Genomic DNA, 107,882 nt, shown 5'->3' on the forward strand with positions numbered 1-107,882 from the left:
TGTCAACTTTATGGAGCCAAATGAAGATTTCAGAAAATGAAGAAGTACAAAGATAGGATTAAATTTACTTCGTAGTTTTTGAAGATTTTGTAATCAAACCAATTCTCTTCTGAAATACGTCATTGATTTGGAATACGATGTCCTAATGCTGTTAGATTAGCCCAGTGCTCCGCAACCGGTGTGCCGCGGCACACCACTGTGCCGCGAGGCGATGCTAGGTGTGCCGCGGGATAACTATCATCAGAACATACTTTTTAAAAAGAAAGGAGTTTTTATGTTTTAAAAATTCGCGCTTTACCTCTGCAAGACAACTCAAACTCTAGAATACCTCCCACAGTGCGTTTATGATGTTTTTGCCTCACAATTGAAGTTTTCGCAATGGGAAGGCTGCCCTAGTTTTAAAAAAGGCTTGTTAACGTGGTTAGTGTGTTTTTAGAAGCCAGGCTAGGTCATTTCGAATTGTCAGCAGTGTTTAATAAAAAAATTCGTAATATTTAAAGCACAGCTGTTAAGTGTAGTCAGAGATGGGCAAGATCACCAGTACCAAGAATAGGTGATCTTGAAGATCAAGATCACCAAACTATGTGATTTTGAAGATCAAGATCGTGATCTTGAAGATCAAGATCACTCTCAAGATCACTTTTTGTGTAGGCTACTAGAAAAAAAAATCAAGTTTTTGATCAATGATGTTGCATAAACTAATTACTATAAGCAACCTGAGTAAAGGTATATAGTTGGTATTGCTAACTTTTACTTTTAACTACTCGATCGCTGGCCTAAGAATTGTAATAAGTTAGTGACTGTTGCTATTTAGGCCTATCAATTGTTGACGTAGTTTGCGTAAAATCGCAACGTCACACCAAAGGCCAAGGTTAATTACACTAGTAGGGGAGATGTGGGACCAATGATACAAGGGGACCAATACAACACAGCTGGTTTTTGATCCCTACTAAAAAATAACTTTTTCTTTGGTAGTTAGGCTATTGGAACGAGATTACATAAACCTTCTTTGCCACGAGGTTTGAAAGTTAGGTTGTTGCAAATGCAGAAATGAGAGACAAAAGTATGTTTTTGGCAGGCAAAAGTAAAATGTAGTACTTCTGGAAAACTTTCAATATTATGTTCAAGTGTTTATTATAGCAAATGCTAAGTTTTTCATGTACTAGGTAGGAAGGTATTTTACAAGATTGGTAGGCTTTATGAGAGATAATAAGTCGAGTTTTGTGAAACCATCGTTTAATTCAAAGTTTTTGAGATGGGGGAGCTTTGAGACACTGTCAATTGAGACCATGTCTCAAAGGTCCCTGTCTGAATTTGAAAGTATTTTTTGCAGAAAATGCCTATGTTAAAGCCATCCGAAGGCTTAAACAGGAATTTTTCAAATGAAGCTTCAAATAATGCTTTGCATGACATTGTTTAATATAACTTAGGCCTATCTGTGAGAAAAGCTGCCAAAAAACACAAATTTGATCATACCACTCTTGGCAGATGCTTGAAGAATGGATGAAAAATGAGCCATTTTCTGAAGTGTTGTCACACTTCATTAAATTTATGAATTTCTCCAAATCAATCTAGGTATTTCTGGAAACGTACAATGTGAGAATTCTGTAACTTCTGATGAGCATCACCAAACAGGAGAAACTGAGCCTTGTACCTCAGCTTCCTTACAAAAAAATGATTCGATTTTGTTATCTTCAATACGGCCATATCCAAAAGCAGTTGCAAAGGGAAGAAAGAGAAAATCACGAAAACGTAAATCAGTTGTGAAAATGTTCAGAATCTAACACAAGCAGTGTTGTGAAAGTTCATCTAGAAACTGACGTTGAGAGTGTTTGCACCGATACCAGTGATGTTTCATGTGAAGAAAATTCATTGCAAAACATAATTCCTGATTGTCTTTCCACTGGAACCTATGTAGTGGCCAAACTTCATGCAAATGCAGATGTTAAATTTAAACATTTCATCGGCCGGCTTGCACATGGACCTGATCAAGATAAGGACTATGAAATGGAGTTTTTAAAACTAAATTGAGAAAACATCGGACAAAATGAAGGACTGTTTTGTGTTCCCAAGAAATGAAAATGTGGCTTATGTGTCTCATTGTGATATTGTATGTCTTCTGCCAGACCCAACCTCTGTTGCCAAAACGAAACGCTTGTGTGGTGTTTTGAAATTTGCAATAAACTTGTCACAATATCACATTGCTGTCTGTGACGACCCCTCCCCAGCCAACTGTTACTGTTTAAGCAATTTTGTATTGAATCAGCTTGTTTGTTCTTCCATCTGTCCATGTTCGTTCTAGAAACTTCTTGTTCTTTGCTTTTACACAAAATGCAATCTTTCTTCAGAAAAAGTACAGTTTTTGTGTAAGTAGTAAACCTGTCTCATTGGTCTCATTGGTGTGTTGCAAAGGTCCCACCCAGGTGGGACCAATGATACAAAAAAGTGAACTTTTAAAAAGTGAAATAATTTTTTAATCTGTGGTCCAATCCGAAGCCTTAGCTATGCATAAATACAGTAAGAAGATGTGCTTCCCTCAAACGCTTAAGTAGCCCTGTACTGCGAAAATCACGCGCGACAACGGAAAAAATACCCATTTTGTTTCATTGGTCCCACATCTCCCCTACTGAAAAAGTCACAAAATTAGTGTTACCGGTATGCTTTTTATTTATAATAAATAAATAAAAATAATCTTTGAACTGCATCATTTTTTACCAAATTTTTGTCTGGTTCATGTGGGAGTTTTTATTCGTGTTTCTAAGTAGTTTTAACTTTCACTGTATTATCAGAGTGGTATTATGTCAATGTTTATTGCACCATTGACCCATCTGGCAACCTTGATACTGTTGTCTGCTATCAAAAAAGTTCAGAGGTTTGCGGTCAGACAAACCGCTCCATACTCAGACCCTAAACAAGTTTTGGTCTGATTGATTTGCTGCAATAAACCACTTTACATGACCAAAGTCGGCTAGAGTCCAAATTTTTTAACACCGCCATTCTAGACTCTTGAAACATCTAAAATTGGGCCAAGGAAAGCAAACATTTCTTTAAAACTCACACATGGAAATTGTGAACAAAGTTAAATCATTTTTATTATAAGTCAACATAAAGTACACGGAAGTTGACTTCTTTATTATGACCAGCACAGAAAACTTTTTTCAATTTTGAAATGGCAACACTGACCAGATTAGATAGACTTTAAATCGTCTTTTGTTGGACACATATCATATTAACAGTGGCTTAATGTTAGTAGTTGCCACTAACTAGTAATTACTTTGTACAGTACGAGTTCTAAAAAAAATGCCTCTTTCCAGTAAGTAAACTTCAATTTTAAAGTGATCTTGATCTTACTGTTCTTCAAGATCACACAAAAAAAAGTGATCTTAGATCAAGATCACCAAAAAAAAGTGATCTTCAAGATCAAGATCACGCCCATCTCTGAGTGTAGTACCTTTTGTCAATGGCGAGTCCATAACAAACGAGTACGGTAGCTATTTATTTTGCAAAGAACGAACGACTTGCTAGGAAAATTTTAGAGTGACCAACGACTACGAGTTTTTCATAACCCATGGTGTTCTGCTGCATGGGTAAAACGTCAAAATCCAGCCATTCAACTTACGCATTGCTGCTTTGTGCTTACACAGGGAAGCCTTTATGATCAAAAATTTGCCTACGGAGATGACAGAAACAATGAACGACTGTATACAAATTGTTAACTTTATTAAAGCAAGAGCTTTGAATTCAAGAATTTTTTTATTGCTACCGGTATGCGAAGAAATGGGATCAGAACATCAATCACTGCTATTTTACACTTCTGTGCGTTGGCTTGCTCGGGGAAAAAATCTCGCAAGACTCTTTGAACTACGGCATGAAATAAGTCAATTCTTATTAAATCAAAACAACCATGATTTGTATACACTACACCCAGGCGCGGATCTAGGAGTTTTTTTTTGGGGGGGGCAGAAAATTTGAAAATGAATTAAAAAGTAAGAAAAAACAGATATGAACAACCAGTGGCGTAGCCAGGAATTTGGGGGGCTTGACGGCCGGCTGCACAAGGCGAAGCCCGACGGCGTGTTCGCCAAAGGCGACACCCAGCGGCGGGGGGTCTGGGGGGCCTCCCCCAGAAAATTTTGAAAAATTACTTTGAATTTGGTGCATTCTGAGAACATTTTCAACAAAAATATGGGTATAAATATTCCTGTGAAAGGGTGCTGTCCGGTGGCATAGCAAAAGGATAAGATCATGTTTTCTTCGGCATTTTTTCGGTAATAAAGCTAAGTCTCTATGTTTTCTTGTTGGTAATTTCAGGCCATAAAATTCCTGGCTGAGATGTTTGAATGTTTGGTATTGGCAAAACTCGCTCTTTTAATGCAGTTTCTCTTAAAATTAGGCAAGCTTTGTTTTAGAGACATGGAAACTGAAAGCATCATTCTCAATATCGTGACGTCACACGCGTGCCAAAGAGGGGTTGTAAGTCCGCTGTGGGACTAATATCAGCTGTTTAGAAGCATATCAAACCATTCAATAATTTCTCACAAAATTTCGGGGGGGGGGGGGGGGGCCGGGCCCCCCCATAGATCCGCGCCTGACTACACATCTGCCAAACGTGCAAGCATGGCCGACATAGCCTATTTGGACACTTGAATGAACTCAATATCAAAATGCAAGGTAAAGATGAAAACATACTGACATGAGTGACATGTAGCCTACTGACAAGAGGATTTAAAGAGAAAATAGTATATATTCCGGAAAAACGAGTTAAGAAGGGGATCACTGAAAATGTTTCCAGAAGCAACCTAAATAGTAATAAAGAATTGGTGTTTTATTTGGCCAAAGATCACTTAACTTTGTTACATGAGAAATATGACCATTATTTTTTCACAATTAATACGGAACAATACGATTGGATCCGAAATCCTTTTTAGGCTAATGCTGAAATATCGGTGTCCGACGTTTTCTTCGTAAACAGTTCTTCGTAAAGCAATTCTTCGTAAGCAATTTTTCGTAAAACAATTCTTCGTAAAGTTAATTCTTTGTAAAACAATTCTTCCCAAAGCATTTATTCGTGCATGCAATGGAGATTTGATGTATACGAAGAAATGCTTTACGAAAAATTCTTTTACGGATTTCATTTCACCAACAACTGTTTACGAACAATTGTTTTACGAAGAATTGCTTACGAAGAATTGCTTTACGAAGAATTGTTTACGAAGAATTCGCCTATAACCGAAATATCAACGCAAGACTTGACTTTGCTTGTTAGAGAAAACTTTCTTGAACTACGAAATGACAGAACTTTGAGATTAAAATTCAGCAATGTTCTATTTGATGAGACCAATCATAATAGGCCTATATTCATTTATTTCAAAGCTTTCCAAACTCAAAACCTGCCATGCAAGCTGGCAAAATATTTGCTTTGCAAGATCTTGTGTGAAATATGGCAGCTCCACTTATTTTCATTAATATCTTGACTTCTGTTCTGTGGAGACCGATCCAGTTGTTTGCATTAACACTACCTGCTTTTTCTGGTTGCAAAAAAAAAAAAAAAATGTTGGCAAGCTGCATAGCCTACGTATCTTCAAAGATGAATTCAGTTGTTCTATCTTGATTACTTTGGTAAGAAATTCTAGCTAGCTGGTGATCTTGTTATGTTAGTTTTTCACTGTTATCATGCACCGCATACATTCTATTTGGGCAATTTCTATAAAAGCGTTCAGATTTGGGCAAATTTACGTTCTCCCCCCCCCCCCTCCCCCAAAATGCTTTGGTCTCGTACGGCTATGGTCACAAGCACGTTGTATCGTTGGCGTTTTGTCGCTTCTACCTTTTTCTCGACCTTTGCTATGTTGACGTGTATTGTTGTTTGCTGTGATGGTCAGAAATAAAAACAACTGAACAGAATTGAACTGAAAGTGAAAATCAAATCTTTTAGAATGAGATGATGATCGACAGTTATAATCCGAGCAACGCTTCAATCACACTGCTACCAAGCACCAATAATCATTAGGCCTATTCGACCTTAACCTACTGATTTTCTATTCAATGCAGCATGTTCTCGTTATTAGCCTATCAACTTTAAAAAAGCGTATTAAAATCATAATGTATCAAACTGAGTAGACAATAAATATTCAACTTATAAAAAAAATTTGCCAGTAGGCTACTTTTTATTGCGAAAGGCTAAAAACTCTGAGTAGAGTGAAATGTGAATGGAATAAAATGCAGGATGAATAGGTCCTCAACAAAACGATTTTCTTTGTCTAGAGTTCTTCTTTGACTTGGCCACCATCATTAGTATTATTCTTTTCTTTTATCTCATTGCTTGTGTTGGTATCCTTCCGGCCTTCATTGGGAAATTTTCTATTAAATCAAGGTCAAATAAATAGTCAAGTCAGAGAAGTTAATCATTTTGAAACAATGCTTTGCTAGCAACAAAAGGAGCTGAGCTGGTTATTCAATGCCAGCAAATGATTGTGCCTGCCAGAATTTAGTTTTATAATTTCCTTCGGATAAAATCAAACCAGATATTTTGTAAGAACGATTAAACAATAAATACTTTTAATTACCGTACTACAAAACTGCTCAATGCCAAGCAAAATAGCCAAGGAGAGCACATTTCAAATATAGTTAGGTCTATTAGCCTACTTTCTAAAACCTCTACAGCCTGTTTCACTCTGAAAGAGGGATTATCAGAAGGTCCTGAAAAATATGCAAAAGCAATAAGTCGGTATACCTGAAAAGATATTAAATATTATATCCTAAATTTAATCTGCAAAAAAACCTCAAAATTACAAATGTTGTTAGCAATCTGCTTGGTTTCCATTTGGAAGTCTTAATTGAGGCTCTTGTGGTATCTGATGGAGTTGTAATTTTGAGTGTTTTTTTTTTTTTTGCAGATTAAATTAAGGTTATAATATTTAATATCTTTTCAGGTAAGTTATTATAGATTTATTGCTTTTGCTTGTTTTTCGGAACCTTCTGATGATCCCCTTTTTGGGTAAAACAGGCTGTAGAGATTTTACGTTAGAACTGTTATATTTCGACCCCTGATTTCGGCTTGCTAAGAGTAAAGAACTTTTAGTATTGTGGTTGGTTGGTTTTGAATCTTTATCCTCAGACTGACAATATTGTTATTGCCTTTGATGGGTTATTCTTGGTGGTTTTCGCATACTTGAAGAGGCTTTTGACGTAGGGCCGGTGATCGAGATTGGCAGAGTGAAGTTTTCTGATTGTTGTTGTCCTGGAATTATTCCATTCCCAATGTTTGTCGTATCCAGGCTTACACCTGGTGGTTGAAGATTTAGATTAAGTGGACTGAAAGGCAAGGAAGCCAAATGTTCATGTCCACCTTCAGGCTTGCTTTTAAGTGTCCTGCCAAAAACACAGCTGCATGCTCATGAGCGGTGTCGAACCGGCGCCCTTTCGATTGCCGTTCAAGCGCTCTCACCACTCGACTATGCAGCCGACGATGCATTCCCAATAAGTGCTGCTGAACAGAGAGCACCAATCTTGAAATGCGTTGCTCAAGCGCACACCCCGAGAGCCGAACCAGCGCCGCGTGATCTTAAGTTGGACGTTTCACCATTGAGCTAACGGGTTGGACTCAGTTTGTGGTAAGCTGTATTTGTGGACTTAGTGTTCAGAGAAAAGTATAAGCTTCAAACTTACTTAAAGTGATTGATTAATTCGTTGACGAAGTCCACTGCCTCATCTATGTTCAATGTAATCGATTTCAAATCTGTTAATACGGAAAAAGTTTAACGTTTCTGCTTATACGTTGCCTTAGCCAAAATGTCATAGGCCTAGCGAGAGAAAAATTGTTTAAATAAATCGTATTTCCGCTTACCTTTCAACTTTTTTACTTTGGCTGTTTGCAGAAAAACGCTATCAAGATATTTCTGCTTAATATTTGTTTTCCTGTAGGTCATCTTCAGCAGATCAGCAACGTTTCCATTCTTTTCCACAAAATGTTTTTCGAATTTCTTACTTGTGCCTACAAATGAAAGTTGTTAAAGAAACGAAGATTTGACGTTATGCTACATTACTTTTACAAGTTCAGAATTTACTCAAAAAGATTATGCTATTATGCTCGATTACTCTCAGCTGGATCAGTTATGTAAGTGAATATCAACACACTGAAGAAATTTAACGTGTGGTCATATGTGTTAATTGAAATAAAAATGTTTTGAATTGTTTCAATTTTTGTTGTCTTTGTTTCGTGTAGTTCCTAATTTCTCTTTTTCCACGACCTTTGGACTGGCAAAGAAGGTTCGTAGAAAGAATAAGAGCCTTTTCATCAAAGAATTTTGTTTTGTATCGTTTCGTTTCGAAATAAAAGAGGCTTTGTTTTTCGACTTCAATGATATGGTATGAGCTTTGTAGAACATAATCTTGTTTCTTATTCATTGAAGAATTAGGCAACGATTTTAGCTTACAAGCGTTCAAAACGAAAACATTCCTGAAACATTTTAATCATCCCCGATTTTAATGATAATAATTTATGTTTTTATAGGCTATAGCGCTTTATCCATAACAGATATGCGTTGCTCAAAGTATTTCAGAAAGCAGACACTTAAAAAAAAATTGTTGTGTCTCAAAGCAAAATTTCTTTACCGTAATTCCGTTTCGAATTATTTTTCATGACATGAAAAGAAGTTTATTTTCATTTCATTTTAACCCTCTTGATTTAGATAGACTAGCCTAAACAAAATAGGCTATTTAGTAGGCTACCGCCCAAGTGGGCATTGCCGAGACCAGAGGTTGCAAACTCTTTTTGAAAATGTGCCTGAAAGAGGAGGAATAAAAAGTGTAAAAAGAAGTAAAGAAAAGAATGCATCAATATAGTTGGACACCATTGTACTCTAACTGGTTTTGCTCGTGTTTCGTTCTTTGCCGGCTAGAAAAATTTGTAGCGTTGTATGATGGGTTGCACTAATCCGCAAAACGAGCCGAATCTTATCCGTGGGTTAGTTAGTAGTTATCTAGGCTAAGGCCTACCGCCGGTTTAGCTGGCAGTTAGTTTAAACAGCTTCTTTTGAAAAAAATAATTTAGTCTACTTTACATTGTCACAGCAAATTTTAAAGTTTGAAATAATATTTATTTGTCTCCCGCACTTACCAATTCCTATTATTTCTTCCAATGACTGTAAAAAAAATATCAATTCGTTAGCACTTCAAGAATTTGACATTGATAGACAAAACGTATAAGCATTATACGTACCGTACAGTATATCTAAACATCATCCACGAACTTAACGTTTTTATGTGAATATTTTTTCAACAATTTTGGATAAATCCAATTTCAACTCTATATGCAGATAAAAAATATAGGAAAAGCGTAGCAAATCTTAATGTCAGACATCAATGTAAGTGGACCATAGTTCTTTAGTGGCATGAATAATTTTCCGTAATTGTCGAAATAACCTACCTTCTTGCGCGTCATTTCATAAAGAGCCAAATTGTAATTTATGTTGGAGTTGTAGAGCCTATAGTAAAACTAATATGACTTTACTTACGTAGGGGTAAAGTACCGCTACTTTTGTAGCGCCGCTAATTTTTTGGTAATTGTAGCGGTTGCGGCGCTACTTTTTTTCAATGTAGCGGTAGCGGAGAGTCACTACATTTCTTTCAGTCGCATTCCCGCTACTTACTGCTTTCCCAATTTAAAGTTAAATAAATAACTCGTTTTTAGAGATATTTTATGGCAACAATGCGTGAAAAAATCAAGACAAAAAATCATTCAACTGTTGCGGGAAACATCAAGCCACGTAGATAGGCCTACTTTTAAGAGTGACACCAACACCAGCACAATGGCAAGGATGAATTTTTTGTGTGTGGTGTCATCGCATGAAACGTCGGTACGAAAAGAAACGTCAATTGTGGAGGCCTTTTTTCAGACAGAAGCAAGTCCTTGAGCTTTCCTAATAGCGAGTTAAAACGTCTATTCATTAAACACAACACCCCATTAGCCATTCCATAAAGTGCTGCGGTGGAGAGACGTTTCTCCATTGGAAAACACGTAGGCCTACCAAAGCGGGCAGGAATCTACGACTGGCATTTTGAAATGCTCGTGTTTTTGAAAAATGCATGACAATAAATTTCACTTAGAATGTGTCTTCTATAACGAGTAACGACGTTGAAAAACCAACGTAAACGAATGATATCATCCGTTTTCAAAGTCATTTTAGCATCACAAAGTGCTGTATCAGTTTAAGAGAAAAGTAGCGGGAGCAGTAGCGGTAGCAGATAGCGCGTTACTTTTATTTATTGGTAGCTGACAGCGGTAGCGCGAGCTACTATAGCCCGAGTAGGTGTAGCGGGTAGTAACGCGCTACTTTTAAAATAGCGGATGTTCGCCTCTAATTAATTCTTACCAGCATTTTGCTTTCTTCACTGTTCCCAAAACCTACAATAGTGGCAAGCATAAATAGCATGCACTGAATTGCAACATGTTTTCGAAAAGACATCATAACTGTGTAAAACTTTATACTGTATATATCAATATGTAGACTATGTTGGCTACAATTATGTGGGCTATTAGTTAAGCCTTCTGTTTTGTGAAACTTGCCCTATTGAAAATGTTGGAAAGCTTTTGGGAAACTTTAAAAAATAATGTTAACTAGCGGAATTAGCCTAAGATTACATGTATTAGCAAAAGCGAAACATTATAGCCTATAAATGGTGTGGAAGAAAAATGGTTCTCTGATTAAACAACCGTCAAGTTTGGACCTATTTTCTTATATTTGCTTGATTTATTGTAGTTGTGAAAATTTTTATCTTTGGACTCGAAAACCTTCCTGAAAGGTTCAATCCTTTTAGTTTCGCATACTTGTAGAGGCTTTGGACCACCGACGTTGGCCCGGTCACTGAGATTTTAATGTATTCCATTTGCTGAAGTGCTGATGTTTATGAATTGTTTCAGCCACAAGGTGCCGTTGAATGGAGAGCTGTTCTTCAAAAATGCTCACAACCAGAGACGTAGCCGAGGGAAGCTTGGAGCGGGGGGCAATTGCCCCATCAAAAGTTTGTAGTGAGTTGTCTTCATCTTATGTAGGGCTGATCTGTTTATTGTAGATCAAAAATTACTGTAACCTACTGCTGTAAAAAGTAATGTTGGGCTGTGTAAAGGCTGAGCTGCTTATACGTTTTGACACTTTGAGAAAATCGCTTTTCTCAGCTTTACCGTAATCTAATTTTTTCTGCAATATTGTAGGCCACATAACAGTAGGCTAATATTTATGGCAATTTAACTGAGGGGAGGAGGGTTCAGACCAATCGCCTCTCCAAAATTTTATCTTGCCCTCAAATAATGCATTTTTAACATTGCGACAACGTTAATTGCATTGCATATTCCGCGACAATATGCATAAATTTTTGGCAGCATTCAGAAAATATATTTTTAAACAAGCTTTTTATTTCAAGCATTAAAACATTTTCCCCCAAACAGTTATTTTTGCCCTCCTAAAATTTCCTTTCTAGCAACGTCATTGTTTACATTCGTCGCCAAGTAGACTATGATTCTGTCATTAAATATAATATTTTGACAATTTTCCTTATTGCTTTGTGTGATATTATTAGGCTATGCAATGCCGACCTATTCCAAGCGTGCTGAACAATTTAAGATTTAAATCAGGGCAAGAGCTAAAATAAAAACTTATGCTGTGCTTCTCAGATATGAAATACTTTCGAAATATTCAGCTTTTTATGGCAACTGAGGTGTTTAGGTTTTAGTTTGCTCATGCGATTTTTCGCACGTAAAGATATGACTCATACTTCTTGCGGAAGTAGGATACGGCTTAAGTCTATTGCGAGGTGATCGGCGAAAACGAGAACGGAAAAACCTTTTCGGTCAGGTAAAATTATGGTTTTTGTAGAAAACATACGATCGTCCTTAAAGTCGAGGCTCTACAAATTTTTTAATAAAATTTGTCTTGATTGTCTGATTTGTTACAGCCATCCTCCCTAAAGAGAGAAGGACACACACATTTAAACAACCACGATGGTGTCAGAACCGCAATATAGCCTATGGGTTGGCAAAAACATGACGTGTGTATTGTAACCTAATCTATTTGGTAATTTGCCGCCACGAACACAAGATTATCGTTTCTAGCACTAGTTGCATTGTTTATCTGATAAAAGTGAAAGTAAAAGCAAAGACAGACAAATTGATTTATTCCCTCACTGACGTTTCGCGCACTATGGCAATGTGCAATTGTGCATCCTCAAAGCAAATAACATACAAAATAAAACTTACGAAGTTATATACCGTACTGCAGTGCGTTGAACTTGAAGGCAAGAGAAAAAAATGAAACACACATTATTTTAAATATTGACCAAAGAATGTGTGAGTGGTTACTTTTCACGTTAGATTACGTAGAAACTTCCAACATTAAACATAAAGTCAAAGCAGTTGAGACTAACAAAAATTCGAGACGAAATTGAATTACGACAAAGTTTCCAACTGAGTTCAAATAGGCATAAAGTCCAGGCCCGGATTTAGGGGGGGGGGGGCGCAGAGGGTGCAAGTGCCCCGGGCCCCCGACTTTTGAAGGGCCCCCTACGTGGAAAAAATATGATTTTGCGCTGTTTTTTTTCTTTCAACTCTTGAAGTTTCTGCAAAATGCTGTGCAGTGCTGGATTAATGCTACTGTAGATGTAGAGGTGGTTTTTTGCGCCGCATTGCCCCCGATCTAAAAGTGCCCCTGCCCCCCATCAGCTAAATCCGGCCCTGATAAAGCCTGCTTGTCAAGACAATATAGATTTATAAGCTTTTGGTAATAATATGTGTGTTTTTTCTTTTGTCTTCAACCGCACTGACGCATAGCCATAGGAGAACAAAATATTTTGGGGGCAAGCAAAATTTGCCTAATTGAATTTTGTCAACTAAATGTAAATTCTTATAAAAAGAGTCGAGCTATAGAAAGTGAAGGCTAAAATATCAATAGGTTATGGCATGGGCTATTAGAATTTCCTAGGTTTCACCAGACTTAGTGGATTCCGAGACATAGCCTACAGGTCGAGTTTGAAAATGGCACCAGGTGATTGCTTGCGTAAAGCTTGCGAGGAAATGATGTGGCCACATGCTAAGTAAAAAATACAGTTTCTAAAAACGTGAGCCGTAATAACGTGACAATAAACAAACCATATCAGCAGAGTGTTTACCTTTTCTCATTTCTGCCAAAAAATTAAACGAGGCAGTGGCGCACGCGAGATTTTCTTCATGGAGAACAGGAGAAGGGGCCCTTAGGCTACCGAGACAAAAAGCCGACTTGCACTCTTTTTCATATGAGTAGCATTCTCAGCCTCAGTTTTTGAATACAAAAAAGTCAAACAGGACTTTTGCATGAGGGTGTAACATAGGCTACCACAAAAGCTATAGGCTATAACTTTCGTGCACTGTTAGGCCTAACTCTATCCTACTGAAGTTTTTACTTTGTAGCCTAGCATCTAGTAAAGCAACTCTTTTAGAATTCAAAACCGTACTGGATAGCCTATATTTTGAACGGTTTCCAAAAATTTCCTCATGAGGTTAGTCTGTTCTAATAGCTCAGTTCGTTTAACGCCAGATTTTGTGAATACGTGATTCCCACAATGCCTACTTGGAACCGAAGTTGTTGCATTGCCTAGTTACGTGTTGAACGAATCTTTATGACGCTTGGATAAAAGATTGCAATTTTAGAACAAAAAAATGTCGGAATATTTTTATGACCAACTTCCGAGATCGAAGAATACCGTGATTTGAGATGCTCGTGCAAGATAATAAAGTAGACGCTGATATCTTCAACAGCAGTCTGTTGGTAATAAAGTAAACGTAAATTACTCTTAAAATAATCGTAGGCTATATCTCAACTTTTTTTTGAAACATGCATGGTCTTATAATTATTGCTTTATCGACGTAACTTTATATCAAAACACGCTTGATATCTGGAAGACATAACTTCCCTGGGTATAATTGATTTCCGCAAGATGATGTTTTTTTGCGTGTTTGTTTTGTCATTGTTTCGTGTCGCCAAGTTGTAACTATTTCGTGAGTCGTGCAAGGCCTGGTGCGTTGCGCTTGAAATGGCTTTGCCCGTGGTAGGATTTCTTTGCCTGCCTTGCTCTTCTTTGCTATGAGCTAAACGCATCAAGGTGTGTTGCCCCACGACCATCACGGCATCAGCACTCTTGATAACGCACCATGGCCGATCTTCATAGCAAATGTTTATTTATACAATTCTTGAAAATATCAGCTAAAGCTATAAAATTATTGGCTGTTGTTTTTATTTTTGATAGTAACATTTTCTTTTCTCTTTTAAATTTTTCTGAAGGTGTTGCAACCGTGCCAAATTTCTCTCAACTTTATAACTTACTTCCGTTACAAGTACGTTTTAACGTTCGCAATTTGTCGCTTCTACCTTTTTCTCGACCTTTGCTATGTTGACGTGTAGCCTATTGTTTTTTGCTGTGATGGTCAGAAATAAAAACAACTGAACTGAGCATGCAGAATGTTAGCAAATTTCCTAAAACCTCAGCAATGGAAAATGGTACAATCAACACACGAAGTTATGAAACAAACTATAGGCCTACTGTAATTCCACCGAACATGCGATAGGTGTTTTAAAATCTACAAAACATGATTTAAAAATCGGCACTGAAAATTATATCAAGCAATCACAGTGAAATTTCTAAATAGATGAATTTGAAGTCATTGCACGCACAAAGTTGGAGAAAGAAGAGATCTGAGTTGTGACTTGAAAGTGCGAAAACCATAAAGCCGTCAAAGGCATGTTTGAAAGCAACAAGTGGGCAAAGACAAGTACTTCAACTATGTGAACTCGTCCAAAATGTAATAAGTACCAGGCAGAACCTCGACCAAACCAGCTGCGATATGCAGAAGTTATAAGGATTCACAACTCACGAAATTCGATTCGATTAAATAAAGAAACTATTTTTTATACAAAACTTAGCCGAGGCAACAGTCGGATTCGAATAAAGTTTTAAAAAAAACAACAACTTATGAGTCAAATAAGTGAAATAACCAGCCGGTGACTTAAAGGCAAACAGATAAAACTGCGCAAAGACCTTTAAACTCAAGTATTACATCCGTGAAAAGAAAACCATTCTTCTTTGTCCTTAAAGTTCTCACTGAGGCTAAAAGTCGAGTTCACCAACAATCATAATTTTGCCAGACAAGCGATGGAGTAGTGTTTTTCCTCAGCGACGTAACCGTGACGTACAGTAGCTCGGAGCCATTGTTCCGAGATAACATGGAATTTCCTTTGAAGGGATTGTCGGACTTTAAAAATATCAGTCAAACTTGAACTTGTATCTGCTTCTGACGTCACGATAACGTGGGTTACGCCATCTGTTGTTTCGCTCAATATTCCACCGTAAAAGCGAATCTGAAAAAGTAGAAGCAAAAAGGTACGGTGAAACAAGTTAAAAATAAAAAATGTAGTTCTTTGTAATTAAAGTTGTCAAAGCTATGACAAAATTGTGATTAAAAAGCAAGTTGAATAATGTGCAGCGGTTTCACAGAGAAAAGATTGCGAACACAAAGTTAACGCTTCAATTTATGATGATTGAAAAAAAGTCGCAAACTCAGACCAACGACAAGACTGTTTCCAATGCTGCGATTAAAAATGGTCAAGTGCCATTAGTTGGTGTAGTTTGCGGTTAACAATATGAGGTCCGACGGTTTGTGGTAGTGCGCACCGGCAGCGCAAGTGCTCTGTAACAGAATGGAAAGTTCATGCTGTGACGGTTCGATTGTCAGTAGGCACAAATGAGCAACACACTTCAAGGCTAACTTTCTTTTTATTTACACACGGTGGGTGAAATAGCTTGCAGCCAACAATATTTCAACAAGTGTAAGCTTGCTTCATGTCCAACTCAATCTTTGATAAAAAGGCAACTTCCCATACTTGTAGAAGGTTTAAATTTTATCTGGCCATCAAGAAAGTTTGCTTCGCTAGAAATCACAACGTATTTTTTCAGTCGGTTGTGTGTTCTGATGGCGCATTTGCAGCTTGGCTGAGTGAAAGTTTTATTTCATAAACTTACCAATGACTTAAGTTCAGCCAGAGTAGCAGCATTTGATCCCAGATCAGATTCGACAAAGTGAAAATTATAACCGACAAGAAGGTTTGTCGGAAGATCATGGAAACCATGCGAATCGTATCTGGGAATACAAAATAATTGTACAATGTACAGCCATAAAACAGCAGTCTATCTATAAAGATGACAAAAAAACAATTGACAATCTTCTCTCTCACATTTCTTGTTTCAGTGCGGCGGAAATAATTAAACGTTCCAAGATTGGATGATGTATAAGTGAAAATGGTAACAGCAGTTTTTCGGGAACATGATAGATATACTGTAATGTTAATGGCTTGATGCTTTGCATGTTTATAATAGTGTGCTTGTTCAACTATTTCTCGACAAGCCATTGAATTCACAAGTATCTCTTATGTAAACTAACGCAACCTCTCTTTCGTTCAGAGATACTGTATGTAGCTCCAACTTACATTAAAGCAGAAGGGTGGTGTCACATACTAACCTTGTTACGATGTCAGTGACAAAACGTTGAAAAGATCTGTGTCGGTCTTTGGCGTCATAACTCGGCATGATTGCAGCGACAGATCCACTATCGATTCCTGAGAAAATTTCCTTCAACGAGCTTGTAGTCACATCCTAGACAAGTCTCCGTCTCAATTCAGGCCATTGAAATGACACAAACAAATAAACTCTTGTACTCAACAAAGGTTTAATCGATAATCTTGCATCATAACTAACGCAACAAGCAGGCAATAGGTACAACAATGATTTTAACAGATGATACCTTGATGTACTCGTCGCCGAATCTGTCATACTTCTCTTGGAAACGCTTCGTGGTGGATGCCGAACCATGCAGAACATCTCTCGGCTCCCAAGGTATGACCTTACCTTCATCCAAGCACCGTATCAGCCAATCAACTCTGAATTCGTTTGAAAAACGTCAGGCTTAAAAATAACAGGCGGTGGAAAGAAGAAAAAAAATCATAATTTAGGACCCTTACTTTATGACGTCATATTTTCCAGAGCGGATGGCGTTTTTGACCCGGATGTTGTGTTCGTTTCGGGCGATCACGCAATGCACGCCGGCCATCGCGTTTTGTAGGAAGGTACCCCCGTTTTCAGCTATTCGCCGTTCCAACTCCTGAACAAGAGTCAAGCATTAAGTAAGCCTGTGAAGTAATCCCACAATCATCAAAAACTCTTTCTAGAAAAACACAAGAATCTATACGAGCCAATTTGAACAACAAAACTAAACAGCGCAACCAAAATCTGAAGTACACAACTTGGCGAGGAAAATACATCCACGAGCTATAAAAAATAGAACGCAACGGTTAGTTTCAAAAGAATTGTTTACAATTTCTGGTAAAACAAACTCTTATTTCAATTATAACTTTTTCTGTATTTTTGGACTCCTTATAAGGGTTTTTGAAAAGCAGAAAGCGTTTGTTTTATTGTTGTATCCAATAGAAATAATTCCAAACCCTGTCGTTTTACTTGACTTCATGTTTTTTGAATGTGCTGCAGGCTACTTGTTCGTTGTAAGAGTCCTACAAAGGCGAAAGAGAGCAACATCGAACCTGCTTGTCGTGATGAAGCGAGCCAGTGATGACGCAAAACGTCTTCCCTTCAAACGAGGTTGAAATTTGTTGAATGCTCGAAATGTCAGCTCCTGTTAAAAAGAAATTTGAGTGATGATGACGCAAGATGGGAAAGATGCATGGATCCAAAAAAACCTAACTTACCACCAATTCTGTTTTTATTGCTTCAAAATGCAACTGCCCAAAATTTACAAAACATGACCAAAAGAACGCAATATGTCAAGAGTGAAATGTCTGACACTGGCAAACAACGACATAGGAACCTTGGAATTTAGAGGATATAGTCGACGTTGGTCCCGCTTTTAACTTTCTCCGCTTAGTCGCTGGTTGATCCGCCTTGTTCAGCGATGCATGACGAGCAGCTAATTTACCTGAAGAGCAGAAAAAACAATGAAAATCTTATGTTAAAGACAAAAAATATAAACTTTTCAAATAACTTACCATCAGATATATCCCTTAAATCTTTCAGTTGATCTTCATCCATGGCGTCCGTATATTCCTTGTCATCTCTGATTCCGACGAGGCGCGGGAAGCGGAGCGTACATCCGGAAGCGTAGGAAGAAGATGGAAGTATCTCGCTGGCTCGGACCTGGTGTGAAAAGCTAAACACTTAAAGTTATCATTGCTATCGTGCGGGTACAGAATCAAAACTTATGCAAGAAGTAATTCACTTGATTAACAGTTCCACGGCTACATGTAGCCACGGTCACGCTTCACTAATTTATAGTAGGTAAAATGGGACGTTTACGGCAACTTTTGGCCAAACAAGAGAGTCCCCAAAAAGTGTGCTTTGCTGTTTTGCAATTTATTTTGATTGCATAGTATAGACATGAATAATATAGTAACAACGTACTTGCACAACGACAGAATTCCTGGGATGAAGATAAACTTCGGGTTTTTCTTTCGCAACTTCCAACCAACCGGGAGGGTTCTTCTTATCGTAAACTTTTAAATGTGGTTTAAGTTTTTCGATGATCTGAAAGTTACAGAAGCATAAATATTTCCCCTGACAACTCAGAATTTCAAGCTACCGGCACTATATTTTATACGCTATTGCGACAGTTGCTATTCTAGCCATCAAGTTAAGGAACGTGACAATGAACTGACTTGAAAGTGGTGCTAAAAATAACCACTCTCAGGTTTGGAAAAAAAGTAATAATGGAAGTTATGGAACTTCCCTCTAAAACGGTTGCAAGAGTGAAACAAGATTAAGATACGCTTGATAAAAGCGTAAGTGAAAAAAAGTGCTGAGATAAACTAGGAAATAAATGCTATAGGTTAGAAGAAGATTGAAAGAAAAATGATCAAGCTTGCGTGCAATCTTACAGTAAGCCATAGAATAGTACTTGAATGATATAAAACAGAAATAAGCACAAAATACGCTTTTTTATTTAGTGCCCAGCCCGACCACGTCCTGAACGTGCACATGGTTCAACATCCTGCATGCACGATCACATGAGCTGTTTTGGTCAGGTAGATATTTCAAGCAAACAAAACACTTTAATCACGAACCTGAAGTAACTGTTTGTCTGTGTACCCTGATCCGACACGAGCCAAAGACTTGTATCTTTGAGGAGGCAAGGTGGTGTCGCTAGGGCTGCGGACCCCAACCCCGAGGTGGAACATAGACAGAAAATTTCCGCGTCTTCCGGTCCCAAAACTTCCGCCTGTGGAGAGAAACACATCGGTATTTTTAACTAAGCCATGATATAAAAGAAAATTAAGCGGGTTATTATCACAAATCAACGCAAAAAGTCGATCTGACGGTTCAGTGACAACAATTACCGATGATCACAAGATCTAAGTCATCTACAACCCCAGCTGTGTATTCGGGCTTCAGCTTGAACCACCCACTGCCTTTCCGCTTGTTGGGAGCGTACACAGAAGAGGGATTCTTTATTATAATACCTTCCTCTCTTCGGTCAATGGCTTCATTGAGGTTTTCTACCACCTGAAAAGTAAATACAAGATGTGAGACTAGGTGAGTGAATAGGACTAGGTGGGTAATATCTTTGTGAGACTAGATGGGTCACATCGTTTGAAGGCGAAGCAGATAATGACAGCACAAATGTAGAGTTGTAGACCTTAACCCGCTTTTCATGCAACTGTCACCAGTGATGATTCTATGTGAAAATTAACCAACAACGTAACGACAATCAAGGAGATGTATTGCGATTTCAAAGGCTGTTTTTGTAAAGCTTGGTTAAAAAAATTGTTTGTTGTTAGAGTGGTAACTGTTGTCAAGAGTTTGTCTAAGGAAATTATTCAAAGTTAACTGTGAGTCACCTCTTGATTGCTGCGAGCTTGTTTTGTTTCTGCGAACAAGAGTCGCCCAGAAAGCGGGACGAGGGTTTCCTGCAACAATCGAATTCTCTCACTCTGTGTTGTCGTCGAAAGTCTTTTGCCGTTCAAGTAGAGAATGTCAAATACCACCAGACAAGGTTGGAGGTCGGAATCTTCAGTGACGTGCTTAATGTCAAATCTGAGTAAAAATTTAAAGTTTCTGATTAGTTTAACATCTCATTGCGTCAAAACTGCAAACAAGTTTTGCGATGAAATATGTTTTACTGTGCCAGCAGTTGAACTACTCACTGTCCACCTTTCTGCATGAAAATCTTTGCAGCTGCATCATAACCCATCATCTCGCCGTCAATAATGCATGAAGTCACGTGATCACGAAAACAGCCATGAATGTGTGGGGTCAAAGTTCCGCTGTATGACGTCTCCCCTGTGTATAGAGATTGAGATACAAGTTTAGTTGATGTTCACAGCAAAGATACAGAGGATTTTGTTGACGAACCACAACTGACGTTTCTAACAGTAGTCAAAGTCGCGATATTGCATAACCTGAAGTGTTCAACATGAATTTTTATAACTTTATCTTTTATTGTGTGTCACATAGAAATACCCACCATAAATAAAAGTTGAAAAGTCAATATCTTATTGATGAAATCAATATGTAATTAAGTTTTGATGAGCAAAACTAATCAGAACTTGAAAACCGACATTTCAATATTTTCTGAAATTTTTTCTTTACGAACCAAAAACCATCGAATACTCTTTTCCGCTTCTGGAGAAGTATTTATATTTGTTGCCGTCTTTGTGCAATTGACTTCTCTCACCGTCGTACTTAATCTCTATAGAGAAGGGTTTACAGTCCATTAACTTTTCAACCTGAAATTGGAGACACAGTGACATGATACAGTATTAACAAAATCGAAAAAGTACAAACACAGAAGACCGCCACGTTAGCTCAGTGGTTAAGCGCCCGATTCAAGATCAAGCAAAGCTGGTTCGACTCTCGGAGCACGCGCTTGAGCAACGCGTTTCAGGACTGCTCTTCATTCAGCGACACCCAGTCGATGGAATAGTGCCCCGGCAACAACTCTTTCCTGGTTTTTTTTTCGCTGAGACTTTTCGGTCATTTGTCCGAAATGACTTGAAAAAATTCGGTCATTTTTTATTTATTTTGGTCATTTTTCTGATGAAAGTATTTCCTTTTTGACCAAATTGACATTTTGACCGAATTGACTAAATATTTTTTCAGACATTTTAACCGAATTGACTAAATATTTTTTCGGACATTTTGACCGAATTGACTAAATATTTTTTCGGACATTTTGACCGAATTGACTATATTTTTTTCGGACATTTTGCTAAAAAATCGGTCAATGACCGATAAATGACCGAAAAACCCCCCAGACTTCAATAACAATGAAAACTTCACTCTGCCAATTTCGATAATCGGCCATGTATCAGTGATGCAAAGCCTCTAGTCTACAAGTTTGTAAAACTACAAATAATAACCTATCAAAGCTTTGTCAGTCCGAGGATAAAGATTCAAAAACCAACCAACCAACACAGCTTAATTTGTAATTGGAGTGCTCATCTACTAAAAGCGGTGTCAGTATTTGTTTTGAAATAAAACGGAAACTCCTGTACCTCTTCCAGCTTGGCATTCAAAGCCAGCATTGGTCGAAACGGCTGAAACAATTCAATTTCGGTGTCAGATAACCTCACATTTACATCTGGGAGCCGCTCACAAACCTACAAAAAAATGTAATAAAGTGAATTGAATTTGAAGCTGTGGTTGTTAGTTTTACTCAATCCTTTGACCTTCTTTCAATTTTGTTGTTGATGCAGCAATTAAATAACAGAATGAGTGTCTCTTGTTTTAACGTTAAAGTTTAAGGACCTGTCAATACCTAGTTGAAGAACCATTGGACGGACACTTGAAGCGAATCAACAGTCACGCACGTGCGTCGTGTGTCTACGCAAATTAATCTCAACATCATTGCTCATGACATCTTCAATTAACGTCAAAAAGAAGTTTTTCGTTTGAGTTTCTGGGGCCGAGGTTCTTATCCCTAGTTGACCATCCTAGGTTTACGATGTTTCCTGGACTACGCTGAAAGGTTATTAAAGAGCAGCCAGTCTTTCGTTTCATTATTCAAGACACGCAGACCTTCTGCATCATTTTATTGGTGACTGAATAATATTGATTAGCTAAGTTAAAAATTTCTCCAGTGATGCATTCATGATTTTAATAGAATATTTTTCTTTTAACAGAAAAACTAAGTGCGCTTTAAAGTAATTTTTTAGAGATCCCCTCAGGAATTTGAAATAACTTCGCTTTGGTTGTTACAAATACCATTTTAGAAACCAAGAAAATACCATAAAATAATTTAGAAATCAAGGCGCTGTTTTACCTGCTTTAGACTTGTGGTGACATTGTAGACTTCTTCAGCATCAGGGTGAAATGCAAGTAAGATAGCTTTCTGGCCCAATCGAAGTTTTGTGTCTTTGAGCATGATACGAATAAGCCATTTCTGTTCTATTGCTGATGTCTTTTTAATCACTTCCAACAATGTTTTCTTCATCTTCATTTCAAAAAATATGAACAAATTAATTAAAACCGTTTTGAACATTGAATAAAGAATATTTTTAACACGCATTGTAAGTAAAAAAATTACTACATGTAGTATTCTAACAACAGGCCTCATTCTATGAAAAAAAATAAGGCAAGTCTCAATCAAATGGTATATTATGTCACATAGATGATTCGATCATAAAAAATGCTATAAATGTGATTGTTTTCCAATAAGGAATTGAAGAAGTGAATATTATATAGGTTGACAATTAATATAGCTTTGACAACGTAACAGATTTCAGTGCAACTATTGGTTTCACTCAGAAATGCAAAGATTCAGTTTGACAAGATATCCAAAACTAAAGGCACAGCAATGCAACGTTTTTGTTGTATTCTAAAGAACAAGGGATTTAACAATATGCCAGTAGCTGTTAAAATGCATAGCCTACATCATGATACCCTAGCAACATACAGCTTGATGATAAAATTTATCTATACTGACTGTCTGTGGAAATAAAGCAATGACAAATACAAGTACAACTTATACTTACCATTTCTCTCTTTTTCTCGTTGTTATATCGAGCAATATCATCCAAACTTTGATTAATTTGTGAGATAGTTAATTCTCCCTTAGTTATGCAACGCTTTGACAAGACATGCTGGAAAGCCACTTCAGCAAAGTCACCTGAAAAATTAACCACTTTATAAAATAATGAAAGAGTCATTATATTGTTGACTATCAGTCACAGTCACACATGTAATGCCATTGTTAAAACTGCCAGTTTCTTAACAAACCCAGCAAGTGGAAAAGACAATTAGTATACATTTCAGAAAAGATTTTATTAACGAAGGAATTACTGTAATTTGACTTTAAATCTTAGATCTTTTAAGAAGTTGATGTATGATGTAGGGTGGGAGATTGTTTGTCAAAGGGACTTTCGTCTTGATTTAAATGTGACATTGCTTGAGCCTAATTTTAATATTTTGAGAGCAATTTTTGTTTATTTTGATCGCAATTTTTGAGAGCTATTTTTGTTTTATTTTGATTGCATTTATGTACCAAATGCGTATTTTAAGTTTAATTATGTTACGGTGACAACAGCAGTATTTCTGTAAGTAAAACAGTGAACAGTAAAACAGTGAACCGAATAACACGTTATTAAACCAATTTGACAAAACAATCAAAAAGCACAGGAAAAAATATACTACAATTTGCTGGGTGACACGTGCTTGATTTTATTACCGTACTCTACCTAAACAACAATTCAAATATATAATGAGTATTGCACAAGATTCAAATAAACCTACCGGTTGAAGGTAAATTATTTTTTGGGTTTCTATATTCCAACAGTTTTTTTGCATCTTGACCTGTCTTGGATAACCCAAGAACCTCAATGTAAAGCTTGGCAAGTAAGACTTCCTAAAAATAACTCTGAAATTAACATCACTTTAGCAAGAGATGTGTTTATTGTCTGAAAGATAATGTGTAATTACTGCTGCTCCAGCAAGTAGACATTCGATAAAAATAATCTGTCAATTTGAGACATAATCAGCACAGATTTCAGTAACACACATATAAAATGGAAAATTTTCTGTTATTAGCTCAGATAAAAACTGAATGGCTACAAGTTTAAACAGGCTACATTCTTAGTTCCTAAGTAAGTATGGATGGTACCAAATACTTAATTTCTATGTACCATACCTTAACACCATAAGAAAGCCTTTCCTTATCTGCTTGAGGAAGAATTAGACGAAGAACGGGATGAAATGAACCACTTGTAGCTCCAAATTTTGCTGCTATTTCTTTCCATCTGGTTATGAATTTTAAAAATTCTTGTTTGCGAATAGAATTGTCTGTAAATATATGGTAGCGTTAAATCTGTTAGATAGTTTTATCATCACACTTGAAATAAATCAATATTTTTCCTGATGAGGACAGAGTGTTTCTCTGAAAACATAGAATGTTTTCGATGCCGAGCAATGTAGGCACTAATTTAGTATGGTATGGCGAATTTAGATGCCATTCCGAGTAAAGTGTATTTTACTGGGTGCTTAGCGGTTTTTACAACAATCAATCTAAAATTATGAAACAACCAAAACCTTTTCCTTTTTTTGACATCCAATTATTCAAATGTTTACTTGAAACCATCTGTTGCATGTTTTTTGCAGTAGAAACAGTTAAAGATGCATGTGCTTGATGCATTAACAAACATCTTAAAGTTATTGTTGTTCTGCTTATATAAAGGGCTAGTAGAGCAGGGCATTGCACTCATTTTGTCATTTTTAGTAATTAATTATTTTAACTGGGGTTGAATACGTCATGCCGAGATGAGGTGAGAGGCAATGCTCTGCTCTACTACACTTAATATGATTAGATATCCACAGGACATATGTATTCTTGATCAGTTGAAATCAGTTGAAAGTTTGTTTAAATCAGTCTATATATTGATTTCCAATTTATTACTTGTGCTTAGTTGGAGTTGTCAGGCAAAGTCAGGTGATATGGTTATGATGGAGCCATGAGTTTTGTGGAACAGCTGATGACTTGGTTACTAAAATAAAACTCTTGAATGTGTGAGGTCAAAAGTGACCAATAGGCCGAGTAACGTATCGCAAAATCAATATGAGCTACAATTTATGCATTTTGAGTAGGCTAGAAATTAATTAGCTTCTTTTTAAAAAAAATTGAATAACTTTAACAGGGTTCCCACACATTTTTATAAACAAATTTCCTACTTTTTCAATACCAAATTTTAAAATTTCCCTACCTAATTTCGATCTAAATTGCGCATTAACAGTGCTTAATTAATGAAACTTTCTGTGCTGTATTATTTCAAAACACGATCATGCACAGGTTTAAAATTGTATATCTGGACTCTATTACATTGAATCAGAATGAAAAAAATAATAATAATGTAGAAAATTCCTGTTAGAACAAAAAACTTTTTTTTCGAAGACCCAAACTGAAACCGGTTTAATCCGGTTCATATCGCAAGATTTTTTATCTTCAATTTAGTCATCAAGGTTTTCTATGCTTTTTCAATACCATAAAGGAGATTTTATGAAATTCCAGACCTTTTCCCAGCCTGGAAAACGGGTTTTCAAATTCCCTATTTTTCCCTACTGTCCCGATGGCGTGGGAACCTGCTTTAAGTGCGTAAAGCTATTTTTTGTAGCACTTCTGGTATATATAGGTATTTTGTCCAGGCCATTCTGTTTGAAAATTATTGTGAAATTTCACAGGCACGGCTGGCACGTACGTGTGTCACTAGATCAGTGGTTCCCAACCTGGGGTCCACGGACCCCTTGGGGGTCCGTGATTATCTTGATAAACTATGAAAAAAAAAACGAAGCGATCTTTTTACTTTCATTTCTCTGATTAAATTTGCTTACGTTGAAAAAGTTTCGGCATGGCACTTTGGATCACCTTAATATTCAAATACTGCTGACATTTCTAGAACAATTCAGTTATTTTCTTATTTGAGCAACTGTTTAACCTGATATTTACTGCAGGAGTAATAGCGGCAATGCAATATGACACAGTACAGGAGTTGAGTAGCATAATTATTACAATAGTCAATAGCAGTGCTTCTTAAACAGGTGAATGGTTCACCCCAAGGTGAATAAAATTTTTGCATTGGTGAACCAACCAAAAGGGGTGAATAAGGGTGAACCGTCAGCAATGGATGATAGCTTGAGAGCAGGCGGATATTCTGGGTGTTCATCCTGTTCAATGAACGGGTCTGCTACTATTCGGTGAGTTCCTAACCTCTAACCCTAACCCCAAATCCCTAACCCTAAAACGGCAATGATAATTAGGCTACGGTACCCGATAATTGAAAAAAAAAATTGAAAAAATCCCCTGTCAAGAGATCGGACTCACCGAATCGGGCCATTCCGTCAATGAACAGGTGAGAATTTCCAAAAGCAAAATCAATTCTAACTTTTTCATTTTTTAATCAAAACTATATAATTGTTCTTTATAAATTTTAATATTTTTTATTGTTTGACAAGGGATGCAAAGACAAGGGTAAATGAAATCTGAAAACTATAAAAGTTTAAGAAGCACTGGTCAAGGGTCCACATCTTTTAGGCACTGACAGTTAGGCGCTGGTCTAATAGGCGCGCACACTGTGGCGTCTGGATATTTAGGTGCGGAGCACTGTGGCGCCCGGTCATTTAAGTGCTATTCCTAGTGAAGTCTGTAGATTGTATCAGCTTGGCAGGGAGGGGCGTAGGGCAATGCTTTTCACACAAAATATTATATTGAACAGGAAAATATATTGTTTTGTTAATGTGTGTGCGTTGTTGGTCATGGCTTCAGTGAGTGAAGTTGCTTAAACCGGCAATACTTTTTCACACAAAATGTTATTTTTTTGAATGCTTTTTCCGAAACCGCCAATGCTTTTCACACAAAATGTTATATTGAACAGAAAAATACGTTGTTTTGTTAATGCGTGTGCGTTGTTGATCATGGCTTCAGTGAGTGAAGCTGCTTAAACCGGCAATGCTTTTTCACACAAAACGTTATATATAATTTTAAGCAAAAAGTTCACGTAATTTAGCCTACAGTCTTTTTGATCGAGAAATTCCAAAGTAAGGGGTTGCCTAGTCAGTTTTGACTGCCAATTCCAATGAGTGAAAGAAAAAGAAGTCCTCATCTGATAACTGCGCCGCGAAATTTTTTTTTTTTAATTAGCCAAAAAAGGACAGGCAAAGACTATGGATCTGCCATCATTTACATTTTTTTTACTTGAAATAGGCTACCTTTTAACCTTGGACGTAGGGATACTTCTTTGGTCATCATGGCAAAAATCCCAAGGCGTGTGTATTAAGGCGATGTGAAATTTGAATGGACAAAATCGAATTATCACACAGGGTGACTACTGTTGTGTAGAGTATTTTTGTGAAGTTTTATGCAATAAAATCCAGTATCCGTAAACATGTAAGCATTTAAAGGTTAGTATTTTCTAATTCTTGCAAGGTGATTCCACAAAAAATACTATCACAACGCATCAATCCACGTGATCCAGATAGCGCGCTCTGATTGGCTAGTTAGGGAAAACGCGTTGTGTGCCGCACACACGCGCGCGCGAGCGATTGCTGTCTGCTGCTGAAAGTCCTTACTCCTGAGACTAGAGATTTATAGCTTGATGCTGATTACTGAAGATAAGGCTGCAAAATTCAGATAAGAAGTTGTTTTAGCCGAACTGTTTACTATAATTTTATGCTTGGTTGTTAAATCATTCAGGCTTCGGTTCAAAGTTAGGTTAGGCTAGGTTTTCCAAATCATGTAAAGTAGGAGGCAATGTCTGTAATTATCAGGTCTTCTGGAATAAGAACTGCTTGTTCAGGTCAAGTTGCAGTTTGTGGTTCTGATATTTCTGCGTTTATGATAATTATATAGCTTTTAAAATGACATTAATAAAGTTCATAGTATTACCAGAGGTATTACGGAAGGCTCAGACATCTAAGTTTTCAGCACTTAAATTCTTAGTTCTCTGTACTGTATGTAGATTATCTTTTTTCAAAAAGTTGCATTAATCTCTTCACATATTATCTTTAGTTCATAAAGTGACCTTGTTGTGGGTAGCATTGTTAACTGTTAAATCATGCCTAAAAGTTCTAAAAAGAGTAAGAAGCACGGAAAGCTCTTCTGTCATTGGACCCTCGAAGGAGCTTCCCACTGCTGATTTACCAACACTATGGTACGTTATGTTCTTGCATTCTGTGCTTTGTTGAAGGTGATACTCAAGTACTTTATCTCTGACAGGTTTTAATTAAGCTTGGTAGTGGCATAAAACATAGACCAACTCGTATATTTTCATATGGATGAAGGGTACCGGTAGTTGTTAAAAATACTAACATATAGCTTGCATGAATGGACAGTACACGTACAGTAACCAAATAGCAGACACTTTTCAAAACCTTAATGTGTTGAAATAATTAATTGCATGTTTACGAAGATAGAGCACTCATAAGGAATTATTTTTTCAGGAAGCTGGAAAAAAAGCTAACTATTCTCTTTTCAAATGAAGATCGCATTCCTAAAACAGAATTGAGGTTTCTCCTCTCCCAACGTTATCGTGGAGTAGAAGCACCGTTATACCAAATTGGGCCTCTTGACAAAAGGACAACGAAAACGTTTCAAAAGAGAGTTAACAAAAAGGTGAGTTCTTACATATCTTTTCAAATGTTTTTGTCTAGTGATTTTCTGTGAAATGTACCAAACTTTTGTTCGATCACAGGCTTGTATAAGTATATTCTTTGATAACAGGGTCGGGTCATGCATAGACAGGTCTCATGTTGTGTGCTGGGGTTGGTCAGTTGTTGTCATTGACGTGGCTCTTCTAACAACATTTGTTGAATGGAGCCATATGAGAGAGACAATGAGTTAGTTGAGTTACTGCCAATTCTACAACCCCACTTCACCATTGCAGATGTAGTGCAACCAACTCTAGATAGTAGGTGGTTTAAGGATTTTTCCTTTTTCTAAAGCATTTCCTCACGGGAAAGTGATTCAGATGTTCTGATTTCTATGTCTCTAAAGACAGACTTGTGCTTTCACTAAAGCTAGTCGTGCTATGTTGAGAAGATTTTTCTTGACTATCACTAATTTTTGCTGCCATTTGTCCGAAAGAGTATTATTTGTTATGTTTGGTATATATATTGTTTTTTGTTGTGACAGTCAAAAATAAAAACAAACTGAACTGATTTACATGGATTATTTTGTGTTCTTTACATTTATCATTCACACAAAAAACTTGTTTTTCAAGAGCCTCAAACAACAGCGAGTAGATGATTTCGCTGCAGCAAAGAAGTCACAAGTGGTAGAGGAAGAGAACTGGAAAAAACAGCAGTTTTCTGCAGCAATTGATGAAGAAAATGACTCTCCTTTCGAACCAGCTGCACCTAGTACATCTGAATGTGACAATGCCCCAGTATCCAGTGATGATCCTGCTCTGCGATGTTTTGCTATGAACATGTTAGAAAATATTCGCAAACCAAAGGCAGCAACTCTTGTTCATTCGTTTGTGCACGTTTTACAAGCACATATAAAGTTGGTTGGTTGATGTGTAAGCTACCATTGGTAGAGTTGAAGGTACTATATCTCTCAAAAAGACAAATGTAAATCGGCCAAAACAATCGAATATTAGTGCAGTGCGTTGTGTGATTATGTAATACATATTACTACAACAAAACCAAAGTGTCATCTTATGCACAGTGCATTCCTACTCTTGCCATAGAAGTGAAAAAAGCTTTAATATCATCAGTTTTTGCTGACCAAGCAAAAGTAGGGTTGCCAGGTGATTGTTTAATATTTTTCCGTACACCCCCAGCCTTTAACTAAAAGGGCAACTAGCAGTCGCGTCATATGTAACTGTTGTTGTGGTTGTTAAAGTTGGAAATTTTTATAATTTAAAAAAAATAAACAAAGTTTTTTTCTTCAAAAAATTTGTACCTGGCAACTCTGTGCTGGCAACAAACGCCAGGGACAAAATCGACTACATGTTTAAGATTACTGAATATTTTTGCGTGAAATTTTAGAGAAATACTCTACATAGCAATAGTCACCCTGTGTGATAATTCGATTTTTGATTTTTTAAAATTTTTTGATTTTCACATCGCCTTAGTGTATATACGTCCGTGGTCGCGAAAGAGTAAACTAAAAATGAACGCAATAATGTTCGGAAGCTTGAATAATTTATTGATAAAGCTTTCACCAACGCAAACTTGGACTAACAACAAATAAAACAATAATAAATCAATAAAACAACAATCTATTTTTCTGTTCAATATAACATTTTGTGTGAAAAGCATTGCCGGTTTAAGCAGCTTCACTCACGGAAGCCATGATATAATTTGGAAGCTACACCGTTATGGTTAACGAATCGCAACTGCTCGTTATACTAGTGAGTGCTCACTGCTCAGCCTTGTGCTGATGGCCAGGAAAAACGCCCCCTTTTCACATGTCCTACCCTTGGCACCTGCTGGTTTTGTTGGCTCTTTTCTTTCCACAAAGATAAGAGTTAAATTGACTGGTAAAGTGGCGGACCGGCAATCGATTACCCTTGTGGCAAGAGTCGATACTGATAAGCTAATACTGAGGACCTCATGGGCGAAATAGGGTGCAACCTAATTCGTACCATGAACAATTCGTACCGTCAGTTCGTAACTTGAAAAGATCAAGAGAAAAAATTAAAAAAAGCCGAAGTCGGTGATCGGAGTTTCCGCAAACAAACAAACTGAAAAGATCGAGTGGAAAAAATAGAACATAGCTGATCGCAGTTTCCATTTTTCCGCAAACATTTTAAAATTTCCGGTAATGATCATAAGAGTTTGCCGAAGTCGCTGATCGCAGTTGCTCCAAACATTTTAAAAGGGTTAGGTTTAGGGTTGATCGGAGTTTCCGCAAACATTTTAAATGGGTTAGGGTGTTTCCGCAAACAAACCAACTGAAAAGATCGAGAGAAAAAAATAGAACAAAGCCGAAGTCGCTGATTGCAGTTTCCGTTTTTCCGCAAACAGTTTAAAATTTCCGGTAATGATTCTAAGAGTTTTTGTTTGTTTGCGGAAACTGCAATCAACGACTTCGGCTTTTTTTAATTTTTTCTTTTTCTTTTTTCAAGGTACGAACTGACGGCACGAACTGTTCATGGTGCGAATTAGGTTGCATCCGGCGAAATACATGTCTATAGCTGTCAATCGGCTGCAGAGAAACTTATAGCCAAGGTTTGTTGTGTAATTTCACACGAGTTACCGTAAATCTGGCTGATGCAATATTTCATAATTCGGAATGGTGCAAGACCTCATCGTTTACAGAAATATTCCATGATGTAAGACGCCAGGTAAATTATCAGTGACTACTAACAGTTTTATGCTTGATCTGGGGAACGATTGTCTGTAACATATATCTGTAGTAAAACCATCTACAATTCCTCAATGAAAAGAATATTTTGCTAAAACGCAGCTAGGTTGCAAACTGAAAATAAACACTAAGATAAAAGCAACATAGGAGCTGGAGACAAACTTAAGGCAATGTAGCAACAAAACAATCAGTAACTACGGTACGTACGGTAAGTTACAAAGTAACTTTACAGTTAAAGCAAGAACACGTCAATACCTACTAAAAAATGATATCATGAGTCCCATTGGCAATAAAGACCGAGGGTTCAAAACTATTCCAGCAATCAGCTAGGCCTAATCATGGTACTAATCAGAAAAAAAACAACATACTTTTAGCCTTGCTCATTCTTTCAAATAAATGGCAGAGCTGATTGAATGGTATTTTGCCATCTACAGATATTTCATCACTTGCAGTTGTTAAAGTGGATGATGCAGCTTTTCTTCCAGTATCATCCATGACTGCCAAACTTGAACGATAGAAACAGTAAGAACAATTTACATTAGTGAAGCTTGGCCTGGCGTAGTGGCGTTTAGGGTTGCCAGAGGTTAATATAAAAAAGAGCCCAAGCTTATGCAAAAAGTAGCCCAAAAGTAGCCCAAATTTTTTGGGGGTTCTAAAATGGAGCCCAAATTGGAGCCCAATCAAAGAGATAGGCTATTATACAAAATTCTTCAAGAACGCTTGATCATCAGTCCCAAATTATAAGTGTTTTTCCAGTTCTTCACATCTTTCAGACAGATTGGCAACCATGCATTCACTCAACTGTTTGTTAAAATAACTACAAACAAGTACCGGTTCCACATCAAGCAACACAAAAAATGGTTTAATTGCTTTTCGTGATGAGCTAACGCATCCAAAGCGTTCCCCTCAAGACCATCAACAGTTTTGATAACCCATGCACCTTGGTCGACCAACGTAGAAACTATCTTTTTTTACTCATATAAATTATTAAAAAAAAATTCACTAGCCTTTTTTTCTCATCTTTCTACATTTGTAAAAACTTTATTAAGGTGTTGCGACCATGCCATAACTGATTGTCCTGCTTTGGCATCATGCGCGTTATAGCGTCCGTGTTTTGTTGCTTCTACCTTTTTCTAGACGCTTGCTATGTTTGAAATATATTGTTCTTCGTTGTGATCGTCAGAAATAAAAACAAACTGAACTGATGTCCACTGCACTTTCATGAAAACTTGGATCACTTAAGTTGCCTGGATTGCCAGATATTAAAGCCTAAACATGCACATTTTTGAAAATTGGCATCTTTATACGTACCAAATTGATAAGCTTGCCTCCAAAAACGCTGCTCCTCAATGAAATAACTACGAATGAGGTAAACATCTTCAACATGATAAAATTTTTACATAAAAAGTTATATTATATTTAAAAAAAAAAGTAGCCCAATTGGGCGCCAACCAAAAAAGCGCGCCCAACGCAAATTTTTGGCGCCTGGAGAAATCAAAAGTAGCACAATTGGGCGTAAAAGCGCCCAATCTGGCAACCCTAGTGGCGTTATGGTTCTGGACTTCTGGTTCTAATCTACACCAATGTTGCCACTCTCTTGTCATGGAAAAGTACTAGATTTGAGTCATTTGATTGAAAAAACACTAGATTCACAAAAAAAACCCACTGGTATCGACATCGTAAATATACTACAGTATCATTTACATGCACAATGTACTAAAAGGACACCCAATTTGTGAGTCTTAAAAGTCCTTAAAATTTCTAAAAAAAACTGAATTTCCATGAAAGTGAGAGCCCTGAAGTTATAGCCGTAGGAGAGTAAAACATTTTGGCGGGGGCGAACTAAATTTTTTTTTTGTATTTTTATTTGTTATTTGTATTTTCGTATAGCCTATTTGTATCCAAAGTTGCCAGACTAGAAATTCAAAAAATGCCAAATGCACCTCAAAAAACCTCTGCAAAAAAATGCCAAATGCACCTCAAAAAACCTCTGCAAAAAATGCCAAATCATGAAAAAATGCAAAATCCTGGCAGTGTCGCATACTTGTAGAGGCTTTTGACGCAGGGCCGGTTACCGAAATTGACAGACCACTGGCATGTCTGCCCCCCGGTGGGCACTTTTTGAAACATGGTTCCAGCATAGATATCTTACATTTAGATATGCAACTCAGTGGTGCGTAACAATGTTTGAAGGCTAACAGCGTAGTTATGGCTGTATGCATTGACTTCAAACTTGGCAAAGCAAAACAACTTTATTTTTAATATATTTTTTTGGTTTTTGTTTAAATAAAACTTTCTTCGTTTTCAAGTTGACGTATGGATTGCTTGTGATGACGTCACATTCTCGTTCCGCATGGACTGCTATATGGAGATTCTGGCGATTGAAAACAAATCACAGTCACAGAGGGTACCTTTAAATACCCATTGTCAGGCATTGTAGGCATTGTCGGGCATTGTCGGCTTTTTGGAGGGTTGTGGAGCATTTTCAGGGGTTGTCGAACATTATCAGTGGTTGACAGGCTTGTGAGGCATTTTCGAACATTTTCAGGCATTATCGAACATATTCAGGGGTTGTCGAGCATTTTCAGGGGTTGTCAGGCATTGTAGAGTAGCTACTTTCAGGCATTGTTGGGAATTTCTAGGCATTGTCTAGGATTTCCAGGCATTGTCGATCAATATCAGTGTTTGACAGGTTTGGTAGTCATTATGGAACATTTTCAAGCATTTTCGAACATTTTCAGGGATTGTCGAGGATTTTCAGGGGTTGTCAGGCATTGTAGAGTAGCTACTTTCAGGCATTGTTGGGAATTTCTAGGCATTATCTAGGATTTCCAGGCATTGTCGATCAATATCAGTGTTTGACAGGTTTGGTAGTCATTATGGAACATTTTCAGGCATTGTCGAACATTTTCAGGGATTGTCGAGCATTTTGAGGGGTTGTCAGGCATTGTAGAGTAGCTACTTTCAGACATTTGTTGAGAATTTCCAGGCATTGTCTAGAATTTCCAGGCATTGTCGATCGATATCAGTGTTTGACAGGTTTGGTAGTCATTATGGAACATTTTCAGGGATTGTCGAGCATTTTCAGGAGTTTTTAAGCATTGTAGAGTAGCTACTTTCAGGCATTGTTGGGAATTTCCAGGCATTGTCTAGGATTTCCAGGCGTTGTTGATCATTATTAGTGGTTGACGGGTTTGCCAGGCATTGTCGAACATTTTCAGGGGTTGTCTAGCATTTTCAGGGGTTGTCAGGCATTCTAGATTAAGCTACTTTCAGGCATTGTTGGGCATTTCCTAACATTGTCTAGGATTTCCAGGCATTGTCGATCATTATTGGTTTTTGACACGTTTGTCAGGCATTGTCGAACATTTTCATGCATTTTTATTCCCAGCTCTGCATGCACAGCAGAATGATCCCTTTCTATTTTTCGTAGGTTGTAAACGTATTTACGGTATACACAAACACAGCAGCGTTTAAATGACCTGGCTATCATAAGTATCGACAATGCCTGACAAACCTGTCAAAACCTGGTAATGATCGACTACCCAAAAAAACGTTCGACAATGCCTAACAAACCTATCAACCACTGAATATGTTCGACAATGCCTGGAAATCCTCATCAATCCAGCACTGCACAGCATTTTGCAGAAACCACAAAAGCTAAAAGAAAAAGAATCACATTTTTTTTTACGTAGGGGGGCCCTTTAAAAATCGGAGGGTCCGGGGTACCTGCACCCTCTGCCCCCCCTAAATCCGGGACTGTTTTCACATGCTTTTTCTTGAAGGGGCGGCAAAATCTGAATCCACCCCGGGCAGCACATTCCCTAGCTACGCCACTGCCGACAATGCCTGCCAGAAAGAATCTAAAGTACTTTACAATGCCTGAGAACCCCTGACACCTAAAAATGTTCGACAATGCTTGAAAATTTCCGACAATGCCTAACAACAAGCCTGTCAACCATTGATAATGATCGACAATGCCTGGAAATCTTAGACAATGCCTTGAAATTACCGACAATGCCTGAAAGTAGCTACTCTACAATGGCTGACAACCCCTGAAAATCCTCGACAACTCCTGAAAATGCTCGACAATCCCTGAAAATGTTCGACAAAGCCTGAAAATGTTCCATAATGACTACCAAACCTGTCAAACACTGATATTGATCGACAATGCCTGGAAATTCCCAACAATGCCTGAAAGTAGCTACTCTACAATGCCTGACAACCCCTGAAGATGCTCGATAACCCCTGAATATGTTCGATAATGCCTGAAAATGTTCCATAATGCCTAACAAACCAGTCAACCACTGATAATGATCGACAATGCCTGGAAATCCTAGACAATGCCTGAAAGTAGCTACTCTACAATGCCTGACAACCCCTGAAAATGCTTGAAAATTTCCGACAATGCCTAACAACAAGCCTGTCAACCATTGATAAGTAGGTAAAGACCTTTTTTGGAGCTGTAGTTCCAGGACAAGCTGAAGTTTTATTCAATTAATCTACTGAGTGTTACCAAAATGAAAGTTTACTGCTGGCTACCGAAAGCTGTGCTATAGCATTTGGTAGCCTAGTTATGGTGTGTACCAAACATTAAAATTGTCTTGGTTTGGCGGTTTGATCCGTGATGCTAATGAAGCTGTCTCAGCAGGGGGGAAGATGCCCCCTGCCCTCAAATTTTCTCTGGATGGGGGACAATGGTGCCCTTTTAAGGTTATGTAAGCTACTGCAAATTTTGCAATATAGGCTAACAACTTCTGCTATTTGCTTTTAGCCAAATTATAGGGCCTATAGCCTAGAGTAGGCCCACACAAATTATCCCGTGGACACATTTTATACTTTGCAGCAGATTGTGATGCTATGAATGTGAAATTTACCTTTCGTTTCTTGTTCAAGCTATTGCAATTATTCATCTGTCTCACATTTCGACTTTCATGGCTATAATAGCGGGAAAACGAACGAATTGCCCAGCATTATCGCTACCGTATATCTCACCCTAAAATCGTTCCGGCGCCCCTCTATCTCAGGTTTGTAAACTGCCTACAACAAGCTTTAATGAGTCACTGGAAATAAGCTTAAATGATAGTTCCAACAATCATGAAACAGAAGTTGCATAACCTACGTGAAGAAAGATTATTGTCTTGATTTTTCATAGTAGGCTATTCTGTGAAAACTTGAAATATACGCCAAACAAAATATTCCAAAGGAGCTCAAAAGCCACCACTCGCCAAGCCCAAACCGTACAATAATAGCCTACCATAGATACGTTAGCCAAGCTGGCAACCTTGATTGTTGATTGTGTCCATAAAGTCAGTCGAGCGTGACGACAATTCCACGATTGCTGAGTTGCATATCTATATGGTTCCAGTCTCCAGAAAAAGTTGAGGGTTGCAGACTTGCAGGTTGAGATTTTTTGGGTGAAGATTGATTTGTTTTTGGTTCTCGTTTTTTTTTTTTTTTTTTTTACAGAATATCTAGCTTTGTTTAACAGAGATATAAAAATGTAAACAAATTGCTAAAGCAATGTTGTCCTCAAGCTGTGTTCTCGTTTTTCACGTCTAACTGATTGTCAAATATGGAATGGAATGCTGTCAATTTTTCATAGGTCTAGGCAACAATTCATTTTTTTTTACCTTCTCAAATTATAAAAACATTAATTAAGCGTAAAAAAGGATTGATTTGCTGAGTGCTGACTGTAACCTTGAGAGAGAGAGAGAGAGAGAGAGATATTGTTTTATTTGCCTTTCTAATACGACTCGATATAAAGAAACACAATTACATACAAATCAAAATATGGCAATAGAAAGGTCTGGCAGCACCGAACAACCTTGCGGTTAACCAGTCAAGGTGCTGCCTGTCATCAGTCATCTTACATTGCAGCATCAGACATTATAACTGTATCAATAAAACATAATGATGGATGGAACAGTAGCTTCGAAATCGAATTGAATATCTAAGGTTTTGTAGAATATTGAATCAAGACCAGCTGGGAAAACATGAGCATATAATGAATCATATCGTTTAAGAACACAAATACGAGGTTGCATGAGATAAAATAATTTAACTGAACGATTTTAACGATTTAATAAGAACTTAACAAGGTAATTTTATAAAGTTTTTTAAACAAAGCAAGGTGTTTGCTTTTAATACATTCATCTAATTCACTCCACAATTTAGTACCCCGATGTGTCAGAAGATTGTGTGCCACGGATTTGTTTATTTGTGGAAGAAAATACTTCATTTTATTTAGTTGTCGAGTGTTGTGCGAGTGAATATTATCAAGTTTTATAAAACGATCTTGCAATACAGGCGGTAGATTATTATTGGAAACTTTATGCATAAATTTTGCAATTTCGAGTTTGTAAATATCTTCACGTTGTAAAATATTCAAAGATTTGTATAAGCTAGTGACGTGACTGAATTTTGTACTTCTAGTGATTGCGCGAATAATATTATTGTGTCTTACGTCAACTTCCTTGATTAGTGTTTTACCTGCAGTACCCCATATAGTAATACCGTATTGAACACGACTATATACTAGACTATAATATAACATAAGCAATGTTTCCTCTAACACATAGTTACGAAGGCGATAAAAAATTCCGGAATATCGAGCCAACTGCAGCGACAAATGTTTAATGTGTGACGACCAGGTTAGATTTTCATCGACATGGATTCCCAGGTACTTAACTGTTTTCATTCTTTCAATCACTGTTTGGTTTATACACAGCCTGAAATTAGTTTCAACAGTACGCTTAGGTACTTTGTTTATTAAAATGTAGCTTGTTTTAGAGTAGTCTGTGTGTTCTGTGTAGTCTGTGTAGTCTGTAGTCTTTTCACAACCTTGCAGTTGTGAAAGCCTGTCATTGAAATTGTGTGTTCAGTTTCATGTGAGAAAATATAATAATGGTTGAAAATCATAGCTGTGTAGGCTAAAGGCTACCAACTCCAGCATTTGAAGTTAACGTAATTGCAATATAGAATAGACTAGTCTTCACTTGCAAATCGTTAGTTTCATCATAATCACTTCATATTTCTTTTCTTCCAAATGATCCATATTTTAATCTTCAGCATTCTCTTTTAGTACGGTAGTTAAGTTTTAGCAATACGAATACAGTACCGGTAGTTACTACAATACATAACCATATGGAGATAAAAGTAGGTGAACTTCCTAAAGAAGACCATGATGAAGTAAATATAAATCAAAATCAGGTATATAGTTTTTGTTTGAAATAACTGTTAGCCTAAGTTTTAAGTTTGAATTATACTTAAATTTGAATGAATTTTTATGCTTTGCAGCAAAATGATTCATTGAATCTTTATCCTCGGACTGGGGAAGCTTCTTTTAGAACTTCATCCTGGCAGTTTTGCATACCGGTACTTCTAAAGGCTTTCACGCAGGCCCGGTCACCGACAATGACAAAGTGAAGTTTTCGATTGTTGAAATCTTGTTGCCAGGAAATTACTCCATCCATTAGATGCCGCTGAATGGAAAGAAGCAGGGCCTGATTAAGGCTTACGGGGGCCCGAGGCACAGCTAAGTTTAGGGGCCCCTATTGGCAATCGCTTTCGATGCAGAGCAGCAGTGATCAACCAAAGCCTAACATACCAAGCAACTTTCCATGTAGCAAATGTGCCCAAGACCATGCAAGCATTAATAATGATATTATATAATATGGGTGCACCGGTGCAACCTATTTCGTACCCTGAAAAGACCGAGAAAAAAATAGAACAAAGCCGAAGTTGCTGGTCGGAGTTGCCGCAAACATTTCACCTCTCAATGCTAGACTGCAATTATAGCATATTATTATCACTAGTCTAGATCTACTTAAACTAATTATTAACTCTAATTATAAAAGTTGATTGCAGTGCAATTTGCTAATGTGAACTGATAGCCTACGGTACTCTTTGAGCTTTTTTTATTGTTAACGATCAGCACCTACAAGTCGCTGGTAGGAGTTTTCCCAAACATTTCAAAAAGACAAAGTTGCTGGTCAGAGTTGCCGCAAACATTTCAAAATTACCGAACTTCACTTTCTTCCTATCAATGCTAGACTACAGTTTCATTATTGTTGTTTGGATTACTCTAACCATGTTTTTCTTCTTTTGCTATTCGAAAATGCGTTGTTTCAATAAAAACGTGAATTGTGTGCTGTATTGCATGACAGCCCCTAATCCCCTATGAATGACTGTTGCTCATTGTGACGTGACCTATCATAACAGGAAAGAAACAAGACACTGGGGCGCAATTGCATTGGAATTTTCTAGCTGTAGTTACATTGGTAACAAACACAACATAAGCTAATGACAATGTTAAAATGTTTGCGGAAACTGCAATCTGCGACTTCGGCTTTTCTATTTTTCTCTCTCGATCTTTCAGGGTGCAAAATCGGGGGACGAAGTGTTCAGGGGACGAAATAGGTTGCATCCATATAATATTATGCCTGGGTGGGCATCTCAGTGTATGCTAGCATGAAATTCTACATTAAAAGTGAAATAACAGAAATATTGTGTACAATGTACAACATTTAACACCAAAAATTGGGGGCCCCCAAAATCAGGGGGCCTGTGCCTCGTGGGATGCAACCTAGTTCGTACCCTGAACAGTTCATACCCTCAGTTCATACCCTCAGTTCGTACCCTGAAAAGATCGAGAGAAAAAATTAAAAAAAGCGGAAGTCGCTGATCGCAGTTTCCGCAATCATTTTAAAGTTTTCGCCCTGAAAAGATTGAGAAAAAGATGGCACAACGCCGAAGTCGCTGGTCGCAATTTTCGCTAACCGTAACCAGGGATATCTAAAGAAGGGGATACGAAGGCTTTTATTACGTCTGACAATAGAAGGGCTTTTGTTTATTGTAAATAATCTGTGTTTATCGCAAGATGACAATTGGCACCGATAGTAGTTTAATAAATCTTGTTATGATAACTTGCATTGTGCTATTAGCATCAGGCCTGGATATTCACTGCATGCTCATGGTTGCTTGTTAATTCAACTACCCATTTACTTGCTTTACATCTAGCCTACTGCAAAGGCTTTGTTAAGAAAAACAGCTTACCGGTACTGGTAACTTTTCAACTGTCTTTCCAAACAAGTATTCTTTAAATATGCTCTACGTAACATTTGCTAACCGTCTTCTGTAGCTTATTGTACCAGCTGCACTACAAAACTTTCTACGATTTTAAAAAGGACCGCATGTTTCACGCGCTACAAACTACCGCCCTGGTAGTGTCATGAGAATAAGACAATCGCTGCGAGCCTTCATATCCCCTTCTCTAGATATCCCTGACCGTAACCCTCACCCTAACGCTAAACCTCGCTGATCGCAGTTTCCGCAAACATTTTTTTGCACTTTCCGCTAACCCTAACCATAGATTAATCTATGCTCTAACCCTTACCTTCGCTGATCGCAGTTTCCGCAATTGTTTTTTCGCAGTTTCAGCTAACCTTTACCCTAACTCTAACCATAGAGTAATCTATGCTCATACCCTAACCCTCGCTGAATGTAGTTTCCGCAAACATTTTTCCTCAGTTTTCGCTAACCGCAGTTTCCGCTTACCCTAACTCCAGGGTTTCCACGCAGTCGGGAAAGTAGGGAAAAAGTAGGGAATTTGAAAACCCGTTTTCCAAACCGGGAAAAGGTCGGGAATTTTGTGAAACCTCCCTCGTGGTATTGAAAAAGTATGGAAGACCTTGATGACTAAATTGTAGATAAAAAATCCGATGTATTGGTATCGGTGATATCGGCCATTGTTTATATCGGTATCGGCAAAATTTGGCCGATACTAAACATGTAAAAAAGGCACTTGCTGCGGATTTTCTACAGAAGCAAAGATATAGATTTTTTAAGGTAGTAACTAACGTCAGATTGATATAGAAAAATAACAACCTGTTAAATTTTTGATATCTCACACTCTCGTGACTTCTAGCGCGTGCATTTTGGCATTGGTTGCTTGCAGTGATTCTTTCACTTAAACAAAACGTTTTGTTTCAGCAGTTTTGAGTTGTTCGATTCTTAAGTTGTAAAGGAGACTCAATTTCTCCAATATTTATCATTTGTGTTTCTTTTTTACTCTCAGCAGAGTATAAAACTTGTAAAAGTTTTTCATCCATACAACGTCATAAATCAAATCGGCGTAATGACGTGACATCATCTAAACATTTTATCGAATAAGGAATTAACAAATTCGATCGTCACAAGTGGTTTGGTTGTGGTAACCAAATACGTTTTGACTTTGAAGTTCAGTGAAACAAAATATCCATTAAGTAATATATGTAGTCAAATTCCATATCAAGAATAAGTCCATATTTTTTCAGGTTTATGTATGCTCCAGAGATCAGTAGGCACAACAAGACCTTTTACTGATTGGTTCAGTGAGGATTTGTGGTCCCGTTGCTTTCATATTTAGTGAATAGACTTGTTTTCGATTCATTCTTATAAGACATTACGTAATGAAAAAATATGTGATAAGAATGGAAGACATTACGTCGTGTATTTTCAATACAAATTGAAGTTTAAAATTTATTCTTTTGTTCATAGTCGTAATCCTCCTTCAAAGCGGTATTACAAAGAACAATTTTCGATAAGGGGGCGTCAAGAATAAGTCGACATGACTTACATGACTTTTAAGGTTTACGTCAGCTCCGGAGATCAGTAACATATAGTATAAGGTTGTCCTCTTAGATACAACAAGACCATTGATTGATTGGTTTAGTGAGGATTCGTAGTTCCATTACTTTCATTTTGAGTAATCATACTGATTTTCAATTTATTCCTACAAGACATTACGACTACGTACGTAATGAAAAAATATATGATAACTAAGGATGGAAGACATTACGTCATTTCTTTTCAATTCAAAATGAAGTTTAAAATTTATTCTTTTGTTCATACTCGTAATCCTCCTTCAAAGCGGTATTACAAAGAACAATGTTGTGGCGCAACATGCAGCTTTTCAATAATGTTCGGGAACTGTTTTTTTCTTGTTCATCTGCGTTTTAAATACCGGTCATTCTACTGTACAGACAGTGGTGTAGCGTAACCATGGCGTGACTTATTTAATTGTGGGGCACTCCAGAAGCAGAAATATTTAACTTGACATGAAAATTTAGCCTCGGGCGATTTTTGTTCTGTAGCCTAACATTCAAAATTTTGCTTATTACCGTATACAGGGTCACCGGCGCCGAGTCCCGGGCGGGCGGGCCGCGCCCGCCGGACATTTCAGGAATTAAAAAAAAATTAATGCAATTTTAAGTCCCAAAATTTCTGTAATCATCTGCCACCTTCTGATACTAGCCTACTTACCTTATTCGCAGGGTTTTGTCGCCTTGTGATAAGCCCTACTAGACCTACTAATTAAGCGATTAGTTTTCGTCAATTATTGCCATTGTTACATTCATGCAACGTTAAACAACGTTGATTCGCCGTTAAGGGAGCAAAAGTGTCCAGCCTCGCCGTTTGTCTCCACTCAGTCACTCGTAGCCCAGTGCTATAAATCAAGTATTAAATTGCGCAAACCTGCGAGGAACTTCATTCGTAGCAATGTTCTTCAAAGGAGTAATTTTTTCTCAAACGACGTTATCAATTAACTCTGCTGCCAAAATGCTCTATTTTGTTTCTCAATCATCACAGTTTCGTTTGTTACGTCACTGATATTAAACTGTGCACACCTGTTGGTTTGGCCGGATGAAACCGTTGGTAGTCATCGTTCTGTAACTGTTGTAATTGTAGATTCAATGTAAGCTCGGTTCAATAGCGCAGTTTATCGCTAGATGGCTTCTCGGGAGCTGAATTGCCGTAAAATCGCTTCTGCGTTGCATTACTGTATCTTGTATCTTATCAGTGCGCCCGCTAGGAGCGACTTATCGTATGAACCCACTGATGTATTGTGTGTGTGTTATCGTGTTGTATCAACAATAGTAATGTAATTATGGAGCTAGTACAGTATTGCAGTTTTCGTCCCGCAACCCGCACGCGCACATACCAATCACAAAAAATATGCGGAACTGAATTACCAGGACCAGACGTTGTTGCGTACCAATTATATTTATTACTTGTTTTCAAATCGTGTTAGAGGAGATATAGACTTAAATGTAAAACTAGGCTAGCCCAACAACCTAGCAAAATCGCCCCTTTGAAAAACGCACAAAATAACCTTATGACGTGACAGTATGTGTTCGCCCGCCCAGCTATATTGAAAACTCGGCGCCTATGTACAGGGTCATCACTCATCAGTATTTATCGTTACAACTTAAATTGGTTGGATTTATGAAATGAAAGAAAATTTAGAATTTTTGCAAATGTATTATTGTGGAAAAAGCAATAGAGAGTTAATACACAAAATATTATTCAATATGTTCTCCATCTGCGTCAATAACTAGTTGAAGACGTTTAGGAAAAGCCTTGCATGTGTCACGAATTACTTTCTGAGGGACTTTGGCCCACTCCTTCTGCAGTTTCGCCTTCAGAGCTTCCAAACTTTGATGGTGAGTGGCCGAGACCTTGCTCTCAAGGTATGACCAAGGAGATTCAGATCGGGGGAAGATGGGGGCCATTCCTCTTTGAGAATAAACTGCGGGACATTCTCGGAAAGCCACTCCTGAGTCTTTTTAGCCCCATGTGATGGTGTAGAGTCCTGCTGAAAAGACCAGGGACGTTTATTGAAGTGCTTCTGGGCCCAGTGCAACAATGCGCCAATGAGGATGTCATCTCGATAGTTTTGCTGGTTCAATTTCACCCCCTGGTCAACAAAAAAGAGGGGTCTTTTACCGGACTCTGTCACGGCTGCCCAGACCATCACTGAGGCGGCACATTGTTTCCTTGTCACCACTCGAGATGCTTCATCCCCATCTCTCGACCAAACCCGATCGTTTTGGGTGTTAAACTGATGTTCAACATCAAATTTCTTCTCATCACTGAAAACGAGATTGGTAGCATGCCATCCTGAATGCAGGAAAGAAGAATCTAGGATCTTTGGAGTTGTTTATCAACAACTTGAGCAGAAAGTTGTTGTTTCTTGGCATGCTTGAATGGAGACATCTTCAGGTCCTTTTGGAGTAAAGTTGACATGGTCCCATACGACACTCTCGACTCTTTAGCCAGAACCTCGATGGATGAAATAGATTGTAACGCTAAATATTGATGACCCTGTATACTCGAGTGCAGTTTGAGATTTTCGCAAGTGGTTTTCACCTCAAAAAGCCAGGTTCGACTTATACATGGGACAAGCTGTTTCCAACTCGGCAGCCTTTAAAATTAACGCATATTTGCTGCGGCAAAATTATTGCCGACCAGACACTGAGTGTGAAACAGCGTCGGCTGAAGTAAAAGTTTTGAATACGTTTATTTGCCGTGATTCAAACTTCAGTTTCAACTTCAAATTTTAATGATTTCTTGTTAATTCTAAACTTTATACACTTGTTGAGCAATACGCAAAGCTCACCAGACAAAAGAGCTGATTTAAGCAATCAATTTTTATGTAACATTCCGTACATTCCATACGTAACATTCCATGATCGTTGAAGTCGATTAGCGGCCGCATAAAACAATGATGTCAGTTTGGCTAGGTGATAATAGCGGTAAGAGACATCGTTAATGCAGGCAATATCTGCGACCAAGACCACAATACCTCAGTCCTCAATCACGGTGGCCATTCATTACTAAAACCTACTATCATGACACAACAAAAAAGACAATATCATTCATAAATCTTATTTACTGTACAATGTTTTTGTAATTCAGTGTTCAGAATCACAAAGACAGTGTTCAGTGTTCTTTTCACTTACTTCATTTTGTCAGTAGTGTGGTTTTTAATTGTTTTGGTTTGGCTTATGGCAGGTTGCCATGTCCGATGGAATGAGGCTTTGAATTGCAATTTTAGTATTATAAATGTGACAGTTTATTCAAACTGATTTCAGTTCGGGTCTTTTGGAAAAAAAAGAGTTTGTTCTTCAAACAGGAATCTTCTACTGTACATTATAATTATTTTTCATACTGATTCGAATGTAATAGAGTCCGGATATACAATTTTAAACCTGTGCATGATCGTGTTTGGAAATAATACAGCACATAAATTTTCATTGATTAAACACTGTTAATGCGCAATTTAGATCAAAATCAGGTTGGGAATTTTTTTAATTTGGTGTTGAAAAAGTAGGGAATTTTTAGAATTTAGTATTGAAAAAGTAGGGAATTTGTTTATAAAAAATGTGCGGGAACCCTGTAACTCTAACCATCGAGTAATCTATGCTCTCTAACCCTAACCCTCGTTGACCCCAGTTTCCGCAAATATTTTTCCGCAGTTTCCACTAACCCTCAAGTTGTTTGCGGAAACTCCGATCAGCGACTTCGGCTTTGTGCTATTAAACTGCGATCAGCAACTTCGGCTTTTTTTAATTTTTTCTCTCGATCTTTTCAGGGTACGAACTGAGGGTACGAACTGTTCAGGGTACGAACTAGGTTGCACCCTGCCTCATGGTTAATCGGGCCCTGAAAAGAAGTCCTTAAGTTGCTTAACGATGCTTTGCTCAAACGCACGACCCAAGAGTCGAACCAGCACTGCTTGATCTTGAAGGTTCTTCAATCTTCATTCCAGAAGTCACGTGCTACCCAACTTTGAAGCTAATGATTGGAGTCAGGCGCGGATCTATGGGGGGCCCGGGCCCCCCTAAATTTTGTGAGAAATTGTTGAATGGTTTGATATGCTTCTAAACAAATGATATTAGTCCCACAGTGGACTTAACTTATCCTGGGGGGGGGGGGGGGGGGGGATTATGTTTTGTTATTATTAAGGTTGAAATTATCCATCGATTATACATTTTAATAGCAACATTTGTTGGAGATTTCAAGTTTACTTTGCATGCTTAGCAATTTTTATTCCAGCAAACTGGAGCTGGTATACAAGTCCCCCCCCCCCCCCCCCTGGTAACTCATGATTCATGACAAAGACAGGACTTAACCAAACATATAGGGTAAAACTACTTTACCTTTGCTTTACTGTTCACACACTTCAATAAACATGTTTTGGTCAATTCCTCTTTGTCATGAGTTGCCAAGGGGGGGGGGAGGGACTTGTATACCAGCTCCAGCAAACTTTATTGATGAACATGGCTGTTTTAATGTCTATTTTATAGCATATCGTATATGTCGTAGTTAGGGATGGGCAATTCAGAATAATTCACTATTCCAGAATTATTCCGGAATACTAAACCGAATCCAGAATCGAATCCAGAATCCTATTAACTTCCAGGCTCCAGCAACACAAAAAGTAAAAAATTTCAGACACAAAAGCTACACAATCAAAGTAAATGTTTGTTGCAATGCAACCCATTAAGGCATTCTAAATGACTTCCAGCCAAATGGGAGCAGTGTTGCCAGATGATGGAAGCTGCTTGGCAACAAAAAGTAACTAAAATGTCACCAGATATTTAAAACACCCTAAACAGGCCCGTAACCAGCCGGGGGCTAGGGGGGCATCGCCCCCCGCCCCTGAAAAAAACTCGCCCCCCCTGGCAAAATCCCAACATTCTCGAGCAACAGCAACAATTATAATGATTTTGCCCGAAAAATTTTTTCGGCCCCCCCTAAAAAAATTGCCCCCCCCCTTGCTTTGCAGTCTGGCTACGGCCCTGACCCTAAATAAAGCAATTTTGCTTAAATACAAATAGTTTTTAAGACATAAGACACTGCCATCATCCATATGCAAACCTCTTGCAAAACGTTTTCTATACGAGCAGGGATTATAGCCTATTGCTAAAAAGTTTAAAAAAATTGAAAAAACTTTCTTGAAAAAAATTGACCAGGGAAAATTTCCCCAGATTTCACCAAAAAGTTATCTGGTTCCAATGTCAAAAAGCTTGGCAATAAAGACCTCTAAATTTCACCAGAATTTTTTAATTTGATATTCTATTTTCCCATCTGGCAACGCTGAACGGAAGCGCAGCTTAGTTTCCGTCAAGCCGCGGTCGAAAAGAATCGCTCGGAAGATGCTGATGTGGCAGACCTGCCACATCAGGTATGCTGAGGTGTTTCAGAGCTAGGGGTGTTCAATTTCGATTATTTAGATATTCGAAATTCGAAATTCAATTTATTTTCGATTTCCGAATTTCGATTTCGAATATCACAACTATTCACCACACTGCAAAATGTGATTTTATTGAAAGAAACGACATGAAAATTCGCTAGAAAACGCGAAAAAAAAGCGATGAAAATTTGCGAAAAAAGAACACAAAATAACGTCTACAGCTCCAGGCCCATGTTGGTGTTTAAGAACACAAGCGACATGGTCACCCATCAGTCGGGATCTCAGCTTTGTGACGGTCAGGCCAGCTTTTGAAAACGATCGCTCCGCTGAAGCCGAGGTCGCTGGGATCCCAAACACTTCAAGTTCATTTTCACAGCGAGCGATTCACTGCCGCGAGATTTCACTGCAGAGGTTTCGACTCGAAAGCGACATCGAGTATGTTTTCAAGCGCATAAAGCTAAACGCACACTCCGTCTACGTAGCAAGTTATGTTGTTTTTGGGTGTATTCAACATCTGATGACATTGAATCGACACGAAATGGTAGATTTTTGCTATGTCCCAGGCAGCAAAATCAGTCATTTTTACATTGATTCAACGTCTGCAGACATTAAATCAATGTAAAAATGACAGATTTTGTTGTCTGTTGTTGGATTGTAGCATCGCAACTCGTTCTAGTGATTATTTATCGCGAAGCTGTTGCGGTTTGCATTCAAAAAGTGTTTTCCTGCTGCCGATCGCTAGTTCATCCATTGTTTTATGTATCAATACGGTACAGCATAAAAAGTTGCCCCCACACAGAAATATGCGTGGGGGTCTGGCTCCCACGCAGGCCCGTAGCCAGCCGGGGGCCAGGGGGGCCTCGCCCCCCCTGAAAAAAATTTCGCCCCCCCCTTGGCAAAATCTCAACATTTTCGAGCAACAGCTACAATTATAATGATTTTGCCCATTGAAATTTTTTCGGCCCCCCCTAAAAAAAAGTTGACCCCCTTGCTCTGCGGTCTGGCTACGGCCCTGCCCCCACGGCTTAGGCGCCTATGGATTCGGTAAAAAATGGATAAAACTGCGACAAAGCTCAGCTTTCACTTTCTGCTATTGCACAACCTAGCTATCTTCATTCTTGAGAAATTTGTGAAATTTGGCATTAAAAATGCCAACCTGGCATCTCTGGTGCAGGACTGGCCGTTGGACCCGCGAGAGCGTGTGATAGTCACGTGATCGACGATGCGCATGCGTCGAAGTCTTTTTTCGCTTGCAAAATGTGACAAGACAGATTTCGCGCCACTCGAGTTACTTTCAACCGCGTTCAGCCGAAAGGGCGGCTATAATTTCGAATATGTCCGATACGAAAAACGAATTTCGAATATCACCTTAATCGAAATCGAATCGAAAATCGAAATTGAACACCCCTATTGAGAGCCAACTCCTTTAGCAAGGGGCATCTGCTCAATGTTGTTACGCCCACCAGTCAAACTATCGCAGAGTCGCATACGCACGTGGATTGAAAAAAAGCATTGCACGATTGTGCATGTGTACAAAGCGTGAAGAAAATTGCACGCTTAGTTTCTTTGATTGCTCATGCGAGCGAGTGACGTAGAGTTGCATGCGCCGTGCGCGCACAACGCGTGCACAATGTTTTTAAACGTTTGCGTGCGTAAACCACACTTTTTTCAGTTCACTGTCTCCAGCTGACAGCTTGCACAAGACTTATGTATATCTTTAAGACCGAATCTTATTACTCGGTTTTATTGCCGGTTTGGATTCGGATAGTTTAGGATCCGAATCCTTCTGGATTCGGTATTCTGAATTGCCCATCCCTAGTCGTAGTATCATTGTTCACAGTGGTGTAGCCAAGGGTGGGGGGTTGGGGGTTACAACCCCTTTTACCGAAAAAATATCTTATTACAGAAAAAATGCCGAAGAAAACATGATCTTATCCTTTTGCTATGCCACCGGACAGCACCATTTTACAGGAATATTTATACCCATACTTTTGTTGAAAATGTTCTCAGAATGCACCAAATTCAAAGTAATTTTTCAAAATTTTAGGCGAAGCCCGACTGTCACAATCAATATGCGAGGTCTTGCGACGGGCTGCTTGTATCTCGATCGAGCGTGCTGTTTTGATTGTAAAATTCTTATGCTATAGGTTATCATCGGTCATTATCCTGAAGTAACCTCTGATTACGAAATCTGTATTATGTAACGTGTATTCTAGGTCTTTCGATTGCTACGTGCAGTTCTAGAGTCTTCTTTAAACTTGCTTGTTTATGCCGCTCAATGCTACGTGACCGAACGATGAGTTCGTGTGATGCAACATTACGTAACCTTCTCGAAGTTACTAGACCGAACAAACCTTTTATAAATAGTGGTGTAATTTGCGTAATTATTATTGAGTTGATTATGTGATTATGGGAGTTGTATTATGATGAGTTGGTTATGAGAGATCATTGCTGTAATAGTAGCAGTTGGTAATAGAAGCAAATATTATTGTTGATCAAAAGTTGAAGTATTGCATACGAGTAAAGCAAGTTGATGCTAATATAATTTCTGATTGAATTTAGAATCGTATGAGAAGCTGCGAGTGGATTACGTTAAACTTGATCAGTAGTCGCAAGCATTGAAATCTATTGCCGTTTACTGTTACTTTGATTAATTGTTGGAAGTGGTGAACCATTCGTTGGAGTCCTTCAAGCGTTTTTATATATCATCTCACCAGTAGAACTATCCGTGAATTTAATTGACTGCTTTTCGGTTTGACCCATTAAACTACGTCATTGAACCTTTCCAAGTCTTTTTCCTGGTAAGAGATAGAAAGAAATCGTGACACCGACGGCCATCAAAACCCCCCTGAGTTTTTTTCAATTTATTACCGGTACACTGGTCTACACGATTTTTGCTCTATAAACTTTGAAATCTGATTTAGAGTAATTTTGTGGTGCTGAATCCGAATCTGACCTCTGATTTATCTTATCACGTCACGTTTGTGAGATAGGATAACAACCAGGGTTGGTTGGGTAAAACCTCTGGGAGGTTTTTCCCAGTTTTCCCCGGGTAAAACTGGGGGAAACCGGGTAAAACTGGGGGAAACTGGGTAAAACTGGGTAAAACTTGGGGAAACCCTTAAAACTTCTAAATGTGTTGTTTGCGGAGTTTCTTATGCAATATAATGACTAGCCAGCTGTTTAGCTGTTATCTCATGACATTTTCCAATTGAATTGCATCAATACTTAGATAAAATAGATAAAGCTTCGGATCATCACAGAGTGATATTTCAGGTTTTTCTTTTGACACTTTCTCAATGCGTACTGACGCACTGTCTGCTGGCAGTACCAAACTACCAATAGTAATTTCTTATTGAATTCAGATGGTCTACCCCCAGCTCAAAGGGAGCAAGTCTTTTAGGCGCTGACAGTTAGGCGCTGGTCTAATAGGCGTGCACACTGTGGCGTCTGGATATTTAGGTGCGGAGCACTGTGGCGCTCGGTCATTTAAGTGCTATTCCTAGTAAAGTCTGTAGATTGTATCAGCTTGGCAGCTTGCCAGAAAATTATATCATGGCTTTCGTGAGTGAAGCTGCTTAAACTGGCAATGCTTTTTACACAAAATGTTATATTAAACAGAAAAATATGTTGTTGTTTTATTGATTTATTATTGTTTTATTTGTTGTTAGTCCAAGTTTGCGTTGGTGAAAGCTTTATCAATAAATTATTCAAGCTTCCGAACATTATTGAGTTCATTTTTAGTTAACTCTTTCGCGACCACGGACGTATACACACGCCTTGGGATTTTTGCCATGATGACCAAGGAAGTATCCCTACGTCCAAGGTTAAAAAGTAGCCTATTTCAAGCAAAAAAAATGTAAATGATGGCAGATCCATAGTCTTTGGCTGTCCTTTTTTGGCTAATTAAAAAAAAATATTTTGGCGGCGCAGTTATCAGATGAGGACTTCTTAAAGATGGGGACGCAGTGGATTTTTTTTCCTTCACTTATTGGAATTGGCAGTCAAAACTGACTAGGCAACCCCTTACTTTGGAATTTCTCGATCAAAAAGACTGTAGGCTAAATTGCGTAAACTTTTTGCTTAAAATTATAATATAACGTTTTGTGTGAAAAAGCATTGCCGGTTTAAGCAGCTGGGTCTGCTACTGTTCGGTGAGTCCGATTCGGTGAGAGCCTTTTTCGGTGAGAGCCCTATTCGGTGAGTTTTTTTTTTTTAATTATTGCGCGCCGTAGCCTAATTATCATTGCCGTTATAGGGTTAGGGGATAGGGGTTGGGGGCTTTTGGGGTTGGGGATTTTTGTGTTTTTTTTTTGAATTTTTGTTTGAAAATTATCGGGTATCGTAGCCTAATTAAAACCCCTAACCCCAAACCTCCTAACCCAAAAACCCCTAACCCAAACCCCCAAAAAACCCCAAAAACCCCAAAACCGCAAACCCCAACCCCCAAAAACCCCCAAACCCCAAAAAACCCCAACCCCCCAACCCCCAACCCCAAAACCCCCCAACCCCAAAAACCCCTAACCCCAAAAACCCCCAACCCCAAAAACCCCCAACCCCAAAAACCCCCAAACCCCAAAAAACCCCAACCCCAAAAACCCCCAACCCCCTAACCCCAAAACCCCAACCCCCAAAAACCCCCAAACCCCAACCCCAAAAACCCCCAACCTCAAAAACCCCCAACCCCAAAAACCCCCAACCCCCTAACCCCAAAAACCCCCAACCCCCTAACCTCTATCCCCTAACCCCTATAACGGCAATGATAATTAGGCTACGGCGCGCAATAATTTAAAAAAAAAACTCATCGAATAGGGCTCTCACCGAAAAAGGCTCTCACCGAATCGGACTCACCGAATCGGGCCATTCCTTAAGCAGCTCACTGAAGCCATGACCAACAACGCACACGCATTAACAAAACAACGTATTTTTCTGTTCAATATAACATTTTGTGTGAAAAGCATTGCCGGTTTCGGAAAAAGCATTCAAAAAAATAACATTTTGTGTGAAAAAGCATTGCCGGTTTAAGCAACTTCACTCACTGAAGCCATGACCAACAACGCACACGCATTAACAAAACAATATATTTTCCTGTTCAATATAATATTTTGTGTGAAAAGCATTGTCCTACGCCCCTCCCTGCCAAGCTGATACAATCTACAGACTTCACTAGGAATAGCACTTAAATGACCGGACGCCACAGTGCTCCGCACCTAAATATCCAGACGCCACAGTGTGCGCGCCTATTAGACCAGCGTCTAACTGTCAGCGCCTAAAAGACGTGGACCCAGCTCAAAGACCACGCCAGTCAGTGTTGTGCTGTTGTGACTAATTGCTTCAGTTTAAATTGCAGCTTGCGAACCAACTGATATCTTCCAGCACTTTGCCAGAAAGCAGTAGAGGTCGTCCACATAGCCTTCCCAGTCCGAGTCCTTCAGTGGTAAGCACTTTCCTAAAACGCTTCCTCGCACAGAAAAAAAGAAAGGCCTCAAAAACGATGTCTAGTGTGCTACTCTTAGGGAAGGAGAAAAGTGAGAAGAAAAATGGAGAAAAATGAAGGAGACAATGTTGATCAGTTTCAAAAATATATGACTTTGTCTGCAGATGAGCAAGAAGCTGCACGCAACTTTGTTTTTGAAAAAGATGACAATTTATTCTCCTACTGGCAGGATATGAAACTAAGGACTAAGGATACATCCATTTTTCCAAACATCTCTTATCAAATCAATGAAAAAATTGTCACCAAGTGCTTAAATATTGGCAATACATAAGAAAAGTTGCAAACAATGAGCCAGTAAAGAAGTTTTGTTCATTGATGATTGCAATATCATCATGCCCACCATCCAGTGCTGGAATAGAACGCTTGTTCAGTAGCATGGCTTTAATCCACACAAAGCAAAGAAATAGACTGGGCAATGAGAGGGTTGCCAAATTAGTGCATGTTTATAGACACTTTGGATGGAAAGAATCTGAAACCCCAGATGAAGAGCTGTTCAATGTCGACAATGAAGACTGTCGACATGTTATCAATGACTGAGATTATACCGGCTCTTAATCTTTCTTTCTTTGGCTTTTGTTGTTCAATGTTTACAATTTTGTTCGCTGACTGCATGTTAGGCACAGGTGAGCATCTAACTTGATAATATACTGGTATCATACGTATGTTCATCTATGTAAACTAATGATTGGACCTATCTATTATTAGATATTAGTAAATCACAGTATTTTTCTTTTTTTGTAGGATGAGCACAGGAAATCTTATAGGTTCATTCAAAATATGATGGTAATAAACATTAACTATGAGGAGTAATCATTATTAGTCATTCACATTTGCAAATTTCAACAACTCAAGTTTTACCCAGTTTCCCCCAGTTTTTCCCAGTTTCCCCCAAAAGGTTTTTCCCAGTTTCCCCCAGGGTTTTACCCGGGTAAAACTAAAGTGGGGGAAACCTCCTTGACCAACCCTGATAACAACAAATTGTTACTTATTGTCTAAAGTGGAAGATTTGGCATTGTGTTTACCACCAACATATGCAGTGCCATAGGCGTCATTTCACGGAATGGCCCGATTCGGTGAGTCCGATTCGGTGAGTCCGATTCGGTGAGTTCCCTATTCGGTGAGAGCCTTTTTCGGTGAGAGCCCTATTCGGTGAGTTTTTTTTTAAATTATTGCGCGGCGTAGCCTAATTATCATTGCCGTTATAGGGTTAGGGGATAGGGGTTTGGGTTTTTGGGGGTTTGGTTTTTTTTGGGTTTTTTTGGGAGTTTTGGGTTTTTTTGGGGGGGTTGGGTTTTTAGGGTTTGGGTTTTTAGGGTTTGTGTTTTTGGGTTTGGGGTTAGGGGTTTTAATTAGGCTACGGTACCCGATAATTTTCAAAAAAAAATTCAAAAAAATCACCGAATAGGGCTCTCACCGAAAAAGGCTCTCACCGAATCGGACTCACCGAATCGGACTCACCAAATAGTAGCAGACCCGTCATTTCAGGGGTGCGAAAGATGCTTGAGCACCCCAAAATGAAAATCTGAGGTAACAACATAAATGCGAAAGCACCCCTGGGCCCTGGTTTGCATACAAAATACACCGATTCAAATGGAAATTTGCATTGCTAAATAACGTTTTTTTTTCTTTCTTGAAAGTCGTTTCACCAAAGCGCAATATTTTCAGTGTTTTACATTTGTGTGTGGCACGCAGCGCCACACATATCTAAGGCAGACATGATTGTACTACAGACGAAATCGGTTAATCGAATCACCTATTTGCCAGACGTTTTGATACGATTATGCGATTGATTCGTTTAACCAATTTACAAAAAAAAAAGGTTTTTGTGAATGAGCTTAATTGTTGAGTAGATGTCTGTGCTGTCTAGGCTGCAACGCACATTACAACTGATACTTCCCACTACTGTTTACAATTCTGGTTAAATTTTAAAGAGTTTACTAGTTCTGTGTTACATAACACTACACAGTATGTTCTAGCCAGCAAAACTGGTCCTTTTTACATTGATTTATCGTCTGCAGACGTTGAATCAATGTAAAAAAGACCAGCTTTGCTGACTGGGAGAGCATATTGTACGATCAAAGCATTTTTCTGCAAACTGCGGCAATCGGACTTCTTTTAATCTCACCGATGTCTGTGACGTCACAAACAGCAACGCAAACATTGGTTTGCTTGTTGCAAACGTGACGGTGATGTTGTGACAGTGAATACGCTACGTCAGAAAGTCATTGCACAGCCGTCAATGGTCGATATAATGCCAAATATATATGCAGCTTTGGTAACTTACATTGTTATGCCGACTTCTTCCTGTGAAGCCGAACGTTCCTTTTCGTTATAACGACGCTTGAAGACCTACTTTCGCAGCACTCAAACGCAACAACGACTGAACAATTTGGCCATTATAGGTAGTCATCGCAAATTGGCGGAAAAATTAAACATGGAAGAACTTGTCACGGAGTTTGTTTCTAAGACAATGACCCGCAGAAACAAATTTGGATGTGATTAATTTATAGCAAGCCGTGATGAAAGGGAATGGCACCAATTCATGATCCTGATGAAAGGCACCAATTGTATCCTGATGAAAGGGAATGGCACCAATTCATGATATTTAAATTTTATGAATTTTTGTGTTTTTTATCAGTTTGTAAGTCCACTGTTCTAATTGCCATAGGCAATGTAGAAATCACTGCACTCCTCAGTTTCAAACTTGAGCCTGTTAAGCGTCTTCTGTTGGAAATGAAGTGACTTGCATATTATCACCTTTTTTCGCCAAAAATCGCACATAGTGCAGACTGCAGAGGCTGGTACAAGTGGTACATGCTGGGTTTTTTTTTTGCTGAGACTTTTCGGTCATTTGTCTGAAATGACTTGAAGAAATTCTATCAATTTTATTTATTTCGGTCATTTTTAGTCATTTTTGGTCACATATAGTCAATTAACTATATATTTTTTTGGACATTTTGACCGAATTGACTATATTTTTTTCGGATATTTTGCTAAAAATCGGTCAATGACCGATAAATCACCAAAAAAAAAACCCAGGGTACATGTGCAATTGTGCATACAATGACAGTTTTTATTTTATTTACAAATGACTATTGACTATTTGTTTTTGCTTACTGTTAGAATATTTATTAATAAAAAGCGTTGAATATTGGTGTGCAACTGTTTATTGTTAGACTGCAGAAAGTGTAGATCAAGCATTACAATATACAAACATATATTGAAATACGGCAGGCCTCGAAATTCGTTTTTGTTGACGGCGGACAAACGTGTCCGGCCTGAGCAGCTATCTCGGCGGACAAATTGAGTCTCACGGCGGACACCAGTTTTAACGTCTATCGTTATTCGTCATGCCTAATCACTTTATCTTGATATTTCTTCACCATTTGAAAACTATAGCTATACGATACGATTTAGAAGGCTTTAAATTTCAGCGAAGTCACTCTGAAAGGCTTTCACAAGACCAACGATGTGCGCTTGAAGAGTCAAAGCGCCGTGTAGCTGGTCAATACGTCACATAACTGATTAACTTCCACCGAACGAGGTCGTGTGGCTTCTTGAGTCACAATGCTCAGGGCACAAGTCGGAAAACTTCTACTGTACACCAACGCCACTATTTTCTGCTGTGAAAAGTATCACTGGGCTTTTTTCTTTATGTTTATTTTTGCGTGTCATGTGAGCGAAAGTGAATTTTTCCTGGGCTTTTTCTTACTGCAATACCAAAACTTAACAAATTTTACTTCATCTTGCTGTAATAGTAGGGTTGGGCAAACAACATGACTTTTTTTACAAGGAGTGTTTTTTATAGCCATTTTTCACGCTGATCACGAATCCGTTGAAATTTTTGACTTAGGATGATGTCTTAGGTTGGTAAAATGCAAAAATTCAAAATGGCCGCCAAATTCATGCATTTTTCAGATAAAATTTGATGATTATGTCTTACTAGGTCATGTAATATGTCATTTTTTATGTTTTTAGGGTCACTGATATCGAATATGAGGTCAAAACAGTGATATATACATAATAGCTTTTTATCAGTTATAGCTAAAACTGTGTATTTTTTATTGAAAAATACTTACTTTTTAATTTCAGAACCATTTTTGAGTTGATTAATCAACTATATCCTTTGTTTTTGATGTTGTACGTTTTTCGTGTCATTACAGATAATCAACAGTGATGTCTGAAACTAGTTATACACTTAATACACGAAGTGACTTTGTGAAAAAAACGTTGTATGGGATGGTTTACCATGAGGAACCTGAAATAAAGACGTTGAGTAAATTACCCGATGGAAGATACATCCTCGGTCGCATGTTAAATGTATGCAAAACAAAGAAAGGACAAAAACAACTAACACTAGTAGATAGCAGCAAAATAGTTGCAACTGAACTTTGCAAAGATTGGCTGGAAAAGAACGTATACCCAGAGCATGAAAGCGTGGTATCCAAAAAGATCAAAAATGATTATGAACTTCTCAGAAATTTGTGCAAACAAGATAACAATACAAGGTACAAGAAAACGGATGCGTGGATTAGTAAAGTAATGAGTTTTAATGAGAGAATGACTAAAAATGCATACGATGTTCGAACAAAAAACAGCGATTATCAAGCGAAATTAGAGAAGCAGTTTGGAGTAAAAATGACTCCAGAAGATGAAGAATTCTACCGTGATGACTGCTTTGGAAGTTATAAAGCTATTTGTCTATCTACTGTTTCAAGTTCCTGGCGAAAACAAAAGCACCGACAAGATACACGCCAATTATCAGCTGAGAAGAAAAGAGGAGAAATGAAATCTTCTACAATGCGAAAAATGGAGGGTAGGAAGTTGCAGTATGAGGAATCATTGTCTCTGGCTGATGGCGATAATCAATCAATCATGATCAGCGATAAGCAGAAACAAGATGTGGAATTTTCAATGGATAATCTGAACTTTCGTACGTCTTCATCTTCTTCCATCACTACCCGTAGTAAGAAATCGTCCAGTTTACTTGATACTCTGGACAGTGTCAAAGACTTCTACAGTGATCGTTTCCCAAAAGTCAAAGTCAGAGAAAGTCGCAATAAACTCAACGAAAAAATAGTGCGATGTACAATGCAATGTTTCTTGGATTATAAAGTGAGTGCTGCGGATTTAGCCGGTATAATAGTACAAACTGCTAACTTGATATTTGATCAAAACTGGGATTTGAGCACTGAAGAAAATGAAGAAGATGATGATGAATCGGATTCTGAAAGCCAAGAACTAATCTCTTCGCTTCCAAGCGGAAGCTCCGAAGCCGAGACACTTGCACAAAAACGACGAAAATGTACCAAAGATTTGACCTTCGTTTTCCCAAGTAGGAGAACTCTCAACAGGTATTTGGAGGATGCCTCACATATGAATTTGGAGATGGTCGCTAATATACTTCTAGAGAAAGAAGACAGTGTTGTAACTGTCGGCCTCGATGACACTACTAAAGCGGCCGGCCATCGGTCGTATGATGTAAAGGCCGACCACATTACAATATCGGGACCCAGTGGTGACAGACGTACCATGACTACTGGTTACACAGAGCATCTAAGTCACGCAGGAGCAGATGGCGCCGCAGCATACGAGTACAAGCTTAAATGCTTGGCAGCATTGTCAAATTTAACCGTTGATGAAATCAAGGGTGCCATCGATTTTTGGATGTCCGACAGGGCAGGTGACTGTACCACGCTCTTGCAACATTTAGGTATTGAAGCGGAGAAGATGATAAAATGGTGTGCCCATGTAATTTTGGGAATTGACCATGCTTGCGATAAGGTTTTTCGTAATATAGAGCAAAAGATTGGTGTTCAAAAGTTGCTACACGTATCTGCTGGTGAGAAAGTATTCAATATCACTTTATATTGATAAACGTGAAGATGACACGGGTGGTGAGAGAACTTGGGAAGGTGTCAGGTCGTTTTTCGATAAGAAAATACCAGAAATTAGAGCCAAGCAAGAGGAGTGCATGAACGCGGAGAGGGGTCAAGTCCGATTGTATGGTGCTGTACTGAATGAAGTTCTAGATGCAATGGACAGACAGTTGTCCGAGATGAACTTTTTTGCAGGTCAAAGTAGTGACGACGTCAAATTGAAACATGCACCATTGACAAATTTAGGATGCGAAGCCGAATTCGCCAAACTTGATAACCGTATAACTTTCAGTGGTGGATCGACGACAGTAAGAACTCATTCAAGGAAGAATGTAGTTTCAACGGATAAATTTCTCATGGATTCGTCGTTTACAGATCTCAATGAAGATGAGAAGTGGAAATGGGCAAGGTGCTCAGAAGAAGTTACCCAGGCGAAAAAGCTTGAACAAGACTTTATTGTTCAGTTAAAAACAAGTCAACAACTTGCGCTTCTGAAGAAGCAAGAAGCGAAGAAGAAGAAAATAGCCAAAGTGCTACTGGTACTTGAGGAGTGTAAGAAGCATGGAGGTCCGGCGACTCCAAATACACTTGACTCTCTTGATAGACTTAATGAATCACAACTGCTCAACGACATTGGTTACCTTAGATCGACAGTGGCGCTCGATATACGCCAAAAGCGTAGAGTTAAATGTGCAGACGGTATAAAAACATTCACGTTTGAGAAGTTCAGTATAGACGAACTGAAAACATCCATCAGAAATGCTATCAAGCCAGAAGACAATGTTTCTGTTGCTGTCGATATCCTGCTGAAAAAAGTTCTTTGAAATTCAAAGGACTCTTGTACAAACAAAGTTGTTGAGATGCTGGTACGCAGATGTTGAAGTGAAAATTAAAGTAGCTTATGAAAATTTATATCTTAATTTTTCCTTTGAAATTATGGTTCTGCTCACATTTCAGTGCACATTTTATCGCAATATGTATCTGGAGCGGTCCAGTTGACCTGTACAAGTTTGAAAACATGATTATCGATATCAGTGACCCTAACAACAGAAGAAATGACATATTACATGACTTAGTAAGGCATAATTATCAAATTTTAGCTGAAAAAATGTGTAAATTTGGCGGCCATTTTGAATTTTTGCATTTTACCAACCTAAAACATCATCATAGATCAAAAATTTCAACGGATTCGTGATCAGCGTGAAAAATGGCCATAAAAAACACTCCTTTTAATGGGACAACAGAGAAAAAGTCTATGTGTGCCCAACCCTAGTAATAGCCTACTCGTATTTCTACTTTTGTAACCAACTTTGTCGTATCATTATTACTCGGAGATCAAAGCCAGACATTGTGACATAAGACTTGAACTAAGTTGCGCCTGATTAGTGTACTGTAGAAGTACCGGTACTCCCATCGATTCTTAACGAAGAATTCACCTTTGTTACGATGATACAATGTCATCAATCGTTGAAGCAACGTAAAAATCAAAAGTTTTCCTGCTTGAATGGACGTTAAGGGATACAGTATTCACATTTTCTAGATGCGCGCTAGAATGCGCGGGAAATTGTATTCTCGCAACAATAATTGTTCGTGCTATGCTTGACGATTTGTATCGCTAGTTCTTGTACTATTTCTGGCGGACAAACTTGTCCGATCTAGAGGGTGCTTCCCGCGGACATCACATGCTGTGACGGCGGACATGTCCGCCGTGAATTTCGAGGCCTGTACGGTCTGCAAAAGTTAATGAATTGTCATCAGAATCTTCTTCCAATAGTACTTTAATTTTATCACAGTCTCTTTCTTGCATTCATTGAGTCATTAAATGAAGTGGAGTATGGAAAACATAATATTGAAAGTAATCAAATATTTATACTATACACGCATCACTGTGTAGTGTGTAGTATACCACCTCTGGCCTCTGCCAATCCAACAAACCAGCATTGCCAGTGTCACAATCAATGTGCAAGGCTTCGCGTCGGGCTGCTTTGCGTCTTGACAGAATGTGCTGTTTCATTATGAAATTCTGGTGCGGTGTGTTATTATCGGTTATGACCTGAAGTAACCTCTGATTACGAAATCTGTATTATGTAAAATGTGTTTTCTGGAATCATTTTCCCTACGTGACATTCTAAAGACTTCTGTTGTTTACATTTAAATGCTGCTTGATAGAACAATGGTTCTTTATGATGTAACCTTACGTAACCTTCTCGAAGTTACTGGACTGAACAACCAACTATAAATAGTGGTGTAGTTTGTGTAATGTTTATTATGATGATTATTATTGAGTTGGTTATGAGAGTTGTGCTATGAGTTGTGGATTGGTAGTTGATGCAGAAATTATTGGTGTTTGAGACTTGAAGTAATTGAATACAAGTAGATGAGAATTGGTGCTGATATAAATTGTGTTCGAATTTAGAGTTATTTGAGAAGCCGTTCGTTAAAGTTCTTCAAGAAGTCAGATTATCATTTCACTAGTAGAATTATTCGACATTTAATTGACTGCTTTTCGGTTTGACCCATTAAACTACGTCATTGAACCTTTCTAAGTCTTTTTCCTGGTAAGACATAGAAAGAAATCGTGACAGCCAGATTATCAAATAGGTTTATCACAGGATTTCTAGAAAATGTGAAGGTGTTTACTCTGAGTAAGGGACATTAATGAACTGCCGTTGCCAGGTACTTTTTCAGTGAAAAGTTGTGTTTTTGGTCAGTTCTAATGTAAACTGTTGCTTTCCAGTTAAATCCTTTCCAAAATTTGTTAAATTCAATAAATTTGGTTTGTTTATGTAACAGTTTTTAGAAATAAATGCTGATTAAAGCAATTAGCATGAAAAACAGACTAGCTAAATAAGTTGCTGTTGTACATTAATATCACAAAATCACTGCAAAGATTACATTTCGCTGTACAGTGTAGAGAGCTCTCACCCCCCATGAGAACATTTGATGCACCCTGGTTAAGAACCACTGCTTTAAATCATCATCCATCAGACCACACCATCTGCATTTAATCTGCAACTGCACCAAATGCTTCGTGTGAACTGGATGAAAAATTAATTCAGTGGTTTCTCAACACCTGCCAAAATACTTGGACCACGTCGCCACCTCTGCCCAGTGCCCAAGGGTGGTAAAAGGCTTGATATTAAGTTTATTACAACAAAAGGGTTAAAATTAAACCACAAACTGATAGAACCAGTCCATTAAAATCAATAAAATTACATTGTTTTTTTTTTAACATCTTGCGACATGGAAATGATGCAAAATTATACATTTTTACTGCCTGGGTAACAGCAACAACCAAACAAGCTCCCTTAGGACAAGTGATTCTTTGTCTTGTTGACCAGAAGAATGAATTCTTGTGATGTAATATTAAACCCTAGTCTATGGAAGCTTCTATCTATATTGACTACACTTATTATAAATTACCGCCTGATTTGTTTTATTATTATTAGAATTTACAGTTGTGTTGTGTATTTATAGGGACTAGAATTAGCCTAGTAATGAAAAGTTTATTGAAAACGTTTGTAGAGTTTCAGCCGATATTGAATAGATTGTGAAAGGAGAAGTTATTGCAAATTGTTAAGTAGCTGTTGCAAGTAGTAGTGTATATTTGTTTTGAAATCGACAAAGACGTTTGCAGTTCAAAATTTGTATTCTTTATATGTTGGAAGTGGTGAACTATTCGTCAGTTCAAGCATTTCTTCTATCATCTCACAACTATTCGACCATTTATCTGACTGTTTAGCCGTTGATATCCCAATAAACTATGTCATCGATCTTTCCAAAGTCTCTTTACGTGTAAGAACTAGAAGGAATTGTGACTATCATGAAATAGTTGTTTACCAAAAGCATTGCTTTTTGTTGCAATTTAATGAGCGTGTTTTTTTAAACAGATCTCTGATGATAATGCCTGCTGTCGAAGCCAATCCATCCTTACTCATGTAATAGATGGATTTATTATTGAAGAATCATTGTCCCCTTTTAAGGTAAAAACTTTTTTGGTGCTACTTCTTTTTTGCTATTGATGCAGTGGTGATTCACGATTAAAATTAAGTCTATATTTAAATTAAAAATTCCAGGCTGTTGTTGGTTCAGTGCTTTCCACTCAGCAGCTTCATATGATTCGTGTTCGTCAACAAGAAATACTTGCCAGAGAAAGAGGTAACTTTTTGCTTGGTATTTTGTTCCTTGTTAAGTTTACTTAAGATTGTGTTTATCTTGAAATGAAGACATTTTTCTACATTTTTGTTTCATTATTTTTGGTGGATTTTATTGTGACTTATGAGTATGTAGTATTGGCAGTCTTTTTGAAACAGTACATTTTTTGGTGTTGTTTCTCATTTGCATTATAATTCTGTAACAATCGGGTAAGACTAAAGTTAAAAACAATCAACTTTCAACTACTTTCATTTCTTTCACAACATTAGTATTCATAGGCGCCTAACTATTTTTTTGACCGTGGGGGCGAAAGCGTGTTTCATCAGCAGCAACGTAAATTCAGCAAAATGTCACGCAGATCGATGACGTAATTATGCCGTCACACTAAGATTGCTTTTATTGCCACACTCGGAGTTATCGCTACGTTCGACCTATCGTTAATTTATTATAAACAAAACTCGATCACTTCGGTTAAGCAAACACATGCCATGCGTCTGCTAGAGGTTGATGGACTGCGACTCTTTAAGCTAAGCACAACATAAAGTTTAGCAACGAACTAGATTTATTAGCATGAAACACGAGACGAAAAGGCAAGCCTCGAAACTGAAGGCGGCCATCGTGGCCATGGCCGCGATTAACCTACAAAAATCGACATTTTGTCCACCGGGTCTCACCCTTCCGTCGGCCGCATTTGTCCGCCATGACGTTCCGAGACGATTTTACGCAAGCAGCCTTGTGAATAAAGTACCTTGCCACTTATAATCACAAAGGATTAGAAAGCAGTCAAAGTACCCGATAAATCACAATACACACTGTCTATGCTTGAGTTGTTAACATTATTGATTGACCAAGCAGCTGATGTCTGACATCCGCAGGATGCAAGTGACATCACAATACACTTTATTGATGCGACTATTCAGTCTTCGAAATTAGCGTCGGCAATAAAAATGCCAAGGTTACACGAGCGCTTGTAAGGTTAGGATTAGACATTCCTCCGAGTCGTTATGGCACAGCCATAGATTTGTTCCTTAGTCAACACCCTGATGGATCTCTATGAAAAAGGAAGAGGCGTGTGGATTGGTATCAAAGCACGAAAGCCGCAAAACGTGGACGCTTCATTGCGAACGGCAAAGACGTGATGACGCGACAACCTCGTGCTCCGATACAGCATCTGATGATTCCGATTCTGACAGCTAGTTCTTTATCAAACAGACTTTGTGTTGTTCGCAGTATCCCAATTGTGCCGAAATTATGTTAGTGTATACGTAAATCTAGGCAATCTTCTCGCAGGGAGCTATTAATTTGTTACTGGTACCTGGTTGAGCAATTGACGTTATTTTATGATAATTCAACGTTGCTAGATGTCGAATTAATGCAAAACAAACGTAACTTTCTTATTGGGCATTGTTGTTACGCAATATAACCCGCCGGGAAAATTAAATCGATTTGTGCTGACTCAAACGTTGAATCATCCCGAAATTAACTTACTTTTCCGCCCGTGAGTTATCGTAAATGACTGTAACAGCGTGCGACGTGCGTATCTTGTTGCTCGCTTTATCGCTAGTTTTGGCATTATTACATCACAACAAATCAAACAGTGCGGTCGTGATAGACTACTCTAGTATATTTTTCGCTTCTGCCAAATTAAAAATGTGCTAATTTCGAAGACTGTATGTTGATGCGTGTCGAAGTTCCGATGGCCGCCATGTGCTTGTGATTGGCCGCCGAACAGCTTGCTTCAGTCGGACACGTTTGGCTGCCGGAAAAAAAAGTTGTTTCGAGGCCTGAAAGGTTTACTAAAAGGTATACTGTATTAATGGAATGACAATGTTTTGAAAATGGAATGCAAATACTAACTTGATCATACGCTTGAAAATATACCTGTTGAAAGTAAAATCATTCATGTTTACATCAATTCAACAGCACGTCACCTTGAATAAATTTAGAAGTGGCTGACATCCGTAAACAGCCCTTGAAAATAGTTACGGAGAGACGTTTGATTAAGTTTTCCGCTTGACATTTCTCTCTTTTCACTACAATGTCGCAACTTATGACTGACCTGCTTTCAATTCGCTGTCAAACGCCGGTTTTCGTGTTGTAGATGAAACAAAAGATGCACATATTCCCGCCTTTGATCGGGTTTCTATGGCAACGGTCGTGTGTGCGCAATGCGGTTTGTACCAGCCCTTGTTGCGTTGGTTAATGTTAGTGGTTACCTCGGGCCGAGACTTCGAGTTCATTTTCACAGCGAGCGATTCACTGCAGAGGTTTCGACTTACGAAAGCGACATCGAGTCTGTTTGCAAGTGCATAAAGCTAAACGCACGCTCCGTGTCTACGTAGCAAATTGTGTTGTTTTTGGGTGCGTCTGCAGACGTTAAATCAATGTAAAATGACAGATTTTGTTGTCTGGTGTGGGATTGTAGCATCGCTGCTCGTTCTGGTGATTATTTATCGCGAAGCTGTTGTGGAGTGCATTTAAAAAATGTTTTCCTGCTGCCGATCGCTAGTTTATCTATTGTTTTATGTACCAATACAGCATAAAAGTTGCCCCCACGGAGAAATATGCGTGGGGGCCGGGCCCCCACGGGTTAGGCGCCTATGTTAGTATTAGTACAAGTACCATGTTAGTACACACTGTGTTAAAATGTTTTCCCTCAAAAAAAAGGTTTTACCTCGGGTTAAAAATGATTCATAGAACAACACTCTTCTGCTCCTCACAGATTGCCCCGTTAATGTGTCAAATAATTAATGACATTACGTATTGTAATATTCTGGTGACATATCACCCTCATCCAATCTGCCTTGAGCCAGCATGGAAGCAGTACGGCTCATAAAATCACATGGAACCCTGTCAAGTAACTCATGTTGATGCGCAATCTGCTACAAGCGGAGATAGCGAATGATTATATTATTATAATTACTAGTGAACAAACTCTCGGCTTCATGGTACGGAACCAGTAAGCCATGTATGGAACAAAATGTAAAAAGAAGTGCGTGTAACTTTTCGCATGATGTTTGACATCTTTTAATGAAACTATTTGTTGAAAATTTAAATATCTATTGTGCATACCTTTATACCATAACAACAAAACCACTTTTTCTGGCAAACAAAACTTTTTTCAGAAGCAGAAAACTCACAACCAACACTGCTGGTTCCTAAAGAAGAATACATTGCAAATCAAGATTCATCAGCAACATGTGAAAGATGTGGCTTCAATGGTGCGGTGGCAAGCTTTTCTAGCCTAGATCCACCTTATTGCTCACTGACTTGTGCAAGAAAGTACTCAAGTGTTCATGTCAAAAGAGGTCATCATATGTTCCGTCGTGGCTCAACATCAGGCAGGAGAAGTCGACGGGTCCTTCAATCAAGATCAATTTATCACAGACGTGGGCGTGGTAAAGGTTACGGTATAAAGGTATATGCACATTTCTCTGTTTTTAAATGTCGATTGTTTTCGTAGCAGTTAGAAGTTTAGTTTTCTTAAGATAATGCTTTTTCATTTCCGCACATCCTCACCAACTGCCTCATTATATACTTCTTTACGTGACGACAACGACCTAAACAACATAACCAACAATGCTCTTGTCTGGCTCCGACACATGCTTGACAAGCATGAATGAATTTGCTTGGTATGGCAATATTATTGACCTGCTGTATATTTCAAAATTTGTGTTTCAGACCAAAGCTTCCCGGTTATCTCCGTCAGGAAGTATGTCTGACAGCTCGTATTCAGAATATGATCTGAGCAGCGATGACGAATCTGTGTTTAGTTATAGTCCAACCCCTTCCCCAGAACCTATTATTCCACATGATGGTGAAATACCTCGACTACCCATGTTCTGGTCTGTTGATGACGTGTGGAAATTTATTCGTTCTCTTCCAGGTATCAATTGAAGTATAGAGGATGGATAGTTGGATACGCTTGCATATTTCTGTTTTATTTTTTATTTGCTAGGTCCATCATTTGAGGTGATTGACAGTAAATGATAATTAATGTTTTATGTCATATTTTCTGCCAGTGCCTTAACTATTTGTCATATTATTATGTTTGTTTGATTTACCAGTTTATTCTTATGGTCACAGGCTATTTTACAAATTTTGACGTTTTTTTATTTTAAGACTCTGGTCAACATGCCGAGGATTTTCGAGCTCAGGAAATAGATGGTTCTGCGTTGTTGCTTTTGCATGAAGAACACTTGATAGGTTCTATGAATCTCCCTCTTGGTCCTGCACTGAAGCTGTGTGCCCACATTGACAGGTTGAGAAATCACGAAATGCCTTGACACAGATTGCCAACTTTTGAATGACATTATGAAAGGTGACATCATTACTGGCTGTTAATTGCCTCAAGAAATGCGTTGAGAGAGATTCAGCGTTTGAAAATCTTAGTGGGTGCTATTTTTTTTTTATTAAAAAGCAAAAAAAAACACACATCTTATTTGTGATTGTTGTCACAATCTTTTAGATTTTATTATTTAAAGGAAATCAACCTGGATATGTGTTTTGTTAATAATTTTTTGTCACTTCACATTCTTAATTCTCTGTTGGATTGATACACCTGTTTGTCAGGTTTAAAAGATCGGTCATATGCGATGTTCATTTAGGCTCAAAGTTGGTCTTTACAAAAGAGACTTTTCTTCAATAGTATTCTGATCACTTTGAAATTCGTAACTGCAGAAAGCGAAAAAAATAGAGTTCTTAAAAATTATCATCAGACCAGACAACCGCTGATTCAACCTCTATGGATGTATATATTTACAGCATTTGTAAAATTAGTACGTACAGAACATCTATTTACGTCAAACGTTTACACGTGCAGTCAGTCACGTGGAATATCTGTGTTAAACCATGTCCAAATTCTTCAACTGTTTCAACTTAGCCATTCATTCAATTCTGCTGTGCATCATTGAATAATTCCGTGATCGTTATGCCACAATAAAGGTATATACAACTTAATTCTCATGATAACAAACTAATGTTTAACAAAGGCTGTATATATATAATACAAAGCATCAATTGGTTTCAAACAGTTCTTTGTCAAACTGATCAAAGGATAAACACGCACCAGAGTACTGCTACTCTCCAAAATACCAGCAAGGGCAGGTGCAAAGCACCTACTTTGCACCTAGGCATGTTTTCGATACATTGGATAAAACATTGCAGTCTTAATGTTCCAAAATTACAGTCAAGTATATACAATTTTTATGCTGCATGCATCAGTATTTTGTAAATAGAAAGAATATAGTGCACCAATGCAATTTAAAAATGCTGCTGAAAGGTGTTCATATGGTACACTACATAATTATAAAGCACCAACAGTGAATTAAAAAAATCCCAATGACATCACTAATAAACTAACATTCTTTCATTTCCTAATGCTTATGATAATGTTGAACAAAAACTAATGTCCTTTTATGGTTTCACAAACATTTTATTGAAACATATTAGATCGAGCAAGGTCACACTTCACACAAGGCTTTCTCAAGAAGAGGAAAAAGAACTGTACTATCCTTGATCAACCACTTTGCTGTAAACATGCCATTTCAGGAGAGCAAAACAGAATTTAACAGATTGGCAACCTTTGCAGTTGATTTTACTGTAATACACTTTGAGTGAAAGTACGATTCACTTAATAAGCCAACAAGATAAGCACTAAAACTGTGCGACATGTTTAAGAAGAAGAGCAGAATAAATGAAAGTTCTAAATGCCTTCAAAACATGTGTTAAAAGTCTGCCATGTGTAGTTTTGCTGACATTTTGTTTTACTGAGCATGAGAAAACTTTGATGTTATTTTTATCTTGTCTTGTTTCGTCAGCTTGTAGGAACGGAATGGCCTGTTTCGGTGAGTCCGATTCGGTGAGTTCCCTATTTGGTGAGAGCCTTTTTCGGTGAGAGCCCTATTTGGTGATTTTTTTTTTAAATTATCGGGTACCGTAGCCTAATTATCATTGCCGTTTTAGGGTTAGGGGTTAAGAGTCTCATTTCAACATTTAGCGACGTTAAAACGATGTAAAAGCGGCAATGATAATTAGGCTACGCTACCCGATAATTTTAAAAAAAAATTTCAAAAAATCACTGAATAGGGAACTCTCCGAAAAAGGCTCTCACCGAATCGGACTTACCAAATAGTAGCAGACCCTGTAGGAACGTCCAGATTGTGCAGTGAGTGTACCGTAGTAGGAGGCTGAATTTTGCAGATTACTTTATCCATTGGAACATAGCAGATGTCCTCTTTATGTGGCCAGTGAAAAGAACTTGATGGTCCATGTGGATGCATGAACTTGACCTCAGCATCCTGTATATCTTCATTGACAGACAGCACAATGCCTACCCACCAATGGAAATTATATGTACAGGCAATGTAATCCATTGGAACAACATCTTCGTAAGATGATAGAGATGAAAAATAAAAACTGTGTGGTAAACATTTCATCTGAGCTCACAAACTTGCATCCAATGGTATCACCAATTAATGGATGAAAGAAGTGGTAAAGATGAGTGCCAGGTATTGTGTTTCCTTTTTCAAATCTTTGTTGCAATGAAACACGTGCTGTCTGTAGTCGCTCCTTTGATAACAAGCAAAACTTGATGTTGCTAATGTTGTTGTCACAATAGTTAAAAAAATTGTAGGAGACAAAATTTGGTTGTTGACTGGTCGTTGCAGACTTTCTCTTTACACCAGCCTTTTTACAATGCCCTAAATACCATCACAAGGTGATTTGCCATGGTTGCTGGCAAAGAAAGTCCACTCAGCTTCCAAAAAAAATCATCACGGTGACAACAAAGATTCATAAACTTCTTGAAATTTTTGTATTGACCCCCACATCCATCTCAAAAGTAATGAATTTGTTTGATGGATGGGAGATCACGTTTGATAAAGTAGGTAACTTCCTGCTGCACTTCATAGACAAAGCTAACATCATGCTGTAAGTCATCAGAGATGATGCACAGAGAGGTTGAACACAAATTCAGACTTGGTGGCTGCAAATGGTACAACACAACTGGATGGAGAGAACACTGCAAGTTGTTCCAATGAAATCCTTGCACTGCATCCTGAACAACAAAGCTATAATTTTCAGCAAAATCTAGTAAAGCAATAGCTTGTGATGATGAGGTGATAGATCAGACTTCTTGGCTTTTAAAGCATTGGCTTGTGTTCTTGAAACAAAGGAATGGGCTGTTACCTTGCTGATTGAATTGACAAGTATTTCCACAAAATCATCTGCTGCTGCTGTCTGATAGGTGATCGTGCATCTATTTATTGTCTGCCATTGCTGAAAAGATACTTCACCAATGTCTTCAGCTTGATAAAAATTTGCTAAATATTCTGTGAGACTGTCTTCTTGTGGACAGTTTTCAAAATGGTGTAGCATGCAATGTTTATTGGATAGGTCACAAAGGGGACACGCCAGAAAATCAACAAGAGAAATTCGTTGTCGAAATCAGCTATTACATTGTTTATGTTCTTCATAAAGACCCATATATTGGGCTTGTTCACTTTCACACGCTGGTTTAGTTTGGCGTGAAAGGACTCTGCATCGTTGTTTGTGACGATGTCAACGTCAAATACAGAGAGTTCCATCGCTTGCACCCTATCTAACCAGTATGATTTAACATACTTTTTGAACTTGTTTAATTTCAGCAATACTGATGGTCGTAAAGTGATGTCGATGTGCTCAATCAATGCATCATATGCAGCATTTATATCTGAGGCGGGTGCGAACGGAAGTGCTATTGCACATTTTATCCAATTTTTCAAGGAGCTGTTTGAAAAATTACTACTGACTAGACCATGGTGTTGCAATTGGCGCCAAAGTGCTTGTTTGTACTGAAACATACAACCTACAAGGCTGATGTTGGGAAATACTTCCTTAATAGCGCCTCGTGATGCTGCCTCAAAATCAGAGATGGCCCTTGTCGGCTGAAATGAAGGCACCGTTGTTTTAATTTCTAAAAATACTGCCTTATAATGTTTCTTCGTTTTTGACACCATAAAACATATCACGGCTGGTAGCGTATGGTTGTTTTTGAAGACAAATATGGTAAACATCTGAAAGAAAAGCTTTGGAACTGTAAAAAAGGTTCCATCAATTTGTATGGTGTGCGAATTTTCAAGTTTACTCTTCTGGAGAGAAGGACGGCACACACACTTCCTTCGCATTCAACATTCCGTTGATAGTAGGTGTTAAACTCACTTTGCATCAAGGTATCAATAAAGTCTTCTATCGTTTTAAGGACTTTGGGCACTGTAGTGTAGAAGCTTTTCTTTTTGACATCGAACTTTCCATTTCCTTGAATGAAATACTTGCACCAAAGGGGTGACTTCTTGTTTCGTTATCGAAAAGTTCACGCAAACTTCCTGTTTCATTCTCAGCTTTCCTTTTGAGAGTGCTTTGCAAACCAACAACTTCAGCTTGATATAATGTCTCATCATGGTTATGAGGTTTCGTAACCAATATACTCAATGACGATGCATCAAAAGTACCCGCACCTTTGCAGTTATTTGATTTGTACAAAGTAAATCGCACGTACCCCTTTCCCTTTCGACTGTGATTTAACAAATATCGAAAGCCTTCGTGTACGTAAATATTGGAACCACGCCTTTGGCCTTCTTCAATTTTAACACTCATTGTCAGTAAAGCACACGATTATAATAGCAAGTAAAAAATACTTTCAAAACTAATCTGAAACAAGCAATAACAGTTGGAACAAGCAAATCAATTGAAGCTGAACGTTTCGTACAATATTTTCCGACACACTTAAAAAATGACAAGCAAAATTAGAGTGATCTAGCCTAAGTCTGCTTTTTTTCGTGGTTACTGGTTGAGTGGTCGTATCTCCATGCTGCTGATAGGGTTAGGGTGTTAAAACATGAAAATTAGCCAATCCATTTATTAGTAGAATCCGAATTACGGCACAATACAATTTTTTAACTGAAGTATGGTGAATTCAATAGATGGACACAATCGTTATGCATAAACAATTTTAGAAGTATGAAGAAACTTGGTCAAAAAGTCGCATCAATCTCTTTTGTTTAAGCCTAATGGTTGGATGGTGTTGAGCACATCAATCCATCACATTTCTTTTTCTTGTCTGTAGGTAGTGGATTTATATAAATTGTCGATACCAAAAACTTTAAATATAACTTCGGGAGAGAGTTTGCTTTTTGTACCATAGGAACGCAAGGCACAACAACCAATGCTGCCTTTGTAACTGATTTGCTTTCTTGTTGTTTTTTCTTAAAAAAATTAGTTTGCTGTTCAAATCCACTTTTTAAACTTTTTATCTTCAACTTTCTCCCTTCTCCAACATATTCTTCGTATTGGTATGACACGTTTGGTAATGACGTTTAACATTACATTCCTTCATAACTGCCATACTGGTCTGACATATCAAGCAAACAGGTTTCGAATAATGCTCAACAAAGAAATAACTTTGCATCCAATCACTCTGGAATTTTCTACCCTCATCGTTAACTTTTCTACGTTTCCCAGCCATTCTGATATCAAATTTTAAAAGTTAAAATAATCTGCTAAACAAAGATTTAGTCAAGAGTTAAAGCTAATCTTAAATAACTGACTATTCACTTCACATTCACTTTACCACCAAACGCCTGCAGCGCATGACATAATAATTATATGTAGGCTATGTAGCAATTAAAACCTGCTCACAACAACTCACTAGACTACTGTACCAGCTGTACCTTACTGACTACCGTAGCTGATGCAATAAACATTACCTAATCATATTTTGTATATTTTATATTTTTTTTATTAAAAAACTCAAAACCCAGAAGTGGTCAAAAAACCCAGATCTAGGTGGAAAAACCTAGCGCTGGCATCCCTAGCTACAACATGTGCTCATCCATGCTCATCCCAACTGAATCCTGTGGAAAATTACTGCATAAATCAGTTTCGCTTATGTTACGTCATAATTACACATAATCAATGAGTACTTTCGCTTGCGTCATTCCTCGACAGTGGGGTACATAATTTTGAGTAACGTCAGACCATAATTTTGAGAGATTTTGTAGCGTACATGGGAGTTACCGAGTAATGTCGGGACACATGTTAAAGCGCTTTTTGTTATGATATAAAATAAATTTATGCGTACATAATGATGAAACTTTAGTTTATGCACTAAAAGTAAGATCGTTTGAGGGCTGCAAAAAGTTTGTCCGCAGGCCGCAGTTTGCCGACCCCTGATCTAAACCCTCATGGGGATCTGAAAATTGTAATATGACTAAACAGTCAGAAATACGCAAATGAAACATTAACACAGAAGAGAGGCAATAGTTGAAAACATAGAAACAGGCGAAAACAAATTAAATTAGACCAAAGCAAACCCACTGAGTACAAAACATATTGTGTAATATATTATTGTAATGCTCAATCCGGTTGTGTTGTTGTGCCTTGCGTTCCTATGGTACAAAAAAACTTTAAAATCATTGATGCTGTGATCTGTTAAATTGAAATGAAATGCAACGGTAAATTCGATTTTTTTTCTTTTCAACACTCAGTAAGTGTTCGGGTACTCTAGTTTTTAGCTTACGGCCGGTTTCGTCTACATATTGTTTACCGTACCACACTTAGAACAAGAGATTAAATATAGCCTACTTTTGTTTTATATCTTTGTTGTAACCGTTATTTGGCTTTATTAAACTTAAAACTCGAATCTGCAAAATAAATAATCATTCTATAACACAACTCAAGTTAACAGCAGACCAGCTAAATCAACACCCTTCACTCCAACTTGCACAAACTAAAACTGCGAACAGAAATACAATTTCACCAACGGTGAATCAACACGTCGGTTTCAGGCACTAGCTTTAGGCATCAGAGCACTTGTTCAATTATAGCTCATTCTCCCCCATATAAAATTGAACAACACCAAAAGTTGAAAAAAAAACAAAGAGAACAATAGAGGGATTCCACGGTGAACCAACAGACCGTGACGGGTTGAAGCTTGCGCTGAAACTCTAGACAAACTACAGTACTGCACAGATTGTTCCGTTCATATTAAAACCAGTTTAACACCATCTTTCTGATTTATTTTTAAGTCATGAACACAAAATAGGTTACATAACCACATTATCACCATAAAAACAATTATTCAGCCAAATATGGTAACGCAAAACCAAAATAAAAGTTTGTAAGGGAAGGTACCATTTTTGCAGTCCAGAACATTATATCGAAGTGTATTCGCTCAATAAATAAAGACTTTGAAGTATAGACAACTAAGTCAAACCAAAGCAGACCACTGAGGGCTATTTTCCCCTGAATTTGATAGAAGTAGTTGTGTGTACTTTTCAGTTTTAGTTCATCAACAACAAAATGAAGACAAAAGTCATCATTAAGAGCTGCCTCTTGTACACAGTTGTTTCTATATTTAAATTGACACTTGACAAATTGACACATTAAGATAGCAAAATCTGCTGCTTTGGCCTTCTGTTCCTTTGCAATTGATTCTTCAGCAGTTGGTGGTAAAGGTATATGCGATGCTCCAACTGACGAGGAAAATGATTGTTGTAGATCCCAAACAGTTTTAGTCAGCTTTTTTTAGCAGAAGTAACTTTTTGTCGTTTAGAAACTGAATGCAAATTCATTGGAGAATAGCCGAGTTGAACTAATGCTACATCGTTGTCTCTTTTGGATGTTTTCTGTTTTACCTCTTGTGCTTCAGTGGCGTGCGAGTATACGCTGTCGCTAAGTGAATGTTCGCTAGAGTATTCTAATGTCCCTGTCAAGCTAGTTAATCTTTCACAAGTTTCCAACAGTTACGACATAACATATTCCCTGGTACTGAGCAGAAAACAGATTTTAGAAACTTGGTTGTATCAAGAGAAATTTCAATTTGTCATTTTGCTGATCGTTTATGACCACTAACAATATTGCTACAATTTTTTTTCTTCAAGTGGAATTTTGATCCAAATTTCTTTCTTCAAAGTTGAACCATCCCATGAAGACTTTTTCTGGTCTCAGATAAGGCTTTGTTTGATTTTTAAGTAACATGTGGTCTCTTGGATGCCGACAATAAGAGTTATTTTGCTCTTTTAGAATAATGATTACCACGACCAGGAATTTTAGCTTTTGTGTGAGCTAATTAGATAGATAGATGTTCATGGCTGCTACGAAAAAGATGTGCAATAAATCAAAAAACATTGTACAGTAAAACTGTTGAAAAGATAACAATTAAAAAGAAAATTTCACAATGTAGATTTTAACAACCTGTTTTAGCCAAAGCAAAGTATTTGAAGAAATCAACTCAACAGACACAACAGACACCAGACACCAACAGACACCAGCCAGAAGACTCAACAGACACCAGCCATAAGCCAAACAAAAGAGCCGCATTAAAGAACAACTCACTGACTTTAACACCATTTGTCATAGCACATGACTAGGGAACTGTGTTCCGAAAGCTGGTGCAATTCACTATTACCACAGCGAACTCGCAGTATCAGGCTAAACACTAAACAGGTTGTTAAAATCTACACTGTGAAGTACGGTAAGCAACGATCATGCTGCTAGCAGCAAAACTCAATCTATTGCATAAAAAGAAATGATACCGGTAATAGCATTACAGCAACGGGAGGCTGCAAAGTGATCATTTCAGGTCTTCAAGTCAATCAGCCTCCCCTAAACTCATCAATGATTAATTGATTATAATTGGCTAGTGGAGACAAATAAATAAATTACAGTCCAAGATAGTAAGAAATTAAAAAATTTAGGTGGGGCGACATAGCCTATGTAGCAATTGCAAGTCTGATTAGTGATTAGTAAATTAGCATTTGCCTAATATGTGTCAACAATTTTCTTTTTGTACATCCTTTTAAAAGTTGTGAAGGAAGATTTGCGAATTTCAACTGGTATATTATTCCAAATTTTTGCTCCAGAGTATGTAATTGAACGTTAACTGACCATCAACTTCTCAGTGAAGTTGTCTAGATGTGTTAAAGGAGTTACATTGAAACCAGGGCTTTGGAGTTGATAAAAATAAAACAGCTTCAGCTCCAGAACTCTTTCATACCACAGCTCCATTGCCATATTTTGTTTGAATAATATACGACTTCATTGATAGTCGCCTTAAAGCTTTACCATTTATATTGATTGGGCTAATTTTAAGCTGTTTAACTTGCGTGTGGCAAGTTTGACTCTGCCTCAGTAAGCATTTCGCTGGTGTCAAAGATATGATTCACACACAGTTATATTAGGCTATTAACACCATGAATATTATTTTATTTCAGTTTTTGAAAGATTAAGCGATTCAAAAGCAATTCGTTTATTATAGTTAGCAGGTATTTCTGTTGTGTCTTGGCTTTTTTCATTTCCGTTGATCTTCATTTTTGTTTGATTCAAGGACATTGTTAGATTTTTTGTCGTTTTCTGATGATGTGAATAGGTTGAAGTTTTGGTGATGTGATGTGAAGGTGATGTGAAAATCAAAATATTCAAAAAAATCAAAAATCGAATTATCACACAGGGTGACTGTTGCTATGTAGAGTATTTCTGTAAAATTTCACACAGAAATATTTTAAACATGTAGTCAATTTTGTCCTTTGCATTTGTTACCAGCAGAGAGTTACCAGGTACAAATTTTTTGAAGAAAAAACTTTGTTTATTTTTTTTAAATTATAAAAATTTCCAACTTTAACAACCACAACAACAATTACATATGACGCGACTGCTAGTTGCCCTTTTAGGTAAAGGTTGGCGGTGTACGGTAAGATATTAAACAATCACATAACAACCCTATTTTTGCTTGGTCAGCAAAAACTGATGATAGTAAAGCTTTTTTTCACTTGTTCTATGGCAAGAGTACCATAGGAATGCACTGTGCATAAGATGACGCTTTGGTTTTGTTGTAGTAATATGCATTACGGTAATCACACAACGCACTGCATTAATATTCGATTGTTTTTGCCGATTTACATTTGTTTTTTGACAGATATATAACTGCAACTTAAGCAATGGTAAATTAACTTTATATGTGCTTGTAAAACGTGCAGAAACGAATGAAGAATAAAGACCATAAACAAGTAGGGATGGGCAAAATAGAATACCGAATATAGAATAACCGGTTGTGAAGCCTAACCGGTTTCAAAATGCATATGAAATCGGATAATTGAAACCGCTTTAACGATCGGCTTCGTACCGCTCCGTCTTGTCGCAACGAATTCGTTGTAGCGAAAGTAAAATTGTTTATCGATTTAGTGCAATGCGGCGTAGGAAAACGCACGAGTTTCGTTCGCAGGCCTCGAAATTCACGACGGGCATGTCCGCCGTCACAGCATTGTGATGTCCGCGAGAAATACTATCTAGATTGGTCATATTTGTCCGCCGAGAAATAACACAGGAACTACCGCTACAAATCGTCATTGCGTAACACAAACAATTGTTGTGAGAATATAATTTCCCGCGCATTCTAGCGCGCATCTAGAAAAAGTTAATACTGTATCCCTTAAGCTTCTATTCAAGCAGGAAAACTTTCGATTTTTACGTTGCTTCAACGATTGATGACATTGAATCAGCGTAACAAAGGTGAATTCTTCGCTAAGAATCGATGGAAGTACCGGTGCTTCTACACTAATCACGGGCAGTCGCGCAACTTAGTTCAAGCCTTATGCGCACGTCTTTGAAGATCAATACTATTGAAGCTCTCATGCGCATATGCCTGGACGGCCCAGACTGCGCTGATTATAACCCTGAGCCTGCCGTGATCTCGTGGAATACTGATACTATTTTGGAGATGCGACCACATCACGGAGAGGGCAAAAAATAATTGTGCTTTCAAATATTAGCGTTAGTGTAAAAGTTTTCCGACTCGTGCCCAGAGCATTGTGACACAAGAAGCCACACGACCTGGTTCGGTGGAAGTTAATCAGTTATGCGGCGTATTAAGCAGCTACTGCTACAGGGCACTTTGAGTCTTCAAGCGCACGTCGTTGGTCTGATGAACCCCTTTGAGAGTAACGTCCCTGAAGTTTTAAAAAGCCTTCTAAACCGTAGTTATAGTTCTCAAATGGTGAAAAATTATCAAGATAAAGTGATTAAACATGACGATCGACGTTAAAAGTGGTGTGTCCAACGTGAGACTTAATTTGTCCGCCCAGATAGCTGCTTAGACCGGACACGTTTGTCTGCGGTCAACAAAAGAAATCTTTCATCTGCTTCTTCAGAGAGATGTTTTTCAAGTGCACGTTTAACTGCCACCAAGTTGAGATCCCGTTTGACTGGTGAACATTTAGAAAGCCTAAATTTGTTACACTGCAATTTTAAGCAATTTTTGTGATGTTTATTGTTTTTGTAAACTCATAAAAATCATTAAAATGTGTCAATGGTAAAAACTATCAATTATTCTAGAATAGATATCTGTATTCTATATTCGGTTTCAGTATTCTAGAATATTCTAGAATAGCTAATTATTCTATTTTGCCCATCCCTATAAACAAGAAACAGTGGTGCATATCTTGTACTGCAGCCAATGAAAGAAAGTCAGATTTCGTGTCTGCTTTCGGCAAGACCCTACGCGAAGCAAATCTCGCCCGAATGAAACCATCCGTCGTTGATGGCTAGAAACACTTCCACAGGCGTTACTGACTTCCCAAATGAGGCACTCCACAGCCTGAGTATGGACAGGAAAATGAGGACATTCAAACTTTTCGTTTATCAAACCCTTTAGTTCATCCATGGTCAAGTGTGAAGTAAGGAGAGACTCAGTAAGTCAGTAAGCATGGCATTGTCCCAATCAATTAAAGAGCACAGTTAGTTGGCATCAAAATTTAATTTTGGTGGGGTAAAAGTTCAGACAGAAGCCACACCAGAGTTACTGCCTTTGCGAATATTTTCTAACATGTTCACAACAAAAAATCGCAGAGCAGGATCATCACTGGATACCATGGATAGAAGCAGACTCTCGCTATGAGCATGCCACGATTACACATAAGGAGAAAGAGCTTCCTAAATAGTGGAAGGAAGAAGACGCAACAGCTGAACTTTGCGGAGTACATGAAACGGAGCGTGCTGAATATGCGGCTTTCCTTTTATGTCAAACCACAGTGGTGCATAATTAGTTACAACCGGCGTCGGTCGCTTTCGTTCAGACTTGTGCAAATGGGGCCTGGCTCCTTCACCAGGATGCGAGTGTGGTGCCACAGACCAGACAGTAGACCATGTCGTCCATGACTGCCCAATCCATCAACCACCACATGGAACGCTCGGACTGAAGGCCCTGGATGATGAGACTGTCGAGTGGCTGATGACCTCGGGTCTGCTACTATTCGGTGAGTCCGATTCGGTGAGTCCGATTCGGTGAGTCTGATTCGGTGAGTTTCTAACCTCTAACCCCTAATCCTAACCCCAAACCCCTAACCCTAAAACGGCAATGATAATTAGGCTACGGTACTCGATAATTTAAAAAAAAAATTGAAAAAATCCCCGTTAAGAGATCGGACTCACCGAATCGGACTCACCGAAACGGGCCATTCCGGATGACCTCATGCCCAAACATATAGTCCGGAAGAAGACAGCTCATACGACGAAGAAGAAGTTACAATGAAAATAACTAAGTTGTAAGGCGCCTCAAAAATTTTTCCCTGGAGGTTATGCTTTGACATGTAGAGATGATAAAGTCGGCAAGCCAAGGTAAGCCAGCGGGCATGAGATATAGGACCGGGCTTTAAATGCCTCAAGCTATCATGAATTTTTCCCTCTTTTATTGATTTTACTGCAAGAAGAAGGTACCGTTGGTCTGTGGAAAGATCTGCAATAATTTGAGGTAAAGGTCTTAATTTTGGACCTTCAATTGGTTGAAATCATGCAGACAATGGCAAATTATACACAAAGATTGTTCCTGGGGAGAAGAGGATGCCACTGTTTTATCTTTTGAAGGCTGTGACTTCTTGCGGCATCTTGGTTTCTTTTTCTGGGTCTTGCGACTGGCCTTCTCACTCAGAGCTTTTTTGTATGGAGAGCTTGTTATCATTTCTGATCTCTGAGCTTCTCTTTTTCTCTTTGTTATCTTTGCATTTGGAATTGGTGTTAAATCAGAAAATAAAAGTTGATGTTGACTGTGTGATGTAATTTCTTGACTGTATCATGTGATGTGGTTTCTTGATTGTGTGATGTGATTTCTTAAATGTGTAATGGTATTTCATTGGATGTAACTCTTGAAACGACCATTTATTAGGTTTTAATGAACTAAGAAACGAAGTACATCTGCATAACACAAGCCATAAATATAAAACGTACAAATTAAGTCAGTCTCACACAATCAGAACTTTAACTGAACACTGCAAGAAAAGCTCTTATAAAAACGGGCTTTCTGAGATTGAGTGAGCCAAGAGGCACGAACAGAGAAAATAATCAAGGTAAAGCACGCTGAGCAGAGAAACCATAACGTACAAACATATATACATAAAATAAACGTAAATTTACAAAAACTCTTTGCATTGATCCTTGTGGTGAACTCACCAAGCTGACTCCATCACTGACGTTAGCTTGTACACTGTCAGCAGCTGGTGGTGCAGGCATCGCTCCCTCTTGAACTTTTGTGGTAATTGAAGGAGCAAAATCACTGTCAGAAAATATATCTGAGTCAAATGAAACAATACCAGAAGCTCGAAAACCATCTGCTGAGTTTTTCATGGTAGCTGCCCGTCCGCTCATATGCACCTCGGAATAACCGGAATATTTTGTATTCTGTAATATGCCATCCAGGATTATTAAGCATCCACTTGTCCGCTTCTTGCCCATAGTAGGTCTTCAAAAAAATGGGCCAAAGAAGGTCAAGTCCAGAGGCTGAAGTCTGTGAGACAAATGGAGCGGTATAGACAATATTACTATTCTAGTTTTTGGGAGAAATCAATAGCAGGCAGGTACAAATGGCTGACTGTGATTGTCTAATAACAATAACAGTCTACTTGTACTGGAATTAGTGACACCCTGGAAGTGAACCAGAACCAGCCACTCAAAGGAATATTTTCCCATCTGTCCATCCAGAGTCCGATGCAAAACCCTTTGATCCCAGGAGGGCATCAATTAGCAGTAAGGGGAAATAAAGAGTGGTGGTACAAGAGTACCTGTTGAATTCATGCAGGCAATTACGGTGACAATTTGCCATCGTTCTGCACTTGTTATTTTTTCAACTTGCTTCAAACCTTTTTGAGCAATTATTTTACTAGTTTTTTGCACAGTGCTCATGACGGTTTCATTAGCATTAAAAATTCTCTCTGCACTGATGTTGATTCATCAATAATGCTTTTCAGCATATCAAAAAATCTACCAACTTGAACTTTGTTGAAACCTGTTGCTCGTGCCAAGCTGGTTGCCTCAAGTTGTCGCAACGATAGTTCAGGATACCGTTTCAAAAACAGATCAATTTAGTAGTTCCAAGAGATCAATGCAATAGATCCAAGTGCTTCTCAGGTCAAACTGAAAAATCTAAGTTGCATTTCTTTCAGGTAGTTTACAAGCTGCTCTTCTGTTTGTGGTGCAAGAACAGTAGAGTAGTTTCCTAATTTGTTTTTTTCAGGAACACTAACTTTCTTCTTCCGGTGTCTGGTAATAGTTGTTCTTGGTATGCCATACTGCCATAGGCTTCTGCAGCAGATTTTACAGACATACCCTTCTCATTGATTTCTTTTAAAGCATTAGCAATACTTTGCAACCAGCTTGAGCGACTTGTAGTTCTTTGATAGTTTTCCAGTTATTAAGAATTTTCCTCCAAAGAACCTTCATGGAATTTGGAGGCAGACATATAAATTTTACTTTGTATTTTGTGCATAACTGCAGGACCTCATCTGAAAAGTGGGTTGACAGATTATCACCTATAATAACTGTGCCAGCACATTGTTTTTTCTTCGCCACAGGAATAAATACATTAGTGAACCAATCTAAAAACGTCTTGCTCTCAAACCAACCAGATTTGCTGCATGCGTATCTAGCCGTTTTAGGTCCACCTTTCACCCAGTTTTGATACAGATTTTCAGCTTTGTATACAATGTAAACTGGCAATAGTTCACCTTCAGCAGATCCACATATCATAACACTTGTACTAGACTTCGTGCTATTCAATATCCTTTCAGGATATTTAGTTCCTCTTTTCATTAGACATTTCTTGTGTCCAGGATCATCACTTAAGTTAGTTTCATCGTAATTGTAAATACATTCTTCTGGCACATTTTGTGGTTGAAATAGTTATTTATTATTTCTGCAGAAACTTTTTCCCTGGCTCGTTTTATGTTATTAGCAAACCGTTCATTAATTTCTGAGTGGCGCCACTTAAAATGATGCACAAATTCAGTTGATGGCATATCGTTTTTAAATCTTTTTTCTGTGACTCTGTTTCTGTTGAGATATTGCTTGACCAAGTAACGTAGATCAAGACCATCAAGATTGTATCCCCAATCACATAGCAACTGTATTCTCTCAATGAGTATTGACTCTTCAGCTTTTGTCAGAACTGTAGGTCTACCTGGTTTATTAGGTGTGGATTTCAATCGTCTTGCTAACGTTGAACGTGGAATGTCATAGCGTGATGATGCTTGTCTCTGAGACATTCCATTGCTAACAGCGGCCATGGCGTTTTGAACATCTTCACTGGAATATCCATATCGTCTTGAATTAGACCTTCTTTTATGAAAGCGTGACCTACCTTAGGTCTATACCAGATGCAGTGTCAACGTCAACTAAACTCTAACTAGTCTACCTTATTTCAAAAAAATTCAGTATGTTAAGTGATATGTTAACCTGTTAACAATTAACAAAGTAAATTGATGCCTATGCAATCTCCTGAAAAAGCCTGGTAAACACAGAAAAATCAGTCACATAAAGCTTGATGTTGGACTGGTCCAAGTTGCCTGGGCTGTCCAAGTAACCCCATTTAAAAAAAAATTGGAAAACACTATCAACACAACAAAAAACAACTGAAATCATCATATTATACAGTTAGCACTGACAGTTATAACAAAAGGAGGGAATGAGGTATACTTCAGCACAATTTTTTTTCATTTTAAGTGTAGCTATTAAGGGCGTACCCATTTTGAAATTAGAAAAAACTACCATTTGTGGTAAGGTCACTTGACAGTGCAAATATGGCTTTACTGTAAATTGATAGTTGGACTCAAAATAATGCACAAAAAGGCTGGATAATATCCTGTAATATAAGCAAGAAACAGCTGGTAAACAAGCTATATAAGTAATAAATATTTTTCGAGAAACTTATTTTCCTGCATGTAGTCCAAGTTGCCCTGTGATGTTCAAGTAACCCCATCTGATGGTACTTTGGCAAAGTTTAGCAGCATCTTTATTAAATTTTGCTCCAAAATCAACATTTGAAATTGACTTTTTAATTCCATTTTCATTTATGACCCTTCTCTTTAATGCATTGTGGTATAGAATTAATTCCTTTACCATGTCTTCAGGTTCAGCACTAGTACTTTGAAAAAAAGCATTAACTCTCTCAATTTCATCAACTAATGGAGCTGAAAAGGTAAAGTACAGCTTGTTTACAGGCTCAGAAAGCATTAGGTGAATTTTCTTGGCCTTGTACTTGACATCAAGTGTTGTTGATTGCTCAGCAACCAAGATATAAGCAGTGAGTTCATTCCAGTTCACCAGAAGATTGTTAACCCTTTGCGGTCCTCATTTTTCACCGATTTGGTCACCCTAAGTCCGATTTTTTTAAATGCATTTTTTGGGTAGATTTATATGTGTGGATTACGTTTGTGAATTTCTTTTGTCAATTTTTTTAAATTTTCATTATATTTTTTAGCGTTTTTAAAGCAGCTACTTTTCGCAATTTTTTGCGTCATGGTTTTTCTAGACAAAAGGTGTCACAACTTTTAAACACTTCTGACGTATATTCAAACACAAATGCTGTTTGTACACAAGTCAAAGTATCACACTGTTGATTTTTTCCGGTGAACTCCTGTGTGACGCCCGGCCTACGGTCAGTCTTTGTAGGTCACCTGGGTGTGATACTTTTTAAACATTCTTCCGGATGAAGTCCAGGTTTTTATTGACAAGTTTCACAAAAGAATACAATCGTTTTCCTGTTTTCTTTGGTGCTGCAAACCATACAATTCTTGGTGTGACCTCTTGGTCCTTTTGCGATAAAATGCGGTAATTTGTTGAGGCGCTCAGCAGAATCACTTCCACTTAGCCTTCCTCGTTTGGGGTTCCTGTTGCGGTCGTCACCTTGTTTGTGTGACAATCACCTTGTTTCTATATTGTAGGTGCCTTGATTCTGAAAGCTGATGCATCTCCTTGTAAAACAACAATGAATTAACCATGCATACTTCAACCAACCAGAAAAATAGCTTTCTCCAACACCGCAGCGTTTTTCACTGCATTTCCGACTGTTGCAGCTTGGCCATATGCTTCACCAAAAAGTTGACAAATTTGATACATAGTCTCTGGTTATCCTGGATTAGCCCACATCCACTGATGAATTTGCTGATAATAATATGTTTTCAATGGCTTGAAAAAAGACACATCCAAAGGTTGCAGCTTATGTGTTGTGTAGGATGGAGCAACAACATGATGACCCCACATTTTGAAGCACGATCTAAAGCCTCAACGTTGTGAGTGTGACTTTTGTGACCATCCAATATCAGTAAAACCTTCCTGTCCTTGCTTGGTTTTGTTATGTTGATAAAATGGTCCAAACCAATCACAGAAAATCTCCCCATTCATCCATCCCTGTTTCTGAAATTTGAGCATATGAATATATTTTATTTTGCAAGAAGTGTAGGCTGCCTCAAACCACACAGATGTAAATATTGTTAGAATCTCAAATATAAATTATATGAAACACACTGATTATACATATAAATGTATAAAACTATTCAAAAATACCATAAGCCTACTGACCTGACAGGCAAACATACTTCCAGGAGGTGCTTCATCAGTTAGTTCATTTTTCATCCTAAGAACGTTGGAATATAAATCCTGGTGGGACAAATCTTCCTGCTGCATTATTACAACAAATAATGTAGTTGTGGTGGGTTAATTATGGATACCACATCGATAAATGGTACCCAACAATCATTCTTTAGATCCTGGGGCCATGTCAATACCAAATGGTTTCGTTTCATAAATTTGTTGTAGACGTCTTTGCTTTGATCTGATCGTTCAGTTATTGCACCAATGTACCACACTTGGTCATACATACAAGCAACGTATTTTCCAGGTTGTATATCATTTTCAATCACTTGAATGTAGAGTAAAACTGACTGTACAGTTACAGCATCTTTATGAAACTATACCTGAGCTCCTTCATCAGAGGAAACCCTTTTCATTATCAATCTGGATGTAGATAAAGGGATGAAGTAGTGCTGAGATCTTGTGCCTGAAGTGGTTGCACAGCTCGAATATCTCTGTTCCAATTGATAAGCTTCTGAATTACTTGAAACTTCTTCCATCATGTAAAAGAAATTTATGACAGCAACATTTTTATCAGCCCACTGGAACATTTGTATAAGAGTTAAGATCTGATTGTTTTCTGTAGCTTGAAGGCTTGCTGTTGCTACAAGCCGCTTTGTGGTCCCTCCTAATCCATCGCAAGGCTACTTGCCAATGCTCGTTGTGAAGAAATGCCATTGAGCTTGGAAGCCATGGTCAGATTTGTGATAGCATAAGTTGACAAAATTTTTGTATTGACTGGCTGCTCCATCACTGAAGAACAAAGTTTTCTTAACAGGTAACTTTTCTTTGATGTAGCTCATTACTTTGCAAGTGAAAGCATGCACTGTGTTGGTGTCATGCCTCATGCAATCCGAAACAATGCATAAATTTAAACATTTGAGAATTACTTCATCTTTGTAATACCAGCAAAAGGGATGGACGGTTGCCTGGCTATTTTCCCAATGATAGCCCTGGATTGCGTCTTGGACCACTAAAACTGTAATTCTTAGCAAAATCCAAGAGAATTATGATGGTATCATCTGCAAGTGCTTCCTTGGTCAATTGAAGAAATGCTGATTGTGACTTGGCAATAAAATGATGGCGATATAGAAGGGCAAACTTTTACACTAACAAGTCCATAAAATCACTGACTGAAGGCTTCAGGTCGATAAGTCTTGTGCCATCGGTGTAAATCCATTGCTTACACTTGATGTCATCTTCTAGGTCAAAATGATTTTCACTTAGTGTTTTTGCAACATTTCTTGCAGATGATGCCTGCTAGTCCAGTCAAAATACGGTTTGGCCCTGAACAAATTCCAAGAAAGCGTTTTATGATTTTTTTTATTACTATTATATGTGGGGAACAACATACTAAAAGTTTACCAAAAATTGATTACCACAGAGGTTTTAACTATGACGTCATAAGACGATGACAGCCATCGCACTAAAAATAACCATTATATCCTTATATCAAAGCTGTAGGTTACAGAAGAGTTTGCATTTTTTATACTATATATTTTGATTTAACAATTTTTATACAAAGTTTTATACTAACTACATGGACAGGCGAGGTCATGAGGTCATCAATGACGCCATGACATACATGTACATTTCTAAAAATTATAGAATACACAGTAGGGTGTTTTTAATTTTTTCATATCCTAAGTTTGATTTGTACAGGGCACCATGTTGTTACAATTCGTAAGAAAACAATGTCTTTCAAATTTCAAGAAATTATTTCAACATTTACAACTTGCGCAAGGAGGTTGAAAAATTTGCAAAATCAATAAAACAAGCAACTTTACAACACGCAACCAAATAACCAGCTTTATTCAGTACTTTTAATATGCACGCATTTCAGGCACGTTTATAGGATAATAAAGCAAATATAGCAACAAAGCAACTATTCCTCTAACAACCTTTACACCGCGTTTCACCCATAACCGAGATGATCAGAAGCAGTGGCGTATTTAGAAAGCTTATTAGGAGGGGGGGCAATACATTGTGTCAGTCAGCCGTGTAGCGGTCCAGAATCGCCAAAAATACCGTTATATGATATTTGAACGGCCCCATACTTTAAATCAAGAGCGATTCCGCAGAAGTAAGTTACTGTTCCAATCAATGAACCAACAAAAGATATCAAGATCCGCTATGCCCCAACTATATATTTCGGAGACCACTGCTTCAGCTTCGACGATTGATTTTCCCGATTCTAGTTTTGGTACAGCCAGAAGTTTTTGCCAGACACTAAAATTGGCAAACGGTCTACTTTGATGTGATTGTATTGCTCATAATCACCCATGATCTTCCCATCCCAATGTATGGTCAGTGGGGTGCAAGAGTCAAAAGCCTCCCTAATTTCGTCCGACAGCTTTTGGCGATAGATCAGGCGAGGTTTGTGAATTAAAGTTGGGCTAATCATCAGATCACCGGTTGGATGGAGCAATTGCTTAGACACCGCCAGTGCATTTAAAATATGAACGGCCTTCCTCGAGGTAGTATTGGTCCTGTCCAATGCTGCTGCTATCTCGGGGGTTACTACAGCAATATTACCTCGTCGGAATTTCGGCAGACAGCTTGCAGCACTGGACCCAGGCTGTTCGGAGCACATCGATCCACCAGCTGATGGATGACGCCCATCTCCAGACTTGTCGAGATTATCTTCTTGCTGAGTATCCATTTCTGAATCACTGGATTCCAGTATGGTTAAATTAGTAGATTCGGCAACACGAACTGCATCCGCCTCAACTCGCTCTCTCTCCTTTAATGCTCTATTCCTCACTCGCTCATCTCTCCTGCATAGAACCATATCAACGCCAACCATGGAACCCAGGCGCCCCTCTTCTCTCTGGGCAAGAAGGAACTAGCGATCTTCTTCTATGTTGATCATTTCCAAAGCATTACTGTGTGCTATATCGAATAGGTGATCCAATGATTTCTTAAAGTCTGTCCGTTTGACTAACTCAAGCGCACTCTTACGATTGATAGATTTTTTCAAGTTTTGCCATTTCTGTTGTAATTTTTTCATCTGATTAATCACATGGTTTTGATGGCGTGTTGGAATTCGTGCTCGACTCCAAATAGGCAAAAGCAAAGATACTGTGTTCTTGACACTACTTTTCAAATCAAAACCTTTTTTACAATGAAAATCAAACAAAACTTAAAGCACTTCTCCCCTCGATGGTAATTTTACAGCGCTGAAATGACCTGAACTGCTACCTACCAGCCAAATTTTATCTTTAGACCTTGTCACAGCCATTGTACAACCGCAAACTGTCAGTAAACTGAAATAACTGCAACAGCACAACAGACTTGACAGTGTAATTTTTGTAGTTTTACGAGGTGTTGCAATTGTGACGTAACAATGCTTTATTTGTTCCGTGAAGTGACATAGCCTACAAGGACCGGTAATTGCTTATATTCCGCTGCTAGATTATAGGCTAAACAACCTAAACTTTAGCTTCCTTGCGCAAGTAGTAAATGTCGACGGATTTCAACAAAAATTTGCCAAAAGGATTTTTTTACTGAAAGGAAATGAACACCACCCTGTACACTAATATTAACAATGGTTAGAATTTTGCGTATTACGCTAAAAACACCCTATAATACACAGTGCATTTTAATAGTCACTATTTTCATCATCAGACACTGCTTCCTCTCTCATATTGTCGCAATGCCCTTCTTGACATGGTCCGCATACCCGTGAACAGATAAGTCCGTGTCTTTTGCAAGTGCACCAAACTGTACTACAACCACGAGAACAATTGCAGTGAATTATTTTCAGAAGTGTTTCTGGCGCAGGTGAAATATCCATCATCACTGGAACTAGACTGTTGTTCTGCAATTCCCATCCCCATTCAGTAGTGTCCATGGCCTCACCATTGTCCATCCAAAGCATTACTTGGAGGTAACTCCAAAGGGCATGATACTTCGTTGCAGAGGAGGTTGGTGGCAGTCGTTCAGGTGTAACAAAGCTTTTGGCTGAACCAACTTTTTGGCAGAGACTGGAATACCTCATTGCAGACAGATTGTCTCCAGGTTTGCCCTCAAACAATGCCACCATCGCTTTACACCCAGCGTCTTCAATCTCAGCTATGTTTTTCTTAGGTGTGGAAAACATCATAGCACAGCTATTTAAGACAGAGTCTCCCTTCAAAACCTTGTGCAGAGCGAGTTTTTTTCCGATTTCAAAAACCGCGGAAGTGGTATCGCATCCCGTGAATGCATGCAGGAACAGAAGACTGCTGCAGACATCGTTTCCAAGCAACTTCTTCATAACCTTAATGTCGTATACTGTTGCAGGACTCCCTGTATCCGAGTAGAAATAAAGCTTGTTGCCACTGCTGGTTGATGCGTGATGAAGTAACAACACTAATAGATCTGTATCTTCGCCAATGAGACTAGTACTTTTGTTGGATGACATTGACACTGCTGCCTTAACAATCTCCACATCTGCATCCCCCTCTGATTGTATTACGTGACAACCTCTGTCCTTCATGCGTTGTGAAATGAGATTGATAAGAGACTGTTTGTTCTCCACATTCGAAAGGAAATCCTCCTTTTTCCCGACAAATTTCGTTCCTTCAGCAATGTTCACTTTGTTACTTGTTCGATTTTTGCGCCGTCTCTGATGGGTAATGTCCTTAGTGTTTGGTCCTCCAATGTAACCATCAAATACTATCGTAGCCTTACCATATTGCTTTACTGTGAAAGATGCGTAGTCGTCAGCGATTGAACAATATATCTTTCCTTCTGACCACTTCAGTCGATGGAGAAGAGAACCTCCGTCAAGAACATTATGTTCCACTTCTGGTACATCCTTGAGTACTGCGTCATCTGAACTCTGTTCTTTTATAGCAGCCATCAGTTGTGCTTTGTTTGGTTTGCGTAAAAGATGTTTTGCCTCAAAGAGGGATGGTAAAAGTTCATAGGCCATCACATCAAGGGAAAGATGAGCAGTTTGAGACACCACAAGAAACCTTTGGAACAAAAGAGCGGGGTCTATTGTTTTGTCCATAGCAACGTCAATTGCCACACTAGATGCCAGGGTCTTGGCTTTCATTGACCGCTTGTACTTAACTGAAAACAGTGATTGACCCTCCATTGTTGCCACTATTTCTCTGCCAATGGTAAACAGGTTATGGACATTCACATCCTTATTTGCATTGACCCCGGTGATAACGTTGCGAAGAGACACTTCATCAGAAAAAGGTGAAAAGGTCTCGAGTTTATCTGCAATTTTCTCCAGGTCTTCACGATCTCTTCTCGTCCTTGACGTTCTTGTCTCCTTGTGTTGTTCACTAGTGACAAAGCTCTGGCGAGTGAAACCCTGCATTGTATCACTGTAGGAAGAGGACACTGGCACAGACAGAGTCCACAAGGCCCTCTGATGTTCGGACATTCCACTTCCACTGGTGAGTCCTCCTGCAGTTTTTAGGAAGCGCATCAGAGCTTGCTCGATGACTAGGTCGCAACCCAAGCCTGCCCAGTACTGATCAGTACGCCTTACAACATGCAAGCCATTCATAAATCTATGGAACACTGATGGCATATCATCTTCTAGAGTGGTCATTGACTGGAGGTAAAGGTAGGCGGACTTCACATAGTTCCCATGCCCAGCAGCTGCAAAAATGGGCAAACATTCGGCTACAGCATGAAGGTGCATCAGCCAGGATCCTGTACGATCGGCCTCGATAAGCTCCCTTGCAATTCCTACCATCTGTTGGTAATTCAGCCATACTTTACTGGTGCGAGAGTGAGCGGATAATCCATTTCTTTTGGTGGACAAGAGGTGGACAATTTCACTAAGGCAGGTAGAAGTGATGATCGAATTCAAGTCACTGTCCCCTGTCAGTGTCCGAGCATACAACAGGCCTCGAAATTCACGGCGGACACCGCGGACATGTCCGCCGTCACAGCATGTGATGTCCGCGGGAAGTACCATCTAGATCGGTCATATTTGTCCGCCGAGAAATAACACAAGAACTAGCGATACAAATCGTCATTGCAGTATTTGCACAGCACGAACATTGTTCCGAGAATATAATTTCCCGCGCATTCTAGCGCGCATCTAGAAAATGTGAATACTGTATCCCTTAGCTTTCATTCATGGAAGGAAACCTTTCGATATTTACGTTGCTTTAACGATTGAATCAGCGTAACAAAGGTGAATTCTTCGTTAAGAAGCGATGGGAGTAAGGGCACTTCTACACTCATCACGCGCAACTTAGTTCAAGTTTTACGTCACAATGTCTGACTTTGATCTCCGAGTAATATTGATAAGGCAAGGTTGGTTACAAAATTAGATTATACGAGTAGGCTATTACAGCCAGATGCAGCAAAACTTGTTAAGTTTTGGTATTACAGTAAGAAAAAAAAGGCCCATTGAAAATTCACTTTCGCTCGAACATGACACGCAAAAATAAACTTAAAGAAAAGAGCCTCTAAAATTTTGCACAGCAGAAAATATTAGCGTTAGTATATAAGCTTTCCGGCTCGTGCCCAGAGCATTGTGACGCAAGAAGCCACACGACCTCGTTCGGTAGAAGTTAATCAGTTATGCAACGTATTGAGCAGCTACACGGCGCTTTGACTCTTCAAGCGCACGCCGTTGGTCTGATGAAAGCCTTTCAGAGTGACTTAGCTGAAATTTTTAAAAGCCTTCAAAACCGTAGCTATAGTTCTCAAGTGGCGAAGAATTATCAAGATAAAGTGATTAAGCATGACGATCGACGCTAAAACTGGTGTGTCCGCCGTGAGACTTAATTTGTCCGCCGAGATAGCTGCTCAGACCGGACACGTTTGTCCACCGTCAACAAAAACGAATTTCGAGGCCTGATACAACTGCTCAAGTTCTTGTAACAGGTCTGCAAAACCGGGATGGTTGCAAAGTACTTTGTCTGCAACTTGCTGTGTAAGACACTGATCAAGGAGGAGATGGCCACGAACTGCATGCTGAACTGCTTTTCCAGTCATGATGTGTTGCACAGCATTGTCAATGTAAATTGTTCCCAAGATCTCTTTGATTCCACTCCCATCCAACAACGTTCCTATGGCACCCATAAGATTCATCAATGTGTGGAAGCTCCCAAGCATCAAGAAAACATCTTGAACCTGTCGGACTGTCTTCAGGCACCTTGTGTTTGATTTTTGACGCTTTCCAGTAGAGTGGCTGATCGAATGTAACAACTGCAGCGGAGCGGTGTTTATCAGCAAGTTTGCACAAATACTCAAGAGTGGAGAAGATGCATGACTTGTCTCCGGAATACATGTCAATGATGGGCAGGAAGATTACCGAAGACGACCCCGGATGATCACAGTCTTTATGTAGCATGTGCATCATTCCATTCCAGCTCGGTGCAGGCTGTCTGAAGCGGAAAGACATCTCCCACAATACATCAACCCGATGGTCAATGGCGTCAAGAAATGGCAAGGGCTTGAATGTATGTTTTGGGGAGTGTGTTTTGCGAAACGGTATTCCCTTACATCAACTCTGCTTTGTTCAACTATCTCCAAGTCCGCAGTCTTCCGTCTGAGAACAGTGCGACTGACCTTCCTTCCTGGAGTAACAGTAGCTACCATCCCCATGCTGTCGAAAGTCCCCTTCCCATCTAACGTGATGATATTATGATCGACGTTGTCCGCAGCGAACAGCAGTGCCGTATCCAGTCTGTCTATGGTACCACCGAGTACATCCTGGCCAACAGAAGCGGCAGCGTTTTCCTCGAATTGCTGAACTTCCGAATATGAACAATATCCCATGGCTGAGAGACTGTCTACAAGAAATCAAGACCTGAAATGATGATGTAGCTGGATTGCTAACCCAAGCTGCAATGGAGCTACTACAGCCCTGGGACGTACTGCCTGAACAACTGATTGTCCAATGCTTGCGACCTTCCTGTGAATGTCCTTTCCAACGAAGAGGTTTTCAAGCAAGCAACGCAAACTCAGGGAAAGATAATCTAAGGCAGACTCACATTCAAGCGAATAAGTCTTCGGATATTCATCGGTTAAAGATGGGATCTTAGACTTGATATCGCTCTTGATGAGTTTCGCCGCAGTCTCTATGATGGCTCTCTGCTGGGCTTTTTCATCCTTTTCCTTAATACTGAAATAGTGCCTCAGGATTGTTCTTGTCTTTTCACGGAACGTTACCATGTTAGGCAACCCTTCACACTCTGCTATGAATAGCGAATCGCCATACTTCTCCTCCAGCTTATACCTCAGCCATTTATTACTATAGGTAGCACTGTCTCCTTCTACAAGATACTTCGTCATTTTCTTTGCAAGATCTGTGACAGTCAGTTGCTCTTCATCGTTGTCCTCGAGAAAGGCACTCATTCTCAAGAACGCTTGCTCTTGGTCCATGTTCATCGGCCTCCCTACCTTTCGCAGTTTTTTTGTAGTAGATCCACCACCATGACGCATAGGAATGCCGTAATTTGTCCGAAAGTTAATGTCACATGAACGATGATACAGACAGTCTGCAGCATGTAAGTCCTTCTCAAAGTACTCGATTCTCCCTTGAATGGTGATTGCCCAGTCATCATTACGCTGTTTGCAATGTGACAAGATGGACCTTACAAATCCATCCGTTTTAACAAAGCTATAGTCATCGAAATTAGCACTAGACCTTGTCTTCACCACTTCATGTCCACAGAAGAAACACTGCGTCGTGCTATCATAGGATCCAGTAGACACCCGTGTACCTCTCTTGGCAGGTGAACGATGAACGGAAGTAGCTTTCTTATCCAAGTCTATTTGCTTCTTGTTTATGTACTTCATACGACATTTCTTGTGCACTACTGCTCCAGCAGCTACCACAGTGCTAATGCCCCTCTCAATACTGGCTTTATTGATCCCTTCAGCTCCTTTCGCACCAATCACCACTCTTTCTCCGTCATCTTCTACTTCATGGCTGCATAAGGGGCAAGTTTCTTGACTTTCCATCATTATTATATAAGTTTTCTTATATACATTTAAGTTATATACATTCTCAGCTCTGTAAGAAAAAAAAATCAATTGTTAGAACCGAAAGAAACATTACTGCAATCTATTTATTACAGTCATCAATGAAATCATACACAGAAAACTATACAAAATATGATAGACACTGAAAGGCGAGTCGCCTTTAACATTTTATAGCTTTGGCGGCCATATTCTTTGACGTCACATTTGGACCCTTTGTGGTAACCCTATTTTGGTAAACTTTTAGTATGTTTTTCCCTACATGTTATACTACCAAAAAAAAACAATAAAACGCTTTCTTGGAATTTGTTCAGGGTAAAGGTTTTTTTTTTTCGTATTTTGACTGGACTATGCCTGGGCACTGGTTGCAGAATTGTAACATGCAATTCCTGTTGTCTAAACTACAAACCAATTTGGACAGAAGATCTTTATTATCTAATTCTAAAAGCTCTGAAAGAGCAGCCATAAGCAGCTTAGCATTTTGGTGCTGCTCACCAACACAAACTGAAGTGAATGCATGCCCTTGTTGTAAACAGTAATGCACCATTTAGGACGCCGTTCACAAAATTTAGAAAAGCCAATTTTGTCATTCCTTGCTTTTAGATATTCAGCATGCAGCTCATTAAGATTGACCAAAAGAAGACATTTTCGTTTTTGAATTTTTTCTCCTATCTTAACCGATACATAATCTTTTTTTCCAGGGCACATCCGCGAAAATTCATCAGATTGATAAAATTCTGTTACTTTTGCAATGCCATTTGAATTTAGTGGCCTTCCTCGTTTTTGATCTGGTTCTGTAAGAATGCCTTATTGCCTTTGGTTTGTTTTAGTTTTCGTGAATTTTTAACCAATCTTTCAGATACTTCAAATTTTTTCACTGTATCTTCCACAGTCCAGCTAAAGGGAATAAGGGTAAGTAACTTAATTTTCTCCTGTTTTGGAGCACGGTCATATTTAGATTTTACCAAAGACATTAATATCTCAAGATCTTCACAACCAGAACGCTTTTGTGGAGAACAGCTTGGAATATTGGGATCCAGGACATTAGATGATAAATCTAGCAATTTAGACATTTTGTTCTTGGCAGCACCTTCAAAATCTTTAATTTTCTTCTTCCATAAGCGATTCTGTCTTTTGAGCCTACAGTTAACTTCACTAGTGAGCATCCAAGCATTAATGCACTTGAGTTAAGACAATCATGGATTGCATATGACAGTTCAAAGCTTTCATCCTCATCAGTTGAAGACTCAGCCAATGTTTTCTTCAGTTTATAATCGCATCGAGGGCAGAGCTTCTGTCCAGGTTTTAGTTTGAATAATCTGACAGTTTCTTCATCCAGACTTCGAAGAGATTCTACAGAAAATAAAAAACAAAATATATTAAACCTATTGAAATGATGTTATTTGTACGGTGCCGAAGATCCGCCAGTTAGCCAAGTGGTTAGTTTGTTTGGCTATGAATTCTTTCTGGGGCGGAGGTCAAATCTGACACTGGTTGCCAGCCACTGCTGTGACATTGCACAGGGTGTGTCCTGCTGCTTCATTGCAGTGATGAATTGTGCTCAGTGCTCACTCGTGACACCCAATTGGGTGTAATTGCAAATGAGTATAATAAAGATTTAATGTTTTGACGCTCAATGCACAAGTTTGCAAATTTGTAAAATCATGGGCCCAATTATATAGGTAAGGTAACGCCAGCTTAAAATTTAGACACTCAAAAAGATCACACATTTCTCTACGCAATGCACTTAGTTTTGGCATGACGTATATGGCTTTTTTAAACAGAGTTCTGCGTTCCTCAGGAAAATAAGTTAGCAATGCCTTCAGTTCTCACTTGCAATGAACAATGTTGAACATGCCTTGCACTTTCTGCGTAGAGATATGCTTCTACTAACGTAACTGCACAAATGCCTGCAGTTAGCATGCTTCCTTGATTACTTCTGCACTCCTTTTGTCACGTGTACTCCGCGAGGCAGTACTCTGTTTTATTCGTATCATTTCATTCTGGCAGGCTAGCGAACAACAGCTTCTTTTGTTCTAGTTCTAGTGTTGAGTTTAACAATCTTACGTTGTGTATTTTGTTGCAGAAATTGCGATTCGATCATTTTTCTTTTGTTAATACATTCAAGAAAAATAACCGTCTTTGTTCATGATCGAATCGCAATAGGATAAGGTTAATTTAAAGAAATTTGTGGAATGGTGGTGATAACATGCGCCTTTCCCAACTGTAATTTTGAAACAGCCGACGTGCCCGAAGCGGTTGCTTGTGTGGTGCTGCAAAGTCACACGTACAGTCATGCTGCTACGACGCGCAACGCTCCAGCGCCCGTAAACCTTGGCCCGAAGCTAAATCGACCTACTGTAGATATTGGAGTTTCTCCAGAAGAATGGAGCGTGTTCACCAGAAGATGGAAGGCTTTTAAAGAAGGTTGCAGCATTTCTGATGAAGCAGCTTCAGTCCAGTTATTTCAATGTACCGGCCAAGCCCTAGGGGACAGCCTTCTCCAAGCTGACGCTGAGACAGTGAGCAAACCTGTAGATGAACTTTTGCTTGCAATGCGACAACTGGCCGTTATACCTGTCGCCACAGGGGTGTTACGGTCAGAGTTTATGGCGATGCACCAAATGCGCGACGAAAAATTTCGCGCTTTTGCAGCTCGTGCTCGAGGAAAAGCGGATATATGTGCGTTCACTACGAAATGTTCCTGCGGGCTGAAAGTTAGTTATACAGATCACATGATCCGCGACACACTACTCAGTGGAATTTCGGACAGTGAGATTCGTCGCGAAATGATGGGAATGGACAAAGTATTGTCGATTCCCATCAACGATATCATCGCCCTTGTCGAGATTAAAGAAATGGCTCGCAATGCGGTACCATCTCATGACGTTTCGGCAGTGTCGACGTTCAAGCGCAAGAAAAGCCAAAGCCCTATTCCAAGAGACCGTGGACACATCCAGGCAGCACCTTCCTCTCCCAATTGGTCACAAAAAACTCACTGCCCTAAATGCAATAGATTATTCAATCGTTACAGAGAAGGCCCCAGAGGTTGGAACACTACGCCTTATTCCCTTTGTCTCGAATGCTTTCGGTCATCTCGTCATAAAAACAAATGGGGCGCTCTTCCTAAAGATGCATCAGTCGGAGCACTCTGTGTAGCACCTACTGTACCTCAAATAGGCACATTTGCCTCAACACAAACTGACATCGCAGCCCGAGACCCAATGTTCTCAACAATTCGTGGTCCTCACCACACATTCCAAAAAGGGCATTGGACACCATCCCGCATGCGAGAACATCCCACAGTTCGGGTAGACATATCTATGGATGACTCATGTCATCAAGGCAGGTACACTAGCGTGATAGCACAAGTAACAGCAATCGCAGATACTGGTGCCCAAATAAATGTATGGTCACTGAAGAACTTTGTGCAATCCGGCTTTGGACAAGAGACCCTTGTACCCGCACCAAACCTAATAGCTGCAAATCGCTCTACTATTTCCATTACAGGAGCATTTCGTGCCATCATTCGGGGTACAGCGCACGGCTGCAATGTTGAACGTCGGTGCATGATTTACATCAGTCCAGACGTTGACAAGTTATACTTATCTCATGACACACTATTGCATTTAGGTGCCCTACCCCCGAAGTTCCCAACTCTAGGGGAACATCAGATCAAGCAAGAAATGGCGCACAATCTTATCGAACCAGAAATCAACGTCGTCAGACTTGTCAACGGTGGATGCACATTACCCAGCAAGCAACTGGAGTCGTGCACTTGCCCTCAACGTGGTGCAGTTCCAGCTCCCCCAACCAAGCTTCCGTTCCCATGCACACCTGAAAACAATGACAAGATGGCAAACTGGCTACTCCAGAGGTACGCCGCATCCACTTTCAACACTTGCCCGCACCGCGCGCTACATTGTATGGCTGGTCCTCCCATAGAAATACATGTTGACCCCAACGCGAAACCAGTGGCCGTTCATACACCAGCGTCTATCCCCTTGCATTGGCAAGAAAAAGTACACGCTGATCTCCTCCGCGACGAGGCTCTGGGAATCCTTGAAAAAGTCCCCCACGGCGAACCCACCACATGGTGTCATCGCATGGTTATCACACGCAAAAATGATGGCTCACCACGCCGTACTGTCGACCTGTCCCCCTTAAACAAATTCTGCCAGAGAGAAACCTTCGCCTCCGAAGCTCCATTCCAGCTGTCCCGTCGTGTCCCCGGAAACACTTGGAAATCGGTGACTGACGCATGGAACGGCTATCACAGTGTTCCACTGCGTCCTTCTGATCGGCATCTCACAACTTTCATCACTCCCTTTGGAAGATGGCGCTACACTAGGGCACCGCAAGGATTCCTATCCTCTGGGGATGGCTACAATCGCCGTTTCAATACCATATTAACTGATTTTGTGCGCAAAGAACGCTGTGTCGACGACACAGTGTTCTATGATAGCCAACTGGAGGAACATTGGTGGCGAACCATAAAATTCCTCACTTTAGTGGGACGGGCGGGCATTGTCCTTAACCCTGACAAGTTTCAATTTGCCCAACGCACCGTAGATTTCGCTGGATTCCGTATCTCAGAAGCAATGGTCGAGCCCCTCCCTAAATACTTGCTCGCCATCCAAGAATTTCCAGTCCCGAATAATATCACAGACATACGCAGCTGGTTCGGATTAATCAACCAAGTAGGAAACTATGCTCAACTGCGTGACCTAATGGCACCGTTCAAGCCGTTCCTTAGCCCAAAGCATAAGTTCGAATGGTCTCAGGAGCTGGATTCCGCATTTGCCGCCTCCAAATCGGCAATCGTTGATGCTATTCGCCATGGGGTAGAAATCTTTGACCCCTGCCGTCGAACATGTTTGCGCCCTGACTGGTCCAACAAAGGCATCGGATATTTCCTTCTCCAAAAACATTGCGTATGTGCTTCCACTATACCGGACTGCTGCTCATCAGGTTGGAAAGTGACTCTTGCAGGATCCCGATTCCTCTCATCGGCCGAACGACGTTATGCTCCCATAGAAGGCGAAGCCCTAGCAGTTGCGTGGGGCCTAGAACAGACAAAGTATTTTACGCAAGGCTGTGATAATTTGGTTATTGTAACGGATCATAAGCCATTGGTAAAAATATTCGGTGACCGTACGTTGGACGAAATCACTAACACTCGCCTGTTTCGTTTAAAACAGCGTACACTAATGTGGCGCTTTGATATCGCACACTTACCTGGCACAACCAACTGCGCAGCCGATGCTGCCTCACGTCACCCAGTATCATGCGATCTCATTGCTGTAGCGTCGTGTGCAGAAAATAATGTAGCAGAAATGGCGCTGGTTACTGCCATACAGGCAGATGCCGCCCATGCCTTTTGCTTGCAATGGCCTGAAATCGTTCGGGAAACAGCCGCCGATCCAAACCTTAGCAAGTTAATGGTAGCTATTGAAACGGGATTCACCTTTCCCAACACCGGCGACATTCGCCCATATCTCCCCTATCGTGACGGGTTCTTTGTTGAAGACGACGTTATTCTATATCATGATCGTATTGTTGTACCACCATCGCTTAGGCCTAGAGTACTCTCAACGTTGCATGCTGGTCATCAAGGTGTGTCTGCCATGGAACGCCGGGCACGTGCTATAGTATTTTGGCCCGGTATGACTAATGATATCCATGCTATTCGTGACTCGTGTACTTCATGTAATCGTAATGCTCCATCTCAAGCAGCTCCTCCCCCGACGCCATGTGATCCCCCAGCTACACCATTTGAGAAAATTTTTGCAGATTATTTTGACTATGGGGGCCGTCACTTTTTGGTCATTGGGGACAGATTCTCTGGGTGGTCGGATGTATTTGCCACGCCATCAGGATCGAGTGCCGCAGGAGCAGCTGCTTTGACTCAACTCTTGCGCTCGTACTTTGCCACGTTTGGTGTTCCTGAGGAAATATCTACAGATGGGGGCCCCGAATTTACGGCTGCCGTTACTGAACTCTTTCTTAAAAATTGGGGTGTGCAGCACCGCATATCGTCATCTTACTTCCCTCAATCTAATGGTCGAGCTGAGGTGGCTGTCAAAACTGTAAAACGCTTGCTCATGACTAATGTGAGCCCAAACGGAGACCTGAACAACGATTCCTTCTTACGTGCATTGTTACAGTTGCGAAACACACCTGATCCTGACTGTGACATCTCTCCAGCAGAGATCGTGTTCGGTCACCCTCTGCGCGACGCATTCGGTTTTGTAAACCGCCTAGTCAAGTTCTCCAATCGTCACATTCGTCGTACATGGCGGGATACATGGAAGGCAAAGGAAGACGCCCTTCGCCTGCGAGCTGGTCGAACCGATAAGGCGCTGTCTCAGCATACTCGTCCTTTACGTACCTTACAATGTGGAAAACGCGTATTTATCCAAAACCAAAACGGCAACTATCCTCGAAAATGGGACAAAGTGGGAATGGTTGTCGAAACGTTGCCGCATGACAAATATGTAGTGAAAGTTGACGGGTCGGGCAGAATCACAAAACGGAATCGACGTTTCTTGCGAGTAATTCCACATACTAAAGCATGTGCCGATCCCATCCCTCCTCAACCAAACATCATTGCTCACCCACAGAGCCTCCCATCATCTTCTTTTGCCCAGCCTCCTGAAACGGACTACTGCCCTCCCCACCCTCCGCATCACGAAATAGGCCCTAGCCCAGAAATTGGAGAATCTCCGATGTTGCTTCTCGATGCAGATCACAGTCCGCCCGCACTCACCTGCCCGACACCAGCCTCAAGCCCGAAGCTTTGTGAGCCACAGCACTCACCTGAACCTCCAAAGCAGCCGCTACCTTTCGATTCAGTGGAACCAACCGAACCCACAAGTGGAGTCCCTCACATTGAAAAATCGCCTGTTTTGCGCCGTTCCACGCGGTCCCGACGGCCGGCATTGGATTTAGACGCATCCTCTGGTCAATGGGTAATCAAGGGGTCGAGCTCGTAAGTCTACAGTTTCGCCTTACGAGCTGGGGGGGATGCACAAATGCCTGCAGTTAGCATGCTTCCTTGATTACTTCTGCACTCCTTTTGTCACGTGTACTCCGCGAGGCAGTACTCTGTTTTATTCGTATCATTTCATTCTGGCAGGCTAGCGAACAACAGCTTCTTTTGTTCTAGTTCTAGTGTTGAGTTTAACAATCTTACGTTGTGTATTTTGTTGCAGAAATTGCGATTCGATCATTTTTCTTTTGTTAATACATTCAAGAAAAATAACCGTCTTTGTTCAGTAACCACTGACAAAGTAAGTTACATTCATATCAGCTGCTGACATGGTATCCAAATCAATACCGTTTCCACTAAGGAAACGTTCAAATATTACGTAACGCTTTTTTTCCGAATTTTTGACCCCCCCCCTCCCCCCATGTAACGCCAACGTAACGCTTTTTTCAATCCCCCCCTCCCCCATGTAACGCTTTTTCACTACGAATTCAGCACAAAAAACTACCATTCCGTACTCGAAAGCGTTACGTAGCGTTTTGCTTGAACCCCCTCCCCCCCGATGTGACGCTAACGTAACGCTTTGCATAAACCCCCCCCTCCCCCTCGAAGGCGTTACGTAATATTTGAACGTTCCCTAAGAAACTGATTCAGCCATGCATGTTCAGGGTTTCTTGCATTAGAAGATGCAGAGGGAAAATATCCAAACCAGACAGGTTGCATGCCCATTGCCCTTAGCAAGCTTTCTTGTTGCATTGCGCTTAAAATGCGGATTTTCTTTTCTGCCTGAAAAACTTTTCATAGACATAAAATAATTTGCACCATTCACTTGCCGATACCAAATGAAACGAGCCTCCAGTGGATCGGACATGAATTTTCCAGGCAACACATAAGAAAAACCATGTTTTTCTTGCAGAAAATTTGTAATTTCCAGTATTGCTTCAATACTTTGGATGCAGGCGAGAAAGGTCTTGTTAGTTAATCCTGTGTGTGGATATGTTTTCCAGTTTCTAAAAACAATAGGTGCTTCATTCAAAAATCTGCACTCTTTGTTGGGACACCATCAATGCATTGCAGCGTGTAACACATTTCATTCTTTTTTCGGAAAACTGAAAAGATACCAAATTCCTTTAAGTCAAAATGGTACCACAATTGGTTGGAAATTGTATGCAAAACAAAAGAAGTCACATACTTATCAAGTATTCATATGATGGCCTACATGTTAAATTTTTCCCCAGTGAGGTAATGACAGCACATCGCATTCAGAATTAGAAAGTTTTTTGTTCAATACCTCGCTGAGGTTATAGCGGCTTTTACTAATCAACCCACATAATTTTTTTAAATAAATATATCATATATTATTATATTCACATAAGATTAACCCAGATTTCCACTTATTTGGCAAAAAGTGTTAAGATTAATTTAAGATTAAGCAGGTGTTAGTGGATTTTCGCCAGATCTATGTGTCAAATGAATCATGTTTTATTTCTACTTTAAAATCTAAAAAGGCAATAGTGTTATCAGAAAAGTTGGTAAAAACTTTTCAGCAAGAAAATATCAAGTGAATAAAACCTGTATGCCAGGGAAATTACCTTTTGATGGCGTTTTTAAAGCCATCACTTTCCATACGTTTAAGATAACGGATGTAAAACGTGTAGTGTCTTGGAAGGCTAGGTCATCCTTGGAATAAAATTCCAAACCAAGAGTTTTAGATTTACTGAGACACCTGAAATATTAATACGCATTAAAAGTTATGAAATCAGCGGGTAACGTCAAGCAAAAACATCACTGCCGAAGTAATTTTGTGCTTTCATTTTCATATGTTCTGTCACTTACGCATGTCACTGTTCTGTCACTTACTTATGTTCTGTCACTTAATCATGATATGTTGAAAACTAAAAGGCAATACACAAATACAGCATCACTATAAAGAACATTTAAAGCGAACAGCAACTAAACCACTAGCTTAAGACAGATCACGATTATGTACCGCCAACCGATGTACTGCCATTTTAAAACATTAGAGATCAGATTAGGGCAGAGGTGTGCAACTTTTATTACAGGAGGGCCATATATAAATATCTGGGTGAAACCGCGGGCCGCACGTTTATTTAACATACGCTTTCTAGTAGTTGCAAGCACAAAAAAGTAGTTTTTTTGTTATTCATATGGCATTATTAGAGGTTATCTCCTTGCAGAAATAATAAGTTAAGACGCATATATTTCTGAAGAAAACTGATATTCAAATTTATTGTCACACCGACTACGAGTTCAGTGAGAAATTTGCAGCTGGTTTATTTTCCCGACGACTTTTTCCAACTTTACTTTAATGAAAGTGCTGCCAATTCCATTTTCCAAGTGTTCGTCTGTCAGAACCGGTCAAAAGGGAGATTTTATGACGCTCATTTTAGAAAAAAATTGTTTGCACAAATACGTTGAGCCAAGAAAAGCTATTTTTGAAGCCATAAATTTTTTCAAATGTGGAAAGTCATCGTTTTCGGTAAAAGTCAAAAAATTCACGACTTCTTTCCGCAGTTTGTAAAATCGTTACAACATGCAGCCCTTGCTTACCCAACGCACCTCGGAAAAGTAAAGTAGATTTTTATGTGTTGTATTGAGATCATCCAGAAACTTTTGAAACTGACGATGGTTGAGCCCTCGTGCTGGAATGAAATTACTGCTTTAATAACCTGGCTGAAGACATGTTTGAACTTCAAGGATTTTGCGCAAAAGTTTTGCTGGTAAATGAATTAATCCTTCTGCTGGTCCGTACTTTCATCGATCGCAAAACTCCATGAAACAAATTTTTTCACCTTATCCCTGAGAGTGTCACTAATGTCATAAGCAAGATCATCGATAGCCTACGCCTCACTATCGTCCACCGTGACAGACTTATTTTCTCGAACTCACTCTTCATTTTAGGGCACATTTCTTCTGCGACATCGATAAGACACTGCTTCACAAAATTACCGTCAGAATACGGTTTCATAGTTTGAGCTATTCTCTGTGCAATTCTGTGCCTTTGATCTACTGACGTTCCAAATAATTAAATACAATCGGATAAGCAGTGGCCGGTAGGAGATTTCTAAAATGGTTAACAGAAGGTGCGAAATGTACAATAATCCACTCTACAGTGAATTGCTCGCACGTACCAGACTAATCTAAACTGTAAACCCGTTTCGCGGGCCGCACACAATTCAAAATTGGCACATCTTCATGTGCCGCACAATTTTTCTTTGCGGGCCACATTTGGGGCCGCACGTTGCACACCCCTGGATTAGGGTTCTTCAAAAGCATTTAAAATACCAAAATACATTAAAAAATTTCCCCAACTGATTTGGAACTGGAGCATAATAAATTAATAATCAGTAATCACTGTATTGCATTGTAGCATTGTATCAACTGCAGTTGGCCCAACCAAGCTCTGAACCCAGACCGGTGACTTTCGAAGTTGCCTTCAACTTACAAACAACATGACAGGTGTATTGATGTACGAACTACTGTACTTGTTCTAGCTTTATGTGAACGTGGTGACGAGTTTGCTCTTTTTTCTTTTTAACGTCGCACCACAATTGTATAAGAGAGTGATCATGTGCGAGAAGTTTCACATCCGCTAGTTTAGAAATCTGTGTTTGCAAGGAAGAAAATTACGTTGAAAATCTTTGCATGTGCAGTTTGGTAGAATGTTATAACTTCCAAAGGTTGTTCTGTAGCACACCTTTGATGAAGTCCTTCTCACAAAAACGAATCTCCATCTTGAGCAAAGGAGCTTGCGGTGACTTCTTGGGATGAAATGATCCACTCCAAACAGTGGTGAATCACTTGCTTGGGCCAATTTTTTAAATAACCGGGTATTGACGCGTTGTAAGAGCGATAAAACTTCGAAGAGAATATATTTTCCTGTTCGTGCCTAAATGTTGCATAGATGCATAATTAATAACAGGATGAAGTGAAGTAACTTAAAACATTCAACAGTCATTCTAGTAAGTAATTCACCGGCGTTTGCTGTCAGGGAGAAATTCTTTGTGGAGAAGGGTTACAAGAGCAGATAACGACTTAAATCTTCTGGTGCTGATGTAGCATTCCTTTAGAGTCCTGTTCTGTCACTCCACTCCATTATTCGTGTGAAACGTGATGCTGACCTTGTCAGCACGGTAAAGCCGCACCCAACGCTGAAACACATCACAAACAAGTTTACAAATTTATTGAAGTAGCCTTCTGTTTATTTGCATTTAGGGTGGTTTTAACTACACACAAACCTTCTTTTCTGAAAGCTTAACATTTTCAATGCAGTTTTGAATTGCTGGTCCAACAATGGCTGTCTTTTAATTCACTTAACGTTTCTTGAAAAGATTGAACTCTCTGGGCTCGTGCTAGTGCTCACAAGTAGGCCTATGTCAGTACAATTGCCTTATCATTACCAACGCCATTATCACTTTTCCTCATCCACCTTTTCCATGCTTACTCTCGATGAAAGGCTCAGAGCAATTTGTAAAACAAGGGGATGTGAGCACTGAGCAGTGAAGTGCAGTATCAAGTTGACAGTGACTAAACAAATGCACGAGCGATGGATACAGCACACAATTAATGAAAAAGTGAATAAAATTTACTAACTTGAAAAAACGCTTTCGACCGCCTTAATTTTTGCCTCACATTTGTCGGTCATGAAAAACGGGGGATTCTAGTCTTCCGACCACCCTTTTATGACAGAAGGTGCTTCTGCTATGTCTGATGCTTTCTCGTTTTGGATGATACACGTAGCAACAACTTGGTAACCAACATTTGTCTTCACGCAAAGAAAAAACAATGGAAGGGAATGCTTGCAGGACTTGTAAGACTTGCATCCAGGAGGCAAATGCCTTGGCCATAACGATGCAACAATCATCTTTGCCAACCCATTTGGTGTACAAAGAGCAAACTCTGGGCACAGTGCATCACTGGAAGTCCATCAGAAGTAGTGCTAATGGACTGTGAACCACCTGCATCGTAGAGTCGAAACGAAATGTTACTGTGAGGTCCGCCAGATTTCTTCCAGTCTTCCGCTACAACATGCAAATTTTCCTGGTCCATTTTAGACACTTTTTGTGTAGTGTATGCAGTATGCACGGAAGAAGTGGTTCTGAATGTCCTTTTTTGTGGGATAATAACTCTGGTTGGTTTCAAGGGGCATTTGAACATCCTTAAACAGCACATGCTGAACTGATGATTTCAGACCACGTTGAAGTTCTGCAATACTATATACTTCGTCCACCACTATTTCCTGAATTTTTGCAATCAATCTTCCATCTACTCTTTGACGTGACGCTGCATTCTAAAATAAACACAGGTTCTCATTGTAACAGAGAACAAGTATTTCCTTATATCAGGGGTGTCTAACACAAACGTGTTAAATGAACTTCCATATGAACTATCGTACAACGTACAACAAACCTGAGTTTGATTCATGATGCCTTTTGTAATAAAAACCCTGAACAGTGCAAGCTGAGGCAGTGACTTTGTTTTTTGCGCCATTTCACATCACGGATAACGTAACATCTGATTGGTTCATGGTTTAATTGGATATCAGTGTGTTAAAGTGCCTACTATCGTTCACAACTGACAGCAGTGTTGCCAAACATTTACACAAAATTAATTTGACTTCATTCTAGCTGTTGCGCAAAACAAAAACGGAACCATTAGCCCTTTCATTGTAAAAATAACGGGGTGTCCTTTCTGCCCCATAGGCTATGTCCTTTTTGGCCCGCTTTCCCCTATACTAATATTCCAGTTTACTTACTTAAAGCATGTTGTGGTGATGTACGTGTTATGCTGCTGGGATTAAGCGATACTTTTTTTGGTGCAAATGCAACCTTCAGAGGCTTATGTTCCTCAAGAGCATATAAACGTTTTATATGCTCAAAATGAGCAGTACATTTTTCACCAAGAATGTGTTTATGATCTTCACCAACAGGAGGAAAGTGCATTCTCTTTCTATTCAAGAAGTTATTTGTAATGAACATCAAGTCAAAATGAACATTATTTCACCTCAAAAGTAAAGGCTTTAATCAACTAAACACAACATGTAAAATATAAACAAGCGCAAATTAAAGTCTGCCTATCACAAGCACCTAACATTAGATAATTGAATAGTTAAAACAGTCCATCATCATCTTGCTGCGCCTTCAGCAAGAAAGCAACAGTTTTATAATAAAAATAAGAAGCAAGGATTAAACGCCACGCCAACTAATCAGCTTGAAGCAGTGCGCGTCATCAACCTGAAGTAACACAAGGGATTTTGCAACATAAAATTTCCAACATTATTAAAGATATTTTTAAAATTGTGTGTAAAGTCAAATAGCAGGAATAAACGCTTTTCTTTCCTTATAGGATGCACAGTTGACAATTTGTTGCTCCCGCACATATCCATGAACAGTTTTTTAAATAAAATAGTAGATTGTTGTTGATTTTAATTATGTGAAGCGAAGCATCCCCACCAATAAAATGACACCTTTTTTCCAATACTATTGTACAGTAAATTGAAACTCCATAAAAGCAGTCAACTTAAAAACGGTCAATGTTGCTTGGATTGTTGAATTAAGTTTGGTTAGCTTTTCAGAAAGTAACACTTCAAGCATGTTTTGCCAAAAGAATTTTTTCAGTGGTTATTTGATGAAAAAGCATATTTCTGCCAAAAGTGCAATTTTTGGTCATAAAAAAATTGAACTACCCTGGTTACAAATTAAAGCATGTCAAATTATCATAGCCAAGCTCCCATCACAACCAATTGATTTTATGTTTTGTTTATGATTAAGCTATGCAAAAAATAGAACACACTGCTATGTCTTTGCAGAGCCTTATGAATTAAGTTTGCGTATGGCAAGGATCATCTTGGCTGATGCATTAATGTTCACCGCATTAAGACGTTTTACTTCGTTTTTAACGCAGCAGTTAAACGTAATCTTTAGAATATTTTCGAATTTTTTTGTTCATTACAGCTCTACACGATTAACTTTGCAAGCAATTTGCAGTTTTAACAACTTTTGTGGTAGCACCAATAAAACTTTGACATGGACAGAGTCTTCTGACAAGATCTGAACACATATAGAAAAACA

General features: G+C 38.9%; 3 protein-coding genes across 3 annotated transcripts; 1 reads left to right on the forward strand and 2 right to left on the reverse strand.

The window, feature by feature from the left end:
- Positions 1–5,894: 5,894 nt before the first annotated feature.
- LOC145769690 (uncharacterized) lies at positions 5,895–10,509 on the reverse strand. Its single transcript, XM_082581366.1, has 5 exons — positions 10,374–10,509; positions 9,119–9,143; positions 7,847–7,993; positions 7,669–7,738; positions 5,895–6,360 (listed from the first exon to the last, which is right to left on the reverse strand). Exons 1-5 carry the CDS (start codon positions 10,467–10,469, stop codon positions 6,261–6,263), a joined length of 438 nt encoding a protein of 145 aa, XP_082437492.1. The 5' UTR covers positions 10,470–10,509; the 3' UTR covers positions 5,895–6,260.
- Positions 10,510–14,260: 3,751 nt separating this feature from the next.
- LOC145768628 (DNA ligase 4-like) lies at positions 14,261–31,869 on the reverse strand. Its single transcript, XM_082580174.1, has 20 exons — positions 31,744–31,869; positions 24,209–24,360; positions 23,815–23,926; positions 23,058–23,191; positions 22,346–22,516; positions 21,579–21,683; positions 20,678–20,810; positions 20,229–20,364; positions 19,923–20,118; positions 19,422–19,587; positions 19,149–19,303; positions 18,490–18,612; positions 18,078–18,225; positions 17,900–18,007; positions 17,616–17,707; positions 17,040–17,179; positions 16,823–16,958; positions 16,541–16,674; positions 16,045–16,162; positions 14,261–15,383 (listed from the first exon to the last, which is right to left on the reverse strand). Exons 1-20 carry the CDS (start codon positions 31,757–31,759, stop codon positions 15,156–15,158), a joined length of 2,703 nt encoding a protein of 900 aa, XP_082436300.1. The 5' UTR covers positions 31,760–31,869; the 3' UTR covers positions 14,261–15,155.
- A 6,576-nt stretch (positions 31,870–38,445) lies between these two features.
- LOC145768737 (polyhomeotic-like protein 3) lies at positions 38,446–67,270 on the forward strand. The gene is made up of 6 exons (XM_082580319.1): positions 38,446–38,587; positions 62,663–62,755; positions 62,849–62,930; positions 66,053–66,345; positions 66,609–66,813; positions 67,050–67,270. Exons 1-6 carry the CDS (start codon positions 38,522–38,524, stop codon positions 67,211–67,213), a joined length of 903 nt encoding a protein of 300 aa, XP_082436445.1. The 5' UTR covers positions 38,446–38,521; the 3' UTR covers positions 67,214–67,270.
- Positions 67,271–107,882: the final 40,612 nt, after the last annotated feature.

This window comes from Aplidium turbinatum, chromosome 4 (assembly GCF_918807975.1).
Source record: "Aplidium turbinatum chromosome 4, kaAplTurb1.1, whole genome shotgun sequence".
Lineage (NCBI taxonomy): Eukaryota > Metazoa > Chordata > Ascidiacea > Aplousobranchia > Polyclinidae > Aplidium > Aplidium turbinatum.

What these genes read in the sequence shown, in the direction of transcription:
- LOC145769690 (XM_082581366.1), bottom strand. Translation starts at nt 10,469, where the DNA reads ATGATGTCTTTTCGAAAACATGTTGCAATTCAGTGCATGCTATTTATG. An exon ending in GTGAAGAAAGCAAAATGCTG is followed by an intron (nt 9,144 to 10,373) that starts GTAAGAATTAAT and finishes TTTTTTTTACAG; the next exon opens with TCATTGGAAGAAATAATAGG. An exon ending in CAAAGTAAAAAAGTTGAAAG is followed by an intron (nt 7,739 to 7,846) that starts GTAAGCGGAAAT and finishes CCGTATTAACAG; the next exon opens with ATTTGAAATCGATTACATTG.
- LOC145768628 (XM_082580174.1), bottom strand. An exon ending in GGCTTTCTTATGGTGTTAAG is followed by an intron (nt 23,927 to 24,208) that starts GTATGGTACATA and finishes AGTTATTTTTAG; the next exon opens with GAAGTCTTACTTGCCAAGCT. An exon ending in CTTAGATCTTGTGATCATCG is followed by an intron (nt 19,304 to 19,421) that starts GTAATTGTTGTC and finishes TTCTCTCCACAG; the next exon opens with GCGGAAGTTTTGGGACCGGA.
- LOC145768737 (XM_082580319.1), top strand. Translation starts at nt 38,522, where the DNA reads ATGGAGATAAAAGTAGGTGAACTTCCTAAAGAAGACCATGATGAAGTA. An exon ending in TAAATATAAATCAAAATCAG is followed by an intron (nt 38,588 to 62,662) that starts GTATATAGTTTT and finishes TTTTTTAAACAG; the next exon opens with ATCTCTGATGATAATGCCTG. An exon ending in GTAAAGGTTACGGTATAAAG is followed by an intron (nt 66,346 to 66,608) that starts GTATATGCACAT and finishes TTTGTGTTTCAG; the next exon opens with ACCAAAGCTTCCCGGTTATC.